At 39.2% G+C, this 144179-nt stretch overlaps 2 protein-coding genes and 2 long non-coding RNA genes across 5 annotated transcripts; 3 read left to right on the top strand and 1 right to left on the bottom strand.

Moving 5' to 3' along the window:
- The first annotated feature begins 24580 nt into the window (after window positions 1-24580).
- Window positions 24581-95007, top strand: insyn1 (inhibitory synaptic factor 1). Of its 2 annotated transcripts, none has more exons than XM_088412918.1 (3): window positions 24581-25134; window positions 25461-26867; window positions 94059-95007. In XM_088412918.1, the coding sequence occupies exons 2-3, from the start codon at window positions 26724-26726 to the stop codon at window positions 94863-94865; spliced, it is 951 nt and encodes a 316-aa protein (XP_088269044.1). In that variant the 5' UTR covers window positions 24581-25134; window positions 25461-26723; the 3' UTR covers window positions 94866-95007. The 2 variants fall into 2 exon arrangements, with proteins under 2 accessions (XP_088269044.1, XP_088269045.1); XM_088412919.1 differs by lacking the exon at window positions 24581-25134 and adding an exon at window positions 25147-25301.
- A 154-nt stretch (window positions 95008-95161) lies between these two features.
- Window positions 95162-112608, top strand: LOC148424489 (uncharacterized). Its single transcript, XR_015865346.1, has 4 exons — window positions 95162-95888; window positions 97910-98013; window positions 101235-105109; window positions 107305-112608. It is a non-coding gene; the product is annotated as an uncharacterized LOC148424489 (long non-coding RNA).
- An 11105-nt stretch (window positions 112609-123713) lies between these two features.
- On the bottom strand, window positions 123714-129825 carry LOC148424488 (homeodomain-interacting protein kinase 1-like). Its single transcript, XM_088412336.1, has 8 exons — window positions 129374-129825; window positions 127788-127979; window positions 127535-127716; window positions 127159-127282; window positions 126815-126925; window positions 126653-126739; window positions 126393-126586; window positions 123714-124470 (listed from the first exon to the last, which is right to left on the bottom strand). The coding sequence occupies exons 1-8, from the start codon at window positions 129632-129634 to the stop codon at window positions 124287-124289; spliced, it is 1335 nt and encodes a 444-aa protein (XP_088268462.1). The 5' UTR covers window positions 129635-129825; the 3' UTR covers window positions 123714-124286.
- Window positions 124777-143021, top strand: LOC148424487 (uncharacterized). Its single transcript, XR_015865297.1, has 3 exons — window positions 124777-129698; window positions 141397-141646; window positions 142836-143021. It is a non-coding gene; the product is annotated as an uncharacterized LOC148424487 (long non-coding RNA).
- The last annotated feature ends 1158 nt before the right edge of the window (window positions 143022-144179 follow it).

The following is a 144179-nucleotide window of genomic DNA, read 5'->3' as shown; positions in this document are numbered from 1 at the left end:
GTCAAAAAGTGTCCAAGCTTATATTTGGGTCAATTTTACTTAACATTCTCAGGTTGTCTTGCACATAATGATCCATTTTGGGGATTGTTTTGTGCAAACCCAGAAAGCTGGGTCAAATTGACCTAAAAATCGGGTCGGCCATTTTTTGGCCTGTACCTAGGGTTCCTTTTTGAACCCAACTGTTTTCAGATGTTTGGGATCAACATAATTCATTCACAAGATATTCAATGTGAGCGAAAAATGGTCATACGCCTTACACCAACCCAATAGTATAATTCATGCCAAACAGGTTCCAGCATTGCATTGTCGATGCGTGAAATACCTTCCGTTAGAAAACTTAATGTATTTAACTAGAAAATGATTTTCTCCTACTACAATTCAGTTCTGTATATCTGAAGATTTGAAATGTGCCCTATTATTCTGTAGATGAACGCACTTTTGCTTAAAGTTTGCCACAAACTAGAAAGGCGGCAAGTACAAGGACTGCTGTAGGTGAAATAAAATGCAGTGTGGAGGATGCTACTTTGTTGGCATTGTTTAACACTTGTTGACTTTAAGAGGACCTTTTCAAGGGATTAAATATCTGTCAAGAGAATTTTACTCAACAGCAGCCACCGCTCTGTCAGACGAGCGATGCCTTTTTTTCAGTTCGTATTCGCTTTGACCCTTCTCCCGGCACCTGGCCACTAGTCATTTACCGTAACAATTGCTTGTACAGTGACCCGCAGTGACAACTTATAGACAGTATATCATCCCTGTCTGTGCTTGAACTAACTGGATGGGCAGCGTGGCTGGAGGGCAGTGAGGATTGTGTTATGTCAAGATAAAGCCAACATTTCTTCGAGGAAAGTACAGTTGTTGAATTGCTTTCACATGATGGAATGTAATTGACTTGTATTTCGCTGCAGTCTGAGTACACTGACTTCTTATTTTTTTTTTTTGAGGGGGGTCTTTTTAAGAGATTATCCTTCTTCTGTTGAAACCACATAGCTAAACAACCAATGGAAAAGTGTTTTACAACACCACATATCTCCTTCTACTCCTTTAAACAAAAACCTCCTTCTAGTCCAAACATGGAGAGTTTTTTTATGTGCTTAATATAATATATATATATATATATATATATATATATATATATATATATATATATATATATATATATATATATATATATATATATATATATATATGATCCCAACTCGGAGGAGGTCCTCTGTACTACTTTATTTCATGCGTTATTTTTGTTCTGAGCAAATGTATGCTTCCGTTGATTCATTGCTAAACGTTAACCCCCTTGCAAGAGATTTTTGAACACATGGTCATAACCTATATTCATATGAATACGGGAGCACAACTGAGCCTTTAATTAGACCGAATACAAGGATTTCATATCCTTCACCTTTTCAAATTTCATTTGCTATTTTCAGATAGCCATTCAACAGACCAATAAGGGAAACGAGCTGGCAGCCGACAATCAGTTAGAAAGATTCACTGACGAGAAGCTACAGCTAGGTGGGCAAAATGAAGAGGCAGAAAGAATTTGCGGACATTTCCACATCTGCCTTTGTTTGAGGGTAGCTATATCCCTGAGTGACAGTCAAGTGGAGATGTCAGTGAAAAATGAGTTCATCCCACTCAAATATAAAACTTGGCTATTACCTCAGTCGCGATTCTCGTGATTGTGCACATTTGTCATTTTGTCTGACAAGGACTTAAATAACTGGCGGTTTCCTACCGACAATTTGACCCAAAAACGACTCTGCCTGCGCTTTTGTTGGGAAGCATTTTTACATGTCAATATGTGGACTGATTGATCGAGGCAATAAAGCGATCCTGCCGTCGACGGCCCCTGGAAGGATACCCGCGCTATACGGCACCAAATTTGCCAAAAGTGTGTTGCGCCTGGTGTAATTTTAGCAGCATCCCTCGGAGCTCTGTCACTTTGTGTTTGGAGGTCTGGCTGAGAAAATCTGTCCCCGCGTGGTCAGGGATGATATAGTTAGTCCTCCTAGGCCTACCCTCGTACTCTAATCGGCTTTGAGAAAAGCGATGGTTACGGGACATGATTGTCTGCTGCTTGTTCTTTCAGCCCTTAAGGTTCCGGCGCTTCTACCAAGGCTTCATGCTTTTGTTTTTGCGCCTCGGGGAGGGGATCGCAGCCGCCGGGCGCTTGCCAAACTTTACGAGGTGCTCCCAAACATGCAACGTGTCTGGAAGCATCCCGGCCTCGGAGATATCTCAGCATCGGCATCTGCGGAGGGTCGCCTGAGGATTTTCCTCCATTTCAAGTTCCAACTAATCTATCGATGTGCATTTCTATCAGTCTGGCTTTAAATTCCGCATGGCTCCAATTAAGTGTCGCATAAAATGTCCGCTTAAATTGTCCTGAAAGCATATGCAAATGTTTGCGGATCGAGCCATTTAACTCTGCATCATCAATTCCCCTGCATCCCAATGTGAGCCAGCTTAAAAGTACCACAATCTCACTATATTGAGCAAGTGCAAATTCAACGCCAAATCCCATTAGGACACGGGGAAACAAACAAACGTCTGCGTCCTTATCCGCTTAATTTACTGCGTTCTCCCTCTCAGAATTGTCTGTTGTGTCACCTCCTATTGGGCACTTGCATTAAATTGTCCCAGTTTGAGGTCTGATTTTCTCCTTGATTACATTTGTGACCTGTTGTTTTTCATTTTTAAATCGAAGTGCAAGTTTAATCTTTTCACCAATCAATCACGCTCCTGCATAGGCGGGGTTCTAAATTGAATGAGTATCACCGAAAGGTACACGCACTTTTAACGGCTGTAAACTCAGTACGAGGGTCCCTGCCTTCCAGTTGTTTGGAAGCACATATTGACTTTTGATTTCAGTTTACAGCAACAGTGCTAATATGTGAGGTAGGTTGCTAGAGACGAAAACAAAACATCACTACTACGTTTTTGCCAATGAAGTCAACGGACACTCAACTATTTGCATAAAAGGCATTGGGGAATCAATTTTCCCTAATATGTGTCCATTAAGGCAAATGGGAGCTGTTTTTACCTATTGATTCCATTTTTTCCTTGCTTTCAAGAAGATGCTGAAATCAAGTTGAGAATGCTAATTTGAGAGGGTGGCCCTCACAACACTCGTGCGGCTGAGCAGTGAAGAAAATGAATGGATGGATGATAATTTCATTATAGCACAAAAACAAGCATTAAATTGGTGACAACAAACAATAAAGTTTTTCAAAACAATCACTGGTTACCATCTTAGTTAATTTTCGGAGTTAGAACTTTTGCGCTGTCCTGTGCACTATAAAAGGATACTACGAACAATAAAAACAGTATAAACACAAAACATGTTTACTTTACTCCAGGCATGTCCAAACCTGGTCCCCGAAGGCCGCTTATCCTGCATTGTTTTTGATGTTTCCGTCATCCAATTCAGCTGATTCAAATGATGGTTATCAGGCTTCCACTGAGCTTGCTGATTTGAATCGGATGTGATGAGGAGGACTCAAGGACTGAGTTTGAACACCCCTGCTCTATTCAGTTACTCAGTTATCACAATAGGTGATAATCGAGAGTTCATAACCGATCACCTGTCGATTATCAACTATTTTTTACAGCTCTAGTAACGTATCAACTGACAGTGGAGGAATGCTCACCGCTCACGTTTTTTCTTCATGTGCATTAACATAAGCGTCCACTTGACTATTTCATTAAATTTGACCATCCTACACGGAGCCATATCTTCACGTGATACAGATGCAGATTGTGCCTTTTATTGCAACATGCAAGTGTGTGAGCATATAGACACTGATGGAGTTGTCGGTTTCCTTGTGGCTTTGCAGCTACTTTGCATGGTGACTCAATTCCAAGGCTGTTAGAGCGCTGGGCTGTCCTTGGCTGTCACATCTCATCATTGGCCGTTCAGTGAGACAGCTGGGCAAGAGGCGTGGGTGGTGGGAGCGGTTGCATAGGAGGTGGGGGGGGGGGGGGGGTTGGAGCAAATGCAACAGGCCTGGACTGAGTGACAGAAAATGGCGACTATTAGTGTTATAGGCTGTCATTTTTATAGGTGGGTGTTTGGCCACGACAAGGTTAGTAAAATGGTAAGGAACGAGCTGGGGTTTTATGGCATTGCGGACGTAGGTGTGTTGGAGTGCACCCATGTGCGATAGGCGTCGGAAATCAACTTCTCCATGACGCAGCCTCCCACGTGAAACCCGGCGCGCACCGTCAAACAATCACACTGTTGTCTCCCTATTGATATTCCTCGCAGCTGTGGCCTTCATGCACTTCCAAGTCATCACTGGCTGCCTGCAGCAACCATGCATAATGGAACTCTGTACCACTTCTGTCCTCACTCTTTCTTCCTTCCTCCTCTTCTTCTTCCCCATAGAAAAGAATATGAGTCTTTCTTAATGTTTTTGCTGCAGCTTCATTTAAAAATGCAAACTTCAGTCCTAAAAGTGCACGCAAAACAAGCCTTCTCTGAACCTGTTAGAGCTGTTGGATATGTTTTTTTTTTTTCCAAGTGCCCTCCAAAAGTATTTTTGTTATCGATGGAAAGCCTTTCAGTTTGACAGCAAAAGATGAATACATGGTGGTCCTTGATTTATTATTAAGGTTAAAAGGTGTTTGTAATACAGTCATGCATGGACTTGAAATAAGTAAATACACTGGGCTGGCTGGTGAGGATTCATAATCACAAAAAAATGAAATATTGGCACGGTCATTGTCATTTATTAAAAGCAGAAATTGAATTTTTAAGTCAAACGCAAATAGACTAAGGAGAGATTGTTTTTCTAGGTTACAAAGCATTTTTAACACAGATTCATTACCAGTGGAAACACCCTCAAATTATTCATCCACCCAGTGTCTAGAGCTGCTTATCAAGGGTCGCAGGCTTGCTGGTGCCAATCCCAGCTGGCTTCGAGCAGTAGGCGAAGGACACCCTGAATTGGTTGCCAGCCAATTGCAGGGCACACTGGGACAAAAACAACCATTCACGGCCCCAATCACACAGAAGGACAACTTAGTAATGAAGTATTAGTATCATGCGATGCATGGCCACATTTCAAGGTATCGTTACTCACAATGGCAGCTAACACTAGTATCGGTCCAGTTTTACTGAACTGAACTGCTTTTTATTGTCATTACACCTGCACAAATACAAGGCAACAGATTTGACTTAAAGGGACAATGTGTAATTTTAGTACTATTATGCAAAATGGTTAAAATGTGTATTTAAGGCATAAGGCAGTGTTAACATTAAAAAAAAAAAAAAACTTACATTTGTTCAAATAAATGCCTCGCCCATGAAAGCTGGACCCCTATAGACCACTACATAAGTGAATTCCCTCCTCTTTTCCATCAGAATGCTTTTCAGCCAATGCTCCAGTCAGCAGTTTTTCCCTTACGTGTTTCTTTGCACCTTTATCATTCTTTGCATTATTTACGCCCTCATTAACACCACACAGGGAGAGCCTCATGTCTACTTCGTGCGTTCAGGTAGCGTACACGCCACATCCAAAAAGACAACACGCACCACGAGGCCCTCTTGGCTACCCGCGGAGCTTGTTAGCTCTGTCGACGTGTGACGAAGAGCAAGCGAGACGTAGCAGATGTTACGCTGCTTGCAAAGAATGGCATGAAAGCTTGCTTTCATAAAAAAAAAAAAAAAAAAAAAAAAAATGCCTGTCGTGCACTTCTTCAAAGTGCGTTTTAGGCATCTCCGACAACCTTTGTGTAACTTTGCGGCTATGTAAATCAGCCAATGTTTGACTTCCCCCCTCTTGTTGCCAATTCCCTTGCTGAATCCTCACCCTTAGTCTCTGACGCTGTCGTTTGAAAGACACACTGTAAACGTGTCTTTTGTTTTGTTACGGCTGCCAACATGGACACTTTGCCGCATCAAGCTCCAACAATCACAACAGCCTGTCTTCCATGTTGTCACCAAAGTCGGCAGTGCAAAACAAGAGACTGGGGGTAATGCTGTGATGTGTTTATCTATTTTTCTAACATGACACATTGATTGAAAAATTCTAAATACAGTAAATTCTGATTGTTGGGGATTCCTATGGATAAAAGTTGTGCAACATTTTAAATCCAGAGAACTGTAGAACTGACTGAAAATCTTAGGAATGTTCTATAAAAACAGGGTCCCGGATGCATGGTAACTTGGGGGTTCAAAGTGATCTGAAATAAATCAATAGATCAACCACTCAATCAATTAGTTTAAGAGCAAAATCACCGTGGTACATTTCACAGTACAAATTGCGCACAGTTCAAATATTTCACGACAAAATCAAGTACAAAGGAGGAAAACACTTAGAAATACGAAGCTAGCCTAGCCTCGGCTAACCTAATTAGGGAATATGGGCATAACAAGCCAATCAAATCAGCGCCACTCAAAGGTAAATCATTTCTATACTTTTTTATTTATGATGTTTTCTGATTGTATACATGTATATTATTTAGACGTAGTACTTGCTACACTATTTTGTTACCAATTTTTAATGCATGTTTTTTTTTATGTTTTTACCTGGGGTTCTAAACTGATTAGGTATTTAACATACTGTAGGTTTGGATTGTCCGTCATACGATGATTTCGCCTTATAAGCCCAACCACGGAACGGATTAATCTCGTAAGACGGGGGCCCACTGTATCTTGTTTTTAACTGGTTTATCTTATAAACGGCAATGGCAACTATATGATTAGCATGAGCTAAAAAACGGAACATAACACAACCTACGTAAAATTGAAACAAAACCATTTATCTGGCAAAATCCATCAGGACTTGGGACACAAAGCTCAAAATCTTGAGTCTCAGTTAAAATGGGACATCTGTTCACCCTAGTTATACAAGTGTTTCCATTGCACACAAAAATGGCCGCTTCACCCAATTCTTTCTTACAATATTTGTACCTAAAGATCAGTACTGAGACACGTGTAGCAATGTTGGTGCTGTGTCACTTTTATGCTGCAATAGTCTCCAATTTCAGTTATCGTGTTAAAATAACATTTAAGCTGCCACATGGTGAAAGAAAAGCAAAACAAGTCTCTTGTTACATCATAACCTTGCCTATGTATTATCTAGAGGCACATTTAGATGCCTTGCTATCATACACGTGAAACATAATTTATTCATGGTAATGTGGTTATCGCGCCTACATGTGTGGTATTTATATGCACATAAAGCATCCCAACACAAGTATGCGCTTGTGATGTTGTTTTTCAAATTGTACTTGATTAAAAATGCGAACACAGAGCAGAAATGTTACACCATCTAAACCTACGCAACTTTCCACTCCATGGTCATGTTTCCCAAGCGTTTGGATTAAACCTCCAAATGAAGTCCTCATTTTCAGTTGGAGTGGCCACACTTTGTCTCTGGAATTACCTTCTCCTCCCGCTGGACACGGCTGACTGGATCTGGTGGGGCTAGAAAAATGGAAACTGCTGGCTACCTCGACACTGGTTTGAAAGACCGTGATGAGTCAGTGACAAGCAGTGGGCGGAAATAATGGCCTCAAGCACTCTCTCCATGTGTCTATATTGATCAGCGGTGAGAGAAATTTACCTTTCTTAAAGCCACGCCTGACACTAAAATAACATGGATTATATGACTTTTCTGTAGGAGTTTGTGTGATGTTTTTTTATTTGGTAATTTTTTTTTTATCCATTCTGGATAAATCTATGTATTTTTTTTGCATACATTCCAAACCAATTATCGGCCAAAAAAGGATCAAATCTATTTTAATCAATATGACCCTAATTCCCAGGTCGATTTATCAATTATTGGTGTTGTTTTCTTCAAAATGATAGAAAAGATGGGTCAATTTGACTCAATTATTGGGTCAGTCCTTTTTTTAACCTTATTGGGGGTATTTTTGATCAAACTGATTTTTGAGTGTAAGAAAAGCTTGATGGGCAAGACTTTGTCTACTTCAAGGGTTTAATATCCATCTCTACTCAAGAATAGGGTAGTATTTCAAATTAGTAGTGTGGAAATCATCAATTACTGTATATTGATAAATGGTTTGTAACGGAAAATAATCAAATGTGGATCATTATTTTCACATGTAAAAGCAGATTTTTTCAATTTTGATTAATCACAATATAATCATTCTGCTTTCATGGACGGTACAAAGGACTGTGGTATATTTACTGTCGACAGTACAAATTTTTTAAGACTTAGACGAATTTGATTTATTTATTTTTTTAATCGTTTTGTTGTTTATTAATGGACTGACCATTGCATATTGCTATCCTATCACTAGCTTATGAATCACAATGTTAGTGTTATTCCCCAATGGTGCAAGACTTAATGTATAATGAATTATATTTATTTGAAAAAAATTGAGGGTGAGGTATTATACAGGAGGAATCATAAGAAAGAACATTTTTCCACATTGTTTAGTTGTTTACCAGGTTGTTTACATGGTATCTAAAGGATAGGGGAAAAAAAGGGGATATTCTCATAACCGATAACACTTAAATACATTGGATGAATTGATTGCTGATTCTCAAGATGAAGGAAATTGATTTGAGACAATCCAGACATTTGCTTGAGATTCTAAACCACGGAATGTAGCCAAGACCTATTGCCCACAGCAATGAAACGAGGGTGCAACTCGGCATTGGGGCGGGGCTAAATAATTCAGCCCCAGATCAGAGGACGTTTTCAGACTTCCACTGGCACATTTATCCAAGCAATCCTCCATCTTTCTCCTTTGCCCCAAAACTACCCTCCGACCTTCAGTCCTCCATAAATAAGTGAAGCCACTAATGAAGAATTTGTCAAAAAAGACAAAACAAAAAAAAAAAGACATCTGACTGTTTTCTCTGATGATGCTTATACTTTAGTAAGTAACCAATTTTTTCGTCTTGATTGTAAACAGTTCCCTTTCTTAATATCCATCAAATGCAGAAGAAATCAAACAAATAACATCCTGCCATCTCAATGGATGTTTAGTCATTACGATTAAACAACATGCAAATGCACTGAAACATCCTCCTGTCTACTTGATGTCATATTTTTAATTAATTGGCCTCACGCGCTATTTGCATAATGGACATTAAGATGCCGTCTGCCGCACAGTCTTTAATGCCAATATCGGTCCCTCTTCGCTGGATGGAAATCGTTTCTAAAAAGCCACAGTAAAAGCTGTCACTCGACGGCAATGATTTCAATTGTGAGTTATTCATTTGCAATGATGAAATTCTGGGATTCTTAAGGGTGAGCCAGCGCGGACTCCAACTCTTATGCAAAGGTTCTCATTTAATGAGAATTTGTTCGGGACCAGTCAGTGCACGCACTTACTCACTTAGAGATACTTTAATTGTAACTTACCATTTTTATAACCTACTCCTAAGGTCATTTGTACACAGTGATTTCGTAAAAATTACAACCAACGCTCGGTTGAACGTGAGCTAATGGATCATTTCTTGAATTGTTGTGTTCTTCCCTCAGGTACGACCAATCAGCAGCCAGCATGAGTTAGGCGAGAAACATTACTGCTATTAGTGTTCGCAAATGCCATTCAGTAAGTGAACGTACATCATTTCCTGTTCCAAATGAATCAGTGAGTGAAATGCATCATTTTTAGTTCAGAATGAGTCAGTGAGTGAACGCACTTCTTTCTTACTGAATCATTCCCGTCTCACAAGCGAGAGTTAGGAAAACGTCCTGCACAGACACAGGGTGGAATATTTAGGGTTGCCGTTTACTGGTGCTACTTGAATGCAGCACGCTCACTACGGCGTCACAGAGAGACCATACTTTGGAACCATGCGTAAAGCGAGGGAAAGCGTTAGCAAATACAAATACAATTTGCCATTTCAATGCATAATAGAGCAGAAACTACAAAGCTTGGGCAAATATGTCAAGATTGGTTAGTTACTCCGGGCTTCCGTGCACATAAAGAAAATGAAAATTCTTACTAGTCAAGCAGAATGTGGGACAGCGATCCAGCCACACGGGATTAATAGGCTTCAAAGAAACACATGCAGCCTCATTAGCCTTGATATTGAATGTCATTTAGGAATGCATGTCACAATTTGTCATGAAGCCCTTTATTTTGTCTAGTATAGAAATTAAATTCCTTCTGTGAATTTTTGGTGAGATTATCACAGATTATAACAAATACCAAATCACAAAATAACAAAGAACAAATCACAGAATATAACAATTACCAAATCTGAGACATGACTTCTTAGGATGTTTGCACTCCAATCCCGCTTTGTTTTTGTCAATAAATTATATATATATATATATATATATATATATATATATATATATATATATATATATTAACTAGATGCCAGAAGTTGAAACTGGATCCTACTACAACACACCGTGACACAGGGATATGCTTCATTGGCATCAGTTCATCTAAAATAACAGTTGGTGCAAACCACATTAAAAGAAACATGTATCTGGATTTATACATACTATTTCTATTGAATCTTAGTGAATTTCCAATGATTGGATGATTTTTTTTTAATTATTTGAAATGAACTGATTCTAATATTCATTGAACTGTAAAGAACTGTTATTTTCTCTCTCTCTCACTCTGTGTGAAAGATTTATCCATTTTTTTGTAATAACATCAAAAGTATATCTGCACAGTTGAATTATTCCACTCCAACTGACATTGCCTTGAAATGCTATCACGTACTGCCAGAACGACAGCTGGCATTATGACTCCAAACCATTGAGGCCAGTTTAGTCGTTAGATCTTGTGGCAAAAGCCAACATAAAAGCAACGTTAAATCGCACAATAGAGAGATCAGATGTGATTTTAGTGTCATTCGCAAACTTTAATACAAGTGTATGAATCAATTAGCTTGTAGTGGCAGCTCAAGTCTCTGTCCTCCCTGTTGAGTACATGATGATTACAGAAAACCCCCAAATCGAAGTCATCACTTTCACCTGTGTCGTTTGGTCGTCAATATGTCATTTAAGTGTCAACATCAAAATTCTTCCTCGCCATAACCCAATAGCTGTTCCCTGGTTTGAACCACACTCAAACTCCTGCCCAAACAAACCACACTGATTGCGAAAAGAGACAAGAGTTATAGTGTCAGAGCACCCTGACTCGTAATCTCATTTTCTCCCCAAATCATCAAACTGCAGACTTCTGGTCTAGCCTTTATTCATCATCATGAAGTCTCCATAGTAGCTCGGCTGTCCAAATTATGAAATCTGGAAAGAAAAATAACACGGAAAGAAAATAAGGAGGTGTGCTGAGACACAGCGGCGATGACCCATATTGGTGCGACTCGTTATGGATTCACAAAGATGCTGCTGCGCTTGTTAGTGCTCGACTGGGGGGAAGGCGATGGGAGATGCAGTTAGCTGTCGCGGCTCAACCTCTCTGCAATTCTATTACGCTTGTTTATAGGGCTTGGCAAACGGCACACTTAAAGGTACTCTAGCTTCTTAGAGAGGTTGAAGTGGGTGGAAGGTGGGGGCAGAATTTAGAGGACATCCTCAGCAAAGTAAAGAGGAAGTGTAAGTGAAAAGAGATTGGGAGTTGGAGATTAAACTGAGATGCGTGTCACAGAGGCATGTTAACAGTACAACAACACCAGGAGATTAAATGTTGTGATGGATTATGTTTTATAATCTGTGTCAAAATTTTAACCATCGTAATATTTGAGAGATCTTTTTGAACTTGATGTAAAAGAAAGCTGTTACTGGAATGGAAGCACGGAATTATTATTTTGATTTATTTTGTTTTTTCTGCATGGTTAAAGGACAATTCGACTGTGGATAATCGTTTCTAATAAAATTGTCAATGACGACCAGACGGAAAAAAACATCTTGTTTTCACTATTTTTAAAGATAACAAAAACACAGTCATTACGGTATTACAATTGTGATGTGCCCATTTTGCCGCGTAAAAGAGGCTTCAGAAGTGGTTCCTTTAAAAGATGCACAACGCGTGGCTGTTAATGTACATTCTGAGCTGGTTACTAGTTACAATATGTTTGTTCAGCGGAGTGGAGATGATGGATCTTCTTGTAAATTACAGTGTGCGTTGGTGTTCCCTTTAAATGTAATTGCTTTGGATGTTTTCAGTTTATCACCTCCTTTACATTGTGGAATTTCCCAACAACGTCAAATGGTTGCATGTGACCTGTAAAAACCAAATACTGATGCAACCAATCTCTACATCAGAGGGAGGAAAGTGTGTTTACTGCAGGACTTCAACAAAGCTTGCCCAATTTTAATTTTATAGCCAAGCACTGAATAATTTAGTCATATAGATGGCCTTCTATTGAATATATTTCCTATCTCTTAAGGCATTGAAATTCTCTGTGATTCAGTCCCTTTTTTTATGTTTTAGATCAAAGCTTTGACATCACGTACCGTACATTATCGCGGACTATATTTCACACGTGACGCCATCGTCTGCCTTCCACATTTCTCCGCGGCTCATTGCAGAAGTATAATCAAGGCTAATGACTCAATAAATTGAACAAAATAAATCTGCCACGAAGAGTTTGAATTAAACTGAACGCAAACATGGATTTTCAGTCCTTTGAAAAAAACAAAACAAAAACAAATTAACAGCATCAGCCAGTAGATTAATGAGAATATGTTAATGCGGCCACTCTTTTCTATTCACTCTCTTATTTCAGCATTATAATTGTGTACGTCCAATGAAGTCCACCGTGTCAATTTGGCCTGTAAGCGCTGAAAAGGTGCTGATTGCAAAAGCATGCTGTGACCCTCACCTACATTTCCTACAATCATTTTAATGTACGTACCCACATCAATGTGAATTTCCCAGCGTGGAATTAAATAACACGTTTAACATTTAGTAAGACACTGGACTTTTCACTTTTATTTTATTTTATTCCTTTATTCGTTTATCCCTATCATTTTTATTCGCTATTTTATTCTTTTTGTCCTTCATTTTATTCTATATTTGACCCTTACTCATTTGTCTTATCAGATTTAGCATTTTATGTCCTTGAGGTATTTGTGTCTGTTTTTACGATGTTCCTATTGTTTTGTACAGCACTTAGGTCAGCTGTGGTTGTTCTAAAGTGCTTAACAAATAAAGTTGGATTGGATTGGATTTAATACACCTAAGTTAGATTTCAAAGGAAAACACTGTTGTACACACAAAATACTCTGTCTTACAGCTAGGCATTCATGGGCTTAGGGTCAGGGAGAAGTGATTTTCATGAAAAAAATAAAAAAATTTAAAAAAAAAAGTTCATTTTTACCCTTTTGCATTCCTATGTAATTGACCCATTTCATTGTCTCTAACTCCAAAACTGAATTTCATCTTAATATAAAAAAAAAAAAAACTAAATTTAAGTTGGACTTTTGTTTTCACGCTAATTTTTAGGGTTTTTGTGACATCTCAAATATCTAATCAACTATAGCCTACTGCAACATAAACAATAGAAGAAAAGGCTTTCTGCTATCACAAATAATGGATAAAATGAACATGATGAGTGATTTTCATATATGTAACTGGACTATATGAATCTATGACTTTTGTATCTTTTGCTGGTCAATGCACAACCAGTAATTTATAGAAATATGATCAATTACTACAACATATATTTATTAGCAGCACTGTGAAGTGAAAAAAAAAAGATCTTAATGTGTTGTGTTGGTGACGCAACCACTTGTCATTCTGCCAGTGTAATTTATAGAAACATGTTAAATTACCTCAAAATTTATCGTTATAGCTGCTAGAGTGAGAATCCTGTCCCACACAACTTTATTCCAATAAAGTTCTGATCATATACACACAGTATGTTTCAAGCTAAAAACTAGCCTTTACCTCCTTTAGATAGCTTTTTTTCATTTGTTTTTCAGAGGAGCTCCCCTTTTTTAAAAGCTTTAAAGTTCTTGATTTTGGAGAGGTGATTGTATTTAATCGCTAACAAATGAGTGACCTTCCAAAAGCTCAGACGTACCACGTTGCCATGCGGCGAAGTCGCCCACGTTAAAAGGCACGTGACACAACAGGATTTGTCTCGATGGACTCAGGAGCTTCATAACCCCTCCAAGAGTGTTTTTCACATCTGAACATGACACACTTTTAATGAGACACCACCACCACTACCATGTGAAAAAGTACAGACGGAGCAATTCAGCAGAGGATTGGTTGTGGTGATTTATAACATGAGGGTATGAGAGTGAATGAGTCTACATCCTTCAGTGTTGAACAGGATGTTAATCATGGAGGTCTGTGGCCATTTTCATTGCCCTACATTTCCTACCCATTTTGATATGAAATGATACAGTAGCTGAATATTTTTTTTCCCCAGAACACGCTTGAAAAGCACGGGCTTACAAATGGAAAAAATAGTACAAATGCTCGGTGAATGGCTGAGATAATTGCTATATCTACAGTATGTAGTCATGTAGTCAGACAACCAATTTCCCATCTGCCGTTCCTAGGAAGCGCTCTGCTAGTTGCAATTACAGCTGTATCAGTAAAATGAAACACCCTGGCTTTCAACAAGTTGGAACTGAACCAATACTTTACAAAAAGTTATGGATCCAAAGTCACATGAAAATGTTGAGTTAGAACACCTGTAAAGTTTGACATCAAAGGAGATCTCTGCATGAGGTATGAGCACAATTGTATTAATTAATCATTAAGAATTACCACAGTCATGTAGAATTGTTGATTAATTACGTCTTGAAGATTTTCCTAATTTCCCATCTGCTGTTTTTGGAGTCGTAATTACAGTGGACTCTCTCAAGTCGAACACTCTTGAGTTTGCGCAATAAAAATCAAACAAAAAAAGAACCTGTAAAGTCACATACAAATTGTGACCTCTGCTGACTCTTGGACATCACTCAAGAACGCACTGGGAGAGACCCCATAAATTTTGCCGGATAAATAAAATGTGAAAACTGAATCTTATTTAATTCAGGGCTCAAAAGAAATGGATGTTTACCTGTACTGTATAAAACAAATGATCTGAACTCTGAATCGTATCCAACACAAGGTCACCCATTCAAAGAAAAAAAAAAAGCTTAGTCTTCTTCTGACCATTTTTTTCACCGTCCAAGCTACCTCAGGTAATAGAACATTTTGTTGTTCACTGACCATCAAGACCCATTCGCGTAATATACATGAGAATTCTCTGTTTAGTTCAAATGAGACGACCTTGACAGATAAGTGAGTTCAACAGGGACATGGGATCGTCTCGTCCTCCCTTCTCCTGGTTCCTCCCTCCACAGTCTTAAGTATCTTCTCTTTCACTTGTCAATGCACTTTGTTGCAGACCACCAAACTGCTGTAACACGTGTCTTTCAAAAAAGACCATTTTACTACGAAAAAAGATTATTTTACTGAGCTTGCATACATGTTAAAAAAAAAAATCCACAACGCTCATAAAAAAATGACCCAAGGTGCTTGAAGAAGCTGGGGTGAAATGTCAGCACAGTCATTGCTTTTCTCATCACTGCCAATGAGCGATCGGTTTGCCTAATGGCCGGTTTGCGCTCACCTCATCAAAAATACATTGTGTTGTCCGCGCTTCCAAGTTATCTCGACGGGTCAATACAAAAATGGCCTCAAGAAGACTCTCAATGACCTCACCCTGCAATTAGAATTCGGGAAGAGCCCCCATTAGTGCCCTTTCGTTATGCGCGGTGACATTCTCCCAGTGGAGACATTGTGATTTGTCAGGCACTTTTGGAGAGGCCTCAACCTCTTGACTTTTTCTTCAGTAATTCTCAAGTTTAGTAGAACTCTTTCAAAGGGAAGTCAGGGTCCATCCAATGACTTGGATGTCACTCAAGTGGCAGAATCTTTGAAGTCGGCTCAGAACTAAAACTTTGCCTCGAAGCAAACAACTGATCAAGCGACGACTCGTGACTCGAAAAACCCATAAGTTGTGGAACATAAACGAAGAATGCATATGACTCTACTTTTATCAAAGGTGCACTCCAAAGGTGTTTTTTTTTAATTGAATTTACCATTCATCAGACTGACAACTCTCACATACTCTTCTATTTTCATGTCTGAATTCTTCTCCAGAACTTGCTCTCCCATCGTATCAGCTTATGCCAAACACAATAATTTCCAGTCAGTGTCCAATTCAGGGTGTGATTGACTTTTGTTTTTCAACCCCCATCTGATGCACAAGCCTAATCCATTAACACGGATCCTTTCAGCATAGAAAAAACGTATATATTTAAAATAAAATTAACGCAATGAAAAAAAAACAAAAACACTATGGGTTTATTTGTTTGATCGCAATAAATCCGTAATTTCAACACCCGTAATTTTTCACTTAAAAAGAGGAATGCGAAACAAGAGCTTTCATAATATATTCAGCAGAATTTAATATCCAACGATTAATGTTTGTAAGGGTATTGCACAGTATTTGCTAACAGTTAGTCGGGCTTCGAAACTTTCTTTCGCTGCCACTTGTCTTTATCTTTTATTTTCCATTAGTCAGAATGCCCCGGGGTGCAGTACATGTCATTTTGACAATATGTTACACATTATTGTAATTTAGTGTGCCTTGTTGGTGATTTTTCAAGATTTGTGATTTCTCTCAGTTTTACAGATCAGTTAAGATGGTAAAAATCAGTATGTATATCCCCCATTTAAGGCAAATCATTATTATTGAAGCTTCACACACATGCCATTGGAAAACTGTAATAAATTACAGAGGCCCCCATTGATCCACAATCAGACAGGTAGACTGTTGAATGATTTCAGCTGGGAAAATATGGCACACACCACCACTCTTCATGATGAGGCCCTAGCCCCTCCCAGGCCATGAACACACACATCCTTCAGGACCATCATTGGCCACCATCGGGGAGGAAAAGTAAATGAGAAATCAATCAAACACTTAAGCCTCATTTCATTGTGTAAGAGAGCTGATCCATCACAGGCGTTACGATTGGAAGCAGCCCACGGCTTGAGCGCCGCCCAAAAAAAAAAAAAAAATGCAAACGTGGGTCTCCAAGTTGAAATAATAAAAGGTCAACGGAGAGGCAAGAGGTGCCGTTAACGATCTGTCCGTCCTTTTCCATTGGCAGCTACGCCTGGCCATGCGACATGGAGATGCCAGCTGCGCTTTAGCCTCGTAAATCAACACTTTCGGTGAGCCAAAATTAGTAAAAAATATGGATTACCATGACAATGAGAATAAAAACTGTCATTGTGAGTGTACTCTCGGTGGAAATTAGACACATTTAGTCATGAACTGCATATGCATTCAAAATGGAAATGAATCCTTCTTTGATCATTTATTATGTTATCTTGGGGGTTCTTCAAACAGTAGGCTTGTCACAATAAACATTTCTGAACTCTGCTTGAATACCAAGGAAGATCCCGCCCCCCTGTTTCTCTTGCCCTTGTCCAAGTTGACTTGCGAAAGCAAGGTGCACCCAAACAACCATTAACACTCAGTCACATCTATGGATAATTTAGTCAAGTGATTAATTGGAACCACCTTCCATAACATGATGGCACCTCCAATTGGATCAGAAGTGTTGTCTGATGCTGGTTGGCTTCCAAATCGTTATGGTTACAAGACAAATTTCCCATCGGAAATAATGTAAAATAACAAGGTACCATCATCAAACATTAGCTCAGTGTGTGCCAGATAGTATGGTCAGGAACTCCTGTACGCTAATATTTCAGTTAAAACATGTAAAAAAGTGTATTGGAATGAAAGATGAATAAATATGGTTCTGTGGTTGAATGTGCCAGCTATTTCGAGACACTTCTTTAACTAACTGTATTCGAGAAAATGATACGTACATGGCTTGAATGGCTGGACTCTAAAAGGACCTAGATCATGATATTTTTACACTTTCTACAGTTAAATATATGCATATAAATTACATTTGGCACATTATTGATTGGCAAACCGTGCTTCTCACCATGTGGCTGCCACGCCCCCTTTATGGTGTCGTTCAATGCCGCTACCCACAAAACATCCATCCAGCCGTCATCTTGACCGTTTATCCTCACATGGGTCTCTGAGTGAATGAAAGATCCAAAAGCAGGCATTAAAATGCAAAGCAGTGTTTATAGATGACACTCACTGATGCATTCCTCCTACTAAATTGGTTCCCATGGGAACCCAGTATTTAAAACAAAAGTTTCACCCGTGGGTGACTGAGGTTGAATGTCCGGCTGTGTGCTCCGAAACACACGGTTTTGCCACTTGGCAGAAACGATAGATGTCTTTGGAACTGAGTGAGTTGATTGCTATTTATCTTACCTACTACTTGATAGAATTAATTTGTGTATGGTGTTACAATATTGAAATGCAATTTTGTTTTTTTGCTACTGCCATGTTACAATTGGGTGATAGATTGTTGGTACCGAAATTGTGGAGATTTTAGGCAGAAATTTGTAGGTTCCACTGTATGTTTGGAAATGCAACTAAAAGCAAAGCAAAATAACATGTTAATGAGTAAGTTTTTTAAAGTATTTATTTTTCCCTTAAAATGAAGATGTTTACCTATCAAATATGTTGGATTGTTTTCCAGGAACTTAATACTCTCCTTAACTTTGCCAGACCTGTTCTGTCCAAAGGGATTTTTCCCTGGAAATTCTTACCCCATTCTTTTTTATTTCAATTATTTTCAAAGTTGTTCCCTAGCATCCTTGCTAGTTAATCCATTTGAATATATGCAGACTTACAATGCAATTTTTTTCTAGTCTTTGTAGTTTTAGGACACAGAGTTTCCCGCTTAAAGCTAGGACTCTTAAAGTTTGCCGACTGCTCATTGGCGGATGTTGCGTCTGGCTGACATCGCCTTTTAATGAAGTGTTTCAGGGTTTTCCACAGTATTTTGGGAAGTAATTGACAATATTGAGCTGCAAAGGCCATGCAGAAAAAGTGATGAATTGCTGGAAGATGTTTTTATTTTGTATTTGCCCTTCACAAAGAAATCAGTTTATATGTATTAAAATGTTGAATTTCTTCAATGCAGAAACAGACGACAATGTTTTTTGCTCGTCCGTGACAGGAAACACAGTCAAACAAACCTGATCATCTTTATTTAACCACTTTAATACAAAACAAGGAACATATATAGTAGACAAACAAGCATTCAATCAAACATTCACACCAACTGTGTGGACCATTTAGAGTCAAGTGAGAAGAAGCCTGGAAACACCATCCAGTTTCCATTCAAGAGCGCCTGGACTAAAATGTGAGGCAAGCAAACAAACCACTCATCCACAGTGCTGACCTCCATATTATTCCTCACATGTCCTTTTTGCTAGAACAAATCAATTATTCAATTTGAACTGAAAATGCAAACTACCACTTGCAATGAAATGTGAAAAAGTGCACACCGAGCCATATCAGTAAAGCAATGCATTTGCGAATGTAGCCGTAGTCGCTACCATACTGAAGGCGTGCAATGGGGAGTGTTTGGATTATAACACAAAAAACAAGGGAGACTTGCCATCTTGAGGGGGCTGCACACAAAAGGCCAATCTTGATCTTTTGCGGGGGGTGTTGCAATGCTTTGCCTTAGGGCACATCGACACCAACCAGTGCTAATTTCCACCTTTTGGCCCGTGGGTTTAAAATCAACTACAATTTGATCACCGATCTCTTGGACTAAGATGCTTAACATTTCCCAGCAGTCTATTTTTTTGGTTTGGTTTCAAAGTCATTGAACAAGATTGTATGTAGAAGCAAGAATTTATAGTCTGTAAATTCTAAGCATGTCAATCCATAGGAACAATTGTTTAAAGCGGGCTTATCATGTGTATGCATGGATACAAATCAGTGGAGCCTCAGTTGACTCGATATGGATTTTAATCAAAATTTGGGAGGAAAATATGTCTCTAAAAAGGGACAAAACATCAGCGTTCAGGCATAGTTGTTTTGTTTTTGAATGGGGGAATTTTGATTCGACAACTTATGCATAATAGCCTTTGGGAATTTTTTTTTTGACATTTAAAAAATGTCTGAAGAATTTTCCGTTCAACCTCATGTGCGTCCTCTGTAATGAGGCCCTACCTAGAAAAAAAAAGAAAACATACAAAATAGTAATACATCAAAGAAATAGCCCTATCACACATTTTTTTAAATGCTGATAGAAACTGCAAACTCGGTCTATCTGCTCATGTAATCAAAAGCTGCCTGTTGGAAAAAGAACATCTATATTGATTGCTGTCACTCTTTCGCTGTCTTCATTGCAACACAAAATAAATCCTCTGGACAATTTGCAACAGTGGCTGCCAACAGTGACTTTTTGAAGTGAAAGAACAGCTGTGTAAAGAAGATCCTCACATAGCCAATTATTTATTTACATTATTGAGGTATTTGTGTATTTTCCACATATACAGAATGCATACTTACATCTCTAGAATTATCTTGAGCATTTTTCCTGTGATATGAGCCAATTAAGCTTCTTTTTCTTCAACTACAATTACTCTATATTTTGCCCGGACTTTGTATGCCCCTGTTGCACCATGCTGCCTCTCACTGTTCAGTCTTTACAATACAACATATATTGTATGTATGCATCTATTAAAAATAAATGTTATTCATAGACTGGGTTGGTGAGATATTGTATATTGTACTCTATTGTGTTTTGTCTATAATTCAAAATGAAGAGCGAGGAGGACATTACATTCTATTTCTGTACCATAGAGATGAATTCCAATGATTCCAATGATGGTGTTGAGAGAGCTGAGGAGAGGCAAGATGATGGCGTCATATTGAGCTCGAGGACTTGGGAGAAGGAGACTGATGGTGATCCTATGTGAGGTACAACCAATTGTGAGATATCGGTAGAACGTATATAGGTATGTAGCACCAAAAGATAAGGTGTTGGAGGGGGTGTTTTATTTATTTATTTATTTATTTATTTCTACTTATTTATTCTACTTAAGTAATGTGACATTTGTGACACTTTTAATGATGTTCAAAATTAAACCAAAACTATGTTTATTTAACAGACATGCAAAGATTTTCCTTAGCTACAGTAGATCTAACTTAAGCTAATTTTAAGACGTCATTCCTGGCCGGCCTTGAGAATAATATAATGTTTTGAACTGATGAATACAATTAATGAAAATGATTAATAAATAGTTAAGATAAATACAGTGAAGCATTTATGAAGGGCGAGGGGGCCGCCTGACGTAATCTCAAAGGAAACAGACAACCTAGCGCTGCTGTTTCTTCTTGTCCATGGTTTTTGTACTTCCTATTTGTTGTATAAATGATCAAAAACAGGTTTAGCATTCTGGAATTTCATTTTGACACAATATCACTTGCATACATCACAGAGTGTAGGAATTGCACTGTGGATAATTTTCCCTCATGAGGCTGCAGAACTCTCCCCTGGGGGCCTTGTCTAGGAATTCCTAACAATTGCTTAGTTCTGTGTGATGGTCAAAAATCAGTGTTGCGCATAAGTCATCTGGAGTACACCACACAATAGAAGGGCAGTGAACTCACAAGCCGGATTATGTGCAGGGTTTCACATTAGAAAAAATGTGGGTAACCCGCTTATAACAGTTCCCAGTGTTTGTCAACTGAAGTCCTTTTTGACATGTTATGCTTGTTTATGAGCCCCATACCTTACTAGAAAAAAAAAGTCAGTCATAAAAACAAACTACGTGCAATCATTCGAAGGAAATATAAATTGCAAGCCATATTATAAAGGATTCACTCCAGATTCCTACTATTAAAAAGAAAAAAAACACCAGGCGGTGAGACCTTAACATAAAAGAAAAACATTTTATGTGGGGGAAATAATCAATTTTTGTTCCCCATGAAGGCGTCACCAGTGCGAAGCTATCTGTGCAGTGCACCTGGGTCTTTTCCACGGAGATGTCGTCTAGTCATAAACACCCTCCATTAGGGGTTTCTCTGCTAAACACATCTTGCAAAAAAAAAAAAAAAGCAGAGAAAAAGGCAAGGAAAAAAAAGATTCTGCAGTGCCGGGCAGAAAGAAAACGGTTGTCATAAAAGCTCAAAAGAACGGAGCCACCTCGTTGAGTGCTGTGAATGTGCAGAGAAAAAATGTTCAAGGACACCTGTGTCTTGCACAGTCACATGAACAGCCTGTCTGCAATGGTAAACTGCTCTTGTGTAGTCTTGAAAAAGAGAGGACATTTTGTCTACAACCAATTCACTTCATACATCACATAGTTTGTAAGGATTTGACTATATATATACATATATATATATATATATATATATATATATATATATATATCAAAGATTTGATTGACTGCAAAATGTTCAATCCCCTCCAATTAGCCTTACAGCATCAGCATAACATCTGCGATTCTAGGACACCAGACCAAACTAATCTGCATGGAAAATCCACATAACCTGAATCCCACTTTGCAATTATGCTAAGGAATGCACACAGCCTCTGGCTATTCTGCTCGGGAACAAACAAACAAAAAAGACCTCTAAAAAGTAATGTGCATTACTCTATAAGTTATTATTGGATGTTATATCTATTCATTTTCAATCTGGTATTCCCTTTCAAGGTCACCTATGTTTCTTGGATGAAATGTCTATTTTGACATAGATGCTGTGTAGTGCCAGCAAAGTCTGAACACATTTTGCCGCTCATTAAAAAATTTCACTGACGGTGAAGGCCCCAGTGCCCAGGAACCTCTACGATAAGTAGGTAGTGATTCTCACAACTCTAATGAAGCATGTTTTTGGAACGTGGTTGGAAACAGCAGTATCTGGCGGAAATGCTGCACAATGCACAAAATCAAGATTCAAACTTTTGTTTTGTTTTGTTTTGTTTTGTTTTTTTGAATCACCATGCCTCCTTTTTCTGATTTACAGTTAGAAAGCATTTTTAACTGTAGCCTCTTGGGTAGTCAAGCAGAGTGAAATCTGGATAATCAAGGGGACCCAACACAAACCTGCCTTGAATAACAGTGATATGGGGCATGCTGCATCTTGCTACCGCTGCGCCGGGCATTGCAGGAAGACCTCATCCTGAGAGGTAACACGCTCTGTTCAGATAATGAGCCAGTGTTGGACAGCAGCTGAATTCTAGCGAAAACCAGTGTACCTGTTGAAAACGCAATGCAACTCAATTTCTCTTCACAAAACTAAAAAGTATAGCCCTGTACTCAGTAATCAAGCGCCATAGTTTTTCTTTTACATCACTTATTTTGGGCACCCTTCAAACCGCCCATGCCTGGCAGCACTGATTCTTCATCTACAACATCTAGTCAGCAAGTAAGTGTTGTGGAGAGTGAAACTTCCTTCTAAAAAGGCCATCTTGTGTCTCCAAAATGGTGTCATTTTACATGAGTTTACAATGATTTTGTGCACTCTGCCCCTTGAGACCATTGTACCCGCTGATGCAAAAAGTCTTCATTCTGATTCAAGTAGTTGACAGCCCGCTCGATGGAACTTCCATGACTGAATGTGAGCAAGAGTATGTTGGATGCCAGCAGAAGACTTTTCAATTAGCCAAGCTTTCAGACTTTTTGTGGCAGGAAACAAGATGGCTTGACTAAAACCAAGCACGGAGAGAAGAACAGAATAGAATAGTCCATCCATCCATCCACCCATGGTTTATCTGTCGTTGGGTTGATGGGGCAGCGGCTTTAGCAGTGAAGCCTAGACTTACCTCTCTTCGGAAACTTCGTCCATCTCCTTTGGGGGCACTCTCAGGTGATCCCAGGCTAGCCAGCCAACAAGACTATGCTTATAGTCTCTCCAGCATGTTCTGGGACGTAGCCGGGGTCTCCTCCCAATTGGACATGAACCGACAACCTAACGAGGGAGCTGTCCAGGAGAATCCTAACCAGATGCCCAAGCCACCTCAGTTGGCTCTTCTCAACAGTTCAACATCGAGCCTGTCCTGGATGGCCAACTTTCTCACTTTATATCTACGGGAGAGTCCGGACAACCTGTGGAGGCATTTTTTTTTTGGACACGACCAACAGCACCTGACTATAGACAAGTATAGTGTAACATTATCTACCAGTAAATACAGAGCTTAGCTTTTGGGCTCAGTTCCTTTTTTTACCATTACAGACCAATACATTGTTTGCATCACTGCGGATGATGCACCACTGGGGATGATGTTCATGAGTTACGGCAGGATGGAGCAGGAGATTGACTGATGAATGAGTGCAGAAAGGTCTGAGCCAAAATTTAACACATAAACGGCTCATCATATGCAACACCTTGTCGCCTGATTGCGAATTGACTTGAAAAGTGTGGCTTCCTAAGGTTTACAACCACCTGTTTTTTTTATGCCAGGAGATCATTCAAGTATAGAAATTTCACAGCTGTGATGAGCTAAGGAGCATAGGACGTGAAAGTTAAACTTTCTAATCAAGAGGAAATTTCCTGTCCCTCAGCTGATATAATCAAACATGAACCGGCCTTGTACCGGACAATCTAGCGCACTCTACACCTGGAGATGGTTGTGCCTGCTGTGACTTCTTCCCGATGTATTCAGGAAACTTGATAAAACTTCAAAGACAATTTACAAGCGAGTGAGTGTCAGATCCCGACAGAAGAGGAGCGAGGTAGAGGAAAGAGGGTGGAGGATCTGCGCCTTTAAAAGCGCCAGACTCCTCCTCCGCCTAGTGGAAGCGAAGAGCCGAGTGGTGCTGGCAGGAGTCTGAGCCACATGATAAACTCTGGCATCAGCTTGCCTTCATCTGGCAGTCAGGGAGGACACGGCTCGGGTGCAGGGGGCAGAGAGACAGTAGAAAGAGCAAGCGTGACAGAAGGCGGGGGAGAGAGTGAGTGAAAGAGAGGGAGAGAGAGAGAGAGAGAGAGAGAGAGGGGAAGGGAGTCAGGGGGCTTGGTGGTCAGAGCGATGAGACGAGGCGGATAGACGAGCGAGGAAAAGCTGTCATCTGTGCGCAGCTCGCCTTTTTCGCAGCTTTGCCCGTCTGTCGGCTGCCTGGCGACGGCTGGCCAACGCCAGCGGGGGATGACGGGTGGCTCGTTTTCAGCGGCAGGGTTATTGGAGTGACGCTCGCAGCGGCGCTGACAGGAACGTCTTCTCCGGCCACTTCGGGCTCCCTAAACACATTGCTGATTGCTCTCTCTTGCCTCCTCCTGCCCGTCCTCCACGCAGCCTCATCTTCCTCATCCTGATGAGCCTGAGAGTGAAAGACCCCTGCTGATAGAGGCTTCTCTCTGTCAAGACAGTAAGTAGGAGGAGGGAGGGAACTGTGTGTGTACCAGTGAGAGAGAGTGGTCGAGAAAGTGTGGAAGACAGAGAAGAAGAGAGAGGTTGTCTGTGACTCTGAATGCCAAGGATGTGCGTGGACAGTTTGCTCCGGGCACAGCAACAGTAACATGATGCACAGGAAAGGTAATTCTGTGTGTGCGCGCATGTGGTAATGCTTTCTGACGCCAGTTGCCAGTTAATCCCTTGCGCTCTTCGTCCCGTTCACACTATTGCACGGTGCCGAGAAAGAGTGGGAGAATAAGTGATCGCTTTCCTTCCCACCCTCTGTCCCTGTCTGTCCAGGTGCCATGTGTGTTTGGCGGGCGCACCCCGTGGCAGCCGCGTTGCCCCGGATCTGGCGGGAAGCGCATCCCCTCGCTCGTTCTCCAGGGCTCCACCGGGTTATGTGTTCTCGGATTTATCTCATCCTGTTGGATGGAAACGAGCTCATTGCCTATCTCAAAGAAGAGTCCGCATAGGAAACCACACACCACATGGATAAGAAGTAAAATAATTATCCAATCGCGGCAAGGAGAGGCAGACCCGGTTCCCTTAGCAACAACTGAGGGAGATAGAGCAGTCGTTTTCTCTTTCTGCTCTTTTGGGTTTTTTGTTGGGGCACACCCCTGTGGACTTCTCTGGGCATCAAGTGCCATCCAGTTTCTAGGAAAAGTCACTCCTTTGCCCCAGATTCCCCTCTATCTCTCATCCACCATGCTTTTTGTTTTTCATTTTTTCCTCCAGTTCTCGCCACGAGTCACGTTTCGTAGGCTTAGGAATTAATTTATCCTGATCCTACGCCACCTGGAATAAATCCTTCTTTTGGGAAGGGAAATTGGATTCTCTAGGAAAAGACCTACACCGGTCCACCGCCTTCTCCCTGACAACAACTGAAAGACGTCATTAAGTTTTCATCTGCTAAGAAATGAGGGTGGTCTGAAGTTTGCTTCGATGTGACTTCTGATATGTCTTATTTTCATTTGAAGAGAAAAGGAATATCTACTTTTTTTCCTTAACTTTGTTACCTCCCTTACAAAAGACTCTCGAGGAGAGTGGGTACACATCAAGCATGACACAATGTTGCTCTGTTTTTCAAGTGGGAAAAGCTCTTTTCCCGAGTATAGAATAGTGTTTTAAATAGTATCTTCTCTAGAACTATTTGAGTTGTACACACTGACACATGAGATGAGTTGGCTCAGTGTGATTATGTAAGATTTTTTTTTTTTTTTATTCCAGCCTCGGCACGTTTTTTTTTTTTTTTTTTTTTTAAATGCCTCGTCTATTTTCCATGGATTTATCGTGTTTATCTTCTCCTGCGCTCACTTTCTCCCCGTTTTTGGGCGGACACCATGGCTGTCAAAGCGTGACCCTGTGCCTAGCGTGCGGGCGAGGAATGGTGTTTTGGTCACCTATGTGCTTTTAAGATGTTGAGGTCTCCCTGCGTGGCCGGGGCCCCTGTTCGGATCAGTAGCACTGAGGCTCCTCGTAGCCAAAGACATGGACCCCGACTCGGCTCCCCCACGCCCTCAGCCTGTTGGCCACTGGCCCCACGTCACCTTGTGAAGGATGTCCCTCAGCAGAGCTCCGGCCCGGGACACCTCTGAGACCCCCAGCCCGAGAGAACGCATCCGCAGCCACATGAAGATGGTGATTGACCAGCTGGAAGGAATTCTCAGAGAGCTCAAGGATGTGGCCAAGGAACTTCGGGAGGTGGGTTCAACTAGTGCACACACATACGGGGTTTTATGATTTTGAGAGGTTTATGGGAGAAAGCGAGTTCTAAGTGGGTGTGCTACCAAGGAAGAGTTCATCTAATTAAGCGTAACATTCTCCTCACAGTGTGGAGATTGTGATTAAGATTTGAACACGGGTGCTGACTTTTTCTTTTATTGTGCAGCGGGAGGATATTGTTGATTAGTACCGCAACGAGGGTGCCTTTTTTCCCTCATCAAAGATGAGACAATTACTAATACTACTCGTGTGTTCAAGTTGGTGCGAAGACCCGATGAGATACAGCAAAGCCGGCTTGTGAGCGAAAAAGGGCTTAGATAAGATCCAACACTTAGCACCGCAACAGTTATGTAAGCATTTTGTTCGGGATCAACGAGATTCCTCTCGTTTTGCAAATGCAGCTTGTCAAGAATGTTTGAAAGGAGTCAGCAAGAGAGATTGCGTTCCGTGACTCGAAATAATGGTGCTCGGTGGGGAAAAAAAGTGTTTTGTGTCTAATAATCTAAGTCAGAGAGTACACAATGGCCCTCGTCATCTCTTCGGGATCTTCCTCCAGCTATGAGCTCGTCTTGTTCAGCTCCTCCTAAAGAGAGGGATAGCGGCTGGGGAAACAGAGACGAATGGAAGCTCCACTAAACCCATCTCGCGTCCTTCCAGTTATTAAACTCCCACCTGTTTCCAGGGAAGCAGAGGAAGGAAAACATGCTCGAGACATGTTGTAAAGGTCCACATCGGTGCGAGTAATGTGCAAAAGACAAGGCGGGGAGTTTTAAATAGATGTTTCAAAGCTGCCAGGCCATCACATCACAATCCCTTTGCACACATTCTTTCAGACTCCCACCTCTTATGTACTCTGAGGCGCAAGGGCACGGCTCACAGCGAGCCTCCTCTAAAGTGGGACGGAGAGGCCGTGATTGACGATTATGGTGCTCCAGCAAGTGGAGTAATGCCGGCCGGAGATATTTATGAACAAACACGCGCCTTGTGCCACTGCCAGCCCCTGACGCCTATTACCATTCTCGTCTCAATGCCCATTAAGGGAGCTCGATGACTCGAACGTAACTTTGCAGGAATGTCTCATTCACGCAAAGACAGCTGACTTTCATATGAGCTGCTTGTAGCGGGGAGAAATATCACAATGCCTTGTATCCTTTTCTCTAAAGCCTCATTTATGCTCTACTTCTGTCCATCTCCTGGAAGCTTAGAGCTATAGACCAAGTGTAGCAGTACCACCGGAAACCGTGGGAAATAGTGGCTGGCTTCTCAGTCAATGATTTGTTATGAATCCTACCTAATAAATTGAGTTATTGATTCGGGAACATTTGGATTCAAAGCTGCACCCTCATCTATATCGGTACATTTAGGGAACATCGCTCTGAGTACAGTTTAGTATCGATTCACAGATGTCAAAGATGTAATGTCAATGGATGCGCTTCTTGTGATGAATGTGACTTTTTAATATCAACTGACAATCAATACAGTACAGCTAAATCAGCGATATGACATACATTTCTATGCAGGTGGAAAAATGCGATCATCCATCGTTAACCTACCGTAATGAAGTTCAATGAAATTTCCAATATTGGTCAAAAATTTGAAACAAGTTAGATATCCATGCTGATTAAAATTAAAATTGGAATACTGATTAAAAAATACCATTTTTTTTTCTCTCTCTTACAGCTTCCCCTTCAGATACGCAAAACTCTAATTAACTGTCGTAATACTGTAATAGGAAGAGGTGATTATGATTGGATTTATATGTAGCTATGTGGTTCAGTCATAATTTGGAGAATGTGGTGAGAGGTGGGTGCAGCTCCCAATAGGTCAGAACTACCTATATATCCAAACAGAAAGTTAGCATTTTAGGAATTATTTACATCTTATATTTACATGTCAATATTTTCCAATTAACCAACAGTGCTTTTGCAGATTTTTTTTAAGGAAACACAGGGTCACTGTAAGATTCTGTAGATCAAATTTTGCGTAAAATTGCCCATCCTTGGTCACGTGAAGGGAACAACATAATCGATAGCTACTGTCATATAAAAAAAAAAAATGAAGAATAGCCACATGAATGCAGTGAAATAAATTATTTGAGCGAGGGAGCTATAATCACTGATTATCACCCACAAGATGTTTAGGGAGCTGTATGAACTACAACATTTTGGGGGAGTCAAAAGATGACATTACAGATCATTTGCTGCACTGTTGAAATCTGGCCTTTCAGGCTTGGGCGAATTTAGAAACTCAAAATAATGTGCAGCCAAGCAAAAACAAACAAACAAAAAAACTCTTCATTCTAACAACATCAATATTCTATCCCACTAAGCAATCTGACCTGCAAAAGATACTTTGCTTGTCTAGTCTTCTCAATGTGCGTTCATTTCTTATTCCAGCCTTGAATCAAACCATTTAGCTGGAACCTCTACACAAATGAATATTTGAGGTTTAGATTTTTTTTCTTTTTTCTTGTAGCCGTTATAGCCTTGCACATCGACAGAGAAATCAAAATGTTTTGCAGACATTTGCGGCAATTTCATTATACTTGTATTGAATTTCAAGGTTTAGCGAACTCAAGGTCAGTTTTATTTCACTTTTAACATAACATGGGCCAAGGTAAATCTTTTCATCACATATAAGACCTCATCGAAAACAGTCTACCAAGGCGGAAAATACCGTATTCTGTCTTTGAGCACCAGGATTTCTGGCATCAAACAAATCATATAATCGGGGCTATTATATGTGGATTCATTCATAAAATCATTTGAAGGCACTCTTCGAGTCTCAAGGGGTGTTACGAATTAATCAAACACGGTTCACAGTAAAAACATAGGTACCACAAAAAGAAAATACAAGTAACTCAGTTCTAGAGATTACATGGGATTATACTAACTTTAGCCTGTGCTAACCTTTTATTCCAAAAGTTAATGCACCCTCACCATTGTTCAATACATAGCTCAAAGATAATAATGATGATTTGTTGGTTACAAGTGATTTTAGAAACTAAGCAAACAGCCAACTTCCTTTCCGCGGCTAACTTTTGACTTGTTAAAAATTGTAATTCCTTAAGGAAATAGTGTAAAACTAATTTGTTTTTAGCATTAAGCATAATCACAGTACATTTATTAACAGATATGTAAACAACATTTTAACATGCGTAGAGTATAGTGCATACAGATAGAAAAGGATGTTAGCCACTTTCTAATGAAATTAACGAAAACTAATATATATCTGAGTGTTGCTCAAAAAATGATTTCTTATGGCCGCAGTTCACATCAGACAGAAATGCAGTTTCACTCCCATCATTTTCCTTGTAGCCAGACCTTGACCTCACCCCATGCTTTTCCCTTTAGGGGGTTGCTCTCCTCATCATCTGAAAGGAGGTCACGGAGAGGGTCTTGTTTGCCAGAATTCATCAGCCTCATTAACAAACAACCCGTGCCAAGCACGTGCCCCGTAATTTTTCCAAAGTTCACATCGCGGAGCTTAATGCTCTTAGAAGCTACAATCCGTGCTGAATCTACAGATTCATCTGCTACGAAACATTAATCACTGGTGTGCCCCTGTCGCTTGTCAATGGGAAGTGCGGCATGTATCCACAATATTCTTGGCACCCTTCCTTTAGTGGTCTTCTATTGGGTGTCCACCTTTTAAATACTCTAATGCCTTTTACCATCAAATGTTTCATTATGAAAATACAAAATTCCATTTGTGTATGCTGTTACAGCAATGCAATACACAGTATGGCCGGTGCCAGAATCCGGAATCTTTCCTGCACAAAGGCAGTATACACAAGCAAATAACATAATAGCCACTTGCTGAATAGACTACAATAGAATGCAGCCCTCGCAAAGACCAAAAATCAGTGATTGGCAGGAGGATATGAACTATAATTCCGTCCTTCCTATTGAATTAGATGACTGTTGAAAGCTCAAATCGGAATCTTGGCAACCAGCATGCTCTCCAAAGACTTCCTGAGTGAAAGTTAAAATAAAGCCTTGTTTACAGATGTTGGTGCAGAAGTATAGATAATGTTTCATTAGAAATGGGGTCGATTGTGTTGAATTGCTTGTTAATTAATCATGTTCTGATACATTCGGGTCCAAAATAGAGTGCAGAGTACTAATTTTCTGTCCAAAGGAAAGTAGTGTCACCTATGGGAAATTGAACCAGAGTTTATTCAAGGCTAAACTCCTTAGGGCAGCATTCTTCTGTTCTCTTGGATAGCGCTTCTCAAGTTTAGTTTTTTTTCCAGTGATGCCTGTAAATTAGCAAAGCATTTTTGGATGAAATAAACAATACTTACAGAGTGCTGTGTAAACTTTGTAACTGCCTTTATAATGGTATCATCAGATAATAATTCATGTCACATTATCTATTTTATTTCTGGCACGCCTGCCGGACAGAAATATCTCTCTCCTTGAATATATCCAGAGCTGGGGCAAAAAATGCATGCTTCTTTTTTTTCAGTCAAGTTGCTGGAATTACACGAGGACTCATTTCACCCCTACAAATGACAACACACAGTCATATAAATCGTAACAAAATTAAAACATACATTTTTTTCCACGATAAGTCAGCAACAAGTTGCTAATTGTTACAATTTGTTAGCTCTTAATTTGAAAGGAGAAATGCACTGACATTGCAATGACATTAAAAAGCATACAAAAATTGATTCGCTGATACTAACAGAAACTGCTAAAAGCTCACAGGCCCAGGCATTCCTACCCACAATTGAGAACTGATACTTTAGGACACTGACAAAAGGGGTTCAGAAAGACGTCTGTTGAAATACGATATTAGATTCATGATGCCTATGTTAAATGTGTTTTCTCTCTGATTTTTTCCGTGCCAGTGACATTCAACTGGGCCTCATTGAGCCTTCCACCTATGAGTTAAAAAAAAAAAAAAAAAGGTTGGGCAATGAAGATCTAGGTCAATCACATACAACTAAATGCCTACTTTTGCACATTCTGCATGACATTAATATTCACTATAATGTCTTGTCATGCCCCTGCTGCCGTATGCGTAAATCTCACACCTTGTGAAAGTTTTTCCGCCGCGGCCGTCTTTGAAAGTCAATTTGGATGACATACGGCCTCCTCGTACTCGTGAATCGCATGACAGTCTTTGTGACGAGGCCAATGAGAATGACATAAAGAAAGGACGTAGGACGGCAATACCCCACGATAAAGCACTCCATTTGTAATAATCACAATGGCAGGAGAGGCGACTCCACTGTAAAAATCATTCATTGAGTTGCAGCATCAACCTTGGAAAGAGGATAAACAAAAAACATTATATGATAGTTGTGTGACATTCAGATATCTGCTAAAACTAACGCCAGCAGAATAGATGGCATCCGATGGAAGACCATACCCTTTATCGGAGGCTTCCAGGCTGGCAAATTGAAATGATGTAATAAAGTACCAAGTGGGGGTGGGATATGGAAGATGACGCATTTAAAAAGGATAAAATATGTATGAAAGGAAGCAAGGATGATGGACTGTTATGCCGGCCATTATGTAGAAGCATTCGATGGAGCACATCTGTGTTGGGCGCAAGACAAATGAACACGGAGCAGGCAATCAGGACTCCTCAAATACAATAATGCTCCAAATGAGATGAGGTCAAAAGACGATAAAGAAAGAGCAATTATCACTGGCTGAATGCAACACATTGGAGGACATTGCCCCCTGACAGGAGGCCTCAGGATAAATTGAGGCTAGTTTTCTCAATAGTTGTCATTACGCTAGACCCCGCTGCTTTATTAATGAGAATGGCCACCATGCAGGGTGGGGATTATTTAATTAATCTTTGGAAGTGTGTCATGAATCAAAAACTAGCCGTAGTTATTCATTTGCGACTGGCAGCAGTTGCGGCCGTTTTACCCGCCCTCCATGTTCCATAAATCTAATCTTATAATCTCACAGTACAAAGGCATCACAAGGTACACACACAATAGAGCTCGAGACTTCAGTCCATGTCTAATTTGGTCATTTTTCAACATGTTTTCTTTCATACATCTATTTTCTATGGTGCCTATCTTTATTTGAGTCACCATCGATTTGGAGACACGGATGTGTTTTTGTGTTTCCGAACTGTACATTCTTGAGGGCTTTACAATGTTTACGTTCCAACGGATTTCCATGATGACAAATGTGTACGTGAATCCTGTGTTTAGCAATGGACATTTTTTTTGTTTTTTCAGCATCGATATCAAAACTGATTATTAGTAGTCAAGGAGGGTGATAATCGATCCTTCCGTTCTAACCCTACCCATCAATTTTTTACTGCTCAATTTTTTACTGCTCTGTACCGTAGGGTCGCATATCTTTTTGGTAAAATTCTGATAAGAAGCTCTATTATCAGTAAGTCTTAAAATGTTAAGTGAAACTCATTTTATGCAGAGAATCACATTCTTTAAAGTTTCAAAATCTCTGTCTTAATTTGAAGCAAAAAATAGGGTCAGCAGAATCTTTTATAAAGGGAACAAATTAAACAATTATGTGAAGTTAAAAGTTTTAAACATCAGATATCAGATTACAAATGACAATATCCTTTAAAATGCCAGATATTGGCGCCGATAATAGAGCTGGCCGATAATTGGTCCAGCCCTAATTTTTACTATTTAAATGCCACGGTGTCCCGTTGGCTGAAGTTAGCATAAATTCAGAGATTCATGATAAACAAAAGGTGCTATTCAACTCATTTTTTTTGCAAACGAAAGCTCTGCATAATCTCTGTTTGGGAATCACTAGAATACTTTGAGACAAAAAATGGAGTGTCCTCTTTTATGTTTTATTCATTACAGTTTAATAGCATATGATCTTGCCGGCAGCTGTTTGCATAAATCAAGAGATTCATACAAAAAATGGTCGCTGATCAAACGAGTTGACGTGTGATTGGTCTGCTCGGAAAGCAGGCGGTACGCTAAATGCCGGTGTTGTTTGAAGCCCCATGTTGACGCCGTTTCAAACAGCTGGCCCAGGATCAGTCGTACTGTTCGCCGGCTAGTCAGCCAGCCAGCTAGCTAGCACCTTCTGTTTGAGACAGACACCCGTTACCACACGTTTCCACGTTTAGCAGCCCTCTGCTGAAACGAACACGCTCGGCCCGAAACCAAATTTGTTCCGTACCCAGAAATAGCCCTGGGGAGACCAAAATCAAAGAGCCACTTTCTATCTTCGGGGAACTCTTCTTCTCCTTCTCAACCTCCAGTCTGCCATCCCCCGATATGCAGGGCAGAGCTGAACACTGACTCACTGTGAGAGACGTTCTCGTGGCTATATTCAACATTATTAATAAGGACAATGAAGAAAATGCCCTGCAATGTCGTTGGTCATTTTGGAAAGTTTTATGGGTATGCTGACCCAGTGACGCATACTTTTACTTTGACTTTTTTTCCCCAAAGGTAATGTTGAGCCAGAATTTGTTGATCTTAATGCATTTGGGGAAGAAAAAGGAAAAAGTCCTTAGTTTACAACGCAATAAAATCTGATCTTAATATCCACTGTTCAAATTTAACGAGGTATATCCGTAATGATTGTGGTTTGCTTAATTCTAACAAGATTGATGGTCTTATTTCAGAAAATACTTAAAAACTAAGGTTTTGTTATTTGGAGAGCATTATGTGTGCTTACATTTTGAAATTTAACAATTCCCAGTGTCATTAATAACCTGGCTATGATGCAGTTGTCAAAATACAATCAAGAATTGGTGCTAAATTGTCAACATTTTTTTAATTTTCTGCTCAGACCTTTCCCTCTACTGTGAAACAAAAAAAGAAGAAAAACACACGTATGCATGTCAGCACTACCACCTCAAAACGTCACCTAAAAGTCAAGTATGTCCTACATTTCAGAAGCTATTTCTAATAGTGATGACTTTCACAATGTAGTATTTTAATGTGTGCTGCTTGTCGCTTTTCAACAGATTTTCACCCAGCAGAGCTGTCAAACTTGGTGTGTTTGGGCCTACTATGTAAATTAGCAATCTTGTAATATACGGCAAAGATTCAGAAAGTTGCTCACAGATAAGTTCGAAAGTTTCAAAGAACATTTTGTGGTTTTTGTGCACTCATGCTAGCAAATTAAATAACTAACAACAAACTGGGATCCAATCAAGATTTTGTCTTGTGCAATTTAATACTCGGCCATAACTGAAAATTCGTGGGCACGGCTGCGAGGCGGAATGAATCGTCGAGGTGTCTACACTTATTACGAGAGCGAAACAAACCTTAACTTCCTTAACGTGAACTGAAGGGTAAACCCAAATCGATTTACAGTCTGTTTACATTCAGCACTCACAACAAGCGACTGGGAGAGTGCGACTTAGGCAGCTGAAATTGTTTTTTTCCCCACAGCGTGGTCTGGAGCTTCATTTCCCAGCGAGTATGGAACGTACCGTGACTTGAGTACTGTTCCACTTTTTAAAACTCAAGAGAATATAGGTCAGAGATCATTAACAGCATGCATATAAATGCTTAGATGCCATATGCACTCACTGTCAAACATCGCCTTGCAAGCTTGTTTAAGGCGGTCCTTTGGAGCATTATTCTTGAGGCTGGCTTGCCGTACTGTAGCGTATAAGAGTGCAAGTTATCCTCAGGTTAAAAGAGAGTTCCGAGAGAACATCGGCAGCGTAACGTGATTGTGCTTTCGTCCATCACGAACCTTTTCTATTCAATTCCATGCAATTTAAAGACATCAATGAACATGCATGTTTTTGGAATGTAAGGGGAAGCCATAGTATGGAGATACTTCATGTGAGCATGAGCAGAAAACTCAGCAAACTCAGATCTATGAGGCAGACATCCTAATCATTTCTACAAGATGCTGCACTTCATAATCACGTCTATGGTGACTTTTTTTTTCTAAATCGACATGGCTTGACTGGTAGGCAGACATGCTAACCATTAATCCACCCAGGCGCAGGGCAACCTCTGGGGAATGTTATTCACACGCTCCTCTTTCTACTGTCCTCCAAGAAATAGTTGTATAAAAAGACAAGGTGAAAACTTTGGCTGACTGAAATGAGTTTAATAAATGTTTTGCTTTGTTGTGTCATTATCCAGAGCATTACAAACAAACAATAACATTAAACGGAATCCATCTATGCATTTAAATACAAATCCAAAACATTTAAACTGACTAGGCCAAACAAGCAAGTTGACCAGCAGGAACTGAGTCATTGGACGGTACCTTACCCAAAACCCTTAATCTAATGATAATTTGGTTCATGTTTTCCAAAAAAATCACCAGTGTGGGAACGTTGAAAACATCACTACTAAGATTACTCTGCAATTGAACCACCCTGCTGCAATAAAATGTCTTCAAATGACCAAATTAAAACATTCTACCTGTAGTTTTAAAGTATGACCAACTTGATGATTGAAAAATCATGTTTGGTAAACATTCAGCTTAAAAATGCCCACAAATGTCTGGCAATAAGAGCCTCAATTAATTCATTATGTTTTAAATTTGATGACCATACCACTGTTACTCTAAAAGTTATGTCCTCTAAAAGAAGTGAAAGAACATTACAGTTGTGAAAGGAAACAAAAATAAGATTAACATTCTAGAAACCTTCTTTGCTATGATGGAGCAAGGAAGCGAAAACATCAATTTGTCAGAAAAATCTATCCCTAAGTCACACATTATTATCAGTAAATGTAATACCACTTTGGTTTGGCATCATCATAATGCATTACAAAGTATTTTTTTTGGCTGCAGTTTTTGGCTGCTTTTTTTCTGGACCACTGAGAAATTGCATCCGCATGAAACAGAATTAAATTGCTGACATTATAACGACCGAAATAGCCAAAAATAACCACAAAACGCCTTTAAAAAGAACCATAAAAAGATCTTTACAAAAATGAAATTCAATACAGAATCTATATCATGACTATAAACAAGAAAAAGTTTAATTCCATGTACTGATAGCTAAACCGGGGACACCCGAGAGTGATCCACAGACATTCACAGACTACCGAAATGTGTACAGCTAAGACATTAAGAGCTTCAAGACATTAAGGAGGATGCACTGCGTTGGCACTTGGTGCTACAATGACTCAGTATCTGGAGGCTCGCTTGTTAGCTTGCTCCAAGCAAACCATTCCCCTCACACATTTGATGAGAAACATTAATGCTTCCCATGGCTGTGGTTTGTAATTTGCTAACGTCTTCAGAGAGTTGCTCTCTGGTTTTGTCTCATGGTGTTAAGATCGCGCAGGCCTCCCAGCGCTAGGCGAAACGGTCGGCGCTCGAACGCAAGCGACGCACCGATCAAAGTGCTTTTTAAGCCAGAAATATAATAAAAAAAAAATTAAAAAAACTGGGCCAAAGGGCTGCTTCTCATTAAAAGGCATTTGAGAAGAGAAACGACAAGTACCTGCCTGCTGTGTCTTGTCAATTTGCTTCTCAACGCCTGACCCCGTTTTGTGTATGGAAATTAAATTCCTAAATTAAAGCTCGGTGTCACGCCTCCAGCGTAGTTCTCTTTTCAATGCGGAAAAAAAAAAGACAAGACCACAAAACAAGAACAAGGCACCTTAAGCCTTAAATGTTTTCCGAGCTGAATACAAAACGCGCCTGCCATCTCGTCACACGCTCTGTTTGGGATTTAATTCAAACTTGTGGTTGAAGTCATTACTTCAGACAAAGAGTTATTTTTGCAGTGCTTTGTCTGTGTTTATGTCAACAGAAGTACAGAAATAAACAAGTTTGAAGGCTACCAAAGTGTACGGTGCGGAAGTCCGCCAAAATTTCGGAAAGACGTCTTTAATTGGCAACTATCTACATTTCGACTGTTCTCGTTTACGATGTCGGAAAGGCCTCAGTAAACATCAAAGGATTTATTCGTTCTTTGGCTTTTCTTCTTCACAAAGTTTCAAGAGAACCAAACCGACGGCACTTTAAGTTGGGCAATTTATGTCTTTTGCTTTTGTGAAAATCAGCGTCTCCACATTTTTAGCCAAGAAATAATAGCTTTCAGAACTAATTGTCATATCGTTGTTGTATCGCCTCCCAACTTAATGTGAGTAAAAAAACAAAACAAAACAAAACATTATATTATTAGCAATGCTCGCAATTGCATCTAAGTTTAGCAAACTACAATTATAATTAAGCGCACACACACTTAATGTGGTAAATATCTTTCTGTTCTTCTTCTCCAATGATGAGGTCTATGAGGTCGTATTTTTCTTCTTGATGAGCAAATTGGGAATGTTTTGTCCTTGATTGCACCCTACTGGTTAAAATTTGAAACCTATAACCGAGCCACGTAAGACTGTACCCTCGTAACCAGTTAAATAGATGCTACATCCTTTGTGCTTTTTGAGAATTTTTTTCCGATATTTGGGAAGCTCCATGTGCTAATATTGTCTTTAATAAAAGTATGCAAACGACTAAATTATGAAGTTAGAAAAAAATAGCATCAGCCTTTTGGCCACTAGGTGGTGCACCAAGAAAAACAATGGAACCGTATGCCAAGGTAGTCGTTGCATGTTTTTTTTTTTCCTCCGCTTTTTTTACTTTGCAAAGATTGCTTTTTTTTAGTCACAATTTAGTAATTTGGAACTATCCCAAATTTCTGAAATCTTGATCTCTTGCAGGCATTGCAACGATGTAAACGTCTGCCCGAAGGTCCATGTAGAAAAGGGTGACGCAACCATTTTTTCCCAGCCATAATTTCAGGGCACATCGCTTAAACCTAACAATAGCTTTAAAGCCAATGTCCATGCTCAGTGTATGCCTTGTTGCTGCAAATTGATTCGGGGATGGACACAGCTTATGTTTTCTAATGCAAATCCATCACAGTGACGCGATCGACGAGTAGATAAGCAGATATAAATACAACGCTTGTGAGTGCGAGTGTGCCTGTTAGTGTGCAGTATCATCGCTCTAGAGTATTTTGCAACCAGATAATCAGCCTGACCAGCAACTACGCTATATGACTGTCTAATATTGAGAGTTGTGCAGAAAGTCAGAGAGTGATGCATTCCCGCGAGGCTCTCGCTCTTTTGCTGCCGAGCTACTTTTGGGATGTGGCCCCAACATATTGACCAGCCCATCATGCTTGTAAGACCCACTGGGCCTCCCTCCAGGAAGCCTGCACTCAGCATAGACTGTAATGAGGCCTCTGCTTTCCACCTTTGCTGAGGTAAACACTCGCCCCAAAAAAGTGCTCATCTTGCTTATTGGCTCGTTATAGATAGGACGTTCTGCACCACCTTACAATAAGGGTGCTTACTGTATATACAGTATGTGTTCTGCAACAGTGCTATGAAAACACATAAATGCTTAATAAGCAGTTATTGACAGCTTACTTTGATTTTCAACATTGGATGTTGGCTCACTCTTAAGTTTGGCCAAACCACTGCAACATTCGTCAAGCCTTACAGCAATGTAAGATGTCTTCATAAAGCATGAAACTTTTTCTGTGTGTCACAGGATGACTGTGACAGGTTTCCCTCAAAGTACCCCAGATGGAAAAGAAATGCACATTTTATACATGTTTTACATGTGTTTGTATATCTGTGCAGATTGCAAAATTTAATGTTCACAAAGCCATCATTGGTTAATTTGCCATATCGCTAACCCATTGTGGTAACACTGTAGCGCCACAGCTAATGATTATGTTAATTGATTCATCCATTGATTATTTTTCAATTAATCATTTTTTGTTGTTGTTTTTGAGATGGTTTGATTTCCATCTCTTTGTTTAAAAACAATGTCATTTTCTCAAACTGGCAGCGCAGACAATAAAATTGAACTTTTTTTTTCAATTTTATTCCTGGTTTGTTTTGAAGTTTTCCGAAAAACAAACTAAAATAGTCATCATTGTTTTCCAAAGTAAAATCAGATGTATGTAAATATTTTTATTCAGCACAACGAATATCAGTCTGTTTTCAGGTCTAAAAAAAGTCTGTGAACATTTACTGTCGAAGGGTTGAAATCCTGTGGATTTTGACAATTAGTCTTCTAACGATTAATCCATTATCTCTATCATTAATGCTTTCTTCTCTATACTTACTGTCTTTACTTATGCACTTACCTCAAAGCAAACATCTAACCAACATTTCACTAGGTTACCCTCAGTTATTGAATCGTCCCATCATCGCGTGTGTATTTTGCGACTTTGAATTCCGATGACTCTAGTTGATGATAATGGGGAGGAGCTCACTTCAGACTTGGCGGAAAAGATCTTCCGATCAATGCTTGCAATTGCACCGGTCCGTGGGCGTGCTGAGGATATGTTTCGGGCCTATGACTGTGCTGCGAATAAAACTAGTAGGCAGTAGGTAATGGTGTGAAAAATGGCACCTGTCAAAACACAAGGAAGCCTCCGAGAATAGTTACATAATTTTCATTGTGTCAAAGCGCACTGTACACGTAGGAATGGTCGAGTCTCCATTAGGTACTGTCAGACACTTTAAGCAGGTGCGAAATAGTCACTAGCACAATTACAAATACAAATGTGATCTGATTTGTGATATTTCACGTCTATAGAGCGGCGCTCAGGGCAACGTGGGGCCCGACGACTCTCTGGTGAGGAAAGCGTAGCCTTGCTACAATCTTCATCTGTCTCATTCTGAGAGATCATCTTGAAGATTTTTTTTCCTTCCTTTTATTTTTAGCCCTAGTCTGCGATGCATCATAAATCAACCCCATTATGTAAAAAGGTTGGGGACACTTGAGAAGCAGAAGTACAGAATACAGATGAGATGATCCTAAAACAAGATTCAAAGATTTTATGAATTGCTAATCTAAGCATTAAACGCAACATTGAGAAATTAACGTTGAAATCTATGACTCATCAAAGTGGATGCCACCTTTAACCAATAGCATGCCTCGATTAATCAGTGTGTATGTAAATCCCACACCTCAAATCGACAGATACCCTTTAACATTTTAGGAAGGGGGAAAAATGCACTTAAATGAATTAACACCAAACTTCAAATAGACTCTTATTCATTTCCCTATGGAATAACAATAGTGTTGTATCCACATGCAATATTTAATGCCACACCTCAAATATATGCCTTTCCCCCTCAGGGAGTGCAATCAGTGTATCATTCACTTGAATAAATTCTGCATCTCAAATAAACGAATCCCATTTTTCCCAAAAAAAAAAATAAATAAATAACTGTGAAACGAATAGAAAACTGGTACACCACAAAAAAATACAAATGTATAAGTAATATAAGCCGCACCTCAAATAGAGCTTCCAATTTTCCCTAAAGAAAAAGAGCAAGTGTTCCAACCACCTGAAAAAAATGAATGCCACACCTCAAATGTATGCCTCCCTTTCTTCCCTCAAAAAATACATTAAAAGTATATCATTCACTTGAATAATTGCCAACCTTCAAATAGATGGCGGCTTTTTTTTCCACACTAAGACAAAATAACTGTGTACTCTGTACTGTGTATTCACATGAGTACAAAATGCCTCACCTCAAATAAACGACTCCCCTTTTTTCGTGTGAAAGAAGAAAATCCAAATAATTAAACTAGACAAGCCACGTCAAGTAGACCCTCGTTTTTTTTTCCCTTAAGAAACAAAGCAACAATGTTACAACCACTTGAAAAAAATAACGCCACCTAAAATAGATGCTCCTTTTCCCCCCACTAGGAAAAATTCCTGTATCCATAATACATATCTGCACATGAATTGAGAAATGACACACCTCAAATAAACAGCTCTCCTTGTTCCCTGTATGAAAGAAAAATATCCAAATCCCAAGGAAAGACGCAAAAGCATTCCAACCACTTGAAAAAAATAATACAAAAAAATGCCCTTTTAACCTCAAATAATATAAGCGTCATTCATTTAAGGCAGTGGTCCCCAACATTTTGATCACCACAGTCCGGTCAACGCCTTAGATTTATATTGCGGACCGCATCATCCTTCTCACTATGTATCTAATATCAACAGCGGCCAGAGGCGGCGCCAAAAAAACAAAAATCTAGCACAAACGGATGAACTGTTAAACTAAATCATCTCCAAAACATTATTTCGGGTGCAGCCCACGCGGCCCGGTACCAGTTGATCCAGGGACCGGTTGGGGACCACTGATTTAGGGCACCTCAAATATACGCCTCTCTCCTTTTTTCCTTCCCGTGAAAAATATTGTCGTATCATCCACTTGAGAAGAAAAATGCCACACTTTTATTCATTCTCAAGTGTCAGAAACCTGAAAAAAAATAAACATTCCACCTCAACGCCATTAAGAGGGCTGTAATTACTTTAACTTTGACTGACGCCAACATGTGTTGCGCTTGGCATCTCTACCACAATAAAGATTGTCCACAGAGCCGGATGTGGCATCGGTAAATCTGACGTGTGGTTTTAATAGAAACATTGATATGCTTTCACTGATTGATACCGGCTTTAACAGTTCTTAATGAAGTTGTACTGCTAAAATAAACAAGGATGGAAGTGTCGGCTGCGGAGCATACTAACGTTAAAGAGTGTTGGTGGGGAGAAATGATAAACAACCAAAATAGCGGTAATTGTGTTTTTCAACTCACTGAACATTTTGCCAGGTTCATAATGAAGAACGACTATCGCCTCATTTTTGATGATTAACGCTGATCTTATCTCGGCAAAGGTAAATACGCAATGATTCTTAAAGAAGTTGTCAAGAGTATAGATTAGCCTTCCCTCTGGTAATGAGTTCTTTCTCCTCGCTCTCCTCCTCCATCCTAAGTATACTCAGGTTGCAAATCAAAACCCACGAAAAGACGAATTGCTATGGAAAAGTCATTTCTTTTAAAAGGCACAATCAATTTTGGCACATCTTCTCAGTTTGGGTCATCTTCATTAAGTCTCTGCTTATTGATTGTGTTGGAGGGCTAGCATAAATTTAAAAAAAGTGACTATTACAACCGAGCATCCATTCACCTTCAAGCGATGCGAAAGCTGCTGTATGACTCGTTTGAGTACCGTATTTTCCGCACTATAAGGTGCACCGGCTTATGAGGCGCACCCTCAACTAGTGACATATTTTAAAACTTTTTTCCATATATAAGGCGCACCGGATTATAAGGCGCACCCTCAATTAATGACATTTTTCAATCACAATATAGTAATACTCAAAGTAATAACAATGATAACTCAAATAATAACTCTTAATAGCATAATAACTCAATGTCAATATGACCAACCTTGTTCAACTGTAAACACACATAAGAAATAGGAAAAGTTTACTTTATCAGTTCATTCCCCATCTACGAATTCCAATCTCAATATTGATCCATATATAAGGCGCACCTGATTATAAGGCGCACCATCAGCTTTTTACTAAAATTAAGGCTTTTAGGTGTGCCTTATAGTGCGGAAAATACGGTAGTTTGAATGGCTATCAGAGCTTTGTTTTATTTTCAACACCAGGGTGGGGATAAGGGCTGTACAGGCCAAGGCTAACACTATTTCAAAGCGTCTAAATAATGTATTTTGCAAGCAGATAGCAGAGCAGCTGCGGTGTTATTGAGGCCGCTGTAAAGTATCAATTTGCGACAGATGCTCTCCGCAAAAGAATTCACTTCTTAATTCAAACAACGGGAGTGAATCGGCTCATCAAATGCGCTTGTGCACAACATCCATGCAGTCAGCCTTTGGGATCATTGAGTCTTTTTGCTCCTCAAAGTATTTAGAAAGTGTTCCTAAGACAATCCAGTCAAGTAAAGTTGTCATCGACACCACGGTTCTTCAACTAGTGGTTGTCCTTCAAATAAAAGGAGACATTGTGTCCGCGCTTTCCTTTCCTACCAGAAAGAAAATGGCAGGAACCTGTAATTATCTCATAAATGCTATCATTCACACAGAGGGGCTTATTTGAACGGCGTAAATCCGGCGCAGCGGGCGGCGCAACTTTGCGACAGAGACGGGTGAGATCGGTGTTGGTAATTTTGCGGACGAACGCAGCCCAGCAGATCAACGCCGCAGGAGTGTTTAAAGCCAACTTAAGTCTCCGCAAATCAAAGCGGCTCCTCTCTCTGAACTTCTGAGGTCTTTTGAACTTGTTACGAATCACAACAGCAACAGCAAATTATGCATTTGTCCCTGAATCCAAATGTGGCTCTACAAATAAAGGTCATCTCATAAATCATCTCCCCAAGCCCCAAAATATGAATAAACACACATCAGTATTTATAAACTAGTGACGGGCCCTTTGGCCCTTTACAGGAAACGAAAAAGAGCCTTTCAAAAGACTTTTATGATTTTTAGTTTATTTGAAAACATCAATGGTTAAAGTGTTTAAAAAATGTTTTACCTTATTTTTCGGACTATAAGTCACGACTTTTTCATCATGATTTGAGCCCTGCGGCTTATAGTCCAGTGCGGCTTATCTGTTGGTTTTTCCCACCGGTCAAGCAAATGTGTGTTCAAGGAGTCAGTTTATGGAACAACTATGAAGTAGAACTGAAAAGATCAATGGCTGTGCTCAAAAATAAAAGGTCTAATCTAAATTGAATAAGAACTTGTTTAGACGTTTGTGACGTGTAAATTTGATTTACGGTATACATGATATATGATTGTATTTATAAATTTATGACTTATTTATTTGCAGTGTGTGCAATGTTCACTAAAGTAATCTATCAATTAAAGAACAGGAGACAGAATTCTATCGAAATTTTGATTTCGAGTTTGAACTGATATTTAACTCTCAGTATTCTTTTGGTAATATCCATCCATTCATTTTCTATAAATATAATGTTGGGACTAAATATGCAGGCATGTTCAGTCTGTTAAAGAGAGGATGTTGCTGTTGGTAGCCAATTAAAAAAATATATAACCAAAATTGAAGTTTCATATTACCACCATATGCCTGCGGCTTATAGTCCAGTGCGGCTTATCTGTGGCAAAAGATGTTTGTTTTTTTTGTTTGTTTTATTTTGTTTTGTTTTTTTTTCTCCATTTTTGCTGCTGCGGCTTATATACCGATGCATCTTACAGTCCGGAAAATATGGTAGGGTACTTGCTTTGAGTATCTGTGATACGGGCACTTGCATCTACTCGGTATCGATCAATACCAAAATGGCAGGTATCGCACTGCTCTACTTTTCACGTTAGATTTTCTCCCCTGTCATTATGTGCTGTTTTTCCACTAACAGCCCTTTTAAAACCCCTGTTCAATTTGTTGAAAATTGGAAACACCCACCATATTGTTCAATATTATGACAAAAATAAAAGCCTTCCCTCTAATAACGGGATGTGCGGTTGAGTTGAGATGCCCCTACATATTTACGAGGCGCCGACGCGATGAGCTGAGCTTGTTTTACTTTGAATGGGCTGAGCTTTTTGGAACAACTAAATAAACTGGCTTGAAAGAGCGCAATAGATTTTTTAAGGCATTTGGGCCAGCATTATTGCTGCAGCTCACAAAATGCTTCAAATAGTGCAAGCCGCAGCATTTACGCGCCCTGGCAAACACGGGGACAGTTATTCGGGGTGTCAAATTTGCAATTATCCCATTATTGTGACTGAAGAGATTACGCTCGTGTGTCAGGAGTAATGGGCTAATGCAGGACTAATGCACCTCACTATGATTTGCGAGACCTCTAGAAATGCCAAAAACATTGGATTCTCCTCCTGATATTTGCCTCTAATCCGCATAATTAATGCCAATAAGACAGAGATTTATTTAACATTTAAATGTCATTCATTACTTGCCTCCGTCAGGAGCCTTTAAGGCTGAATATCTGAGCGGGGTGTTTGTGAGAGTTCAAGGCTAATCATCAGCCTGTATTATTGAATTAATATTTTAGTTTTTCCCCCACATGTTGTATTGGATAGCCGCTAAGAGGCTGGGAGTTGGTGTAATGATGTAAAACTTAGATTTGCATGTGTTATCCATTTGTTTTTACGAGTACAATAGTAAAACAAATGTTATTAACAAGTCTCTGTGCCCCCCCTCCACATACACAACACCACCACTACCTCAGTAATTTTAAGTTATTTAGAACGTCTTATCAACGATACTAAAATTCATTTCCTTTTAAATATTTAATACCACAACTATATAAATAAATGCTAGCCCTATTCAGCCCTAGGAAACACACGAATGAATCAATGCCGCACCTCAATTAAACACCCCAAGGAAAATAAGTCAGTCTTTCAAATAAATATATTCCAAAACTAAAAACATGTCTTTGCAGTGACTTCAATAAATAAATGCCAGATAATTCAACCACTTGAATAATTAGAAGCTTATATATATATATATATATATATATATATATATATATATATATATATATATATATATATATATATATATATATATATATATATATATATATATATATATAAATGGATAAATTAAATAAATATACTGTAACACCTTAAACAGAAGCCTGTTGTATATTCTAAGTAAATGAATGCTGCACCTTAAAATCATAGTAGAAAAACAAATATTTGACTGCCTTTTTTGGGAAAAATATGTGCAATCACAATAACTTGACTAAACAAATGTTGCACCTCAAATGATGACAGTCCTTGGAATTAAAATAAAAATGCAGCAATTCAGAAGTCTCATTTTTCCCACACAGGCAAAAAAAAAAAAAAATCATTCCCAAAACGTTAATACACTTTTGCACCTTAAAATAATGCCTATTTTCTCATTAAGCAAAAATTGATCGGATCAATTGAATAAATTGCACCTAGAGTAATCTACACCTCTTTCCCATCATGAAAAATATGCGAGTTATTTGCTTAAAAAAAATTCCTTGAATTGAAGCCCCATTTTCATCTCCTCAGTAAAGGAAAAAAAAGGGGATGTAGTCCAATTGAATTCCACACCTTAAATTGATGCCTCCTATTTCCACTTGAGATTTACAATTGAGTGTGTGGTACACTTGAATTAATTTTTAACACAAGATTGTTTACGAAAGTCTTTCTTCACATATAGATGAATAGTATAGAAAAATTGTTTGCATTCAAAGTGTATGTTTGCAAAGTCATTTTTGTAACTTCATTTTGCCTTTTTTTTGGCAGAGAATATGTTAATACATACTTGGCAGATGGAATGCCAGTTCTGTGAGCATCGTGTTTGCTTAGCTTCATTAATGTTTCAATGTTTCCTCAACTGTCACTCATTTACCACAATGTACGCAGCCTATGCGCTAACGGGCTAGAACAGCGTTGTCACAGCGAGGCAATATCCGCTCTTTACTCCTGCAAATGTAATCACAGGAGGCTTTGGAGGGAGGCGTATCATCTCATTCCCAGCTGCAGACACAATATCATAAACAGTAAATCATACACAGTCGATCCTACGCGTTATTGAGAGTGTGTATTTTCGGGGTGTCCAAACGTTTTCCTCCGAGGAACAAATCCTTGTGGCTTCTACATTCAGAACTAAAGCATTTTTAAAGCAGTTACTTAGATTATATATTCACAATGGGGTTTGTGTTTTAAACTAGATTCAGGGTTGAGTTATGACCTTGGGTTAGGGCAGTCCTTCTCAAAAAGTGGGGCGAGGTGATGCCAGGGGGGGCACGGCGGATCCCGGTGGAAAACGCTTTGTTTTTGTCATGTGAAGTGTAATTGTAATGAAATAATTATTTTATTTATTTATTTATTTATTTTAGTTTCAGGCAATTCGATGCACTTGTTTTTTTTCTCTGTTTTAGACTAAGCTGTAACCCGTGTAAACGCTGTAAAAAATAACAGTTGTTGAAAGTGATTTATATAGCCTTTATTCTTTTGTTAATGGTAAAAAGGATACAGGTTTAGGTCTACTTATAACATTTCCTTAAATAGTAATCTTATTTGTAGTCAGTGCATCGAATGGGGGTGGGATGAAATTGGGGCTTGGCAAAATGTAATTGAGAAACACTAGGTAAGGGGTTCAAAGAATAGTTAGGCTTCCAACATCTTTCTCTCTAGTTTAGCTGCAAATACCTAATTTGCATCTGTATATTTTGAAATGCTCTACAGCATATAAAACAAAATTATTAGTAGCAGACATAAATTTTAGTATCTCACAGGACGCTTGAATGGGCAGCAGGCCACAAATGGCTCCTGGGCTGTGATTTGGATACCGCTGGTGAACATGATGCACCAGTGGTATTCAGATGCTCAAGAGAATGGTGTTCGAAATGGATTCATAAACTTATTTTAATTGTTCCACTTTTTTTTCTCTTTGCTTGTCACCGCAGTGCAATAAAACTGTTGCTATAGCAACAGTACAGTTGTCATCGATGCATCACGGTTGACGTTGAAATCACCTATAAGTCACCTATAAGTACTCTGAAGGCCCTGTAATTAATGTATATACATATTTTCAAAAGTAATACATATTTTGACATTACATAATCGAGTCTCACAAGTTTACATAGCGGTTACCTTCTATATTTGCACAATGTTAGAGTGCTTTGCATAGCATAAATGTGCTTTTTGGGAATAAAACATCTGATTTGTTTTTGATTGGTCTGACTGTTTTTTAATGTTGGCCACGGTGGGGATTCTTGGAGAGCTAAGTATCTTTTTAGGTGGTCCTTGGTGTTAAGGGTTTGAGAATCACTGATATATTCCATTGTTAATGCAACCATTTTGAGTATTTGCAGTAAAAACAGCCTCAGTAAAGCTTCCTCTGCCTCATTTGTTTCCCTTTTTTAGCTCTTTGGCCAATGCGCAGCATGTGCACTTAGCATCAGTCATTGGAAAATACAGCACCTAATGCAAGGCTGGTTGGGGGAAGGATGAAAGGCAGGATAATTATTATTATGACTCGCAGCGAAGAGCAGATGAGGATAGTCGGTGTCAACAAAATGTTTGGTGATTAATATTTTTCACCCCATCACCTGTGCACTTCATGGTCCCAAAAATGAGGCTGAAGATGTGTATGCAAAATTGATTATACAGCAAGGACCACACTAGTGAAAAATGTAATTAGACTTTTTTTTTTTTGGTCTCTTCAAGGATATTAACCGAGGGTGACACTCAAGGTTGATGTAGGTTGCGGCAATCTACAGTATGTTCTGCGGGTTCTGATTAGTGAGGAGAAAAATGAATCCAGAATATAATTATGCCTTGAGCAGGTTGAAAAAAAAAATGTTTTACTTATGAGCACACATTTGCAAAGCCAGTAATTGCACTGGACTATCAAGACCAACATTAATTTGTGCCAATCATTTTGTGTATTTTTTCCCATTGACCTTTAGTCTTTTTTTGACAGATTGGTGAATTAAACACCCTCCTGAATTAGATGCCTCCCATAGATGCTTTTTTAAAGATTTTACAAAGATAACTGTTCCTTTCTTAACAAAGCAACAGCACAAAATAGCTTCTAATTGTATATGGAAAAAAGTTGTTTCTCATTACATATTGTTTGTTTTTTTTTCTGTGGAATTTAAAAATGTTATATTAGGTGTAGATAGTCTAAATGCAGCAAAGATAAGTCATACAACAAAGACAAATAAGGGCCCCGGAAATGACCCCTGTGGAACCCCATGCAACAGTTTGCCTGGGCGAGACTCAGAGCAACCAAAGTTAACACGAAAAAATATGTAAGCTAGATAAATATCTGCTCAGCTTGGTGTCGCATTGCTTAGCACAACGGCCTCACAGTTCAGGCACCCGAGTTCAAATCCACCTCGCTCCGGTCTGTGTGGAGTTTGCATGTTCTCCCCGAGCCCACCCGTATTCCTGCTTCCTCCCGCACCCCAAAACATGCGTGGCAGGTGTATTGGACATACTAAATTGTCCTTAGGTGTGATTGGGTGCGTGAATGATTGTTCATCTCTGTGTGCCCTGCAACTGGCTGGCAACCAGTACAGGGTGTCCTCCGCCTACTGCCTAAAGTCAGCTGCAATAGGTACCAGCAAGCCTCCGACCCTTGTGAGGAGGCTTATGAGCGGCTCCGGAAAATGAATGGATGGATGTGGACATGTATCTAAAAAGACAGTTAAAACAACAAATTAAGAATTAAAAAAAGCAAAACGTAAATGCCAAAACACAAACACATCTGCCAGTTTTGCCACACCCACTTTTCCTCTTGTGATTTCACTGCACTCCTCCAAAATAGTTGGAATATTTAAAATTGTGGTACACACCAAAAACACATGAAGTATCTGAAATAAAATGTGGAATCCTACTGCATGTTGTAAATCCGTTCTGATGTTATCAATTCAAATTCCAGTATACTCTGACATGGTCATCTCATAATAGCCAAGTTTGTTCTACCCAGTCTTTCTTTTTGATGCATTTCTCCATCATTTAACTTCCTTTTGACGGAAATTACGACTTGGTTTAATATTATTCCAAAATCCATTGCAATGTGCCTCCCCTTTAAAAGATGTCTCTAAACATCCCTGGCTACTCCACGCATAAATACTGTGCTCGACATATAACAGTGTCTGTGGGCAAATCATTTCCACGATTAATGGCTACTTGTTTAGGGTTGAGCACGGACGTAAGCGAATGCATGTGGGAGGTCCGCGTCAAGTTGTTCCTCTCGTCAGATGGATGTACGGGTATTAAAAAATGTATTTGATGGAGGGCCGAAAATTGCTCGCAGCTGACGAATAACCGCCGGCCTCTTAGCTGCTCGTTTTATGTGCCTCTATTTCAACTGCCGTGCATGCAACATTAAGGTGCAGACAATAACTGTGAGAAGAGCACTATATTAAAAGCCAAAGGAATCAGGCGCAGTCAGGGACAGATGCAGACACATCTCAATCTTTGCATTTTTGTAATCGAAGCACATAATCGTGCATTTAATATGCGATGAAGTTAATGGGATTCGTGACTAAGCTGTTTTTTTGTTGGTGTCCACGGATCCATCCGTCCTTTCTGTGTACTGTTTGTACTCACGGTTGAAGGTAAGTGGAAATGGATATGCGCTGACGTGAGGCGGGAGCTGCAACAGGAAATTTAAAATATAGAAAAAAAACAAGGATTAAATAATGTTATTTTCCTAGTGCTGTGCTGTGATTCATCTAGACTTTCTATTTAAACCCTATAATGTATGTAATTTTAGGCAGAACTGCTGGGTAAACGTATTTCCTGTTTGACGGGGAGTCGACCCAGAAATTTTCCTTTTACAAAAACATGTTCTATGCAACCCCACCTCCAAACACGGTGTTATGATTAATATTGCATTTCTGCAATATGAATTAAGCAGATGCCAGAATCTTTTATCTCGCCATTTTGACATTTGCTGTCAAATGAAGATGATATCACCGTCGTTCGTGGCTCAGGTTTTTGAATGTCACATGATCAAACTCATCAAAATCATTTTCAACAAATTTAGCCATGTGACACCGATCTGTGATTGGCTTTTACATTTGCCCTGAGCAACTGCGGAATCCTTTTCAATTGACAATGTGGCAAAATCGCTGTATAAATCATATTCTTCAAGTGCAATATTAATCAAATACCATGTTAAGACTAGTGGGGGCTCATCGAACATAATTTGGTAGGCTCACGTTGGTAACTACAGTACTTGTAAATATTTCAGTACAGCCAAGACTCACCTTCGATTTGATTTAAGTCCGGTGTCTTCAAGTCTCCAAGATAATATTTTCAGATGCATTTGATTTTCCATTGTCGGTCTGTATTTAACGTTTGCGTTAGGTATTTCATTTGGCTCGTAGAATAAAACGTAAGATAAAAAGCTCAAGGTCAGGCAGTCTGGGTTCTGCCTCACTGAAGTGGAGCACACAACTTGGTGTTGTTGGTCCGTCCAGCCATCCGTTTTCTATAGTCAAGTAGTGGTTGAAAAATAGAATAGAAACCATGAACACATTGAAAATGAAACCATTAAACAAGTGAGAGAAAGTTGAAGTTCCAGAGGTCAGTGAGTAATGTACTGATCAATATTTAAAAAAGGGGGGGGCCCAATGAAAAGAAATGGGTGCTACAGTGTGTATCGACCCGAGACTCACAAGTTTATCATGACTACAATGACCCAGACTGAGCTCAATTCCGTATTGTGGTCCGGCGGCATAAATCATAGCGGGCCAGGATGCAGTTCGGGCTTTATTACCAATTCTGAGTACATCTGTGACTTGGCACCAAGCGAACTACGAGATGTGACGATTTATCTACTGTGTCCCTGTTTGGCTTTGTTGTCGCCGACATGGGTTAGAAAAAGGGAGGAAACCGAGCCGTTTGCGGCTGCATCGTTGACCTCCGGATGGCTTATCGAAGTTAGCCGCAATCACGAGTCCTTGAATCAGCTCTTCCTCTTTGGCGTTGGCAAAGAGGCCGGCCAGCGTGATGGAATGCTCTTGCACACCGTCACGACTTTGAGAGGCGGGCGAGGGTGAAGATTCCCCGGTCATTCCCCGGTCATTCCCCGGTCATTCACTGTCAGATTTTTGAAAAGAAACCTATACTTTTCCAATCACAACATTAAGTTGGATTTGCTGACGCCTTTTAGCAGGGTATGAACATTTCACATAGTCCTTGTAGTGCCCTAATGCATCCCCATTTGAGCACCAGCTTTAATGTAAACCATGTCCAGGCCAAAAAGTGTTACTTGTGATTTACTAGTTGCGTATTGACACATTTGTTGATTTTTATTTTTATTTTTTGCAAAAAAAAAAAAAATCAATTATTTGTTTTCTTGGGCTCAAACTCTGTATAATTTATTATTTTGCTTAGGTAGTGGCAAGAATCCATATAGAAGTAATTTGAGGAGCTTCTTGTAGAGCAAAGGAAAAAAGGTGAACTGAGTCACATTGTAGTCTTAGGTCGCATACTTTTTGTACCCTTAAAATTTTCTATGGGGTCAGCTATAAAAACCGAGCATATGTAATATATTCCCTATTATCGTCACCGTGTTGTAAAACGCAAGATTTTCTTCTCGCTCTAATAGTGCAAATCATTGGTGTATTTTTCTGTCTAAAACAAACTCTACCTTAACTCCAGAGTGTCCTTTGCATATAATCGAATTAGTTTTGCAACACTGATTCATAACGGCAGTCCTTAATATCGTCCCAAAGGCTCGCAAGAGATGACTTTTCCGCTCATTTAGACTGAACTACGTGCCCCCCGATGGGGGAGGGAATCAAATGAAAGCAACAGAAGGATAGAGGGGACTTATCTGCGGGTCTGCATACGGGCGTTGTTTTTCAGGGGCCGGGGCCCCTCGAGTGTCCAGTGCCTGAGGGAAGCACACTTCTCTTCGGGGTGAGTGAGCTACGGGGTCAACAGTTCATCCTTGTCATTCTTCATAGCTGTGAGTCCATCGCAGACGCACGACGGGCCAGAAGCGCGGCTAGCTATTTACCACCTGTCACTTTGCCGTTTGTGTAGGGGGAACTGATGAGTGCGGTCCAGCGAGCCAGACCTTATATACGCCAGGGTTCACGTCTGAGCCTTGTCTGTCCATCTGCGTGCAGCCAGTCACTTTTTTTCCGATTTATGTTACACGATTTCCGTCCTTTGCCCCGATAAAAAGCCGTGTTCATCTGTCCTGTGTCAATATCGCTCTGTGGAATCGTTTGTATCGGTTAAAAAATAAATAAATAAAAAAATGCTTTGCCCAAGGTTATAGTCGATTACCGCGAATGAGCTGTCAGTTGTCAGAATGTTACAGGTTTCCTCGAAAGGTAACATGACTCGCATTGCCCATTGCAAACTCCCAGAGTATTAACTGGAGACCTTGACCATTCAATATTAATTTGATTTACATTGAAGTTTATATTGAGTCTGCAGATAAAAAACACGAACTAAAAAAAAAAACCCCCAAAAGGATACAATACAAAGAATCCTAATTATTTATTCAATCAATAATAATTTTCTTATTATTTTCTTAATATAAGCTCTATCTATCTATCTATCTATCTATCTATCTATCTATCTATCTATCTATCTATCTATCTATCTATCTATCTATCCAGTATATATATATATATATATATATATATATATATATATATATATATATATATATATATATATATATATATATATATATATATGTACATATATATATATATATATATATATATGTATATATATATATATATAGATAGATATATATATGTATATATCTATATATATAGATAGATAGATAGCATATATTGACACAAGTAAATAAATATAATTACTGTAATATAAATAAACAATCTCTCTCTCTCTCTCTCTCTCTCTCTCTCTCTCTCTCTCTCTCTCTCTCTCTCTCTGCGATTAGTGCTTTGTATTCACAGCAACAGTAAGTTTCCATTATGATTGTCCAATTTGATTCCTCAAAGAAAATAAAAAGTGGGTTGTATCTAATTCATGAAGTTCCATTTCCTTGTGAACTGTGTTTAGAAAGTCACAGTGTTGAATGGTAGTTTAATAACACGGATCAACTCTTTGTGATGGTTTCTTTTCCAGAAGTCTGCTAAATTGGTGTCCTCGTTCGAGGACGTGTCATTAATCAACACAGTGTCATATCATTTACTGCCTCTTGGCTACCAAACAGTGTTTGGTGCTACACTTTGACATGAGCAGCCAATAGTTTGAACCATAAATGCAATTTTGTACCCCACAGTCTCCACTTTGCTACAGTGCTCCCTCCGTTTTCACATAGCATATTGATGATGTTATTGCAGTATTTTTTACCATTTGATGATACACTGCTAGATATTCTAGCTGCTTCTGCATCGACAAAATGTTCATGTGCATTTTTTACCCACATCTAATAATAATACCTTGGTTTAACTTGCTCAGATATTCATGGTGAATTTGTTTTTTCTCCTGAGTCATGGTCGTCATTTCAGAAGTGTGGCCACACTTTTGAAAGAAACCCTTGTAGAAACTTGCTTGTTTCAGTATGCGAGTCAAGGATCACACTTATGTTACGAATTATGGAAATTCCTTTGATTTTTTTTAATTTTTTTAATGATATCACAAAATAATCAATTGGAAAAAACACTGGGGAGCTGAAATTTCCAGCAGATGATTAAAACTGATGAGTAAAATGATGAATAAAATTTCAAAATGCAATAATTCTGACATTTTGATGTGATTGCAGCTGGACTCGCAAGATTTTATGTACAAAAATATTGTCCAAATTTTGAAAGATAGAAAACCAATATAATTAAAATTTTTGAGATGCACTTTTATAGAATTTATGACGTTGATTTTTATGCAATTTTTGCAACATTCGGTTAAGTGTCATAATCACATCGCCGGCTACAAAGACAGACCATACCATTTTCCATTTTTTTGTGGGTGTTAATCAACTTAACCCATTTATGTATGGATAGAACTGATGCAACTGAACAAATTGAGTGGTTGATGGAAAGAACATTTTAATAACTTTCTTTAATTACACTTTTAAAAGCATTTACAAAATTAGAAAAAAATGCAATGTATATAGTTTGCAAAGCGTGTGCACAAGGGTTAATAAGTGAATATAGCGCACACAAGGAGAAAAGTGTGTCGGTAGTACAGAGTGCAAACGTCAGAGCTGGTTTGTTTTAGCAATAGCTTACATCACCAGGTACGGTGGCTCATGTGTGACAAACAACAATACAACAAATAATCTACATTCAACTTTTTATGAGTAAATTTTTATCGCGAAACTGCCATTCTCCTTAGTAGACTGTAAAACTCCGGTTAAGCTCAAACGCAATGACAGAAAAGAATACGTGGTCAGATAACGCAACGCAAATATTTAGTCAAATTCATTCGACCTTGCCAGCAAGCTTATTACACAAAATGGAGAAAGCAAGTGAAAAGGAATTAAGCACATTTTGAGTCACTTGTCATATTTTAAAAGGTCCAAATGACTTTGGCTTTTCAGAAAGTTTGACTTCAATGTGGCTGCTGGCGGTCCAAGCTCCTACGCAGTACAAACACAACGTCATGCTGTTTCGGGCTGCTGAAGCACAAACAGCCCAAAGCCTACACAAGCCATTTTTGTATTTGTGTTATTGTAATGAATTACAACGCACGGCCATTTGCCATCATTTGCCAGCTAATGTGCCCTTAAACTAACATGTGACATACTGTATTAATTGCCCTCATTAGTTCTCCAGTTTATTGGCTTGGTAGCAGTCTGTTGCCCTCTCGGGGTTTGTTCGGCTGGGGGACAGCTTACAACGGCTGCGTGTCCCTTAGTTGTGCTTCATTGTATGCTTTCAACAGTATTTAATGATTTTTGGTCTATGTGGTAATAAAGATAGGGCATAGATTCTAAAAGGCGCATGTTATTCAGCAAGGTTGAAGGAATTATCAATGTAATTGATATTTACATTATTTGCCAGGATGAATATTGACTCGTTTAAAATTTGTTTTGTCTTTAGCCCTGTGAGGTTTTTTTCCTTGCAAAACTACCTGGTGTCATTTAAAAATTAAAAAAAAAGTACATTTGTGGTTCTCAAAGTAGGTTTGAGTATCACTGGTGGTTCGTGGGCTCCCTTGTGGCACAAAAAAGAATCAACGCTCAAGGACAGTTAGTTGTATTTAACTTTGATGTTCAAAACATTTGAACTCCCTTTGCTACAGTAGAACATGAATTTAGGTAGTTTTTAATTTAGCTTTTACGTGCAATCCACTCTAACACAATTAATATGCGATTTACTTTTTTGTTTTAATTTTACTTTAATAATATTCAAAAATTTAAGTGCAGTACTAAAATAAAACCCTATAATGTTAAGAGTAGCTGAGAATGATTATAAATATACATCCTTGGAATAAAACCCCTATTACATCACATTTTTACCGGTAACAATCACAAAAATATTCATTGTACTAGTACTAATAATATTAAATTATCCATTTAATGTATGTTATATGTTTTTACTTTTTTTCCCAAAATAAATGTATGCTAACAGTATATTCCCCCGAGATCCAGATTGTGTGTCCTCTGCAGTGAACATTTGTTTTTGCTAGGGTTGGGTAGATGAGGCCTCATGAAGCGTATCAACAAATTGGAGAAGTGATACCAACCAAACACCTGAGACGTCAATGGTAAGGCCATGATGGCCTCTACAGAGCCTGTTCGAATGACTCAAAAGACAGTGACCAAAAAAAGTGTCCACTTCACGGGACATATATGAAAATACTGGATTTCAGAAGGATATCACACAAGCTGGCCATTAAACGGTCAAAAATATGTACAGATACTGTATAATATTGTTTTAGGGCAATTTTTGGTCATAATTTTCATAATTAAAATGAAATATTCATTCAAATGAATGTCGATTCACTCTTGTCCAAATAAGTGCCCGTAAAATCAACATTGCAATGTTGAGCTCCATCCATGCAGTCTGTGAGCGTGCACATTTTTCATGTTGGATTCCAAAATTAAAAGTGATAAGTGTCTCGAAAGATGGAGAACAGAGGTGACATTTGTCACCCCCCTGCCCGCCCTCCTCTTCTTCCTTCGAGTCTTGCCTTTCACACCGCATTGTCAGTATGAGTGGCCTGCAATGATGCGCTTTAGAAACAGACAGAATAAACGTCGGACTTTGTGGGAGGTTGTGTGTGCTCACAGTATTAGGAAACTACAGAAAGAAACAATTTGGCATAGCCGTTTAATTTAGAAATCTCATTTACTTGACGGAAACGCACTCCGGCGAGCTGCCCGCCGAGTGCACCGCCACACAGCGGGCCTAAACGGCCCTTGATAGCGAGACTCCATATTGAAGAAGGAGAGAAAATGTTCTCATGATAAACTCACTGTGAACTTATGGTGACAGCCACCGGCAGTATTTTTTTTTTTTTTTATCCGTTTTAGGCATTAGTGGATTTCCCTTTTCTTCGTCTACTATTGCCGTATTTAGTGATGATTTGCGGCAGGAGAGGAGAAATATGCGGTTGGTCTCATTTAATTGGCTGCATATATTCAGTGATGTTGGAATGATAGATGTGCAGCATTTCAGATAACTTTTTCGGATTGGACTCGTGTAGTCACTTAGTTGCTTTGAAAATTCATAATTATTTCCTACGAAACTGTTTGTTCATCTACCAATGTCTTTATATGGTGACAGGAAAAACAATTAAAAGTTTCTACTAGATGGCAGAGGTTTCAATGAACTTGTCCACCCATCCATCCTTTATCTTGGCCGCTTATCCTCGCAAGGGCCGTGGGCGTGCTGGAGCCTATCCCAGCTGTCTTTGAGCAGTAGGCGGGGTACATCCTGAAATGCTTGCCAGCCAATGGCGGGGCACGCAAACAACCATTCACACACACACAAACACACCGGCGTCTGGTTCTGAGAGTAAAAACGCTCAGAGATGGGTCGAGGAAAGAAAATAACACTTTGAAGGTGTTGAGAATGAGTGTAATTAATATTATAACATAGTAGGGCTGCACAATTAATAAACCTTTGATCACGATCACGATATTGGCTGCCACGATTAATTAAGCTGATCCACTGCGAATTTAACATTTAAAAAGTCAAGCACTTTTTTTGTTACAAGTCAAATCAAGTATTTTGTCATCTTACATCCAGGGGGCAATGTTTCCCACGTTTGCATGACTAGTTTTTCTCACCCTCATATCTTATTTAGCTGTGTGAAATGGGGTTGAGTTTTCACCTGTTTCCTAATATATACAGTCATAGCTTTCAATTGAGACCCATTTTGAAAAATCCCCAAAATTGTAGTAAATTCAGTTTGAAATGACCGAAAATGATAATAATTGATAAAAAAAAAATGCTTAAAAGTAAATCATGTGCTTGGTTCTACATAAGCTTATGTTTTTTCAATGGTTTGCACTAAGAAGTTAGGTGTGTTGCCATGTGTGCCAAGTTTTTGCCATGTCTTGTGAATTTGTTTTAATTATTGTTTTATTTCTTTATTTTAGTTTATGACTATTTTTTGTAAGTATCAAGCCTTGAAGACTTGTTTATATACTGCTTGTTTAAAAAAAAAATGCAATCAATAGACATGTTTGACTAAACATGATGAATAATCATGATTTCAATATTGATCAAAATAATCTTGATTATTATTTTGTCTATTATTTGTGTCTTCTACAATGCTTTTCTTTTGATGTGAAATGCACCTGATTTAAATATCAAAGTATTGGACAAAATAACCCACAAGGGTTAAAAAAGCACTGTAACCTTGTTTTAAAGTATACCGTAAACAATTATCGTATTTTGGGGCAAGCTGAGTAACAAGAACTGTGTTTTGTATGCGTGCCTTTAAAGTGCATGGCCCAGCGAGTAAGTCAGTTGGGGTTTCTTTGGTACATTTGAAAGCTTTTGACAGTAGCAGTCAAACAACTCCATTGCTAGATAGAACTTGGGCTTTATTCGTTTGTAACTATATCTGGCACTGTGATAGCTGAGACCAAGGGTCACATCTTGCTTCAAGTCTTTCCCGGTCACAATTTTCAACTAATCTTTCCCGGGATTCAAGGGATTGGTGACAGGACAACAATCTTGGCCACCGATGGTAAAAGTAGCGAAGGTCACCAAGTCACACATTAGCGGAATCATGTTCCTTACGTGTTCGGTTTTCCAATGGACAGGGGGTTTTCTGTACTGTACACAGTCAAACGTGGATATGATACCTCAGGATAATATGACACTTGACGAATGCTGAAGACAACATATCGTGTGCATGTTGTCATATCTCATCGCGATGCTTCCGCCAAACTTTGCAAGATTATTTGTCATCGTCGGAGAGGAAAACTCATTTTTCTCCCAACTATTGAATGATCATTTCTCTGCAGTTCCTTTATCACTGCCTGTAAAAGTAGTGACGCCGGTCTGAATAAATCACAGAAACAGAATTGGAATATGGAGTCAACTTTCACCAGGTTTCCGTTCCCGAGGCGATGTTCAAACAGCATCAAGATAAACGCAGGAAAGCAACTCTGTATTAGTACAAAAACATTACATATATATATATATATATATATATATATATTAGTTTAATAATTATCCACATTAGCACATTAACTGTTATTTTTACAGGGTAAATAGTTTGACATTTTTCAACCTTTTAATGGTTTGAGACCATTCCACTATAAACTTTTGACTGATATTGTACACCCAATGCATTGCAACAGCATTGTCTATCATATACATACGTTATAAATAAGAAGTCGTTATTTAAATTGCATCATCAAATGAATAACCACAATTATTAAACATATTTAATTTTTACAATTTACAGATACATAAACATGTTAATGTTACTAAAATGTTCTTCATCTTTTAAATTCAGTACATGATTTAATCTACGTATCAATGCTTACTTTTTTGTTATTTCTGCCCAGTGTTGACACTTCTGGACTTATTTACATGAAATTTGGCCATCCATGTTTGAAATCGGGTCTGAGTAAACACAGCTGTATGGGCTATGGTGTTGTCTTGCGATTTGTCGGGATTAGGGATTGAGCCCTGATGTAAATAGCAAACATTCATGAGTAATTAACATTGCTTAAAAAGGTTTTTAATGGCGGTGAAGCTTTAGTTTTGTCAAAATAAACTTCTTCAACAAACTTCAGCCAAGGTCATTGCCATCAAGATACATGGCAATACACAGTAAACAAAAAACATATAGGTATAGGCTTTATGTAGCACATACACATTGGCAAACACAAATACTTGCGCCGGAGCAGGACTTAACTCGTTTATGTTTGTTTGTAAAGAATACAATGATAATTTAACAGCACTCATTGACCACTGATCTATTCATCCCGACAAGCGAACAACTAATTGCGCGTCATTTTCAGCCTTTCATACGAAAGCTCTTGAGATGTGCGTTTGTTGCCATGTTTATTCATACGCCTGATTAAAGTGTCATTGCGCCACCACACGCAAATTCAAAGTATCACTCATGTGGCGTCCAAGAACCGCATTTTTGCCAGCCGCTCCATGGCATGTTATTAGAAGCCCAGACGTCGGACTTTGACTCAAGTGCCAGAATCACGGCCCGAGGCGAAAATGAAAAGCCACATATTTCCATCTCCCGGCAAGCTGAGAACAGTTTGGCTCTGGTCCGCTCTGTTTCCAAGTTGGAAGGGTGACCCCCTTTTTTTTTACCCCTCTCTTCTGCAGGATAAATTTAAACCAACGTCCTCTGTGCTGTAAATAGAATATTAATCAGGCCAGTGCAAAGCCAGTTTTGCAAGAGACTTCCTACAGCCCCCCCCCCCCCCCCCCCCCCCCCCCCCCCCCCCCACCGACTGTGTCTTCTACCGCATTACAGCATCCGGAACTTCTCCTGCCATTCTCAGCCGCGTTTTACACACCCAAGGCATTTTGTGACAGATTGAAGTCCGTTAATGCCATGCAGGTTTTCACCGAGCGTGACCGGTAAATTAATACAGCATGCATTGCCTTTTAACTTTAGGCTCTGCAAGTATTACTTATAATTCATTGCTCTGCTTACCTTCTCGCATTTCCCTCCGTTCTACACATTGGAGAGAGGGAATACATTTGAGGCCCAATCCATCATTTGTTTGGCTACATACAGTAAATTATTGAGCAGAGGCACTGTTCACATACATAATTAAGGACTTTTTGCCTTTCAGATGGAAAATCAGCATTTTGTGTCTCTCAATCAATCACATTCGGGAACATTTTGAACCATTATTTATAAAGATTGCTCATGTAGAAGAACCTTGTGCAATGAGTAAACAGCCTATTAGTAAATATTTCAATAAAATAGTACAGAGCTGTTACAAGAGCCTTTTCCTTGCTTCTATGACAAAATACCACATTTCCACAAATATAACGGCAATCCCTCAAATAGAAAATTCCTCTTTACCCTCAGGAAGAAAACAGCTAATAGCTTACTGTAAATTCAGTCACATTAGTTCATAGAAATAAAGGGGGCATATACAGTAGTATTAGTGAAAATGTACGCAATAGGTGAGCCTCATAACTGCCTGCCCATTCATCAAGTAAAATTACTCAACCACGAAAATCGCAAACGCAAGCGCAATTTAGCATTAGCAATTGTGTTCTAATCATTTTGCTCCTGTTGGCTAACTTATTTAGGACTGACACACTTTTTTATTTATTTCACATGTATGAAATATACTGTAACTAAGGAAATACAAATATTAACTGCAATTAAGATTTTACAGCTACATTAGCGAGTTGAAACTAGAATATATAAATGGAACTTAGTCCTTTTAAACTGATGACCGACGGTAGTTGTTTATAGTACTAGATTCTCGGAACTTTTTATTTTTGTTGCATAAATGTGGAAAAAATCCTTAGTCTTTACTTCTTTTCCTTAAAATATCCCTTACTTCTATGTAAGAATGTGACAGTAAAATACCGATCGCAGATTTGGTCAAACTGTACAACAGGATATGGTGGCTCTTAATGACGAAGTTCTTCAAGCATTTTGGAAATGACCTTATTTACTAGCTTGGTTTGAGTCGTCTCCTCTCAAGTAAAATGTTATAGGGTTTTAGTCTGGAGAATGACATATTTAATGACATCTGTTATTTGGTCACCGACTTGATGCAATCATCATAATTGAAGTCTAAGATAACTTCTACAAGTATGGACAACTGTTTTGGCTGTACTGTTTGTGTAGTCAATGTACTGGGGGTCCTTTGTCTACTATCAAAATACGTATTGACTTTCTGAGCGATGTACAACGACGTGAGAATACTTCGCTATGGCCACAATTACAAAAAGATATGCTGCCATACTTCCTGTTTTTCACTTTGATTGTTCTTTATTAGTGACCTAGGTTAGGTCCTTATATATCTAATAAATAAATTTGCCTTTATGACTATAAGAGTGATAACGTACCACATATCCTATCTCATAAATTAGGACGAGGTCACTGAAGAAAACAACACTTCATCACTAGATGTGGACCCCTACCTTTAGGTGACTGAGGGTCAATGTCTATTCTAAAAGGCAGGACAGAAAACCAAATGAAATCTAAAATGAGAAGAAGCTGTAACCGGGAAACTTTGAGTGGATATTTTGGGCTACGTGCTGCGTACGTTTTTGTGTGCGAAGTCATTCCAGGTCATGGTGGATCATATCAGTGTGTGTGCAGTGATTCAAATTGAAGTCAAGGATCATTGTGGAAGCAGTCTCCTGTTTTTTTTTTTTTTCCAAGAGATGGAGCTTCTGTCTTCGATAGCCCCTCCTCAGTGAATAGAGACGCTTCACTTGGGGCTCTAGAGTCTGCCAAGTCGTCCCCCCCCCCCCCCACCCCCCACCCCCTCCGCCACCACGTGTCAGCACTGTACTTGTTTTGGCCTTGGTCGACAGTGAGGAAGGTTAGGATAAAGGAGGAGGGAGGGGAGAGTCAAGGTGCTTTATCATCTCCCGTGACAACTACACAGCCCGCGAAAGCGAAGTGCATGTACACTTAGGATGTGCAACCTTATCCCAGCCCGTTGCCAGCCTAGCGGTCACCTAGCAGACGTCTGGCCAAACCCCATCTATTAACCTGCAGCAGCTGGCCACTTTCCAGACATATCCGTCCAGTTTTTAACTGTGCTCCCCAGATGAGGTTTTTTTTTTTTTTTTTTTTTTCCCACAATTACTTTTACATTGTGATTATAAGCTCACTGTCTCATTTCTCATGAGAGCTTCCAATGACAACTTGCAGTCAATGTGGCAATACTGCAGAAACCTTGACGGCAAGTTAATTTTACAAATGAGAAATGTATGCATCTCACAAGTCCTCACTTCAGCCGATATTGAAGGGTTTACTGGATGGATTACGCATTCCCTGGAAGTTAGCGAAGAAGTTTGTGGTGTCCATGTACTTTTTTCCCAACTTTTGCAAGAGTTATAGGATAGTTGGAGATGGTAACCATTAGCTGTGTTTAGCATATGACTGTGGTAGGTTTTTACTTCCCATGTTGGATATTATGGGAGGCTTTTCTGTGCCGTTATTGGACAATTTTATGTAAACAAAGACTGAGATCTTTTATAACTACTGCCCTGCATTTGAGTCAGTTAAGTCCATGGCTGTTATGCAACAATGAGTAAAGCTGTGGGCAGCTAAGTTGCTAGGTTAGCTTCTCGTATTTTCCAGCAACTGGCCAATTGCTTCACACCTCTTGCATGTAGACAAAATGTGTTTTATGTACATTTTATGTTTTAATATTTCACATGGCATTAGTGGAAGAAAATTCGGGACTTTTTGTGAATTTATTTGTTCCACAGACAAGAGTTCTTGGTGTTGGTCGCTCACTTTTGTGTTGTGCATTCTTCCGGCTTCTTTCCAAAATATGCATGTGAGGATCTTTAAAAACTCTAAATTGTCCATTGTTTTTTTATGTCCAATTTTTGGTTTGGAAACAGGTTGAGTTTGTTCACGCCCACAATGGCACAACTGCATGAGACACACTGGGCACAAAAAATGGCCCCATCTGGTTTATTATTTTAGATTGATTTAACTTTTAATGAAAATCAAATGACTGTTGAGACACATCATTTAAAACCTGATTTAGGTAGGAAGGAGTATTCCAAACTGATTTCAATGAGAAAGATATTTTCAAATGGAGGAAAAATATGTTGGGTTTTTTGTTGTTGTTGTTTTTTTACTTTAATAACACTGACCCATTCAAAGGCTGACTGCTGAATGCAGCATAATGCATCACATCTACATAATACAACAAAACTAATTTCCTTTCCTCTATTTTTTTCCCCTCAGCCCGGGGAAGATGGAAATAGTCACACAAGCCTTTTGTCCTGAACACGGCATAATCATCCAGGATTTATGTTGGGGGTGGGGGGAGCACTTGTATCAAATTAATTGTGCAAGGAAGGAGAGGGTATCTCATCGGAATGGATGCCGTCGTGTCAATCGTGTAGTTGCACAAAGTCTTCTGAATTCTGAATAGAGCATGCCGATGTTGAGCAGCGTTACATAGTAGCTCATTTCCGAGCTTGTCAAAGAACCCTGAGTTTATATTCAGGCCCACGTGCGGGACCGCCGACTTACAAGGTTTGGTTGCAAGTCTGATCACTTACTTGCTTGCAATGAGGCCTAATAGAATCATTTTTCTTCCGAACCCCTAAAGTGGAACGCTATCTGTTCAGCTCAGTTGTTCAACTTACAAAGCAGAATTTCCAATAGGATCTAATTGTCATTTCAATTATTTGTTCAGACTGTCATAATCATTCATCATCGATGAATCTAACGTTGGAAAGTAGCGTTCTTAACTTCCGTGTCCAAAGAATTTAATGTAAATGTGTTAAGTGTTTGCTGTCTCCCAAGGGATGCTCACGGTCCAATTTTGAAAGCCTTTCTTTAGCGACTCACTGAGCTGAAGCCCGATGTTATTGGACGTTGTCCGACTTCAGCGGAATAATATCGAACGCAGGTAAAGATGCGCTTCAGCCTCCGCTGTAAAGGACTTGACAGAGAGTAGCCATTGGAGAGGAGTGACCAGGTCAGCGTTGACGAATGGCTCGCGTCGGAATGAAAAACGAGGTGCGGTTGATGGTAAACTCTGTGTAAATCCATTTCAGTCTTTATTTATTTATTTTCTTTCCGAACATGGGAGGCGAGCAGAACTGACAATAGCTGGAGGGTCCGGAGCACTATGGAGTAAATAGCAAAGCGGAGGAGAGCAGAAATAAATAAAGAATGTGTCACCTAGCGGTAAGAGCAAGCCAGGTCGGATGTGTCAGAACTCTGCTGCTGTCTGCGGATGAGATGGAGAGAGTGTGTTAAACAACCTAACCCCCCGATGCGAGTGTCCAATGCGGACACATACTGCGCATTATGATAAAGGTCACATGAGAGGAGAGTTTCCGATTCCAGTTAGAACGGTAATTATACGGTTAATTCTAACGCACTAAAATACACTGCAGTGGTTTTGTACATTCCGGTGCAAAGGCTGGACTATGACCTTGAGTTTAAATGAGTGCTTGATTCTTACCGGCCTCGATGATGGTGTCATTGGTGAGGGAAGTCTGTATAAGAGTAGTTATTTTTTCAATTAGTCACCGTAAATAAGAGCCGAAAACCACAAACGGTGTACGGTTATTTTTAGTATGAGGAAGGCCTTTATTTGTCTTAAGTGACTGATTGGAGACTAATTCAGGTGCCGTGTCTAAGGAAAAGCTTAGATAAGAGTATTTTGAGGAAATACTGTACGTGCGTTGTTTGTTTAACACTTTGTTTATATTTAACTCGGGGAGGCGTAAAAAAAAGAGCCAGAGATTGATGCATGTGCAAGCTGAGTTAAGTACTCGCCAGATGATATGAGATTGGAGACGTTTCTGTGCACGTGTGTGTATGTGTGCGTCTGCGGTTGATTACTGTTGGTGTGTGCACTCACCCGAGTGTGCGTTTTGTTTGCGCACGCCTCCCACGTCGGATTGATTTGATGGAACGCCAGCGGCGAGGCCCTGTCGGGGATTTTCGTGCACATTGCTCCTGACTGTTGATGGTGTCGCACATTTAAAATGAAACAACATGAGCTTGTTGGTGTTTTGCTTCTATACGTGAAGATGAAAATGTATGCGTATGCAAACTGCCAGGGTTCTTTATCACTCACTGTTAGACACCCACTCCCCATCAGTCAGCAATTAAGGAATACTTAATGTAAGAAGTTTAAGAATTTATTGATATTTTATCATGGCTATCTGAAATAAATTTGAACACGAAAAGAACATTACAATGATTTAATGATTCTTTTTTTTTTTTCATTTAACGGAGTACAAAAGGATACCCTCGTGATCATCCTTTCATCTTCAAGATTAATAATGTTACATATAGATTTCATCCCAGTTAATACAGCATAAAGAGGACTTGTCATTTTGCCACAGATGGTGTATTGTCACTGATATACACGGTTGTGTCATCACTAGAAACCGTTGCAGGAAATAACCAGAATTGATTAAAAAAATCACATTATTTGAAGGTACAGTATGCACATTACTTTAGTACATGAGATTATTACGTGCAAGCATTTCAAAACGCTTCCGTTAAATGTACTGCCAATCATTGGGGGGATTCTGCTCACACATAAAGACAACAGAGGCGCAACACCCTCGTGTTTGTGACATATCTTGCTTTAAAGACATTAAATTAAAAGTAGAAATATTTTTTGTTAAAGAAAGAGATCAATGGCAATTAACAATATTTTGTAATATAAGCGGTTCGATTGACAGATTACATTTACGACAGATTCCAGTACGACATTTAGTAGTTGATGTGTGCATTTGTATAAAGAAATCTCTGGCTTATCTGGAGACAGCTTTACTGTGATGTACTAGCTAGCTGGATGGATCAAAATACCTTAGCAATGATGTGCATCGTTTACTAATCCCTTATTTTCATACACCTTGACTACAATTTAACATTTGGCTGCTGGAAAACGAAAGTAGAGACCTTAAGTAATATATTTTTGGTGAAATGTCAAAATAGATATTTTTGTCCATGCAATGTATTTTTGTAATTTGTGCAAAACATAATCCACCAACACATGGACCCTTTTTGCAGAGGGTGCCACATGTGTTGGAATTTATGATTTGTCTATGTAAGGAAAATTGTTGTCCATTGAACTCACTCAAAAAGTCACCAATGTCCTATTTTTTATGCTCGGGGAAAAACATTTTTTTTGCATAGACTTTTGGCATTTTCAAGGCAAGCAATCATGTTGAATTGTTGAGAGGCGCTTCATTTAATCAGGTAATTTGTGGCATCACTAGGGAATTACAACCCCAAGAATAGTGAAAAACCCTTTTCGAAAATAGGGGGTTTAGCGTTTACATAGTATATTTCAAAAGCAGTAACAAATATTAGTCTTTTTTTAACAAAATCATACAGCCTCAACTCAACATAATTGTAATCTTTTTCATCATTAATCATCTGCAACCGAAATAGTTTTTTTTTCAGTGTATCAGAGGAGTACAATGCAAAAAAGGAAGTCATTTATGTGAAGAAAAACAACAAGAGATACAACTCAAGGAAATATGATGAAATGTTTTGAAGTAAATACACCCCCTTCAATCACGTATTAAAGGGAAAGTGAAGTCAGCTTGCAAGCGTCAGATGAGAAAACTCAGAAACAGGGTGATTTATGACTGTGCAATGATGCAAATGCAGTAAAGTGTGGAAATACGTAAGAAATAAATAAGAAATAACGAGAAAAATGCTTCAGGGGGAAAAAAAGAACAAGTTGAACGTGCAGGGTTGAACAGGCTTGGGGCGGTGCTGATTTCGGGGCTGCAGAGCACTGATCAAGTTCATCACTCTAACAGCTTCCAAAAAATGTTCCAATTTGGCCCGTTTTTCTGTATTTGTGTTCCCTGCTTAAGGCCAAAAACAATCAAGCTTGCCACCCACCACTACAATGACCAACTGGTACAATTTTAGTTGCTCTGACGTGTTTACATGTATCATAACAGACCTGTTTCTGTGGGATTCACCCAGTAATTCAATTCTCTCTCACACCATATAAATATACTGACTGTTATATTACCCAACACTGTCCTCCCTCACTCTCTTCCTTCGGGCTAACAGCAGGACTCTCTCGGCCCGGGCCCGCTATCGCCCCATCCGGCTCCTCTGTCATCAATCACAGCTTAGCCCCACGAAAAAAAGATCTCTGGAAAAAAAAGAAAGTGGCCGACTGAGGACACGCACTTACAGCTCGGCGCCGCATTTACGCGTGAACACGGATCGCATGGATTATTAATGCTGTGCCTGTTCAAATGTTTCCAGGAAAAGTGCAGAGACTGCCTCTGTAAACATTGCATCACCCGGACAGAGGAAGTGATTTGTTGGCAGGCTGAGCAGATGAAAAGTAATATACAATACAACAATACAATACAAAACTTGGTGTGGTACACACTTTTTTTTTTTTTAATTAACATCGGTAAACATTCTCCAGCAGGGTTGGAGAAGCCATGGACCGTGAATATCATAAAAATGGACGCCCACAACATTGCGGATTGACACCGGGGTCATGTTGATTGCGCATATTTTACATTAGAATAAACTCACTGCACACCGCTAAACAAAAAGGCATGAACATTAAAATAATGACTATCTCAGTTTAATCACAAATGTACTTAGAGAGTGTGAAATCCTGGCCTGTTTGGTTAAACAAACCTGTTATTATGTCGTATGAATGACAATGCGGGCCCACGGGATTCTTGTTCCTTCTGCCATCTAGTAAAAGAGCATTTAATTGTGCCACTTATTTTGTATGCAGGATATGTCACCGGCAATGAGAGCTGAGCAAAGATACATTCACTTATATACATTTAATACAAATATACCATGAGCTACGATCCCTTAAGACTTTTAAGCAATCACATCGTAGAACAAAAAGCTTTAAACTCATTTATTGCCAGCCAATTAAGAGTATTAAATACTTGAAGCTTTGAGGTGCTTCATCAACTGGGTGTCATATTTTTTGACTCCTTTAGATGGTACTCTCTGTTCAACATCAAACTGAAACCCCATGAGACTAGCAAGTTCTTAAATAATTTTCTTTGAACCAACAGTACCATCTTGAGTAGTCAATAAAATACAACCACTGGTTTATCAAGCAAAGTTGAAGCTTTATTTTCCCAGTACGAATGTATTTTGACTTTTTCTCACAAAATCTAGTAAATGAAAGAATAATCTCCTTTCCCACTGGTAAGCAAAACATTGAGTGTATAGTAGCGCAAATTAATCAAAATGTAGCTTTTACTCCCAGTAACTCACAAACTGGACAGAACTCGAATTTAAAATGGGGCATCAGTGCCATCTACTGGTGGTTGTGCATCAGTAAAGTTGGGAAACTACAAATGAGCAGCGCCAAATGTTCCCCTACCCTTCGCAATTGAAATGATCTCTTGTTGCATCTTAGATCATTATAGATAGTTAAAATATTTCTACAGCAGCTATTGTTGGCATTGTACTCAGAAACAGAAAACTTTAAATTCTCAGTTCACAGTAAAGTTGAATTCCACCCGTCTATTCACAAACCTCCCGTATCGCCATAAGGGGTAGAGCTAGATGCACTAAAGTTGTTTGAAAGAGAATCATTTAATGGAAAACTTTCAAATTCGTACCCATAATACTTGTTCTCCTAATGTTACATTTTATCTAAAAGATGAGTGCGCACTACATCCAACTATACATCTTCATTGCTCAGCCACTTCTATTGTTTCAACGACGCCATTCGTTTTGCCCCGTCTTTAACCGCCAATAATTTAGGGGCCGGAAAGTAAAAGGACGGAGAGAGCATAGATAAGGCTGGAAAATAAAGTGCCTTGTTGCTGGCGGTCACTATGCGGTGCTCGTTTGTCTATGGTAATTATACCTTTTCCTTCTCATTGAGGAAGTAAGTAGAGAATTTCATTGATTTTTTTGCTGACGTTGATGAGAGGTGGATTTTGTAACATCTAACATGTTTGCAGGGTTATTATGCATTTGAAATTTTGACTTATAGACAGGCTAAGAGTGTCCAAAGCCAAAAACTGAAATTATTGTTCAAATTCCAAACCGTACAACTTTTCCATTCTAGAAGAAGCTCTACTATTTTTTAACAGTGACTTTAGTACACGGGTGTGCTTTTTTACTTTGTAATCTAACATTGGGGATTTATTTTGTTTTTAAAGGAGAAATCAACTCAACAGTTGTCTTTACAATAATTCGTTCTATGGAGCCCCACTGGCTTAAACACTGAATTCTAATTATAGTTTTGTAGACACTGCATTTGCTCCAAAAATATAAATGATTTAAAATGAGTGATATTTTCTATTATTGACCTGTCAAAGCCTCTAATATGATCATCTCAATTGTTTGAAAAATGTTGGAGGGAAGAATATGTATTTTGTGTCTATTACCTAACAAAAATAAAACAAGTGTTTCTAGTGACAAAAAATGGCATGTTTTTTTTTTTTTTTTTTTAAACCCTAAAATGCTTTGCTCTGTTCAAGGGGTACTTGGCTGAAAAGATATTTCACAGGGGTACATCACTGAAAAAAGGTTGAGAACCACTGGCATAGAAAATATTATTTTTAAAGCAGACTTTTGTGTTGACTTCCCCTTTAATACAAGGTCCTTCAAGGATGCGAAAAATAAAATAACATGCCTTTCTCTTTTGGAGTACTCGACTAACACTGCTGATAATCCGGGATGAGTGGGCGGTGTTTATATACAGTACACACGTCTGAATAACTGTTAGCTAGGCAGAGATGCGGCACGATAATAACACACCTGCCCACCACTTCGGCATGCTAATGGTTGTCTTCGCTTCTGGAGGAGCATCGTAAGGAACTGACTCGCTCTCGGATACAATGTTGATTACTTGCTTTAGTGAGCCCGCTCATTCTTGTAGGTTTATTTTTTTCTTCCAGCAGCGAGGTCACACCTCTCCACACTCATCGCTGTGTTTCCCTGCCAACACTGTGCTCACTCCATAATCACGACCCACAAACACACACCAAAATACAAATCAAGCGAATTTTTCAGGAGCGAAAAGGTTCCCCACAATTGATCTAAATAAGGAAACGTGCCTTTTCCGCATATTTCAGGGAATATGCAAGCAATCAATATGTTTATGAGCTTTTGAGTAATAACTCAATATGTAATTATTTAGGTGCTGATCCATGCACATTGGCTAATTGTTCCCACGTTTGGATGATTGGTGAAATCCATCCTAAAAGAAAGCGAGTGAAGCTTTTATAGCACCTCGGTAGAGAAGTGTGCCAGCACATCTGCTTGCTGATGATTTCACTTCATCAAAAGCTGTATTTATAATTCGGATGAAGCCGTGTGGCATGTTTATAAAAGCAGCTGAATATTTAGTTTCTCTCTTTTTTTTTTTGCAATTATTCTTTAGAGAATCAGTGACATCACCGGCCATCAGCCATGGCCACTGCGTCTATAAAAGCTTCAAGTCGACATCTTTTGTTGTGCTGATGATGTACTTTATTGAGGTGTGAGCTTGCTGCGGTGTTAAGATAAGACGCCTGCATTGGGATTGCGCGTGAGACTCTCGATTCCAGATGAAATGAACGGAAGACTTTTGGAAACAAAGATACTCAGGAATGATGCGCGCCACCTAATTGCCTTATTTGGAAACTGTTCATGACGTATTTTGTGCTTTAACCATCCAACCGACTAAAAAAAGGAAAGAAAAATCACCTATTTCTATCCATCCCAAGGTGTGCCCATTTTGCCTCTTGCTGTCAACTGAAAGTCACAGTTGCTTAGGTGACATCCAATCACAGCTAAGCTTGCATCACATGACCAAACTCGATAAACAGGTGAGTCAAGATTGGTCATTTCTTGAGCAGTGTGCAACTGGATTTTTGTTAGTGACGTTGGTGGCCGTGAATAGCACGTCCGCCTCACAGGTAATGGGCCCTGAGTTCAATTCCAGCTGGAAGATCAGTTTGCATGTCCTCCCCAAGCCTCCCACACCCCAAAAACATGCACGGCAGGTGAATACAGGACTAAATTGTTCTCAGGTGTGATTGTGTGTGTGAATTGTTGTTTGTCTCTGTATGCCCTGAAATTGGTGGCCATGTTCAGTTGACAGCAAGTGGTAAAATTGCAGCCTCGAAGATGGGCAAATAAAAGTCTATTTTGCTGTTTAATTAATATTCCAAAAACCCTTGTGTATTATTGTGATCATTTTGGAACCATTTTCTTCCACATCATTCTTGCTGTTTTTTTAGTCAAGGGATGGCACACTCCTGGTAGTGTGATAACTAAGTGGTGATGCCATTTTGAACTTTGACTTGTCACCATCTGGGTAAAATTTCAGCTCCCTACTGTATTCTTTCAATGTTTTCTCTTGGATGTGAAATGTCTTTGGTGGGAAGATATGCTTTTACTTTGACTTTTGGAACACTTAATAGGCAATTCTAAATAACTTCGTTTTGTTTATTTATATACTTGCGGCGCATTTTTGACAACTGGGAAGTCGTACATTTCTTAATTCCAGTGTTTGTTTTGTTTGTTAGTTGGTTTTCCCGGGGCTTTTTCTGTTACTACTGAGATGGTGTCAGGCGAGACTGTTTGAAATTTCTGACCTTAGAAAGCATTTTGCTCTCTGTGGTGGGTAAATGTGTGGGTGGATGTGGTTCGGGGGCAATTATTTACATTACAGACAACTGAGAAGGTGGAAATTTCTAAACCGATACATCCAATTAGGATTGTCTGTAATCACAAACAGACAGCATATAAGTGTGTACTGACTCAACTGTGAAAAAGAAAAGTGAAGTCAAACGTCAATTAAAGCACAATGGCACCTGTGGTGAATGGTCTCCATGGAAATGTGTGTCAAAATATATCTCTGTATCGCCTCAGTGCAGTTATTGTAAAAGAATGAGAGAAATCGGGCTTTTGAAAACAATTTGAAACGAACAAAACAGAATGTTCCCAGTGAGATTAATTAAATGTGGAAAGTTTTTGTTTTTTTCAAATTGTACATCTTTCACCGCATTTTAGATAACGTTTCAATATCACGAGGTTTGTTGTTGACTCATTTTCATTCCACTGTGTTACTTTTTTGACTAATACAGATCATCTTGTTAAAATAAATTATGTTCATGATGAGCTATTATATTCAACAGTTGCTGATGGGCTCACTGATAAAATATTCTTAATTTTTTCTTGACTAATTTGCATGTTAAGAGCTGCCAGCATCTGTTGTAGCTACAAGAGATCATTTTGTGATTTTTTTGCATATCATCCTTAAAGACTCCTGTTCAGCGATTATCTTCTTGTGCATTTTTTTTTCTTTTTGTTTTTTTTTTTAGATTATTTCCTTATAATTGACTGATGTGTCTTTTGGTCTTTTTCTCCAATGGAGAACTAATTCCTCTCTCTCTTCCTGTCTCCCTCCCTCAGTCATGTGTTGGTGAGGCTTTAAGGGGCGTAGCCCAGTTGATGGTCAGGATCAGTGACTCTCAATAGGCTGGCTATTTTCCACATTGTAGTTGAGTTGCATCTTTGACTATTTTCCCCATTCAATAAAGAATCAAAAGTGCATCGGATTCCTCTTTTTTTTTTGATCATCAGCATATCTGAAGCTGCTCACAACTCAAATTTCGGGACTTAAAAAGCTCGTGACTTAAAAAGCTGTATGATGTGGCACACCTAAGTCAAGGTACCGCACGCTTTATGTAACATGTTACATTGGAATTCATGTTGTATTTCAAGCTTGAATATAGCCGCTGTGGACCTTATCAAAATGCGGCAAATACCTAACAAGCTTGCAAGTGCACGTCTCTATTAGGGCCTCTCAATATCATTCCCTCTGGCTGGGGGGGGTGCTCATTCAATAGCATAATACGAGTGATGAGTATTCAGTCAGCACCTCTCTGAGATGAGATTCTAATCACTTTATTGATAACCCTGATAGCCCGCCGCGGTTCACGGCTGACATCGGCTTGCGTCTGAGTGTCGACGTGAAATATGCGAAATGGTTGCCGCCCTCATTGAGCTGATACAAGTTGGGGGGGGCTGGGGGGGTTGTCAAGAATACTCATCAAGTGATGACAAATATCATTGCTGTCCTATGTCTGGCAAGAATCAGGACTGTTTGGTCATCTGAAGAAGAAATGATCACTACTCAGTGGATTCTTGAGTAAAAATACTCATACTGCCATTCAAGAACACTGCTATAGAGAGCTAGGAAGTCAGTCAGACCTGAAAGTCACTGTTGTACATAAAGTATTTGTATCACAATATATCTCTCGAACACCTTTGTGTCGTATTATTTTATGGAATATGAAGAATATATGTAACTCCAACATCTTTGTGTGATGTTATTGCATGTTATGGAAAAATCTGAATGAGGCTGCCAAAATGTTTTGGTGAGGTTTGTTGTCAATAGTCTACTAGTTTGCCATAGTGAAAATATTTGGTGTACTAGGACTACGACACTAAACAAGGTTTTTACGCTGTTGGAAAATGTTAGAAGATGTGTTGACGGATCACCCGTCAGCGGATCCTTCAGGTAGGTTTGGGTTGCTGTTTTTACAGGATGCAGCGTGGGGGTGGTGGACACAAGAGCGTCTATTAATAGAGGCGCTGGTGATGGAGGCAGGTACGTGTTTGCGGCAGCCAGATGGTGCCATGTGGGGGAATGTCTCCTGGTGATTTTGTTTGCAAATAGGTCTCTCCGTTAAGAAAAATGCAGCCTGGCATGTCTCCATCAGACTCGCCCAGTTTAGCTTAGATATATAAGGGAAGGGCACTGGTATGTCCAAACACCAGCCGGGAAGAGAGTGAAAGTGACACCGGGTGACAGATTTTGTCACTCACTGAGGCGAGCGGCGTACAGGTTGTCACAGATAGAAACAGCAGAAGCAGTGACAAATTGTTTCGGGAAGGGGAAAGCGGGAAGAGCGAGTCTTGCCAATATGTAGAGGGACAAATATTGTAGTTTCCAGGTAACGGGTCAGTCCCTCAAAAAGACATTTTTTGGAGACTTCTATAAGAGATTGCAATGCATTTTTTTCAACAAAGGCTTAAATTTAAAGCCTTTTGGATTGGACTTCATTATGTCGGCGCTAAAATGGTAAATATCGTCTTTGCCGCTCTCAGACATAAAAAAAGGTGATGCAAACAAGAAGCATCTCGTTTTGGACTGTCACTCAAATTTCAGATTAAATTAACCTTTCAGATGAAACCTACCTTTTATCCAGAAGTGAATTGCATATATTAGATTGCTATCATGAGAGTCTGCAGCTTCACGTAATGCCTCTCGTCAGACATCCCAATCAGTTGAAGTTCCATGCATGACACCTTTCCTTTCCAAATCAAATTCTTTTCTTTATGCAACATCAGCACAGACATAAACGTGTTCAAAATGTAACAAACAGTGCAAAACACGGCTTACATTGTATAACTTATACTGTATACTGTACAAACCTGTCATCCATATATTTTGATTATCTCCAACTATCATTAGATTGAAACCTTCGCTAGTCTATTCTAGTTTGGTCTTCAATTGATTTAATACACGTTTTAGGAGAAAGCCCAGGGAAACAATATAAGTACACACAAAGGGGGCTGAGATGGGAATCAAACCCAGAACCTTAAAAATGTGAGGCTGTCCAAGGACCGATGATTTTTAAAGTGTACTTGGGGTGCAGAGATGGAAATATGTATATGGGGTATCATGAAAAAGTGTATTTTAGTTTGTTTAGTAGTATAATACTATAACAGCTCGGGAACCAATTGTCCAGACCACATACACACAGATATGCTTGCCAGGAGGAGGTGCAGACATGACACAGCATCTTTGACAGCCGGCCTTCCCTTCCGTTGTCTCCCATTCAATGCCCAGAACTTTTCTGATCAGATTCTGATGAATCTAAGTCAGTCTCACATTTTCCCACAGTAAATACTGACAGATTGAGGCACAGTTTGTCTGTATTGACGCTTGATGATTGTGTGACAGACTCCGATTCGGCAGAATGTTACCAACAAATGATTGATTAATGATGATTAATGATTTTGTGTGACTCAAAAATTCCAGTAGGAGCCTGTCTTTGGAATACTTCTATTGAAATCTTTACATGATTGCCATTAGAAGAAAATTCAGGTGACCAATGAAATGGATTTTCACTCTAAAGACCGCAGACCAAAAGCCAAACTTTTTAGAGACAGAGAGTCTCTATTTTGAAGTAGTACAGCAATAGTACGGTGAGTTGGGTTTGTCTTTTTTTTTTGGTTAGTTAACAGGCAACTTTCTCGAGAGGATAGGAATCACACGAGCAGTGACATTATCATTCTGGGTGGTTTCATGAATGCCATAGCGAATGAATTCTTCTTTAGCTAATATGTCACACGTCTACAAAGTTTATTATCAGATTTGTATTTTCTTGCGGGATCATTGTAAACGGCGCCTCCCTTTCCCTCGCATTGGTTGAAAATGTGCCCGTGACAGGTTGAAGGAGACCAGAGTCACAAGTATGTACTTGGTGCAGCAACTTTGTGAGTCTTGACAACAGCAGTAAACCATAATGGCTTCGGGTACACTTGTCAGAATCCAATTCTGCCTTATATTTGATCGCCACAGATTGCACAAGTGTGTCTAATGCAACGACAGTCAGCGCTGATATTCAGCAGACACTGCGGGCCAGCGCCAGACATACTTTTATTTGAAATGCCAAAATGCATCACGGAATCATGGTTGCCGAGAGGACGCGCCGTTGCTTTTTGTCTTTGAGCCCGCCGATGCACCGCGTATCATTTCAAGAAATCTGTCCACATGAATCTGTGTCTTTGCCCACATCACCCGGCCTCCCTTTAATATGCGTCCCGTCATCTCCTGCCTATGCTACGCTTCATAAGTATTATCGCTGCTGAAAACATCATGTGACAAGCACCAGGCATAGAAAGAAGAAAAAGAGAAGCAGGGGATCCTGTTGATAAAAAGTATGGCATTTTGTTTCTTTTTTAAGCTATTAAATTACTTGTCATTATCTTTAAAAAGTCATCACAAATATGTAATACTCACTTTATATTGGTCTCAACATGAGAACAATTTATTATTTTGGCCAATCAGAGACAGTCTTATTGCTGTTTTTCAATTGATTGTTTATATTTAGTGCTTTTCATCCAAATATTTACTGTATGACATGACAACTTTGTTGCTGTATCTTAGCTTGTTCCGCTAAATTTGAGTTAAGTTGTAATTTAAATAGTCATTAAAAAAAGGACTTGCTTCACTGTACTGCGCTCTCTGAATTGAATTAAATCATTTTTATTTTTACTGCCTTTTTAGTTGATGTTTGACATTTACCCTGGGATACACTAACTGCTTTTAAAAGAACACAATGGAAATACACAACCAATGACCAATTAATAATAACATCAATAGATAAGGTACAAGGTTCCTTTATTGTCATTACACCTGCACAAGTACAAAGAAATTCAATTTTATCTTAAAAGGGTCAAACCGTCCAAGAAACATCCAAAGACAATGGACAATAGATGGAGACAGGACAGAAAAAACTGTCAGTATTTGCTAAGAAGCTCCCCGGATAGAAAGAAAAACACGGAGTGGAGAGAAAACAACAAAAACAGACCTTGCTAAACCTTCATACACTTTGAAATGCATTTCGCATTTCATATCAGCAATTATTAATTTCCTCGTCATAGCCACATATAAAAAGTGTTTTCACTTTAACTTAGTCTTCAATCATTCAGATGAATATAAATAGGATAATTCGTCTTGTTGGTTTCTATCCAAAAATATCTGAACATACCAACAAACACAATAAAACAGCAAAAAATAAAATGGACTTACAAAGGTTAATCTTAATGCAAGTAATGACTTGAACATACACACTCTCCTCTCTCATCCAGCGAGACATCTAATGACGCGAAACAACAAGATGGCATAGAGCTTGAACAGGAAGCAATCTCACTATGACAGGAGAAATATTTACTGAGTGAACACAATCACATATTTATCGTATGATACACGTTTTTAGGAAGCTAGCAGAGTGCTTTTGATCTGAAGTGCTCCTTTCCAAAACGAGATAAAAGCAACATTTTGGGAAACGGAGATATTCCCTCATCCTTCAATCCGTACAAACTCTATTATCTTCAGTTGTAAAGGTTCAAACCGAGCTTGTGAAATGTTTGGAACAAAATAAAAGTAATAGTTTTAAAAGCAGCAGTTTTAGGTTGATGTAATTTTCCTCAAAATAATCAAAATTGATTCCTCCGGTCTTAAAGGCTTCTAACATGATAACGTATCTGTGTAAAAATAAAATTACAAGAAAAGGAAAACATCTTGCTTGAAGACTACCTTGCAGACAGCTTGTAAAAAAATCATAAAAAAAAAAAACTTGTTTTTCTACTTCACACTTAATGGGAGGGCAGGCACTCCCGAGACCCGACTACGTGTATACAAGCAATTGAAAAGGCCCCCATAAAGGTACGGATACCCTTAGAAAGATGTTCCTGTGATATGGCCGCAATAGTTGCCGTCCTACTCAGGGTTAAAAGTAAAACTGTTTATCTTCTACTCAGTCGCGATATCTCCAATTCATTTAAAATCAGGTTATATATTTTTTGTAAGCAATGATATATGGGTCCACGCAAGAAAAGAAAATTGGAGCACACTGCCATTAAGATAAGCGCCACAGCCCAGAGGAAGCCCAGAAATGCCAGCGGCATATTGATTGCGTGGTCTGTATTAATAGAAGGGGGCCAGCCGCTGCTCTCCCAGCCTGGACTTCTTATCCCAAAGTCACGGCCCAGTACCGATCCTAATGAAAACTAAGCCCGAAGCAAAGAAAAATTAAAAGAAAGTTAGAGTCAATTTTCGGTGAACCGCTGTGAAATTGTAAGCGAATGTTGCCAGGTGCCGTGAGAACCCCCCTCCCCCAATCAGGACGCCGCTGGAGCAGGTGCAGTGATTATTTATTAACTTTAACTACTGCTCAGTCATCACACCGGGCCATCAATATTGGTTAATTAGCATCATCGGCCATGAGTTACTGTGAGGTAGGGAGCGATAACTACTTTGGCCAACTTGCTTCTCGAACCGCCTCCTGGAGTTTAAAGCCTTTTTGCACATCTGAATTGTACGTGCCAGATGTTTGCGCCAGTTGTTTTTAAGTTCATCCGTGGTAAGAATAGAAGCTTTTTGGGAAAAGAGATTCAAATCTGTTGTTCTGATTCCATGACATCAATTCAACCATCGCCTTTTGTAAAGTGCCCGTCTTCATTAGGGCGACTGGTGAGCTGGGGCCGATCGCAGACGAATAAGGCAGGGTCGACCTTGGACTGATGCTTGTCAGTCACATAGAATAGTTTTACAACAATGTCCCGCTTTGGAAACAATATAAAGTGAATTACAGTGTAACGGCGGCTATGGCGTGATCGCTATAAGTGCTCGCTATAATGCGATGAATACAGGACCAACATACAATCAAAATACAATCTGTCAAAATGCTAAATGTGCCTGTAAAAGCCACTTCAACCTGAATCAATTTCTATCTATATCAAATTCGAATTACAAACAAGATTCACCTCCTAATGATTTAAGTCATTTAAATGAGTTAAATAAATATGATTTAACTGCAGATGACCCCAGGGAAAGGGCTTTGTTTTTGCCATGTGAAGTGTAATCTCAATACAAAAGAATTTGTATATCAGGCACTTTGATGCACTTTTTTCAGTTTTAGACCAACCTGTAACCTATATAAAGGCTGTAAAAATAGATAATGATTGTTGAAAGTTGATTGGAGTTGCTTTTTTTATGTTAAAAGGGATACAGATTTGGTACACTTAAACAACTTTTATAGATACTTATGTTTAGAGGCTGTACAGCGAGTCCATTTTAGACTAACCTGTCATCTGTATTAATGCTTTAAAAAGTTGTTGAAAGTTGATTTAAAGTGCTTTTTTCTTTTTTTTTTAATATCATAACCGATACAGTTTTATGTCCACCGCTACAATTTTTTATAGACATATATAGTTGGCGCAGAAAGTAGAGGGGTGCCACAGGTTTTCTCTTTCCTGGGTGGGGCTTAACTCCCCCCACTCTGAACTCGACTTAACTCGCATTACAAAAGAGACCCATGCTATTTATTCCTTGAGAGAAATGAGTTGAGATATATATATATATATATATATATATATATATATATATATATATATATATATATATATATATATATATATATATATATATATATATATATATATATATATATATATATATATTGGGGCCATGAATCACTAAATGTTGCATAAAGTGTCTGCAATATTACTGGTGAGTTTCACCGGTGGCATCCATTGTCATAACATTTAGTCTGGGTTAAATTAGCAAATTGAATTAGTAGCTATTTGGAATCTGACCTCCTCTGTCCTCAACGTCTTCTCCTTTTCTCGTTATTACCCCATCAGCTCGCGGGGCATCCGTCCCATGAGGTTGAATGGCCACGTTCATCCCTCATTCTGTCATTTATCTTCTGAAAGACGCTGTTGGAATGACAGCGTGCTGCACGGAAGTATCATGTCCACAGCCAAGGACGGACGATAATAGTAGCCACAGCTTAAATCTGGAATAATAATTTAAAGAGAAAAAAAGAAAGCTTCTCTATGGTAACCCATGCCGCGGATAATGTCTATAAATAGATGTGTCTTCTGGCTTTTGGTTGGAGAGGGGCGGGCTAATGGAAATGTTTTGCTGAGTTTTGCAATTTTCTTCCTCAGTCATAAAAGTTGACGCCAATCTCTCCTTGTGCCCGGGCTGTCCACCTCCTTCTTGCTATCTGCACATAATCCTTCCCTCCGGATGAAAAAAAAAAAAAAAAAAAAATTCAAATTAAAGCTGTGAGTAGAAATGAACAGGACGGACAGAGGAGCTGATCCGAGTATACCGAATTGGGAAAGAGTTATGGCACCATCAATCTTGGCTGCCATGTTCTGGCCACATGTGATGAAGAAAGCTAAAACAGTGAGTTATTCGGTGGCATCCATCTGCTGTTGTTCAAAATTGAAATAGTACAAGGACAAGTTGGTTTTTGAAACATCTCATGGTCAAACTAAGGCGAAAATAACGCCTTCAAACAAAATGGCAAACTTTTCATATCCCGGGGCTTTTTTTTTCAATACTTTTTACATATCACAAATGTTTCAGACTCACACAACTGATTCCGAAAGCTGACACTCTAGGAGATCTTTCCATTTAATGGAAAAAAAAAAAGTACTAACGTTTTTGACATTTAGTATTACCCATCCGTCTGTTCAGGATGCCAATTGGAAAAAAAAATGTGTAGAGCATGTTTGCTTTTAAAGGACCACTGGAAACAGCCAAAATGACTAAAATGGCTTCTTTTTTTATGTTTGTAGAGCTAACACAAAAAACAAGATGACACTTAAGAGCATCCCTGCTTTTCATGCTCTGCCCACACACTGTGATGAAAAACTTATGCGCTTCTTGAATTTTTATTTTATTTTTCTTTGTTTGTGAATCTACTCATGATAGAAATCATCACGTTGCCCCTGGCATCTATTAATTTTCCAAGTATACTGGGTATATTATTAATTTAATTTGAATTAGATTAATTATCATTAAACATCTTTCATATTTTGGCCAAAAATGTCTCATGAATTTTAAGGATGAGCTCATTTCCTTAAGCAAGCACACGATGGAAAAACAAAATCACCCTTACACCAATGCTGATTTTTGACAGAAAAAAAAAATACAGATTACCAATTACCAGTCTGATCAATTTTAAAAAAGTAAAATGAATAATATAGAATTCGTTTCCCCCCCATAACATTTAATTAGGAGCACATTATATGCAGATTTTCTCTGTTTATGGGCTGGTCTATTTCCTGTGAAGAGCAGGGAACAACATTAAATATGTTGTTTAAAAATAATAATAATAATAAACTTTCCTTTTCTGTTAACAAAACGCATTACATGGCACAGTTACTGAAGTTTTGAGCACATTATTTTTTTTCATATGTATTTGTGTTAGTAGTAATTAAAAGTGTGTCATATTTAACACATTTATGCTTATTTTATGACTTTTTTTTTTAACAATTTGTGACTTTAGGGTATTTGTAAAGTAGTGACATCCAGGTCATTTATTCGCACAACTACCTTGCATTGCTCACCACCATCAACAAATTTCATTGTACAGTACATATTTAAGGATACAAGGTTATGGTACAGATTTGTTGTCATAAATAATGACACCAATGTTACTTTTATACAGCTTATGTAAATAGAGTATATAAAGGTAAATGATTGGCAAATATTGGCCACATTTCCACAGGAATGCCAAATTTTATGTTGCAAAGTAAAATTCACTTTGGGTGCTGATTTATTGTTTTGTTTTTCTTTTTTAAATATAGCTACAGGAAAGCAAACAATTGTTGCTCGGATGAACACGTCTCTGAAATTTTGTACTTTTCTCGTAGACATCGACTGATTATCGGGGCCGATATCTGGAAATTTTACGTTTGTCGGTATTAGCCATTTTTAATATGTCTGACCGATATGATAAATGTAAATATGTTGCTTTTAAGGCTGATTCAACGGGATGGTTTTTGTTTCAAATAACGGGAAGATAATAGTTTCTACATTGTTAAATGATTGTTGTGTTTCGATGGATGGTTATTGTTTTGTTTGTGTAACGGAAAGGTTTTGCCGATAAAAGTACTTCCGGGTTTGCCGTTGGCGCTTTTCCGTTTCCCGGTTTGCAGACAGCATCCTCTGTGAATTGTCACGCAGGAATGCTGTAAGTTTCGTTGTATTATATTTCAAACATATGGTTATTGATATTAAGGTATATTTCTGTTGTTTTGCCGATAGAAGTACGTCCGTTTTTTCTGATGACACACTTCCGTTTCCGGGTTTGAGCTATTATTTTTATTTGTGTGGTTCAATAAACATGCTTTAGGCATTTCAATGAAGTTCAATGTTTGCATTATTCAATTCTTTGCTGCAAATGAATATTGGCTCCAAATATCGGTATTCAGTTTCCTCCACTACGAATAATCCGTATCGGTCCTCAAAACCCCATATTGGTCGATCTCTAATTTCTCATCTGAAAGGCCTCGAAATAGCGATATTTGACACTCAGCAGGCTGAGCATTTAAGTGTGTTAAATCGTCACTGTGATCCTTTTTTGATACGGTTGTGAGTGTTTGGGCTGGGCACAATCCCTCAAGGGTTTACTTCCTTTTCACTCCTTACTATCAGGACAGCCGTGCATCACTACTTTGACATTAATGAGCGCGGAGCATTCTCTAAAGGGTAATATTGGGACTAAACAGCTGCCCCTCAAAAAGGAAGGGAAAAAAAAAAAACAGGAATAAACAAAATGTTCATATTGCGGGTCAGTGCACTCACACACACCATAAGCACACAAAAGAGAATGAATGTGGCTGGTGTTATCGGTGTCTCTCTGACTGCATGGCAAACAATCAGTCACCCTCAGCAGACCTGGATGTAATGAAAGCAGCTTTACTACGCCACTAAATCACTCGACCTTTAGTGACGACCTGGAAGCACACACACGTTATCTGGTCTCTGTCGAGTCAGCTAGCCAACCTGCACTAATGTTTCACTTACTGCGGGCTTTCCCAAACTGAATAAATAGCACACGCCGATAGGCAAAAATGGTTTCGCTTTCATTTTGCCAGCACTGCGTCAAAGGACCTCTCATTCTGTACGAATGTAGTGGAAATGGATTTCGTCTATTTGGGGGTCAAAAATGGCTATCGTAAAATCACTCAAAACTGTACGGTTGAGTTGTCTTTAAAATGCACACACCTTCCATTTTGAGTGTAGTACGGCTAGCTCGTTGAATGCTAGCTTGCATCCAATATTAATAGCTCATTCATTCTGGACTGATCTCGACATTTCAACCTCTGATCCCATAAGAAATAACTGAAATGGAATTCATTTGTTCCATAGTTACAATGTGGCTATCATTAAATATAGAAAATCTGTGATGGAATTGCTTTTTTTTTTCCAATTGCTTTTTTAATGGTCACAGTCACTATGTAAAAATAATGACCGATGAAGATAGCTTATTGAGATTTCCTTTGCAGATGTATTCCGTTTGTCTTTGGATGTATTGCCATTTACAAGTTAACAATCAATGAAGACTTAACCTTTGTGCCATCATGTTACAAATTATGGAAATTCTTTGGATTTTATATATATATATATATATATATATATATATATATATATATATATATATATATATATATATATATATATATATATATATATATATGATAAAAGAACAATGGGAAAACAACATTACAGTCTTTAAATTCCAAGCAGATAATTACAACATTTCAAATTTAAACATGCCACGATTCTGACATTTCTTTGTGATTGCAGTTGGTGGGGTGAGATTTTGAGTACAAAAACTAATCATTGTCCAAATTTTGGACCATAAAAAAACATTATAATTACAAATTTTGAGATGCATCTTAATAGAATTTATTACATTGTTTTTCCTGTAATTTTTGTCACATTCCATAGAGCAGCGGTCAAAAACGATGTTAGCAAACAGAACATTCTTTGTTGAGTTTTGTTTCACTTCAAGACAGTAGGTGGCGGTAGAGACCAGTTAATGGCTTTCTTAAAGTGTCATCATCCCGTCGCAGACTACAAAAACAGACCATACCATTTTTCTCTTTTTTGTGGCTGTTAATAAATGTATTCTACGTATGTATGGATAGAACTGATGCCACTGAACAATTTGAGAGGTTGAAAGAAAAAAAAAATCATAACTAACTTTAATTAGTATGCCTTTAAGAGCATTTACAAAATTAGGGAAAATAATGCAATGTGTATAGTTTTCAAAGTGTGTGCACAAAATTAAAGCAGGAGTGCCCAATCTTTGACAGTACAGTCAGAGAGATGGACTTGGATGCACAAGTCAGAAGATGTCAGTAAACCCATTGAACCTATAACAGGCTTGATTCCATTATTGCTGCATGTCTAACATAGTGTAACTTCCCGAGCATGACGTAAAATATTTTTCAGTTTAATATTCACTGGCATGTTGACTTTACTACTGCAGTAGCTATGGTCAGAAATACACTATGGTCTATTACGACTAAGAAACTGAGAAACCCCTATACTGTACTTAGATTTATCTTTTTTTTCCCCCTTGCTGAAATGTTCCTCCTATCACAGGTCAGCTACTGTATGTTCACCAAGCACACATAATCACCTCATCATCTTCCATCATGGTCTCCGACTCAGCTGGCTTTATTGGAAAACATCCTGTTGTTAAAGGGGCTTTTGCGAGGCCACTAAGACCAGTCCTTGTTCTCCCGGCATGTGACCTTACAAGACTCAGGTGTTAATCTCAGAGCTTCGTGGTTGAAGCAGCTCTCTAGCGTGACATTATCATCATTTTCTTTTTCCTGGTCATTCCTGGATAGAAGCAATGAAGTAGAACCTCAATGAATGATTATCTCACATCCAGAAGCCCAATCCCATTCCCTCAGCGATTGCGGTAACATGTAACCTCTCAGCAAAAATGCTATTAAAAAGTTGCAACTTTAATGACTCCAGAAGCCCACCTTCCCTTCCCCTAAAGCCCCCAGAGGGATAAACGAGGCCCATTAAGCAGCCAGATTCCCTAATGATGCTTTTGATCAGCGACTTGTCCTCGTGGGCATCACATCGCAGTTTAACACTTTGAGCCCAAGACGAGCTTTTGGAGATGAAAAGGGCAGTATGTGCACGTACTAATGAAGTTTAGGGCTTATAAAAGATGCCCGTGACAGGATCATTACGACCGTCGGCACTTCAAAGGGACACCTCGTGCGCATCCCCGCACTGTTCGTCTGCAATGCACCCATCAAGATGACCTAAATCACGTCACACACTTATTAGCTAATTCTCAAAGAAGTCAAAGACTGGGAAAGATTTTATTCCGGGCTCCTACTGATACTTTGGGGAGGGAATTTCAAACGGGTGATACTGAATTATTAGTTTTGAGTTGTTGTCATGGGTGAATGGAACAGGGGGAGTGTTATGTGTAAATAATTTCACTACTCCTAAACATATGTGGCTTAGTTTAGGCTATAATTAATGATGTCCGGCCGTACGGCCATCCGTCCGCCCGACCATCTACCCAGCCATCTTCGCCTTTCAATTATATGAGGTTTGCTTCAGCAACTAAAGCCAAAACATCCCTTTCCCCCGCCACTTCAATCTAGTTCTTTAAGTTCTGCCATCTCAAAAAAAAGTTTATTACCTTATTCTTTGATTTATAAGGTGCTTTTAAAATGCTTTACCTATTTTTTTCAAGAATCAACCCATATGTTTGTATGTGAGTTAAACTGTATAACTGTATCACATAATGTTAATTTTTTTTATAATTAATGTAGCCATATAGTATAAAGGAGCAAAAGAATGTTGCTCAGTTAGATGTTGCTGTTTTGATTAGCAAGTGAGAAACTCAAGAAACAAACTAAAATGTTTTTTTGTTCTTCATTCACTCCCAACAACAGTAAAGAATGCAATAAAGATCCAATGACATCATCTGTCGGTCAAAAACACTCCCAAAATGCAGTTGGAAGGAAATATGTTCAAGAGCATGGACTTTTTTGGGGTTGTTTTTTTTTTTTTTGTTCTGTTTTGTTGGGGGTTTTTTTTGCAGCGAACAGGTCGGGATGATAAATGAGCTGTCGGGGGATGAGATAAATCAGAACAGCACTTTGTGAATGCTATATTCACATGTCAAGAATGCGAATGAGGATAGCCAAGACCTATGCTTTTATTGAGAATACAGTGTTGTGTTATAAAGGTGACAAATGCTAATTGAATTACGGTCCTCCGGCTTCCTCCCACAATCCATGAACATGCATATCAAATTGTCCTTAGGCCCAATTTCCCCCAAAACAAGAAAGTTGAAAAACAACAACACTTAAGAATTAACTACACTTGAACAAAAAAAGCAGACTGACAAGAATCCAATATACACTTTATAATATAAAAACTAAATACTTGAATTTACCAAATATACTGTAAGAGACCCTTTTTTTTCCCCTAAAACGAAGTCTAAGACTATGGATGCATCCTATAAATAGTAACTTTCGACACCATTCGAGGAAGATTGATCCGTCAGCCACATAAGCTGAGTTTTGATACACAGGTGTGCAATGTTTACAGTATATTGGCCATGTTCTTACTTACAATAATTACTCCAATGGGACGAACTAGAAGGCGGACGTCAATTGGCTGTTCGCAGCAAGTGCCAACTAACAGTAGCTTGTGTTAGCTGGGGTTGTTACAGCATTATTTTCAATAAAAGAAGTGAGCAGGCTGAACCAACATCCGAGTGCATCCTTGTTCGCGCAAAGAAATATTACTAAAACTGAGAGTATTATGTAAAGGTTATAATGCCACCAGCTGATTCAATTAAGAGTGGCAAAGTAAGCAGCTGTGCGCACCAGTTAGAGAACACGGAAAGGTATTCCATTTGACTCGTTTATTAATTGGGTCTTTTGGCATATACACACAATCATGAATTTGGTGAAACAACTTTGGGTATTTATGGCAAAATGAACTCAAGGAGCCTTGTGAGGAAAAAGGAAAACAACTATTTCGGGCGCTTTCAACATTAAAGTGGCGCTGCGTTCACTGACCACTCACCATGTGAAAAATCTGGAACAATAAGGTACAAAGATTAGATCAATTCTGTTTGCTATAGTTTTTACGTTGTCGCCAAACTGTTGGTGCGTTGTGTCGACAGTAACAAAAAAATACCAGAATTCCATCCTCAAATCAAGGGTGCGTCCTATATTTGGGGAATTACAATAACATTGAACATTGTATAACAAAAGTGAACATAACTGCTTTCATACAATTCCAAAAAATATGATTGGACTAAATGCCATAATTTCTTATTTAATAACGTCTATAGAACTGTATGAAGCGACTATTTGCAAATATATATTTTTTACAAGCGTAAGCAATCATAATGGAGATAAGATGCATCCAGCGCAGGTGCAACGCTGCATCCTTCGACACACCGACTGAGAAATAATGATGCCGGCGTGTTCGGATGGCCCCCAGCAAATTCCTCTTTCCCATATTTTCTTCCCCAGAAACCAAACAAAGAAGATACTAGATGCCGGATGCTTTATAATTAACAAGCGAGCGCTACAGAATCTGTGAAAACGATGCGTGGCGCTCGAGCAGATGGCGCGGCGCCACTCGAACACAGTAATGAAGTTCACTCCTAGGGTTTTCTCTTTTTTTTTTTTCAGAGGCATTCAGCGAGGGCGTTACGTTTCATTTATCTGGCAACTCACACCTGATTTATTTACACATGTACCAACTGCGCTGCCGGCAGAGTCCATTTAATTTGCCGATAAATACTCAAATATTCAACCACTAAGCCCCAACTTGGGAAAGGTAAAATCCTCCTCACAAGGATCATCAACAGCTTGTTAAAGAGTGTTTTTTTTTGTTGTTTTTTTTTTGTCAAGGGAGAAATATCAGCCATATGTTAATCTGGCAAATAATACATTACCATACTGGCAAACAAGCTGTTTTTTATTTTAAAAGCAACAGAAATCAGTGATTATTTTGGTTTTAGTGTAAATTTGCTTTGCTTAAGTGGTAGCCTGGAGGCTGTTACTGGGATTACTCGCTCTTTTTCTTGTGAAGGTCTCAAACTCAAGTCCTGAGTTCCAGACCACTTTCTGTAGCCCATAACTTTCAAATTTACATACTGTGTTCCCCCGAAACATCAGCAACTCACTAATTGCTAATTTTTTTTTTGTAGTTGTTGTTTTGATCTACTGTATACTAGGGATGTCCTAATCATTAAGGTGATCCCTTAAAATACTAACAATCTTGTACACCAATGTTTTTTTTTCTTCAGAATATGGAACTTTGGATATTACTTAAATATTACAAAGCTTAATAAAAAAAATTTAACTCTTTTATTTTTATCTATTTACTTCTTCTGAACCTAATAACTTTGCAGCCAAATTTAGAGAAGAGTCCCTGACACAAAGAGAGACAAAGATGGACATTCATGTCGATTAAATTTGCTTGACGATTTATTGGGAAAAAAAATTTAAAACGTAAATTTGCAAAGCCAAATTCAGACACAGTATTAGTTGTATCTTTGGCATAACATCTGGAAGCAAGTTATCATTAGAAGGCCTCACAAACCCTGCTGGAGTGTGTAGCGCTCATGGGTGCAATTAAGCAAGACATTTTCAGAATGGTTTCATTGAGAAGCTGAAGAAAAAAAATGTCTGTGATCATGAGTTAGATTTGGTTGTTTCCGCTCAACAGTTGTATTTAAAATATATATAAAAATACTCATATTAAAGCATCAAAGAAAGCTATTACAACAGTTTTTAAAACGTTTTGTTTGATGATTTTACACTGCTTACAACATTATTTTCAAATAAATATATGTTCAAGCTTCATAGAAAGTAATTGTTGTAAAATTGAGATTTCCCTGTGATTAATTATGGAAAATTTTGCAATTAGTTAAAAATGTATATATAATGGGTCTGCAGCGTGTATTTTTGAGGAAATTCATTAAAAAGACACCAACGGGAAAGCAGATTTCTACTTGACAGAAGAAATCACAGGCAGATTTTTGGGCTGTGTGAAATCAGTGATGAATTCAAGAATTTTAATCTAAAACTATTTTAATTACATGAAACTAATGTGCGTGTTTGAATTAAGTAATATGAAAAGACTTTTTAAAACGTTTTTTATGTATGGTCATTTAATCCAGTCTGGCATGTAAAAAAAAAAAAAAAAAAAGCTTATATGACCACAGAGGAACTGTAATTAAAGAGCTCTAAAGCACTGAACCCACAAGTTATAATATATCATGATAAACCTTTTTTCATAGTCATATTCATGGACATATGCAGTATTACCCGTGATCCCAGATTTCCAGATTCTTCATATCCTGCGGTTTTGACACCTCAGGCAGGCTTTAACAAAAGCAAAGATTTGCTTTTTTGCAGCTGCTAATAGAGCTTCGTTTGCTTTTCCATCACACCACTTTGCATCCATGAATCCTTAATGTTTTTTTTTTTTTTTTTGCGGAAACTCTTTTTAAAATGTCACACGGGCAGGATTTTTTAAAAGCTTTGAGCAAAAAGCATTCTGAAGAGAAAGGAAAGAAAACCCCAGCAAAAATCGTACTGGGCGTTGTAGTGTCCATGTCATCGCTGTTTTGTTAGCCTGCTACGTGGGAAGCGTATAATGTCAAAACATTTCAAATAAGGTTTAACCTCTGCCTTTGTGATCGGCTCCCATTGGATGTTTGAGGACGGTAGAGCACTTGAGCTGGAATCGCACCACTTTGCCACAACACACACTTGGCATTTTGGCACCTTCAATTAGCCTTGCACTCACAACGACAATACATCACCAAATGAAAACACTCAGCATTTATATCCTCCTACATTATGCATCTCTGTTCAGCAATTAAAGTGTTTAAAGTGTTTCACGTGCAAAAAAAAATGCACTACTTGTTCAATTTTATATTGAATCATTCAGACATTTCTGACAAATGATGGTCAATAAATGTCATGCCTTTTTTTTCATTTAAAATGTGAAAAAATAGAAAAAAATGTAACCAACAGTAGTCTTTTTTTTTTTTTCCATCACCAGTGGCAAGCAAATAACACCTAAGTATTTAGCGGCTAGCTAACACGCATTGTAAGCTAATAAAGCATTTCTGATAGTCACCGTGCGCCGCTTTGTGTCAAACAGCACAAACGAATCCAAATTAAAGTCCTTTGTTCACAAACGAATGTGTTGTGCAGCTCTTTCAGGATGGAAAGAGCCTGCAAAAGATACCAGCAGACAGACAATACATCCATTCACTCTTTATGGCACGCTGTTATTATTTTCGCAGGAGAGGGAGAAAATAAAGTCCGCACGGAGGGCTGAAGCTGCAAATCAGAACACTAACCTCAAAACTGAGACAAACACGCCAACTACTAGTGCAACTGTCATCACCGCACAAATGTTTTTTCCTAACGACAATGTGATCATCTATCCAATCTGAGATTTTTGGTTCTGAGAATTTTTTTCCAAACCAGGACTGCCAAATTGAGGCTTTGATATTTGTGGCGTTAGACGAGTTTCTTAGAAGACCAAAATCAAGGCATTCAGATGGTTTTGGATACTTGTCCCAGTCTTTTGTATTTATGCATGGTTGAAGCATGAAAAAGAATTGGTCCAGAAATATTTCATCCACTGTTCTGCTATTGGTGCTAATGCCATCAACAGATTCTGTAGATGAGCCGAGCACGGGTCGGAAAAAATATATGGAACAGAATGTTTGATTTCTAGACAAAGGTCCAGGTTTTGATTTATGGGCGTCAGCTCTTTCCACTGACTTTTTATTTTCAAATTCTTGAGAGAAGTTCTTGATGGCAATCAGCTTCTTGAGAAGACGCAAATGGGACATGTAATGCTAACCAAGAAAGTTAAAGTTAAGGTTTCCGCGGGACACCTGGATGAAATAACTTGACTCGCTGAGAAGTGTGAAATGAAATCAATCAGTCTGTCTTATCATCTCAATTGGCAAATTACAGCTAGCCAGTTTGTCTGTTCCAATACTGGAAGAGATATCAGGCGTAAAAACAGACATGGTGTCCGTTCCATTCATCCATCCAACCATTCATTTTCTCAATCACTTGCATGCTGGAGCCTATCCCGGCTGTCTTTGAACAGTAGGCAAACAACTAATCACACGGGCAACCATACTTAAGGAAAATTTAGTGTCCTATATGTGAGAAGAAAACATTTCCAGTACCATTAATTTCTTGTCATTTAGTAACTTCTGGAATTTTGGCACAGGGTCACCATGGAAATGATTTGCACAAGTTCCCAACCTGGTGTGATCTTCTATTTACGAAAGCCTCCGTGGCGGCCAAACTAACTAAAATGTCCGTAGTCCCCAGAGGAACCGAGTTGAACTCGAGGTGGGCCAAGTGCTTAAAATGTCTCCTATAGCTAAGTAGACACGTCATTCATTTTGTTTACCTCCCAATGCAAAATCTGTGGCGTGCAGCTGGAGGCTGGAGTTCAGCGCATATTCCCCAGTGGACTTTATGAAGCCGTCACTCTATAAAGTTTATGAAGCATTGACAGCATTTCCTGGTGACTGAAGAGACTTCATTTGCAACACAGTTAAGCAATATAGTAAAAGAATGGTAGGCAATAATCTTTTATGACTTACTTTTTTGCTGTAAATGACGACTTTGCGGAAGCCGCAGAGAACAATAATACCCGTGATTGTTCGCGAGAATTATCATTAAAATTATGTAAAGCGAAATATCGTGCTTCCCTTTGATATTTTTCCCCTCCAATGACAACTGTCAAGAGTCAACCTTGGTCACTGCACCTGATCAACTCGGGAGTCAGGTCACTCCGCCACTCTCAGCGAGTCGCTTTAATGGAGAAGCCGGCCGGGCAGCGTCAGCCGAGGGTTTATTACTGTACCTCGACACCTGTCAGAGATGATTGGGCTGTGTAATTGAGGGTCAGAATGAAAGAGGCCACTCGCGGCTGCCTCGGCTCTGACATGACGGCGCGACGCCGAGCGATGGTCAGTAATGTAAAAAGTCTCCGGAGAGCTTCTCCTGTGCGGCTCAAGTAGCGATTTGGGAAATGGATTCCGCACGCTTCGTCATTACAAGAGTGCTTCTCTCAAATATTCAGCTCCACCTGCTATTATGATTTATTTATCACAAGTGGGAACCCGTTCCTGCTCTGCATCACCTCAAGTGAGTCTTCTGTTCATGCCATTTAGAAATGTGCTGGGACAATAGACAGGGAATAAATTATTGTCGCTTTACATGCATATCACAATTTTAGCAGACGAGGTTTCTGGTGAGCGAAGCTGTGCAAAGCTGTGAAGGCATGCGGGGTAAACACAGATTGACCGCAGTGTGGGCCCAAGTATGGTTACATCAACACGGACTATAATAAACAAGACATCTGACCTTATTCTGACAAGTTTCTTCCATGTTATATTTGGCTATCTAAAATTACCTTCAGAATTTGTTCAGTTGTATTACCCATACAGTGCCTTAGACCTGGAGCAATCTAAACAAATATGAGAACAAAATGAGCAATATCATATTGAGATACATGTCAAATCTAAGCACATTTTTTTGCTTCATGTCTACAAATTATGGAATTTCTCAGGGATCATAGCAGTTGTTGCTGACATGGTCTCAACTGGGCTCGATCAAAAATCCTGAGGGCGTTTGTCAGAGACCCAAATAATGACCAAGTAAAAATGGCTTTGATTTCAAGATGAGACCAAAACTTTTGAAGAGTGGTCTTGAGGCTATAATCGAGCTTGAGAACTACAACATAGATATCCTTGGACATCTAAAACTTGAAAACCTTTTGTTTTTTGTGGTTGTTTTTTTTGTTTTGTTTTTTTGTTTTGTTTTTAGCATCTTAGCATTTCAAGTTACCAGCTGTAAAATTACCCATTTACTGATGATGTGTGAATGGCACTTGGTTTCTATAGGATAGGCTCCATAATGTCTCTGAAAATAATGCACAGAATAGAAAACACGATGGCGGAACTAGCATTTCCTATTTAGCTTAAAAAAGACACGTCTTCACCCAGGAATCTTGAATTAAGCACAAAATAATGCAAATAATCACGGGAACTTCCTCTTAACATCAACATTTTTGAGCAGGACTCGACCTGAGTTGCATCACTATTGCTGCAGTAACCTGAGAATTGCTCTAAAACTTGAAGGTTAAGAGCCAGACTTTGTATGTCTCACTCCACCCTCTGCTCTTTGTCCTTCCAGGTGGTGGGCCAGATCGATAAACTGACATCAGACATTGACTTTGACCTGGATCCAGATGACTGGACGGTGGCAACGGCGAGCAGCACGTCCAGCAGCGAACGCGGCCTGGGTGAAGCCTTTCGCCTCGACTTCCTTAACGCCGACGTGCTGTCTGACAGTTGGGAGTTTTGCGGCTACCTCGAGTCGGCCAGCGGGGCTTGCGCCCGCGTGCCTAGCGAGCCGCCGATGGGGTACTATCCCAGAGTGCCCCCGGGGCGGGGGACGATACCCACTCAGACGCCCACCCTGCCCCCCGCCGCCACCGCCTCCGTCTACTCGCAAATGAACGGCGGGCTGCCCATCCCCAACGGGCCGCGCATCATCACTCCGGATTCATCCAGCGAGGAGGCCAGCAGCTCCACGCACAGCCAGAAGACGAGGGAGAGGGTCCGATTCAGCGACAAGATCCTGTACCACGCCCTGTGCTGCGATGACGACGACGAAGCGGAGCAGGAGGACCTACCGGACGACAAGAGCGGCCGCGCCACGCCCGACAGCGACGGCGAGCCCGGCCTCCCGGTCGAGCCGCTGGCCCCCAAACGTTCTTCTTCCGAGCACTCGCTCCTCCACAACTGCCTCGACCCCTCCTACGTCCCCCCGTCGGCGAGAAGCATGACGGGAGCGCACACGTTACCCAGGAAAGGCCTCCTGAATCCCGGCTGCCGCAAAAAACTGCTCCGAAACAGCAGCACGCAAACTGTGTCGGATAAGAGCACCCAAACTGTACTGCCCTATATTCCAAGCAAACAGAAAACAAAGGAGTACTGAGCCAGCCGGAACCTCCCTCCCGTTTATCATTCAGCTCACCACGAGAACTGTGCATTATTTAAAATTAAATACATAGCTAATAGATTAATACACAAATAAATCAATTACTAAATAAAGAAATGATATATGGAGAAAAACATCATTGGGCTCCCTAAATTCATTCCAGAGCTCAGTTTAGGAACGTGCGTCGAAGCTTGGTCGCAAAAAACACATATAAGGCTCAAACCACTCGAGCAGGACCGTAAACCGATCCCCCAACCCTTATTCAAACCTGATTCATCACCTCTAAACTTAACCCAAACTCGACATAAACCTCTTCCTACCCTCGATCCTGACACTATCCCATAGTCCGTCTGTCCATCCATCCATCCATCCATAATGTATATACTTTCCCCCCTTTGTGTTCTTTGGGATTTTTGCACCACTTTTCCCCTTCTTTATAGATTTATTTTCAGAGAAAGGTAAGACTTTTTTAGCATAAAGTCAATGTACAAACATTTGAGGGTTTTTTTTTTTTTTTTTTTTTTTTTAAATACAATTTTGTCCTGTGCCTATGCTACCAACGGGGGCAAAAAGCCCTAACTGCAGCCTCACCTGTAAGCACACACCTAAACCTAAAAACCCGACCCTTTAATACCTAACCCCATATCTTCAACACTAATTCCATTACCTAACCCCCAAAACCAAAAGTACCCTGCAATGCAACCCCCAATTCTCACAAAATTTCAACTCCTGATCCCAGCAGCATCATTGCATCCTTTTTTTCTGCTTAAGGTTGTTGTCATGTCAACCATGAGAACAAAATTTCCCACTTGGGATTGTGGTATCAAGTCAAGTTTATATAGTTGTAATTCAGAACAGAAGCAAACTCAAGCCACTTGAGGTTTGGGACGCCAATTTTCACACATTAAAGAAAACCACCCGAACCCCACGTGAGCAAGTACTACTGCAAGGATCCAGCCCAAGATTGCCTTGATTGCTCAGGTTAATATGGAGAAGAATTTGGAGAAAAGTGAGATGGAGGTGAGTCACATTATTTACACTAGTTTTCACTTTCAGTTAGCATCAGCCAGCTAGTTTAACTACTGCACACTTCTGTTTGTGTCCAAATATTTGTTCTTCAGTCTCCTTTTGTGTTAGGTGCTTATAGTTGTTGGTCTGTCTTCTACAATGACCTGCAAAACCTTTCATGATATTTGTCTATCGCTCCGTTTGCTAATTAATCATGCTATTTATCTTAGCTACTTACGGAACATTCCACTCATTATCTGCTGGTGTTGTAGAAGCTTTTGTGCTCCTTTTCTTTTTTTGCTATGCCTTAGCGCTGGACGCTGCAGTATCACCTCCGTAGGTCCACTGCCATGAAATACACCACCATGAGAAAAAAAAATAAAAAATACAGTTAGTAAATCCTCGCCTCACCACTCAATTGAGTGCCACACATTTGTTTCCATTTTACTGCAGCCACTTTTTGCTGAATTCAGTCTACTTGAAATAAACTTGCTGAGTAACATTTGAGAATACAAGGTTATAAATGAGAAAAAAAAAAAAAACATGGTTGTTGTGCCTTCGCTCTATAAAAAAATGCACACAGTACAAAAATGTGGACTGCTGCACTCTGTTTTTTTTTCTGCACTGTTATTTTTTTCTGCCCGTTGATGAATACAGGAAACTATTTCTCTTCCTTTGTTGCTCTTTAATGCATCACTTTCTGACTGATGCGTTCAGTGCAGCATGGTTTTTGCAGTTTCACAAAATTATAAAGGTGAATCTCAACAATTGTACTTCCTTCCATCATACCTCTCAATCTGCTTTCGACAGAAACGGATATATACTCCTTCAGCAATGTGTAACATTTTCAAGTTTCCCCCTCCTGTGTGCCCAGCGGCAGTGCCATTAAAGGCGCCGGCTTGGAGCTAAATGGTGACCACAAAAAAAAAAGTCACTAAGGATTTTGTCTCTCCATTGAGCGACCCAGTGGAAAATAGCAGTCAGTAGACGAGTGTTTATTCAGAAGGCTAATGCCAATAGCCATTTCTGATCAATAAGTTCGAGGGAGGCTGCCGCCAGAGGAACGGGCAAACAAAAAAACTCAGTCAGACCCATTTACTTAAACTAAAAAAGCACTGCGGCCCTATAGAAGTGACATTTAGAAAAAAATCAGCATCCAGGAGTGAGAGCTGAGGAGAGAATGTTACTGTTGAAAGACTTTCTCTTTCTGTCTGCAGGCAATAATCTACCCTGTGGATCAGCTTTGTACACCCGCTTCCACCCCGGCATCATGCTAGCTTCCAGCCAGTTTCATGTAGAGTTTGAAAAGAAAAGTAAAAACTATGGTAGACTTGGAAGAAAAAAAAAATCGCTGATGCCTGCCAAGTTGACCTTTTTGCCCTGTAAGAACTACTATTGACTCCTTACATACATGGAAGACACTTTTCTAAAGACCCGTCCTTGTAATCCCCACTCCCAAAAAATAAATACACACTACTAAGTGGCAGGAAAAGAACTGTTTCTTTTGTGAATGTTTGAACTTAAATATCCATTATGGCTCACAGCAAAAGATTCATTGATATCAGCTATATGCATACATCGATATACTGATTTCAATGTTGATATCAACGTCTGCCAAAATGTCAGTTAGGTAAATTGTCACCTGAGGTTGCGAGACCTTTGCCTTGGAAATGATCAACATTTCCTTGTTCAAAATTCAGAGAAATAAAAAGCCTTAAGACTGTTAGCGAACATTTGGCAACCTCTGGAAATCTCTGGCGAAATTTTGGAAATCTCTGGCGAAATTTTGGCCTACGCTGCCGACCTTAAGCGAACCCTGACAAGATCAGCTGCTACCTTCGCCAACACTTACCATTTCTGCCAAACGAGCTTGAGCAATCATACCAGAGATTTTAATTCATTCAAAACTATTCAAGCAATGAATAATAGCTCCTAGAATGTCCCTTAAAGCGCTGGAGCTGTAATATCTGAAAATATAACCTGTCACTACAAACAATCTATCGTGGCTCGATTTGAGATGTTTTAATCACTAGGGGCATGGCCAGACCGCTTGTCTCGAAGAAGAAGAACAGCAGCAGATGCTAACAAGCAGATCCACGCTCAAGTTTATTCATGGAATGTTGCTGGAGCATCATCTGTAAGTGCCTTTAAGGATAAGATTACTTGTGCGATATACACATAACATAATGTTGACCTTAAATGTAGCATGCTAATATTTATCGTGGTTGCTCACTGGTTAACATAAGCAAATTTTGTTGGTGTTTAGAAATTCATATTATAGAATGTAATTAATCAGTAGATCCACTCCAACTCATGTTCAACCTTAGGAGTTGAAAAAGATTATTAGACAATTATTATTGAAATTTTAAAGATTGAAAGATTACCTTTTGAAATCAACATGAGGGATTGTCGCCCTGTTACATCCCCTTATGCAAGTCAAGAGAAATCATCTTTTCCTTTGATTTGTCCTCATTTTCAATTGTCCTGACAAAAGAAAAAAAATTGAACCCAACCGTTCTTCAACACTGTATACCACAATGACAAAAAAAATGTGCACATTCTTCCAATTTGCTGTTGATCAGTTCCTTGTGACCGGTAAAGAAAGTATACGAGGAGGCATTAAAGCGAATGCAATGGCTGCTTTCTCCCCAAAGTAGCGGTTGCCACTTTGCAGCGAGATTGCGGAGCAAAGAGGTCATCGCAGTCATTAGCATAAATAAACAATGCCGGGCCACCACATGGGCAAAGCATCAATTACAGCAAAAACAAACTAAGCCCTCATTGTGATGCCCAAACAGCCTCCAGAAAAGAGGCTGTGCCAGAGGCCTGTGTGTGTGCATGTGTGTGTGTGTGTGTGTGTGTGCGTGTGTGTGTGTTTTTTTAAATATCCGTGCCTGGTAAAGGTTTTAAAAGTCATCCCTGCTATGAATCACCAATGTAACGGGCAGATTTGAACTGTTTGGGCAAAGCGCTGTCTCTCTTGCCAAATGGCTCATTATTCAATTCCATTAAGAAAGGAAGCTCTGTCCTCACTTCATGTCTCAGTGCGGCGAATCTGCATAGACAGTCTGCCATCAGCAATACTGCGGTGCAGATAAAGCAGATGCCTCATGTTCCGTTTTTGACGTCTGTTTTTTTTTGTTGTTTTTTAAAATCCAGGATAGCTTAAATGCTGTACACTCTGGGTGCTTTGATAAAGATTTATTAAGTGCAGACTAATGTCTGTGCAAAGACGTTTTGTAACCAATGAAAATGTTTCTTTGATGCGGAAAGCTCATTTTTTAAAATTCTGGGTGCGTAGTCATGGATTTCCAAATGTTCTGACTGAGAAGCATGGCTTTAAAGTTGTGATTAGTGAAAAGTTTGTATCTCCAAATGATAGAGACGAGGGGGAGTAACTATGCCAGGTATTGGTAAAGGGCTGATACCGACTTATTAAGGTATTGGGTACTTATGGATGTTGTCAGTGACAACCAATGATACTTCATTCATTCATTCAAAAAAAAAAAAAAACTTTGATTAAGTACTCCTTTGCAGTAGTTGCTTCATAGTAGAAGTTTACGAGGGTATGGGCCAATAGAATGGGACCACTAGACAAAATTTTCATTTTTTGTGCCCACTCTAGAAATAGTTGGTCCAAAAATAATCTAATTATGAGTCAAAAAATGACTGAGTCAATATTTGGGTCAATTTGACCCAACCAAATGTGTTGATACTGGCGACCCAATCATGGTCCCTTTTTTGTATTTCTAATTCAACCGTTTTTTAGAGTGTGGTATCAAAAACCCCAGCAAATACAGTGACGTAAAAAGTCTCCAAAGCTTTGATTTTTGCGACCCAATATAAAAGATGTTGAGTAAAATCTTGATTTAACGGATCTGGAACTAGCTTATGTAGGTGTACACATTATTTAAAGTATGTGCCACACTCACAAGGAACAAGTTTGACCCGCTTAAGTTGTCCAATAATTGCAATGTTGAGGGCCAATCACATGGACGGAGGCTAACATCAACTAGGTGAGAGTGACACAATAATAGCCGCTTGCCCACCCTTCATATGTAATTACCACACTTCACTCTCATTGTCTCCATCACTGCTTTGTGTGTATATATATGTATGTATGTGTGTGTTTGTGTGGTGATGGTAGAACAAATGTGTATTTGCGCTGCTGATTGGTGAAGCTTGTGAAGCGGTGAGCTCAATGCGGTCCCACTGATTACTATGGATCGGCTTGCTCCCTCAGCTTGATTTGTTTCATCGTATTGAGGGACCATTTATATCCTGCCTGTACGAGAGAAAACTATGTCATTTGCCAGCTCCTGCTGTCACCGATTTGCATTTGTTATTTAATTTTTGGATTAGATGTTGGGGTTAGGTTTAAAATGAAAAAGAAACTATTCCCTTGCTTTGCACACTATACTTCATTCTTGTGCCATTTAAAAATATGCTGGTGTCATGCATTGCATGTTTTTGCTTAAACCATCCTGTTGTATTCTTAGCTAACTTAATCTGACCCTCTATTTTTTTGCAACATAATAGGGGGATACTTTATACCAGTATGGCTCCGAATTAAGGAACTGAATCAAGCAATAGTGTTTTTAGGAAGGCTATACAGTACAAATGACTGTTGATAAAAGGAAGTAAGCATGAGAATTTTCTTTGTCACTGTGATCGCAGCTTGTTTTGGCAAAATCAACTTTAAGATAGCTAGATGCTTGGATATGTAGGCACAAGTTAAAATAACAACAATCACGTTTCTATCATTATCCAAATGTTAGGTACAAAGAGGCAATAAAAGCAACCAATGGCTTTTCTAATTAAGAAAATGTGAAAAAAAAAACACACACACAACACACCTGTTAGCATTAGCATAGTTGAAAAGCTAGCTAAAAGCTCTTTTCTTTTCTTTGAGCTACGATTTGCTTTGCCAATGTGTTTTCACTGATTTCTGTAGAATACATTTTATAACCTATGCTTATACAGCATTTCAATTGATCATTTTGATAGCTAATATAAAAAAGATGAATCACAAGTCTTACTTTTTCAAGTTTATCTAACCTTCCCAATCCCAACCACCAGCATGAATGAGAAACAAAAAACGGTCACGTGATTAAAAGCTATCAATATTGTACGAAATTTGATTTTGCACACAAATTAAAAACAAGGTCAACATAATTGACCGAGGAACTGCTGATTTATATTTCCAGTCACTGAGAAACCGTTTCCATACACTGACGATTCAACCTCGAACAGTTCAAGTTCGGGAACTTGAGGCCCAAGCGATGATTTCGTTGTCAGAACGTGTTGACGCTGCCGCCTCAAAAAAAGCCCTTACATGACACTCCTTTGTTTTTACAGGCGCACGCACACTTATCACCTTCACGATGCATATCCTTCCTTTTTGTTCTGTACCCCACCCTCCACCAAAGCCCAGTGTGACTCCCAGTAGCTGAGGGATGGCACGGACAAGGCCGCGTCAGCCATCAGTCACCATTGGATTGGGCCCGGGAGTGATTAATGAAGAGGCAAGCAGCAGCCGCAGATAAGATGAGACCTTCACTGGGTGATGAAGGACGGGCACTGTGTGTCTGTGACTGTGAGGGTTGCTTTTTACTTCCTGGAACAACAACTCTACCTGCTTCGGAGCACTTGGCGCTCTCTAATTAGACATAATGAGGACCACTGAAATATTCCCTATTACCGATCTTGGTATTTTCTCAGTCATCTTTACAATTTGGATTATTCCTGGAATGACTTTCAGTTCACAGCTGTGCTTTTTCAAGACTTAATGATTTCAATTTCTTGACCTCTGTCTTAATTGACCTCTTTCTCAATTAGCCTCTTAATGTCCAGTTTCCAGCTCAGATTTTAATTACCGTGTTTTCCGCACTATAAGGCGCACCGGTTTATAAGGCGCACCCCTAATGACATATTTTAAAACTTTTTCCATATATAAGGCGCACTGGATTATAAGGTGCACCCTCTATTAATGACATTTTTCAATTACAATATAGTAATACTCAAAGTAATAACAATAATAACTCAAATAATAACTCTAAACTCTCAATAGCATAACTCAATGTCAATATGACCAACCTTGTTCAACTGTAAACACAAAAGAAACGGGTGAAGCTTACTTTATCAGTTAATCCCCCATCTACGAATCCCAATCTCAAGATTGAGCCATACATAAGGCGCACCTGATTATAAGGCGCACAATCAGCTTTTTTTTTTTTTTTTAAATAATGCTCTTAGGTGCGCCTTTTAATGCAGAAAATATCATAGTTTTCATTTCAAATTGGTAAGAAATCTTTGTGCGGTTCCGTATAAAGGTAGGAATTTATTGTTTGAGTAAGCAGTCAAAATGTTTTTTGTTATCCTTCATAAATCAGGAAGGAGCCTGTTTACTTAAAAAAAATAGGGGGCTGAAATTTGTTGTAGTTGTTGGTAACAGCTGTGCCTTGGCAGAGGTCTTCTCCCTCCTGAATGCGATCTTTTTTTTCTTTTTTTTTTTTTTAACCCTCTCAATAACACACACATTTCCTGGCAGAATTCATGTATCTACAGTGGGAGGATTCAATTTGGTCCCGCTTGTCTAGGGGTCGGTACGCTCCACCGAGTGTCACTCCAGTGGTGTTTATGAAAGGTTTGTATTTTCCAGCGCACTCATGGAAAAACACATCTTTACAGTCCGAGCCATGTAATACGACGAGCATCATTGCCAGAGGAAATTACCATGGCGGCGTAACCTCATTGCGCGGCGCTGTAAAGTGCACACAAATGCTAGCGTGTAACAATGACACGCTCGGTCAAGCGGGGAAAACTCCCAACAATAATTGAATCCTCCCCAAAAGTGCACAATTACATGAAATATTCGTGCAGGATGGGCATTTTAAGGTGTAGACAGGCAAATGTGTTGATTAAAAAGAAAAGCGCCGTTCAATTAATACGCGGTCGTACTTTGGCAGCACTTTGAACATTTCACTTGTAAAAAGCGCAGAAGTGCTGACACTTAAGAAAGAGCTACACATCAGAGGAGTGAATGATAATAAGACAGTTGAGTGGCCCTTATTTCACCTTACAAAGGGCTTTCCCCATCACTCATATTTATGACCTCCTCCACAGCCTTTGTACTGCACACCGTGTCACACGCTCACACACTCTCACTCAAACACTCAGTGGGATCCACACGACACTCACACTCACCGCAGATGTCTTCATCAGATGATGAAATGTGCAAGGACAGGTGATAATTTTGTGAGTTTTTATCTGCAGAACCAGTGGCGTGCAAAGCGTGGCAAATGCCCGGGCCAATGCCCCCCATGAAAGATGTAATTTTTTTGTCGAGACGAAGGACATTGAAACATTGAATTGAACTAAGTACATTGGATTTTTAACGACGGCAGCACAGAATGTCTATTCTGTGAACAAGATTGTTTGCTGTAGGATTGTCCCGATCAAAGCAAAATGATCAGAAGTTGGAACAGATTACAATTTTCAGCTGACCAGTATCAGCTGAAAAAAAATCCATCCATCCATTATAAGCACATATCATCCCACAGTTGATATGAGGGCCGCGGTCATGCTAGAGCCGATCGCACTTGTCTTCGGGAAGTACGCGGAGTATAGCCAAAATTGGTTGAAAGAAAATTGCAGGACACTTAAAGACAAACAACCATTCACAAACATACATAAAGACAGTTTAGCGTGTCCAATATACTGTGTCTAATATATGTACCTACCCTGCATGCTTTTGGATTGTAGGAGGAAATTGGAAAACCAGGAGGAAACCCACACCGGCATGGAGAGAACATGCAAACTCCACAAGGGAGGCCAGAGCTGGAAGTGAACTCACGACCACTGTATTAGAATTTTAAATCATCTTAATTTCTTAAATCAAAAATAACTGCAGCCCCTTGACGGAACGCCGACCTCTGCCAGACAAACGCAAACATTTCTGTCATTGCTTAATTCGTCTTTTCTTCAGGTTTCTAGTCATTCATCGTTTGTCGGCAAAACGGGTGTCCATCAGTGATGGACAAACAAAAAGTCCATCAGAGGTCACCTGATGCTGATTTTCAACCATATAGAGGTGTCATCTTGGGATACCTTCAATCAAATAATTTAGATCTTTCGATAATTGAGACCATTTGGTTGTGGTCTTTCTTCGTCATTGCATTGCATTGCAAAGGTAAGGGATCGAGACTTGCCTTAGTTCTTTCTTTTCAAATGTTCCATGTGCTAATATGGCCTTTCATGAAATCTTGCTAACCATTAAATCAGTAAGTAAGCAAACAAAAATCATCAGCCATTCGGTCACTAGGTGGTGCAGCAAGAGAAGCAATGGAGCCGTATGTCAGGATGGTCTTTGCATATGCGTGTGCATGTTTTTTGTTGTTGTTCTTTTTTACAGAACTGCTGCGGTATGATATTTTAATTGGAAATCATCCCAAATTTGTTATCTCCTCTTTTTGCAGCGGAGCTTCAAGTGGAATATTTTTAGTAAACCTAATTTTGAAGGCAACTTACATTTGGTCTATACTTAGCCAGGGTTCTTGTTAGACTTTTTTTCTAGCACTAGATCATGTCGACCAAATCTGTGTAAACTCTAATAGCAACATACAGAAGATGAAATATGATTGTACCAAAAAAAAAAAAAAAAAAACCCACCACGCTGGAGGGTCGATTTAGAACTGAGAGCGATTGTTTTTCACATTTTGAGTGTCTTATTATGGTTTATGAATTATCTCTGCTGGTTTTGTTTTCCACTTTAGGCATCGACCGTGCCAAACTCAGCATATTGCTTAGTCGCGCTAACAGAGACATTAAGGCAAGGTTAGCACTGGGATGTATTACGGTTGGTGGCCTGCCAAGTCACATCACCAGCAGGCAGCATCACCTTGCCTCCACATTCACCAGGATAGCTGTGCGGCCAAAGGCCCCGCAATGTAGTTGGGATAAAAGGCAATCAGGCCACACTTTGAAGTTATGGCACCTCGGCCTTGTCCAAGTGGTCAATCAATGTTCTCTTTTTGCTTGTGTTCTCAGTGCATCAGCGTGGGCCATAAAGCCCACAAAGCTGTTAAATGGGCGCGCTCTTGTCCGACAATCTGGACTTCCTGGCAGTTGCCGTGTCGTCTCAGGACTCCGGGAGCGTGTCTGAGTGTAAATCTTCCGGTCGTGACGGCCGGGGCGAGCTGAGCGGAGGGGCTGATGGGCAGCACATTTACAAGGTAGGAGGAAAAAGGAGGGTGATGTCGTAAACACGCTAAACTCGATGAAGACACCCATCGTGGGAACATCTGTCTGTCCCTTCTCATACTGGCATCATGTAAACGGTCCGTTCGCATAGACATGATGTAAACTGTCAATTCACATTCATAATTACTATTATCACACTTAACATTTGTCTCTGCATTAATATGCATACAGATTGTAAACAGGCTATTCACAAGCACACCTGGGGTAATATATTCGCAGACAGCGCAGCTGTGCTCGAGTGTAGAAATTGGCATATCTCGATTTTTGTGCCGGTGAAAGTCTCGTTGAGTGTGTTTGGAATTTGCTCTGCAATGTGCTGGGCACCCCACTTCACTGAAGACATGTGCCTGCCATACCCGACAATTTGGTGTCTGAAAGTTGATTAAACAATAGACTCTATCTAGCAAGGCTGTGTATTGAAATTGAGAATTTGACTGAGGTGCAGGAACGGATTCTGAGCTCCACAAATATATGAATTACTAGCCTGGTAAGATATCAGATTAAGGCATAGTCTACACCTAGCTGGGGTTCTTGCAAACAAGTGGTAAATGTCTTTGGGTTGCCCTATGATATACATGCACTTTTTCGTCTCAATGTCTCAAAAACTCCGGCCAATGTGGACATTTGCCAAATTCTGTCGCAAGCATAAACCTGAGATTTACATCATCACTCTATTTCCTGCAAAAGACGCCGAAGCCGGTGACATTGAGAGACGGACGTTCTTTCTGATGGGAAAGAATTTGGCGACACGACTGCCACCTCACACCTTGGCATGCTTGTAAATGAATAAAACTGCACTCTGCGGATTTGTGTAGCAGGGATTTTTTTCAATAAATATGACCGTTTTTTTGTTTTTTTTGTTTGTTTTTTTACACGCGGAAGGGAAGAGAATATGCGGGTTTAAATAGCCCTTAGTATGTGTTGGCCTAAACCACCTTAAGATGTCCAACACTGCCTCCACCCCACCCCACCCTCACATGCCAGTTGACAAATATTTTCCCAGTCCGTCCCTGATCACCAGGCGATGCAAATTTTCTGGTGGAAACCCTGATAAAAATCGCAACAGTGTATATAAGACCCTATAAGATAATTTAGAAATCAACACACACTATGCTATGGTAAATGAAAAGACAGACATGTGTACATTATGTAGGCTTGTATGAATATGAAGTCAACTTACATGAGTGTGCATGTGAATGGCCAGATCTTTTTCCAATATTCACATATGTGAACGAACGTTATGCGTGTATGTGAAAGGTCGGACAGACATTTAAATGAAGCCAGTCCGTCTCTTCTCACACGCTATTGGAAATGAGTACCAGAGCATTCTTATTCAATTATCTGTGTTTTTCTTGTTCTCCAGCAGTCTTAGTGGTACAGTAGTCCAGCCAATCACTATGACCATCATTGTGTGCGAGTGCAGGCCTCATTACAGCCAGTGGAACCTGTGCAGCGAGCGCACTTGTTGTCTGCCAGTGTGGCTGTCAGTGCCCACAGCGTAGTGCTTTTAATTAGCATGCCATTAGGCCCGTGGCTGCCGGCACATGTCGCATCACAGACATGGTGGTGAATCACGCATTGTCTCATACACACATGCTCGTAATTGAGCCGGTCGCCACTTTTACCGAACACGCAATGTCAAGATATAGATTAAAAGGCCGTTTTCTGTTGATTGGGTTTAATTTTTAATGCCTGTGCGGTTTGCGATGTGGTGTTGCAAATGACGCGGCTACAATTTCCGTAAAACTTGACTAAACATCTATCTAGTCCAAACACAGTGTTCTGGTTAATAATGCATGTGTGAAATACAAAATGAGCAGCAATCGACATCTATTTTTATCAATCACAAAGGGAAACCATTTTGCCGCTAGCTGTTGAGCGAAAATGACATCAGCGTTTCTCAGGGGTCACGTAACGACCAATCATCAGCTTACAAATGTCACATGACCCAACTCGGAAAACACCCCTAGGATATTGTAAACTTATAAGAACTGTGTGATAATGTTTTTATACATACTTTCAATACACATCAATGTGGATAAACAATGCCTGCTTAATGCGAACATTGTTTATGTTTACGTGAGTGGGCAGGAAGGTGATATTTACTGTTTGTCTAGTGCTTTTTCCTCCCAGCTAATCAGAGTTGACACAGTGTCGTGTTCCACAGGGGAAGATGATGCTTTTCCAAGAAGCTACCATCCACTCATAAATACTTTGACTGGCCTTCATTTTTATTGCCGCAGCTCCCGATTTCTTCCTTCACTCAATCATCATCCAGCCAAGAAGAAGAAGTAGTCAGTTGAGCGAAGGAGAGCGTCCTTTCCTCAGGTCATTAGCGTCTCCCCGCCGGAGGTACCCAGACACCATCGCGCCTCGCTCTTTTTACACACTGTAAGAAAGACACTTGGCAGACTAGAAGAATACGTTTCTGCTTAATTAATCCCACTCCTTCCTTGAGCTATTTAAAGCCAACGGTCTGTTTAACAACTTTCAGTGACACTAAACGGGTAATTAGTCACAAGCCAATCATTTTTTTCTTACTTTTTATGGGCATGATCCAATGGGAGATCCGCATCGCGCTATTGGCCGTATTTTAGCAATGAGTGTAAAGAATCATGCCCAAATGACATTGTTGTCAAAGTCATTGTGGACATTTTTGGGAAATTGCACTTTTGAATCCCCTTTTTTTCCATACACTTAAAGAGTAGCCAAGTCAGCTGTTTATTTTTCCATACAAATAATACAATTATTTGAACTTTGTTCCGAAAACATGGCCAGTTTGGCCAGTTTTCATCACTGTGAGTGCTTTTGTATTTGTGATCATGTCCCTGGATTTGAATGCAAAAATAAGTGAATGGCAACGATGACGTGGGAATCACAAAAACTGTCAATGTGCCCTTTAGATGAATTGATTTTATCTTAAGCCTCCGCGGCGGTTGTTGCAGGTTGGTGGCGTAGGAGAAAATCTATCAATTGTGACGTAGCTGGATTTTAAACCTCATTCTTAAACCCCCACGGGCAATGCGTGCTTTTCCAATGCAAAGAAGCCAGTTTAGTGCTTGTGAACAGCTGCCCTTATTTAGAAAACACAGAACATTAATGAATTCATATTTACACCTGGCCAACGGGAGCTTTCAGAAATGTAATGATTTCCCATCACACCGGCACACTATTTGAATAAATGTCACAAAAAGGCCATTCAGCTTTAGTATTGGCTGTCTCCAAACCGTTGCCAAATGCTGAAAGTCATTGTGCCACCATGGAGTAATCCCACTATCCCTCATGCACCAAAACACTTAATCTTATTCCAACAAATGCCACCCAGGCACACATACTGTAACATATACAGCACACTTATGTAATTATTTCTCTCTCTCCCTCATATATAAATGTGCGTGTGAGTATAGATTGAGTTTAGAAGACTTTATGAAATGTAAATTACTGTTCTTAGTCAATGCATTCACTTTTGACGCATGCACACACACACACACACACACATACTGTGTGTGTGTGTATATATATATATATATATATATATAGATAGATAGATAGATAGATAGATAGATAGATAGATAGATAGATAGATAGATAGATAGATAGATAGATAGATAGATAATTGGAAAAATTAAAACTAAACTGAACTGTGTTAACATATTAGACAGAATAATATACATTCAAGCCACTGTAATATTGTGCAGTCTTAACATTTCATTCAGAGGTTCAGAGGCTATACACCCTCCACTTTGAGAATCAGTGATCTAATGTAATGCATTGAATAAAAAAATCAAATTCGATAGATGACATCAGTGAGCTGAAATATCAATATCTGATTCATGCGATGAATCAATATTCTACGCGAGTGATTACAACATCGACACTCGTCCTGTTTAATTTTTCTCCCCTTGTGTTGGGAATCCATTTTCGAAACTAATGCAGAATCCATTTGAGCATATCAATCATCAAGCAACAAGCTCTGACCCGAACCCTTCGCTATTAACCCCGCAAACGCTGAGGTTGACATCAAGCCGGCGGCACCACAGCGTTCTCCGTCACGGCGAGGCCTTTCCTTTCCTCTGCTTTCCTTTTCCTTTCCGGTGACCGCGACAGTTACTCTAGCGTTAGTCCTGCATATCAATTTGTCTCTTAACTCTCGACAGAATTGCTGGACAAATCCAGGGAAGCGTGACCGGCTGCGTGAAGCGGCAAACGCCACAGATGGCACAGCCGCACAAAGTGTAGGCACACCATTAATGTTTACACACCCCAGAGGTCTTTGCTCGGGTTCGGATCAGGAAACGAAGCAGTTGTAAGCGCTTTTAATGTCGAGGACGAATGTGTGTCCTCATTTGAGGACATCCGGGCCTTTTCAAATGATCTTGTGTGTGGTTGGGATGCAAGTCCTGCTAAGTACATTTATGAGTGAATACACTGAACTGTGTTTCTAATTAGTAATATAGTGGTATATAATAATAGTATAGTAATAGTTAATAGTAATAAGTGGGCGGCCTTAATGAATGAGTTCTCATTATAAAATTTACATTTAAGATTAAAGTAATGTCATCTGTGTCTTCACGTTTTTTTTTGTATTGTATTCTTAATGCGTGATCTATTTGAGTGAGCACCCAAATACATGTATTAATCATGGTTGCTTTTTTGGAAACATGTCAGCAGCCCCCAATCCCCCGCTCGCCCCCAGTCTGCTGTTTACTGTTGCTGTTAATCCTCTCGCATTTAATTAACATAACAATATTATTAATGTCTCATTTTTATCACTATTATCATGTGTTAAAATCCTGTTAGCAGCTGAGAAGCATGCCTAATTACCAGGGAATACGCTGATTGGTGTTTTGTTTTTTTTTAACCCAAGTTTAAACCAAGACTGTTGTTGTTTATTAATGCCATCAAATTGTAAACATACCTAAGACGGATGAAATAAAATGCTTTAAACTAGGATATATCACAATATTCATATTTCCCACACATCTTTTAATTACTACTCTTTTATATTTGTGCTTATTTCAAGTTCCTCCCACCATTTATAGATGAACAGCACTTGTCGTTATAACATTAGTTTTAGGACCACACTGCAAAGAAATATAAGATAAACTAGTTGACTTTTGCGATCCCTGCAGAAGAATGTATTAAAACGGATTGATTTTGAATTATGTGAAATGTTTGATTGAAAATCAGAGAATGATGTGAAATGATATTTATAAATATTGAGTGTTTTTTGTGTCAATGCGAATATTTTTTTTTTCCTCGGTATGACAAATGTACTATGTTTTAAATCATTTCCACGGTTAACTAAATGGGCTGAATATTTGGAAACGGAAATGGAATTATGGGAATCTATTATGTTGTAAACGTAAGAATGAATATAATTTTTTTGTGGCAACCATATCTGGAAAAATACTGAGTATTTGGTAACTCGTATTTTCTGGCATGCAAATTGAATTTTATTTTTATTTTTATTTATTTTATTTTATTTTATTTTTTTATTTCATTATTATGCAGTTTTTGTCCACTCATCACTGGCTTAGCAGGAAGAAAAATCCAATTTGTCCCCTTTAAGTTTCGTGATACTTTCAGCAAAGTACTTGACTCTGACAGAAGGTGATCATTTGGTCCTGAATATGAATGATCTTAGCCATCTATGTGAAACAAAAGTAATTTTTAGCCATCTACATCCAAATCCAAGCAGAATATCACTGAACAGAACCCAGTGGCGCATCCATTTTTTGCTACCGATCGCAGGGAGAAATGACAAAAATTTGAAATGGAATTGACCCCAATCAGTCTTCCAAATGTAACATTGTGACTTTGTTTCCTGCCGTTGCCTTGGACACCCATCCGAGAAAGGATGATTGAGGTGGAACCATAATAAAAGGTAGTAACACAATGAAGGGAAGGGGGTGTTCTATGCAAGTCTCACTGCTTGGCCCTCAATTACCCTCGTGCTTTCAACAGCGTTCACACGACACTGCGAAGCGAGCGCGGGGGGAATTTGCCGTTCAGGAGACATTGATTAATTATGCCACACACAATTAGCCCGTCAAATTGACTGTGTCCTTCTCTACGGCAGAAAGGTGATGTCAGAATTTTATGGGGCATTAAATAGCCCTCCTTGTGTTGTCTTAGAGATCCACAGAGAGCCCAGAGGAACACACTGGTGTATTTTTCGGGTGAATAGGGCAATGGCGAGGCCAGTCAATTGACTTTTTTGGATCTGTTGACCGCTGATAAGCACTCTCGCCGGGGACCATGGCCCGTCTGGAATGGGAGTCTGACATACAGTGGTACCTTGACTTACATGAGTATTTTGTTCCACTCGCACGTCCCGTTTTTTGAACGCGTTCGGGATTTCTATGTGACAAGTAGAACAGGTGAATATTTGCAAACGTTTACATTGAACAAACCCTTGATTAGATTAAAACAGCCGCTACTATCGCAAACGGTCGCCAACATTCATTCCTCAGTGGGATAAGGGCTTTAAGTGCTCATGTGAGACATGGCCAACCATTATGTGGAGTTTTACAAATAGCTATATTCCAAAAGCCAAAAGAATGGAGTACCAGTTTTGTTTTCGCATAGTGATTGCATTTTACAGCAGTGCTGACGAGTGTCTTCTGTTATGAGTGCTTCATTGGGAGATTTTTAACTCATTCAGTGCCATGGACGAGAATTCTCGTCTTTTAAAATAGTAAGAACAATAATAAATAATAAAATTCTGGTTAAATGAGGTTTTTTTTTTTTTTTTTTTATATGAAGAGCTGACTAATGCTACCCTAATGTAAGCCAAATGAGCACTGTAGAGATAATTTTGACCATTGGATAACAGTGTTATACACAGCTATTACCTTCCTGCACAATTATTCTAACTGAAGAATGGAAGTCAATCTTTTATTGGCCAAAACCCATATTTACATAACACACAATACTCTGTTGGCCTTGAAAGGTGAGTGAAAATTCTGAATATACTGGCCCCATTGAGGTTTCCTCTTCCAATAACGCTTGGCACTGAAAGAGTTAATGTATTTGCATTTCTGTCATATCATGTTTTTATAGACCCCTTATTTACAGTATGTCAGCCCATCGGATGCCCATGTTACGGCGTGCGCTTCCTCACTTTCGACCAGTGCTTCATGATGTGAACCCTCGTAAAAGTACACGGACCGAGAAGGACCATCTATACTGACTCGGATCGATGTCGATCGATGTAAACCCGCTTCAGTCAGTTCTCAGTTCAAGTTCTTTTTTCAAGGCTTTGCAGAATAAAGCTCAAACCAATGCAATGTGTATGACTGCATCATGATGTCTCCACTCTGCTGGTGCTAGCAGAATAAATAGACCAGTAGGTCATCTCATCATGCGTAATTTACAGCATGGCGCAGCATCAAATTTCAATAAAACGCAAGGCTAATAACCACAGCCTACCCATTCTTCCCATTCTTCAAATCTCGATGGGTCTCATCTTCACTCCATTCCATGTCTGGTCGTCTGAGCACAACTACCTCTTCTTATTCCAGTTCTTCAAACACCAGGATCACCTAAGTTACAGTTGAAACATTCCTTCCTCTTTGCTGTGTAACGCCAATATGGCGGCCTCACTGCTATCTGTATCTCTTTAGTGAGACCCAGATGTTCCCAAGACTTCGGGAATCATTGTTTTCCACCTGAACCCCAATGTTCACCTTTGTAAACCTGCATTTCCAAGGTAGCATACCATTTATTTAGCTTTTGAAAGAATAGTTAACTTTTGTGTAGAGTGCACAAACTTGGCAACCCTATGCTATGATCAGATTCCAGAGGCCAACTCAAGGAGCAAGTATCATGCAGGAAGCTTTGGTAAGAAATCATAGCAATGGGCAAATTTTGCTTAGGGTAAACAAAAGCAACCATGTCCAACCTCTAAAAAAAATTGACAGACACAGATATATGATATTTTCACTTTACAGTTCAGCTTGCTGGTATCTAAATATGAACTGGATTTCATTTCTGGATTTACTTGCGGGAATAATAATGTAAATTGACAATATGGAAATAGCTTTGCGATGAAAAAGTTATTGGGATGGTTCATATAGCTTAGTAAGAAACTAACACTTTATTTCAAACAAATGTAAAAAAGGATCTATAACCACCGGGGGAAAAAAAATCTTGTTTTTCTTTACATTTTTAGTAGCACTGTGTGGTTTCTTGCTATACATGTGACAATATTTCTCTACAATCAATCTGTTGCTACTGGCTGTGCTTTGAAGTCTGTCCACGTGCTTTCACTATTTCATCCATCAAAGGTCTTACCACCTGTCTTCCATATTGATCTGTCAGTGTGGATTGTATATTGTTAAACATGTCAGATCATATAAGAAAAAATAAAAAACAGAATATCTTGGCAATAGTACAATATATTTATAATACAATACGAAGTAATTTTCTCTGGTATTGGTCTCCACAGTGCTTTTAGGATCCTTTATTTTCCACCATCCTGCCATTATGCGATTCATTTACCACTTCCCCTTTTCATGTGATTGTCATCTCGCTTAGGATTCTCAAGGTCGACATATAGTTAATTGGCACCGGTCCCACTCAGGAAAATCATTTCCATGACAACCGTTTTCTTGGGGACGGACCATGAATACAAAAGATAATTCCAATATTGGTTCCGCATGACAGTCAGGGAGGGATGGGGGGGAGGTCATTTTGTTTGTGGAAAATGTCATCATTGCCAGTGAGGGATATGTACTGTACACTTGTTCAACTAAAGTGGGCAGATAATATTCACCAATTAGGTACCCGCAGTGTACTTCAACTCAACATGCTTAATTAAATTTACAGACACTTCATTCACCTGCACAATCTAATTACCTCTGATACAAGTGCAGCATGAAAAACCATATACATACGTATGTTGGTAATACATATATTGTAATAACAGTGTGATTGTAATACAGTACTATCTTGAATTATTTATTTATTTATTTATTTTGTAGTTGACACTAATGTGATTAGTCGACTCCTGTCCTTCTCAATTAGTGAGATGGGCATTAGAAGATTGGCATTGGTTTTATTTATTTATTATTTATTTATTTTCAATTGCTCTGATACCCTTTTTTTAAAGTTTTGCGCTAACCTTTTAACGTGTACAATTACTGTAAAAAAAAAAAAGTAGAGTATCTCTCAGAGTACATGTCAAGTTTTGTTTTTTTTTCTTTTTTCAGGACCCATATTAAGGTGTCGACCTATGACCGCATAACTCAAAACAGACCAATTTTTTTCACATATCTGTGTTTGAATAACAACAACAATGTGAAGTAATATATCATTTAAAAGGCTTAAAATGATAATATATATATACTAGGGGTATGCCAAAAAAAGCGAAGGGAAACCTTCCACACTCTGATTTCACAACATTCGTCACTTGGGTAAAAAACATCCCAAGTAAGATGATCAGCAAATTATCTCTGAAGAGGGGGCGCGAACAATTTTCTCTTTCCTGGGGGGAATTTGCAAAATATAGTATAGCAGTTACTCAAAGTTCTTCATTGATGAGTGATACTTTTTTCAGCAGAATACAGTGGTTCCCAGTATTATTATTATTTTTTTGCTTGTGTTTACCACCGACCGGTTTCACTCACTTGGATGACCTAGCATAAGAACATATAAAAGCAAGCAAAACAACTGACATATGAATCGATGATTAAAATAATTAAGTATGTCAAGGTGAAAGTAACACAAAGTGACAAATTCCCATCAACATTGTTGTTCTTACGATTCCAGCTGCAGCGTGACAACACTAGACCATATATGTTTGTTCAAATTCATTTAGTGCGATAATGATGAGCAGTCTGCTTCTCCAGTGGCAGCTGGCTGGTCGTGATGCTCCCTCCGTGCTTGTCACATTAGAGGCGGCTTGGACCCCTAAATCCCCGCAACTATTTTTAGACGCCTAATAAGAATTCATTTAAGGCGGTGCCTTCGGTCGGAACAATATGTTCGGTCGTCAGGGAGGCGGTAAGAAAATTGATAGATTCCCTCCGATGTGGGAACATTTTTAAACATTAATAGGCTGCTGTAGTTCTCACTATACAATGGTAATCCGGTAAATATTTTACACGTCAACATGGTAAGGCTCTTTTTCCTGTGTGTTGCTTCTCCATTGCAGCGCTGTGATAGCGCCACGCTTCTCGGCCACCAACGCCAGCTGTCACGTGTCATCCCGTAGAACACATCTTCAAGTATGCAACATTTATGCAAATTTGCGCCAAGGCGTGCAGACACCGAGGTGAGAGAGCGCTGCTGTAAACTGCTGTCACGACCCCACAGTGCTGGAGGTGCTTTTTGCTTCAATTGTAAGCAGAGAGGACACATTTACTATCAGACTGACAGTAATTGTGTGAACATACTCAAGAATATGGCTGCAATCTAGGCTCTACCAAAAAAAAAGGTATAATACCAGCTGAGAAAATAACATTGTGAGTAGTAATGTTTCCATGTGAGATTAAATTATGAAAAAAAAGAAAAAGTGGAAGAGTGGTTAGCACGACCGCCTCACAGTTCAGGGACCCGAGTTCAAATCCACCGAGCTTCCACCTTTCTGTTCAAAGCTGGCTTCCTCCAACACCCCAAAAACATGCATGACAGGTGAATTGGACACTCTAAATCACAGGTGTCGAACTCCAGTCCTCGAGGGCCGGTATCCTGCATGTTTTCAAGCTCCTGTAGAGGATGTTAAAAGATAACCATTTAAATCAATTATTTGGGGCGGAGAAAACTGGAAAACATGCTGGACCTATGCTATGTGATTGGGTGCTTGTCTCTGTTTGTCCAGCAAGTTAAATTTGTGCAACGCCTACATTTTTACTCATCAAGTTTGTTATCAGTTCACTACAAGTACTCATGCAAAAAAAAAAAAAAAAGACTGCTTAAATACACGGTTGGCTTTGACGTGGTACGTTCAAACTGTTGTGCTTCGTTCAAAAAACATAGTTCCAACAAATGCAAATGACTTTGGTTTTATCTTACATCCCGTTGGGATGATTTTTGAAGTGAAATTTACCACCGAGCACACCAACAGGCGTAAGCAATGCCACGGATTGACCTGATTGTTTTTTGAAGATTAGAAAGAAAATTATAATTATAATCTCCGAATAGTTTGTTGATCCCATGACTGCAGTTACTCATTTTCAAAAATATTCATTTACACAAATTCTTTCATCAGCAGATGGTTACTCAAAATTTCATCGAAGGAAGTACAGTGACATCTTTTATTTCCGCACATATTGTGGAAGAAAAGTATCTATGGAGAAAGTGTCTTGTAGAAGAGAAGTTTGTGAGCAGGGTGAGTGGTTGCCATGGTGATGCAGCCGTGGAAAGGTTGAGGAGAATCAAGCAGAAAGTATGCAGGCCACAGGGCTTCAGAATGAAGGCTGGGCAGGCGAGAATTGCGCACAATGATGCTCACGTCACTTTTGCAATCTGAGCTGCGAAAATCTTACATGAAAAAACTAATACATATAATACTAAATATGGGACTGCGATCATATTCATGGAGCTTCTCTTCACATGCTGATGAGCTGCATTTAATCGTGGCTTTGCCTGATTCCTTGCGTATGAAAGGCAAGAGGAAATGCATCCCAAAGATGTGCATTCAAATCCAATATTCAAGGCCTCTAATGAAATATTCTGTCAGTTTCTATGGGCAACACTACAAGCGCTGCTTTGGAAAAAAAAAAAAAAAAAGACTGAGTGAGTGAGTGAGAAATATTCTGCTGTAATTAGTCCCACCAGCCAGCCCACGAAAGAGTTTTTTGGCCTTTTTTAGCGGCGTCCATTCATAGCCTGAACCAGTCCTGTTTTGTATTATTGTGTAGAATGGTCATCAAAGTCTACTAAATTGGGGTATGCACATGGCACTTTTTAATACTCTTCATTTTTAGGTGAAATACTTTACAGTTGATTTAGAAAAAATACATGGATGTGCCTTTTTACTATTCTTATCATATGTGATACAATCAAGATGATGTGCACACCACACAAAACGACAATCTTGTGAATTGGAACGGGTGTGTCTTACTTGCTACCTCCGACTGATATGTTTCTGTTATAGCAACTCTTTTTTTTTTTTTCTCCAAAGCATGCTAACATCATGCTTACTACATGGTTGGTTACTACAATGCACCCTTGGTTTGATATGGCGGTTCTTACTTTAAATTAGTACAGTACTTGGTCTATGACCCTTGATGTTTAAGGAGATCACAAGGATGTAAAAACAGACAAAGCTAATTGAAAATGTAATCGGAGAAGAAGAAATATAAGAAGCTAAACTAAATGTTAGCGTGTTTGCTAAAGTGGGCTACACATACCATTGCCAAAAGATGCATGACGGCAGTTTGTGCATTGAAATGCCGGGGCTGACATTCCTAATTGATAAACCTGTTCATTCTTAAGCTCCTTAAAGCTTTTTTCCGATTATGGAGGGAACGTTTGTGAGTATCGCCGAAGTTAGCGCATGTTCTATTGTCATTAGGGTTCATTCAAGATTCGTCAAATGTACACTTTTTCGCAAAAGAAAATTTTAAACATGTTAAAATTGTATATATAAGGGCAATAAAACTATTAGGGACCATTTGGTGAATGTTTGCAACCTTTATCAAACCCCAGCAAATTCCTGATATGAACATGAATTTGCAAGCACACGCAAACATTCACCACTCCGCGGGATAGGGGCTTTATTGAGTGGTCGCCGGGTCTATCAAGTCGACCGAGTGAATTAGATGGTACAAAAAAATATGGATTTGTCACACAACTGAGCATTGTCCTGAAATGTTAAGTTTGTTTTCCCTCAAAACAAAAACACAAATTGGTGATTAGGATTTAGTGACTGTAACTATTCATAGGGGACCCTATTAAAAAAAAAAAAAAAAAAGAGTTTCAATCGGGTAATCAGAAGTTGGCTTGCCACATACCCGCCAAGAATGATTATTAAAGCTCAACAGGAAGTGTTTGGTAGGCAGCATTGATAAGAGCCTCCCCAGAGTGCATGCTTCTCCCACTCTGCGCCTTTTTACCTCAGGATACAATCAAGGCAGCTTTTTTCTTTCTCTCTCTCTCTCTCTCTCTCTCTGTACCCTCATGATTACATTTCAAACCTTTTAAAAAGCCTACTGGATGAACCACAGCATTATGAAGTAATTTAACACTCCAGCTACTCTCTGCTTGCCATAATTAAAATGTCCTGTGAGTTGCGATTCAACTCATTTGGATATGAAAATGAGAAAAATAAGCACTTTAATTAGTACTTTTTTTTCTTTCTATTTTGTAAAATTATTGGTGTACCACATGCATACCGACTCTGCGGTGTGGTGAAAAGTTTGATGACTAGAAATTCAAGAGCGAGGTCCGCACAGATTGTGCTGTACTATTATTGTGACGAACCCTAGTGAACAGATTGGAAACATTTTGGTTGATGTCATGACATTATTGCTGCATTCTTGCCTTTTAGTATCATCAACAGAATAATTCATGGAGCTATCGAAACAATCGGATTTGTGACAACTGCCTCAACAAAAGGTGAAAAATGAACCTCAATTCTTGATACCTGTTGCCTAAAGAATGTTGGGCATTTTATTAAAATGCCTGGGAAAAAAAATAATGACTCCATCTAAATGTGCTTGTTTCTGTCTGAGCCAGCAAGTTTGTGCACGATGAAAATATTTGCTTTCAAACCGCATGAGCTCTTTCTGACAACTCTGAGAATTCAAAGTGTTCTCCAAGATATTTCCACTAAACTATTTCTGACAGTGACTTCTTTAAAGTGCTTCAAAGAAAATAGAGAATCCATTCTATCTGGAACTTTATCTTCTCTTCCCGTCATCACAAGAAGCACGATGCGACCGAAAATGGGCATTATCTTTCATTTGGAGCGGCGATTCCGTCTAGCGGGTCAATGTCAATCCAATCATGCTGCTTTTGCCCTGTTTTTTGCAGTTTATCAGCACCGGAGGGAAATGTCTGGCGGTGCAAGATGCTCACTCTGCCATATGGTATTGGCGTACTGTAATGTTTTAAAGCTATTAAAAGAAAATTCAAATCGCCCCCAAATACGACAACATGATTGCACTTGTTTGCATATAGTACAGATGTCCTCATATGTTTACACACACCTCGAGTTGATCAATACAATAAGAGATTCGTTTCAGCAGTTTAAACCACAGCAACTACATCTTGACACTTTCAAAACTTGTGAAATCTCTTTTAATGGCGTTAACAACATATAATCAACTGCACACTTTAGTCAGGCCACCCTGAATATAGCTGCCTTTAGTTCATTCTAAAAAAGAAATAAAGAGAGAACCAAGATTGTCCAGAAAGTGTTTTTCAATCAACTTAGCACTTCCTGAACTTAAATGGACTTTTTGATAAATTTCCATCAGGGCTCCCACATCACGACAGGAGAGAAACAGCTCTTATTAAAGTACTAAATGATAGAAAATTGAACACTGATGTGGGAAAGGTGTCGTCTAATATATTTAAAAACTCTATGAGCACAGTCCATTGATTCACATCTTTTCAGTTCTATTTCATAGTTATTCCAGAAATTGACGCTTTGAACAGACACACATTTGCTCCTTGTGGCTAGCAAAAAAAATTTTTTTTAAAAATCTGCACGTCACACTGGACTATAAGACACAGGATTCAAATTATGAGCAAAAGGTCGCAGTTTAGTCCAAAAAATATGGTAGTTTTCTCAAACGTAGCAAGTCAAATTGCTTCAACTCATCAATTTTTGGAGCTACATCCATGTATTTTATGTATTAGCATTTATCATATTCACATAAACCATAGTCTTAACATCCTGTTTTTATTCAACTGTTCAAACAGTAACTGACCCAATTTCCAATGAGCTTGAAAAAGTACACAAACACACACACACAAAAGCTTTGTAAAGAATCTCTAATGTGCTTTCTCTGGTTTCATTTGGTTTGGAATGTTCCGTTTTTTGTGGCATGTTTCTAAGAAGCAACATCGGAGCCAATTAATTACTTGTCGAAAGATATTCTATTTATAATACTTGGTAATTAGTATGGCATGCTGTGAACCAAATGATTTGGTTGTTTAGTGATCAAAGATGATTTATTGGGAGAATTTCAGAAGTTAATAAAAAAAAAAAAAGTGTTGGAAAGATATCGAATTTTCATTCCAGGAACATTCGAGCTAACCAGACAAAGAACATCATTGGTCTCCCTCTAAAAATGTTTTGTTTTTCTTTTTAATTAAAAGGGAGACGTTATTTTGCCCTCAGGAAGTGCTCATAAAGGTATCAAGGTTACGAAGTCATACATTTAATTTGAAAAGTATCACTGTTGTAGCAGATGTTGCAGTCATGAGGGCGAAAGCACACTGCCGCCATTATTAGTCACCTCATGCTTTTGAGATTTGATGTCTCCTCTACCGTATTCACGCCCTAACCATTCCTCCCTTGCCACCCTGATAGGAACAGCGGCTGTGAGGTTGGAGTTCTACAATGACGAGTGCGAGGAAAATCAATAGCCGGGCTGGTGCCTGGTGTCTTACAGGATGCTTTTATAAACAAACAGATGTTGATGTGTCCTAGCAAGGACTGACGCATTATACTCAGCTAATGCCTTAAGACAAGGTTGATCGTTAAAGAACCCGACAGATTTTGAGGGGAATCTTTCAAAAGTTGACTAAGGTGCTGAGTATGGTGACCATATTTTAAAAATTAAGTGAAATAAGCACTTAATTTTCACCAGGATATATAACAAGTTTAATCGCTAGGCAGTTTGGTGACTGATTACATTAGCTGATGAATAATCTTGGATGGGTTCAATTACGTAGTATGTCAATGGCTCCACTTGCTGAATTTAAATTTGTACAGTACTTGTATTCTTTTGTACATCCAGACAAGTTAAATGATGAATGATATCTCCTTGTTACTAAACTAAAATCATATAGCGCAACATGCCTCTTGGTCCCATATTGGAACATACCGCCAGAAATGCTCAGCACACGTTCAGTCTTACTTTTCCCATGATTATTAAGACACCAAAACAAAGTCATTGTATTTCCCGTATGATGCCTGTATGATGCAAACATGAACGTAAAATTTGACAATCCATTTCATTGGTTCCTCATACAGGTATATGCTGTCAACTTTGTCATCCAAATGACTATCAAAAAAAGACATTGGGACGGAACCTGTGTAAAAGTTGGACAAAACAATGGAGCTTGCGAACTCCCCTAAGAGACCACAAGGCTAAAAACCGTGACTGTCCCGGTTAAACCGGGTCCCACTTGCTTAGAATCTATTATAAACCCAAACCCCGTCTTTGGAGAATATGAACTCTTAATTTGGATTGCCATTCAGAAATTATATTTGCTCCTAATCGAACAATCAAGAACTCAAGGATTTTTCAATGACATCCCAAACTTGACAGGGGTGCTTAAGGGGGACAAATGGAAAATTGCCTTTCTAATTGCTTGTATACAAATAGTTAAGTCCCTGGGAAGTGTCTGCCCATCAAGTGTGAAATTAAACAACCGAGTCTTTTTGCTGCTCTTCTCATTTCTGAAAGTGTGTGTGAGGGAATCATTCTGCACTTCTGCCCCACGGTTACATAAGCTAATTTACGTAAGGACACACACGCATGCGGCGCTCAAGCACACGCACAATAGTCTTGTTTTTGCTCAGGATTGAGGCAAGCCACAAATAGAGGTTAAATTAGGTGCGTGAAAGGAACCTCATCACTGAGTTTCAAGTCACCACAACATTTTACAACATTAAAAATGTGTTTCGAAGGAGTACTAGAGGCATCGCATGCCCTACCTCTGCCCCCGGTTGTCATGGTTACAAGTCATTCGCAGCAATTGTGAGCTTTCCAAAAGTTTTTTTCGCTCTACGTAAAAGCATAAGGCTCTTTGACACGCAGTTTATCCAAATATTTTTTTTAGTCAAACTTGTACACAAAAGTTATCCCCTAAAAATATTTCAACTGTTTGAGGCCCTTTTCTCTTGATAATTTCATCATAATAGCAGTGAAATGGCTGTGAGGCAGCCACCATTTGTTTACACCTAACCAGCCTCCTCCACCCTCACTGCTTTGAGCATCTCAGGTGCATCGACCTCAGCATCATCGCAGAGAACATAGGCTTCAACTTGACATTGATCCATGCTTTCTTCTTTGCTGTTGTATGCAAATTGCAAAGGATAAATGTGGTTTGAAGTGTAAATTGTGATTTTGGGGCAACATCAACTGTCTTCAAAATTACTTTCCCCTGTGGATTGGATGGAAAAAAAATGTTTGCATAATGTTTCAACAATATACCAGTAAAGCGTACCAGTTTTACAAATTCTGATATTCATTACTTTAGGGGTCTTTTTTTAAATATCTGCAAGCACCTATTTGCTTTGATTTTGCATATTTCATTTGACATGGCACGCACATGCTAGCAGTTATGAAAAAACAAATCACCAAAATTTAATTTCGTAATGTGGTTTCAGTCCAACACTAACTATATATAGATTAATGGAGTGAGAACATTAACATCCACAAATTGACCAGTTGGCAATGGATTGGACCAAATGACAGATGACTGATGTGATCACAGCTGGATGGACTGTCCTACACAGATAAACAGACCCACTGGGTGACATGGACAGGTTGTTGGTCAAACTGACAGGAAGGTTGGAACAACATCGACAGACAGATGGCAGGACAGACATCAACAGACTTGCCGGTTGTATGGACCAATTACTGGAACAACCATCTGGGCAGAGACTTTCATGGACCAAATAAAAAACCTGACAGATCGCGACTAAGACAAAACAATGCACTGACAGGACATGGATGGGCGGACAGACCATTGTAAAGGCTTGATGTTCAGATGGACCCAGTGATAAATGGATGACAGACTGAGGATGACGGTCTGATCGACAGAACAAAGCAATAGCTGGACATACGGCTCGGCAGACACCTTTACAGACGAACCAACCAGCAAGAAACATGATGCAGTATTAAACGAGTGGACGGACCAAGCTACAGATTGTTGACGGACCATGGGGCGATATCTAATCCACTTTCTAATTACTTCCCAAAGTTTCTATACAAAGTTGCTGCCTGCATCTTCCATCAATTTGACGTGAGTTCTGGATGAGCATGTGATCAACTACAATCCGAGCTGAAGATTTCCTCTCATTTGCATAATATATCACCAGTTGTAGTCAAACCAGCTGTCGCATTGCAAGGCAGCCAGCTAGTCCCATGTGTGCCGTGCACTAAGCAGCTCCCAGGCATGGACTATTCATCTGCTAAGCCTCCAGTGCACCAAGCACCACCAAGTCTCCTTGCACACAAATCAGACCGCATGGGCACCAAAGTGATGAAACACTACATTCATCAAGAAATGTGTTTGGGGAATTGTTCATTTCCTGGAGCCAACGGCAGACGCCGAGTGAGGTTTTATTGGAGGATTAAAGGGCTAGGCGGCAGGGATGGGAGGTTGAGGTGAGGCGGAAAAGATGGAGGGGCGAGGCGGAATGAAGACGAGGACACAGCTGCAAACGTTATCTGTCCATTTAATGGCTCAGTTATTAGCTATCAGATGGGCAAGAGTGCACTTACCAATGGGCTAGAGGGCGCATAACGTTTACTTTGTATTAGCGGTGATAAACCGCCACGCCGCAGATGTGCTCTCTGGTGTTCGGCTGTAGACTTCCAAAGCACTCATTTCGTTTGACTTATTAGAACAGTAAACAATAGGACATAGTTATTTTCACCAATTATAGTCTCATCAATATAACGTTCAGCCACCAAGAATTATAATAGCAATGGCAGTCTTGTCCTGTCATCCTTCACAAACTAGAATACATAGGACAAGTACTCAGCTTCTGTTAGTTTTATGTACAGGTTGATCTCTCCATCTAACAAGCAGCCTGCAGACAGAAAGTTATTTGGCTTGAAGACTTCGATTTGGTGCTTACATGACTGTTGAGTGTAAACATTGTACAGGTTACCAATGCTCCAATGCTGTTCATTGGGTGAGGTTGTAATTGTAACAGAGGGAGAAAGGGAAAGCACAAGATCCCTCCTCCTCATAAAGTGGACATCTTCTGGTTTAACCCTAGCCCATATGTCAACTTGGGTCTGATCGCTCATCTTGGGCCATGATTTCGTACACTTCCGGTGACGTGGGGCTGCAGCACGGCTCGTCGTCATGTGCCTCATTCAGTGAAGACGGATCGAATCCCTTCCCGCCGAGCGATTGTAGAGTGTTCTTGTTGGAGCACACGGACATGATGTGAAAGCACGACTGCACGCTGCAAGACAAGCCGACATTGATTTGTACCGGCTGTGTGAGTAAAGCTAAATATATACAGCTATATTGAATTTAACTAAGCACTCAGGCAAGCATTCCTTTCTCCACATTCTTTTAGGGGGCGTGATGTCTTTCAGCAAAATGGGCAGCCATGGTCTGTCGGACACAGATGGCACACTCTTTTTAAAAAAATCTCAATGCGCTTTGTGCTAGTTAGGGTGTACTTAAATATTTCACAGGAGGCACATCGTTTTAAAGAAGTTTAAGTGTTTTACATTTTTTTTCTTTTTTCAGAAGGGTGCCAGGTTAGCAATAATTTAACCTGAAAAAAAAGTTGATCTAAAATCGACCCTATCATCAGACTTCGGTTTTAAGCAGAACCATGAAATGCAAAAAAAGTACAACAGATGATATTTACATACGTTTATGTTTCAGCTGTATTGGATGTGTAAAGGTTAAGTCCATCTGTTCCCCTTCATTTATTTCAATTAATCTAACATGAATGTCTTAAGGATGAGACAGGAATCCCAAGTACTAGGACAAAATCCATGTAAGCTAGGCTATATTAGCTAAGCGTGACCTGTGAAGGGGATATGCTTTTAAGTCATCAACCGTGCTGCCCAGACGGATTTTAAATCATGAAAACAAATGTTGGATGACAGATTTAAAATCCTAACAGAATCAAACACACCATTGGTGCTAAAGTACCTGCTGAGTCATAAGAGGCAAAAATGCCACAGCAATAACAACCACCCTTGTTAATGTTAACTATTTGGAGCCAAGCAACAACAACCACTCTTTGTTAATGTTAACTATTTGGAGCCAGTAGGCAGTTGCATGAAAGCAATATTTGAGTAAAAATCAATTAATAAAAAATTAAGAGTGACAACTGCAACCCAAATGAGACTTAATGCGAAGAGTCCTAATGCTCAGTATTATAGCGCCCACGTAGTTACATAATTATTTTTGTTATTTGGACTACATTACAGGCATAATTATTGGTCAACATGTGGCAATACCTTTTTTTCCCCCCCATTCACAGCATGGTGCTACAAATTACAAATGTGTTGCTATTAGCGTTGGATAATGTAGTGTAAAATAAACAAGCGGGGGCATATGTGTTTTCATGTCAAGTTTCAGAACCCATTAAATTGTCAAAAATTCACGTGTTAAATCAGGATAATTATTCAATATTTACGGTCAATACTGAATAGTATTGCTAATACATAGATGTAAATATTTTAATCATTCACTGTCATTGACGAGGTTATCTGTCAGTAAATTTTTCAATGAGAATTGCTGGGTGAACATCTAATTGGAAACAACTTTACTGATGCACAATCACCAGTAGATGGCATTGATGCCCCTTTTTAGATTTGAGATCAGCGGTGTGTGAATGCACCTGGGAGAAAAGGCTGCATTCTGTGCAACCTAAATGTGTTCTACTGATTAGAAAGAAAATAGGCAGAATCAAACCTTTTTACCCTTGCCCGTCTACTGCCAATAGAAAGTTGGGAAAGGCACTAGCAAGCCTGTGACCCTAGTAATGATAAGTGGCTTGAGAAGATGGATGGAAACTTTCTATGAAGAGGCACTTTTTTCAAGGTGAAAATATTAACATTCAACAATATTATCTTGTGGGCTTTAAAAATGTCAAAGATTTTTAAAATACCTGACAATGAATGAGTAAAGGGTAAACAGCAAGTATTTGAACAAGTATGAATGGGAATGTGACATTTGTAAAAGGTGAATAAACACCCAGGGATTATAACATTGCCCATGGTTTTGGTTTCATTACTGAGAAGGGCTGAGCCTGGAAATAATTTCATTATGATTTCTTTTTCCTTACCTCTGGATTTTGGATAGCAACCTCAATATCAAAGAGCAACATGGGAGTTTGGAGGCTCCACAGTTTTGACTTACTGAGAACTGGAGTCATGAAGCGGCTCCAGGTGGCTCATTGTGCTGAAATCGTGCTCCAGCACCTGGCGCGGCGTCATCCGCTGGGCGGCATCAAGATGCAACATTCCCTTCAGCAGCTCCACAAACTTCTGCACGTCGGCCGTTTTGGCTGCTTTGTTGACAATGTGCCTGGTGTTCAAGATTCCCGGCTGGAACTAAAGTTGCCCATGTCAAACTTGGTTCAATGTTTCCGATTTAAGATGGTAAGAGTGACTGCTTACATGAAGAAGGCGATCAAGGGAGCGGAATTTAAAGCGTCTGGTTTCTTTGGGTTCTGAGGTGGTTTCTTTTTGGTATTGTTCTGGTGTCTGAAGACACAAGGCTCAGGGTAAGTGTGGGTTTCTGTATTTTTTTCCAGAACAAATAAATAGAATGGCACACACCTTGAGCTTCCAGCAGAAATTGCGATCCATCTGGAAGAAGCAACTGGTCTGCAGTCCAGCTTCAAGAACATTGTCCGGAGGCTGGCCTTGAGTCTCCACAATGTACCTGACCTGAAAATACAACACCTTCATTGTGTACCATTCAAAATTTTGATCATCTATCCATTTTTCATGGCACTTGTACTCTTTTGGATCAGTTGTGATGCAGAACCTATTCCAATTGAGTGTTACCAGGATTAGCTGTGCTTTGGAAATTACATGACATAATTATTATAACTCATATTCACTGTCCTGTCAGCAAGCCATTTTAAAAGGAGGGTAAACATATACTTACTTATACTTACCATGTCGTATTCACTTTTTCCAGGGTAGAGCAGTGCACCCGTGTATAAAAACGAAGCGATGCAGCCTACTGACCAGATGTCTATGGCTTCTGTGAACGGTGCACCCAACAGGACCTCTGGAGACCTGGAGAGAAGAAATGAGGTCATGTCTTTAATTCTAGTTTGAGGGTATTAAGCAAAATGTACATATATTCTGAATTTAAGACAATCAGTTTTTATTAACTGTATGGCTGATTTAGTGAAAGTAACAATTCCATGTTGTATTTTTTTTACTGTTCATTTTTGTGTTGGCATTGTGTTCACACGGCCAAATCAGAGAGAAGTCATTTGACATATATGTAAAATAGTCAGCATATACAGATTCAATTTGACTCACCGATAGGGGAGCGTCTGAATGAGCGAACCTTGTTTGGCGGTGGACACCTGAGCCGCCAGGCCAAAGTCGATCACTTTTATCTTATAGGGTTGCTGCACCTGATTGACCAACATCACATTCTCCATTTTCAGGTCCGCGTGTATGATCTGCGAGGCCTTCAAATGGTCCAGCATGTCTGCCAGCTAAAAAAAATCCCACATCACATCACCATTCCAAAAATATTCTCAGTATTTTTTCTTCTAAGGGAGCATACCTGATGAACAACTGGCCTGATCTCCTTCAGCTGGAGAGGCCTGAAATTTCGCTCTTTTACAAAGTCATATAGACTTTTGTCCAACAGCTCAAACTCAATACAAACATGTCCGTTGATGCTGAAGATGCTGTTCCATTGCACCAGGTGGCATTTGTCAGCGTCCATCTTTTTGATTTTTAACAGCGCAAGAATCTATTAAGATATAAGTGGTACAGAAAATATGGATGAAGTCAGATAATCAAAATCTTAACATTAGTTTAAACCAGGATTCTGAAACGTACAGCCCAAAGAGGTTTAATCTGGCACCTAAGTCATTTTGTTGTGAGAAATAAAAACAAAACATTTAACACCCAACCCATTAGTCCGCTAATAATCGTTAAATAATCATTAAACAAAATTTCTATTTGAAGTGATGCCCAGATGAGCACTGCGACTTACAAGTGTAAGTAACCAGTTGCCCCCCTTGTGCAAAATATTGCTTCCTGATCTCTTCAGTAATGGAAATGGGAACTGCTCAGCGCAGGAAAAATTCTTTAAATGCCCCAATGATACACATTGTGTTTGGGTCACTCTCTGGGCCAATACCAAACATTCAGCTTTGGTCCATGTGGTGTTATAACAATAATTTTTGTTTATGTATTTCATTTATTTACAGCTCAGCAGTTAGCACACAGCACAAGCATATTTAACATGGCATGGTGACTTGTTCTTGAGTTTTCAAAAGTAGTCTGTCATGTATATGTCCTTATGTTGGTGCCACCCGGTGTCCAAAATGAGATACAACAGCACCATTTTATTCTGTTGAATTGTCTTTGCACTTCACTGCACACCTTTAAAAAAACATTCCACGGGATGTGTGTGTTTTGTTGTATTTACTTATTTTCAGTTAATTTTATGAGTTCTCTACAAAATATGTCTTATGAGCAAATGGTAAAAAAAAGCTCATTTAAAATGTCCATCCATTTCATGCAATTTTCGGCAAAAAATGTTAAGGGGACCACAATTAAGTTATTTTACTTTATTCATCGTCATTTTTTGTATATTTATTTTACAACAGTTTACAGTTGACCAAAATTGTGACCAGGCACATGTGACCAGGGGCGCATGGCAAAAATCTACATATAAGTCACACTAATTGTTTCTAAGTAATAGACCATTATTTTTTACATTTTTAGTATGGCCCACATGTAAAGATGCAAATAAAATAAATAAAGGCCAATTTCAATAAATCACTGGGTTTGTTTCCATTTTACTCAAAGACGACATAACTCGTAAAGATTTAGTAATACAGCATTATTGATGTCTTAGTTGGGGTGCTCGAATTGTTTGAGAAAAAAATGCACGCCAGGTTATAATTACAGTAGGGAAAATCACTTTAATTGCTTCATATGTTTTGTATCTAACATCGTGTATTAAAGGAAAAGGAATACGACTAAAATCGGTAACGTTCTTCGTGAACGCAAAATGCCAATGTTGAGTTGAGTCGTTAGTACCGCAAAACGCCGAATGTTGAAGCAAGTCGTTACTTCCGCAAAACGCCGAAGGATGGAGCAAGGAGTTAGTAGCAGTTTCCGGAGGTCACCCACCTCGTATATGGCCCGTTTGGCTGATGTTCCGTGGTTCTTGATGGTCTTGACCGCAACCGTCTTGTTGTCGCTGGTCTTCCGACATTTAACCACGTTCCCATAGGCGCCGCGACCCAGGACTGACAGCACGTCATAGCCGGACGACTTGGAATGAATTCGGGCTCCGGGTGAAAACTGGCTGTCTTCGGAGCCCGAAGAGTCCATTCTCAGGAGGCCCGGGTGGTCGTCCGAATGTACGCGCGGCTCTTCCGTCGAGGACATGGGGAGCCCCGCTCAGCTCGCCCGGAGGTGCAACGGTCGAGAAGCGCCCTGACCGCGGCTGAAGGTAACGACAGGCAACCTTTGACTTTCAAATGCTTTATGCCGTTGGGGTTAGCGTTGAAACGTAACATTCTCGTCACGGTTACGGGAGAACGAGTTGAGATTATGTGTCGGGAAGGGCCTCAAAGTCTACACGGTGTTTCTGTGTGCTCTCCGGGCCTTCAGTCGACCTGAGCCGCCCGAATGTTTGTGACGAACGAGCTGCGTAATATTGGAAAACCACTCGTAGTTACCTTTTCCTTTTGACACTTTATCTTCGAATGCACGCTAATGTTGCGTGGGGTGCATACCATATCGTATGGTTGCTGTGATTTATAGTAAACCTGACAGACTGTTAAGTGTGCATTTTTTAATGCATTTTAATGGCAGAGCTTTTTTCTTTTTAAGTCTTCCCCCCCCCCCCCCCCCTTTATTTATTTATTTTTTTAACTATTCCGAGTTGAGAGACTCCGGACCGGAGGGTGGATGGTCAATTGGCTTGATTGGAGCTACACAGACTTCTGACCTGGCGAAAGACCCTTCGTATTTGTGTCACACATCGCATCTTACAGCAATATGTCTCACTCATGTTTTTGCTTTATGGTTAACTCTGATTTCATTACTATATTTACAGACTTTAAATTCGTTCTGAACTATGCCCCCAAAGAATAACAAAGCAATTTATAATGTGTATTGTAATGCGGGAAAATAAGCACTACAGATTATACTTTGGAAGAAAACACGCAGTAGTGACATCATCAGATAAAATTTAAAAATAATTGTCACGTTGCATTAATTGAATGCTGCTCCTTTCTGCGTGTCTGCCTTGGCCACGTGGGAGCAGTATAAACAGACGGATGGATGTATCGTTTTTCTGGGTTGTTATCATGGATCCCATTCGAGAGCTGGCCAGCTAGGATACAATATGATTGGCTATTGCGTGTAACAGCCAATCATATTGCTGTGGCTATTGCATGTAGCAGCCAATCATATTGCTGTGGGGCTTGGCTTTAGAGTGTATACTGTGTATCATAACTATATTAAGTTGACCTCGCCTTTATGTTGTGGTAGCATGTTAGAAAGCAATCACAACTCAACTTGGCAAACAAACCAGTGTTACAGTGTGTGCTAAATCCATGTAATTTGTGATTCATCATTATCTTCTCTTAAGATATCCCACTTGGATATGGCTCTGCGTAATGATGTGTGCACTTGGTTCAAGGCCATTTGCCCTGCTATTAAGTTTTAACACTATAAAGGTTGGGGTAGTGTCATTAGTCTTGGATTGCTATTTCACGATCAACATGAATGAGAAAAAACATTAGTGGCTAGTGCACACCTTTTGTATGTTAGATTTTGACACAGGTGAGCGACCATCCTTCTAGAAATTAGCAGAGCTATTCTCAGAATGTTATCGTTTGGATGATAGTGCAGTCGTTGATTTTTCAGGCCAGTCCAAATGAAAAACCACTGCAGACAAGAGGAGAATGAAATCTGCACCTAGGGCTGCTTTATCTCCAAAGAGGTGGGCTTTAAAGGCCCTAAAATGGATCCAATTACAAAGAGGGTTTTTTTTTTTTTTCGGAACTGTGTGTAATTGTGTAACCCTCATTTTCCTGGCACGGGGGCTCCAACAGAGGCCTCTCATCTCCCCTAAGCCTCCTCGCTCTCAAGCACAACGCTGAAATGAGATCTCGTCTTAGTGACGGAATTGCTGAAAGTATTGCAATGGACACCAAAAGAACAAAATCACCTTATTACAGAGAAATCCTTCCGAAAAAATAGAGGCTTGCACTCCCGTATCGCTGCTGGCCTCTGAGCTGACGTGAAAAAGTGAAGAGGTTCTGGGTGATGTTTACTCATGGCCCTGTCCTGCACTTTAGAGGACGTTGAAAAGGGTTCATTTGACTGCCATGATAAGTTCATGTGAATGTCTTTTAACTGCATACCAAGACATTACCAAGTGGTGGTGTGCAAAAATCCTAAGATGTCATTGAATTTGTTGTTAGTGGTACAGTTACTTTATACAAGGACTGATATGGGGAAGTAGCATTTTTGGCATAGGCAGGCCTCTAATATTTAGCTGAGTAAAACTAGCAAGTAACGTATGCACAGTACATGTTCAGTCCAACGACTGTAATTTACTGCTACCCCAAACAGGACTGACAGTTAGTGTGAATTTGTTTAAGTTCACCCCTCCCAACCACTATGTGTGTCTCACAACTCGTAAGAATCAGCAGCATCCTCTGCTAAGGCGATCTTAATAGCTCATAAATGTTTTATAGTGGCGCATGATAGTGTAATGACATCTGGCAGTTCTGGCTTGCTCACCTGTTCTTTCATGCTGTGCTTTGACTGCTGAAACGATGCCTGTTGTCCCGTGATATCAAGACATCAGTGATGATAACTTGACGCTTTCAGATGAAGAATACAGTGGCTCATCACTGGAAATTCTATGGGTGCACAAATAAATGAATTTGTGAAATAAATATTCATATTTCAGCTGGTGAAAGGTTTGAAGTGTTCGTCAGCAACAAAAATATTTCTTCATCCATTATCTTAACCCCTTATCTTCATGAGGGTCACGGGCAGTAGGCAGTAGGCAGTAAGGCAGTATACACTAAGAACTGGTTGCCAAACAATAGCGGGAACACACCTAACGATCTTTTTGAGTCCTTAATACGCTAACCATACATGTTTTTGGAGTGCAGTAGGAAAGCATAAGACCTTGAGAAAACACAAGCAGGGGGAGAACATGCTAACTCCACATAAGGAAGGCTGAAGCTGAGAGTAAATTCACGACTTCTGAATTGTGATCTAATGTGATTTCCTAACCAGTCTGCCACAATTCAACACACATTCATTAATAATAATAAATTACCGGTCAAGTAAATAATAATGTAGTTTCTCACTTTTTCAAAGCAAAATGCCACCATTTAGAGGATGTCCGGAGCTTATTAGTTTGAGTTTTACACATTTTCTACCAAAGGGTCAGCTGCGCACGCACACATTCACAAAAAAATACAAACAAAAAAAAACAACCATTGTAAATCACATAATGCATTAAAATGCTGTAGGTGTGATTCATGTGAGGTCTAAACCATGCCTGGCTTAATCCTAAAACGTGACTTCATGATGATTGGAAGGTTTCTGGGGACCTTGAAGAACAAGCGTGGAATTAATCTTCTGTTGCCACATTTCGTCACTTTTTACTCTGGTTGCCTGGGAGGCATTTTGCAATATTTTAATGATCCTTTGTTTGTACATAAGAGGCTGGACCCCAGCTGTTTTTCGCACACATGTTTAATATACCATTTTTTTCATAATGCGTTCAACACACTTGTTTATTTTCCGTTGAGTTTCTCGAAGAATCTTTTGAGGTAAGTAAGGCCTTGCACAGCGTGACACCTCACTCCCAGTGACACTTCAGTATTCATGGTTGTTCTGTTTGCATTACAAGCTGTGTGATTTTAAGAGCTCAGTGATAGTGCCGTCGCATTTCTTCGTGGCATTAATCTCAACATTTAAACACCTTCAGTTTTTCATATATAAGCGATGGATGACAATTTCAAAACTATTATTTTTCCTCATCTGTACAGTCTCTATTCATCTTTCATGACCGAAAGACGGAACATTTGAGAGTGAAATGATCAGTCTATCGGGGGTTCTCAACATCTCAGAACCTCTGATCAATTTGTCCAATCTGCTATTCAGTCGACCTATTAGATATTAACTGTATAGTCACCTTAGACTTTACTGTTAATGGCTAAAAAATGCTCAAATTGGTGAAGGACGCACTGACAAAGGTGTTACCTGGCAAAAAAAACAAACAACCGCTGGAGTCACGCATCGTCTCCATCTCTCATGTATCATTTATTGGCTCAGAGAACATTTCAGGACCCCCAACTTCTGTGTGACCTCAGCGAGCAAAATTTTGTGTGTGAGTTAAGTTTCAGCTTAGCTCCACTGGTCACACAACACCCGACCTACCCCCTGTGTTTTTTTTTTCAGCAAACAATCGGCAGTTACGTTTAGGAGACACAAGCGTGACATTGATGCAAATCCCTAGCAAGTACAGGTGCTGACATTTCCCAACATAAATGTTTTTGCTTGGGTATCCACAGGAGGTCTACAGATTGCATTAGTCCGACCTACTGTGTCTCGTTGGTTACTTCCACTTAGCAAGCCTATCTACATCAACCTATCTGCAGAAAAAAATATGTTACCTATAATTGACAGTAAAAACTCAGTTACGTTTAATTTTGTATGTGAATACATATGGGCATCTGCATTTTGAAAATGTTTAAGTGGTAATTTTATATTTACCCGAGTATTTGTTTTCACATGCATCTGTATTTCTAATTTAGAGTGAGTATTTTGACCACCACTGCATCAATGCAACATGTGCCAATGCAACTTACCACAATATAACAGACTCCAACATACTGTACCATAACTTATACTACAATGCAGCATTACAACCTTGCATAACACAAAATTATGTAAGTTAAACAAAACAACAAAAAGCAAGGTAACACAAAATTATGTAACAGAAGAACCTATCCATCCTTCCATTTTCTATAGCCGCTTACCCTCACTAGGATTGCAGGCTGTAACGTTCAGTGAATCGGTGTTCTGCAAGGCTAATTTGATAGACCTTATGATGGTACTTGCCAATATTTTCTTTTCACTCATTCGTATTTGAAAAAAATGTATTAAGATGCTAGTTTATGTCATAAACATTTACCGCCATTGTCACTTTATTTGCATGGGTAGAGAGGTGCAGATATATTTTACGTTGGTGCTGTAGAAATATAACTCTTATAAGCTGTGGGGTTCCCTAATTGGGTTCCTTCTTTAACACAGCATAATCTATGAAACTTTAAATGGCTGCCATATTCTGTCGGGTAATAAAAATGCTTTCCTTTGGATGCATGTACAACCTTTGTGCGGTCCCATCACGATTACAATTAGGCCACACCGCAGGGGACCAATCACTGTGGACTTTGACTTATGGTGCACGATGTCATCCATTGCAATGAGATCAAGACTGAAATGAAAACGTGTTGGCTTCATTGCATGTTAATGTGTACGTGTGAATTCAGCTGTATTAGCAAGTGGACTTCTTATAAATGATATAAGCAATCATTTGCCGATCTTTGTAATCTTTCAAAATTTAACACAAAGGTAAAGAAAGTAAATTAAACATCAGAAAAACGAAAAAGAACACAAAGTGACATCGTTGCCTTCAAACTAGATCTAGAAAAGCAAAATTGGTCTGAGGTACAGTATACTCAAAAGGTGATGTTTTTGCATACCAAGATTTTGTTATTATTAGTACAGAATAATACAAAAGATTATGTACAAACTTTGTAAGATCTTGTATAAAAAATTTTTACACGTGAAAAACAAGATGCTGTATATGATTGTATGTATCTGCATGTCTATGTACAAATACAATATATATATATATATATATATATATATATATACAGTATATATATATATATATACAGTATATATATATATATATATATATACAGTATATATATATATATATATATATACAGTATATATATATATATATATATATATATATATATATATATATATATATATATATATATATACTATATATATATATATACAGTATATATATATATACACACACACACAGATGTGTGTATAAATATATATATGGCAGCTATATGCATAGTCGGGCTTCAAGCAGCTTTGTAACCTGCATATATCACAGCATTACAACCCACCTATAAGTTCACATCAGGTCTATTCATCAGGTGCTGTGATGCGTAGCGTGATTTTCTGTGTCAGCACAACGTGTACAAAACAGTAAATCAGATAGGCGAGGTGTCTGTGTGTGTTGGAGAGTGTGCGCATGCATGCATGTGTGTGAGTGTTTGTGAAAAGAATGGTCATGCTGGGAAGCACTAGCCGACATTAAGTTGCAGAGGAATATGATTACAATTGATTAAATGCTGCTCTTTCCGACTTTGCTGTGCATGTGTTTATGGTGTTTATTTAGATGTGATAGAGCTTTAAAACTAGTAACATCACTCATGAAATGGCCAAGAACCTCTGCAAAATGTCTATGCTTAGATTTACAGTGTGTACAAAGTAATGTGATCATAACTAAGCGTATCACAATGCAGCATATTGTAATACAATGTTTTATAATACAACATATTGTAATGCAACGTATCACATCATAACACAAACACAGTGTATTGTAACACGATGTATCGTAATCCATCGTAGCCTAACAAAACATATCATAACGCATTTTAACATAATTTATCGTAACTTAGGATATAACAGCACAATGTGCAACAAAACAATTGTAACACGCTATAAGATGGCATGACAGAGTGTAAAATAACGCAATGTGACGGAACAGAGCATAACAGGGTAACGTAGCACAATGTAACATGTAGCATAAGGTAGTACAATGTAATGTACAACACTGTAACCAACACATGTACAGCAACTTATAACACCACAAATGTTTCATATCAAAGACCTAATTAGAGAGAAAAAAAAGATAAAATCCTTGGATATTTTGGTTTGGTTCTTAATATGAGTCGAAAATAATAATGTTGCATTATCTTATTTTTCATTGTCGGCCTCCATAGGATTGCTTTTATGCCTCTTATTTAAATGTCACTGCAAATGCTCACTGATACTGTCAACTTTCACAGTAAAATAGCTTTGTGCCAAAGACCTTTGCTGAATGATAGTGCCAATTAAATTATTTAGCATCTCAATAGAGTGTCCAAAAGTACATTAACAGATGGAAGCCCGCAGTGAGGCTGATAATATTCTCATACTGCAGGGTTCACTGGCTTCATCTAACATTTACTCATGCACCATTGAGTGAAATTAGCTGGCGCTACACAGGCGACCCAGCGCAGGCGGGAGCTGCTGTCCAATAAGTCGATGGGAGGTATTGTATTACACGCTCGCAATGATGAGCGACGCACGGGAAAAAGGACGAGGCGGCCTGAAATACCGCATACCCCGGAGGATTGCTTGGGAATTTGAAGTATAACAGGATGAGCCAAAAAAATAACAGCCCTGGCTGCATGGTTTTGACGGAGAGGATTTCAAGATACAATGGTTACGCTCGTTCCCATCTTAAAACTCCGTCCTAGCGCCTATTTGAGATGTGCTCTGGTATCAAACTGGACTGCGCAGAAAGTCTGTGATCCACGATGAAGCTTAATTAAATCCTTAATTATTCAATTGACCCAGCAGCTGGTGATCAGTGGAAATGAAGCATGAAGAGGGTTTTTATTAAAACCTGTTATCCTAAATTATATAAGCAATGTCAACTCAAATGAACATTAGCCAGGCTCTTGCATGATGCTAATTAGAACAGCAACTAAGTACACATCTTATTAAAAATCACAGTTTGGTACTCGCGCTGTGTAAACCGCATGTACCTTCTGCCACTAAGTGAATGTGTATGCCAAATAGTGCTAATGAAACATGGCCTGTATCCAGGACCCACTAAGATAAACATGACTTCAACCTCTCATTGCGCGACAATCCGAATGAACTAACACTTACAAATCCCCTGCACAACACCAGTGATTTTCCACAAGTGGCACGAGAATAGTATAAAACTATGGAAGCAATGTGCCACCAATGGCGAGTTAACATTATGATTGTGAAATGCATTTGAATGGACTTGCAAGTAAATTTGAAGATAATTTCAAATGTTTGAACTTAGTAAAAACATACTTGATTATAATATCGAAACTCCTTGCAAATATGTCTAAATGTCCTCGTAAGCTAAATGCTAAATACATCACATTTGTTCCCATAATTCCACGAATGAGCATACGCATAGCAGTATGGGAAACTTGACTCATTTAACGTATAAGAGTATTCAAAAATAGTTGCAAATACTTTCAAATGAATTTGCCAGTCAAAACTATTTACTTCAGATGGGCATCCCCGCTCTTTTGTAGAAAGCACCACAAACTGAACAGATTAGTTCCTAAACAGGCGCGCTAACAAACAGCAACAGAGCACAACAAAGGTTCTCACCCAATGAAAAATAAGGTTGACATACTGCCGTGCAGTATTTAGTGAGCCATCATAATACAACACATATAAAACAAGACAGCATAATGTGAGTTGGAACCTATCCCAGCTGGCTTTTGGGACTTTGGTTTTCGGTTTCATGTAAATGGTTGAAACTGTTCTTTTATTCAACTCATTGAGGAGAAAAAAACCCTCTGTGAGACTTCTTTGCGATCTTTACGTTCCAGTATGGTGGATCCTTCAGCCTGAGGGCTGTAGAAGTGTTCTTGTTTTTTTTTTTTTTTTTTTTTTTTTTTTTTTTTTTGATTCTTCACTATCATCTCCCAGGCATTACTCGCCCCAAGAAGCCATCAGCCCTGTCAAATAAAAACTTTTTATCTCTTAATTCTTCAGGGGACTTAAACCTTTAAGACTCCAAACCCAGTAGTAAAGCAAACCCACCCCCAGGTCCCAGTTCTTGCCCATCGTAGTTTATTTTATGAGTCCTCATCGGATTTATCAGTGTAAACAAAGCTAAAACAGTGCCCTCGTGGAATTTTCGAAACCACACTTTTACAAGCGTGGAAGGGATTTGAGACATTGATTACTGCAATGATTGGAGCAATGTTCTCCTGATGGAGGTGACGGTATCAATGGGACATAAGCGCTGATGAAGGCCAGATGTCTCCTTTGAATGTAGGCCAATAAGTGCCATATTTACTTGTATCATTTGCTGTAATTAACTTCCCACTGGCATGGTAATGATTCAGTCCCCCCCGTGAAAAGTTAGAACTCATCAACGGATTGGCCCACACTTTGTGAAGCAATTTAGAATTAATAATCTTCCATTTTTTATGCATTGCAGAACTTCGCATGCAACTAGAAATGACAGTTTCCTGAGATAATTCAAGAGAATATTGAATACTGAAGGTAAATGAGCCACAATTGTGTGACAAAAATCAACAGAGGGCTGTAGCTATGTGTAAATACTGTTCTTCTGTGTGTAGTCAATTTTTCCCCCCTCATTTTCAACCTACAGATTAGGGGGGTCGATTTATCACTCATCCATTCTCTAGAGGCGCTTATCCTCACAAGGGTCGCAGGCTTGTTGGTGCCTATCTCTCAAATGCCAAATAAATAAGATAATGTCATTTATAATGCTTAAAATGATTATACATACCTCTAATTTGATGTATTATGCATCCATTTTAGAGCATTTGCACAGAACGTCGAAAATTGCACTTTTGACATGTGCCGCATAATCGCCTCTTTGGTGTCAACAACAAGGCCGCATGGATAATTTTTCCAGCTAATTTTGACACATTATGAAAAGGGTTAGGGTTCGGGTAACCCTAACCCTTAAATGGGAGGAGCTATTTGGGGTGTCCACAGTGATGAGGACTTTTAATGCTTTTCAACAAATTAATATTCAGCCGTGTCAAAACAATAAAGCATTGAAACTTCAAATCATTTTATTTTGTTATAACATTAGTTTCAGCATTTGTGTCTACACACACACCCACATTGCCTTTCACTTGTTTTGTTTCCTAACCCCCATAACCGCAGTAAAAAAAAAAAAAAAAAAGTAAAAAAGGGGGGATCAACTTATAAGCGAGGTGGACATGTACTCAGAGAAATATGGTATATCTCAGATTCATAAGCGATTTTTGCCATCCAAAAAAAACTGCAATGCTCGTCATTCACCATTCAAATCTGAATTGTTTCCAGTATGCATCATAATTTACAACGGTTAAATATTTTTCTTGCCATAGCCTTTAAGTGTGCATTTCTCAGCATTCACATATGATAACTTAAGACATGACACATTTATTCTTGTCACCGCAAATGTTTTGTGGAAATGCTCAGCCAAAGGGAGCCATGCTCCCTCCAAATTATTTCCAATACTCAAGGACAATGGTAGTCTCAGCATTCAAGAATTGTTGCCATGTGAAAGAATTTGTGTCAGTTATCTCTAAGCATTCATCTTATTTGGATGCACAATTGCATGTGTATGAATGCTATTCCATCAGAATTTTCACTCAAGCAATGAAACCTGGCACGTTGCCTAGGGAAAGTCACACTCTAGCATTAATATTTAAAATCCTGCAATTTCTTCCAGCTCCTCCTTTTTAACGAGCCTGCAGGACATTGAAGTTAACTGTTTCTATAAAATGCTCAAACCTGCTGTCTTTGTTAAATGTCTCCAATTGCAGCTATTAATATTTACACATCTTCCATTTGCAAAAGGTCGCTCAGCCTGCAAGAGCAGATGGAGGCTAGTCAGAACAAGGTGGAAGCCTGCTTAAGGGGGTGGGGGAGCTAAGATTGCGGTCCAAAATATTAGTAAGATAGTGTGTCATTTTGACAATAATAAATACATTTACGTATCCATCTATCCATAGCATCTTATCCTCACTGAGGTCCCAGGCTTGCTGGTGCCTATCCCAGTTGTCTACCAGTTGGGCAGTTGGTGGGGGACACCCTGAACTGGTTGCCACCCAATTGCAGAGCAAACAGGAACAAACAACCATTCATGCAACCAATGACGTCTAAGGACAACAATTTAGAGTTTCCAGTATACCTGCAATGCATGTTGTTGTAGTGTGGGAGGAAGCCGGAGAGAACTCAAGCGGGCTCTGGGAGAACATGCAAACTTCACACAGGAAGGCGAGCTGGAATTGAACTCGGAACTCCAAACTGTGAGGCGGACCTGCCAACCACTGCTCCACTGGGCCATTTCAGTATCTTTCCCTGTAAATAATAACATCATTTGGGTTCTTATGGGAATCTCCAGCCCCACACTTGAACACTATAAATGTCTTTCATGAGTTATCACCAAAAACATATCAAGAAGTCCAAAAAGGAAAATTTGCAATTTCCTAGTGTCCATGGAGAGTCTGAATGTTTATTTGTCGAAATGTGCCCTGTGATTGGCTGGTGAACAGTCCACTCTTTTTACCAAATGGTTTGTGCTGTCAGTCAGTGCTGTTTCCTGGTTTGTCTGAGGATTTATGTTACATTGCCACTACAAAAATACAGAGCAGCATGATTGTGTCTGTCCATTTATATCTACAAGTATCCAGCTAAGCAAAGCGATAGGCATGGAGCAATTATCAGTCGGCGTGATAACCAGATTTGGGATTATGATGAATATGAGCAACAATTTAAAACTAGCTAACTGCTAACTTCAGGGTCGGGTGGGGAAATAAAGCTTCAAGATGCTTCATGCCAGTTGTCATATTTTTTCACGTTTTTTCATTCGCATTTGTTTGTAATTTTGGAAAATTCTATTTACTGTAGAAAACTATAGGGAGTAACAAAATTGTTTTGCTTTTTAAGACATATCAATGGCCATGGGAGCGCTTTTAATTTTGTTTCAATATTTTTATTTCAACAGTGTTGGGATTTGTATTTTTTTTCTTTTTTTTTTGTTTTACAATACTATTTTTTTCCTTTTACTGAAATTGAATATCAGCTCCGAATATTGGTTAGCGACCCCTTTGACCCCTAATAAACTCTATTAAAAAAAAATCAAATTTTCATCACTCCATCTGTAGTTCTAAACTGTGAATCCATGTAGAAAAGTTATAACAACACACAAACAAAAATACTGTGCATTCCTTTCCTACCTAATGTAATTTGAGGTGTAGCTGCAACTGTTTCATGTTGCTTTGCAGCACCGAGCAGAACGACCTGGAAGAAACACCAAGTGGCACGAGCTGGCACATGAACACAAAAGTAGAGGGCCCAGAGTGACGCCTGGGTGTAATACACAAGAGAAACACTGGAGAACATTAATAACACCACTTGAACTGGGCAGCTGAAAGTCGCGCACGCGTGCGGAGTAGCACTCTGGCAAGGAGAGCAACTGCTGGTTGATGAGCCGGCAAGCCGGGGAAGGAGGAGGGACGCCTGCCAGGATTCCAGGTACACACACACACACACACACATTGGCAACCAAGGAGACACTCTAGGAAAACCCACATGGAGGAAACAGCAACAGTGACACTGTGGCCTTTTATAACTCAACTAAGAAGTTTATGTTTTTGTCTGTGTTTCCTATGCTATGCTATGGTACAAAAAACGGTAACAGTAAAGGCATAAAACTTCATTACTTTAGGGTGTATTTTGACTATGTCAAGATAAGAATGATAAACCCACAGGCTAACTTTAGTACTGATAAATTGTTTTCTCACACGTTACACCAAATCTCATAGTCAGACAATTCTTTGACGTCAGGTTCGGCACTAAAATATTTCTTGGAGAACAGCAAGTAGGAAAGTGTTATGTGACTGCCAGGTATTAAAATGTTTAGAAATCACCTTACACACAACTTTTGATGTCCTGCCTCTGATATGGCTCATGATACCACCTCAGAAGGTATAAAACTGCCGGGTTGACTTCGTCCCCCTATTGGCTTTTATAGGCTGTGTAAAAGGGTCTTAAGAGCCAATTAGGTTGAAGCTACTGTAATTCTCATATCAGGAAGTGTTACTATTTTGGCCTAAATTCTGACTCAGACAGTCATTCATCACAATATGCCCATTTCAAAGATGTTCATATATCTCTTGCTCAGGAGGGTAAAATCATCTCGTAAAAATAAATAAATAAAATAAAAGAACATATAGTAATTCCTTCTTTATTCTTTGGGGTAGATTGCAGTCCACACTCCCAAAATACTTTCAAGTGGGGCTCACACCATCTTGAAGGGAATCCTAATATATCAAATATTTATACATCAAATATTTATATTTATCTATATTTATAAATTGTTAGTGGCAAGCGGCCCATCTCAGGCCTTTCTATTTGCGATGAAAGCCACACTATACAGTAAATAAGAATCCAGCCCTGAGCTGAACTTTTCTGCTTGAGCTTGAAATGAAAGGTCGCAGGTCGAACGCTCGCCTTGAAGGCTTTTTATAGTCTGGTGAAGTGGTGGTAGGGACAGGTGGTTGTAGGGAAAGCACTCTGTTCGTATTATGAATGACTTATTATGAATGATGAGATGACATTTGAGAACCGAAACAAAGACAAATCTCAAGATAGATGAGATGAGAAATTTGGCACTTTGCAGAGCGAGAAAACCTAAATAAAAGTTTTTTTTTCCTTCTTCTAGGCATGTTCCCCTGCTTCTGGTAAATATTCCTGTCAGAAGATATTAGGTCATTCTCAGTGAACCTGCGAGTAGCCTTCTAACTGAGAAATACACATTTTTCCCTGACTTTATTTGGGGAACTTCATTTTTTATTCTGTTTGAGGCACATGTGTTTGCCCTATAATTAAAAATGTTATGGTGCGCTTAGCGTTGATGTGTCTTGTTTCACAATATTCAACAATTTATCAATATGAGCTAACGACAGCTTGCTAGCATTAGTTAATTTGTAAGTTGAAGCCAACTTTAGTGCTAGTGACATGAAAATTACATTGATTTTGGCATCACTTCACACATCTCCAAGCGTCCGTTGCCTTTAATGCCCCTAAAATAATTGGTCGAATGAATAATGAAAACAAAAAAAAAACAGACCTTCCTTTAATTAATGGAAAACTCATCGGAAAACCCAAGTGAAATAAAGCAGCAGAACAAATCTTCAACTTCAGAAAAAAAAAAAAAAATCATTTATTATGATGGCTGGGAACACAAAGACTGCATTAAGAGTCTTCCCCTGTGGACATACATGCTAAATAAGATTCATTAAATCCCCACCCCCGCCACCCTTAAGGAATAACATCCACTATAAACATAAAATGTGTGTGTGGCTCTGAGCAATAGAGGGATGCCATCAAAGCAATCTGATTGGTTTCTATGAGATGAAGACGTGTCGTTAGCAAATAATTGTTACATCGTTGCCAGATACCGTTTGCATGTAAATGGAGCCTATCCCTGCTGACTTTGGGCTGGCTACGTGGTTGGAGAGGTCCCCAGGCAATCGTCCAGCACATACTGTATATTGACAACCAACCAAACACGCTCACATTAACACCTATGAAAAATTAGAGCATGTGTCAATCCCTCACAGCATGTTTTTGAAGAGCAAAATCATAATGTGTATTTGCTATTCCAAGAGACTCTTACTTTATATTTGATACTACCAAAAACAAAAATTTTAACTGCACATCTCTAACTGCAAACACTTACACTTTAAACAATATCTGTATAAAACAGAATATTTAAGAGGATGATGCTATGGGAGCAAGGAGGCGTGGACTGAACTTTTTTCTGGCAAATTTGTTCAAACACACTTGAAGGTACGTGCAAATATACTTGTAAATATATTCAGACTTGCATTTAGGCTGCTAAAAACATAGCTTTTGCTCTCATAATGCCATGGAGTGTTGATGAGAATACCCAATAGAATTATGGGGAAAAATGCTATATAACATATTTGCATGTACAATTGTCTGTAACTGCCAAGTGTGTGTATACAGTATTTATAAGTGTGTTCCAACGAAACTGAAAATG

Source organism: Hippichthys cyanospilos, chromosome 4, assembly GCF_059441005.1.
Source record: "Hippichthys cyanospilos isolate Australia breed blue-spotted pipefish chromosome 4, RoL_Hcya_1.0, whole genome shotgun sequence".
In the NCBI taxonomy this organism is placed as follows: domain Eukaryota; kingdom Metazoa; phylum Chordata; class Actinopteri; order Syngnathiformes; family Syngnathidae; genus Hippichthys; species Hippichthys cyanospilos.
Note: the sequence above shows the minus strand (reverse complement) of the source record. Positions and strands in the feature narration are given on the sequence as shown.

Bases quoted from the DNA above. Each gene is read 5' to 3' on its own strand.
- LOC148424488 (XM_088412336.1), bottom strand. From the start codon at position 129,634: ATGTCCTCGACGGAAGAGCCGCGCGTACATTCGGACGACCACCCGGGC. The intron at 126,926-127,158 runs GTAAGTATAAGT...TTGTATTTTCAG, and splicing joins GAAAAAGTGAATACGACATG to GTCAGGTACATTGTGGAGAC. The intron at 126,740-126,814 runs GTGTGTGCCATT...TTGTGTCTTCAG, and splicing joins ATTTCTGCTGGAAGCTCAAG to ACACCAGAACAATACCAAAA.
- insyn1 (XM_088412918.1), top strand. From the start codon at position 26,724: ATGTCCCTCAGCAGAGCTCCGGCCCGGGACACCTCTGAGACCCCCAGC. The intron at 26,868-94,058 runs GTGGGTTCAACT...TTGTCCTTCCAG, and splicing joins TGGCCAAGGAACTTCGGGAG to GTGGTGGGCCAGATCGATAA.